At 36.1% G+C, this 125,836-nt stretch overlaps 1 protein-coding gene across 2 annotated transcripts; it reads right to left on the reverse strand.

The window, feature by feature from the left end:
* Window positions 1–5,400: 5,400 nt before the first annotated feature.
* Window positions 5,401–58,371, reverse strand: LOC145671076 (tripartite motif-containing protein 2-like). Of its 2 annotated transcripts, none has more exons than XM_081739813.1 (7): window positions 58,148–58,371; window positions 28,183–28,292; window positions 24,731–24,990; window positions 19,643–19,810; window positions 18,567–18,782; window positions 13,038–14,097; window positions 5,401–5,735 (listed from the first exon to the last, which is right to left on the reverse strand). In XM_081739813.1, the coding sequence occupies exons 1-7, from the start codon at window positions 58,165–58,167 to the stop codon at window positions 5,497–5,499; spliced, it is 2,073 nt and encodes a 690-aa protein (XP_081595939.1). In that variant the 5' UTR covers window positions 58,168–58,371; the 3' UTR covers window positions 5,401–5,496. The 2 variants fall into 2 exon arrangements, with proteins under 2 accessions (XP_081595939.1, XP_081595938.1); XM_081739812.1 differs by lacking the exon at window positions 58,148–58,371 and adding an exon at window positions 38,590–38,797.
* Between the last annotated feature and the right edge of the window lie 67,465 nt (window positions 58,372–125,836).

Consider the following 125,836-nt stretch of genomic DNA (forward strand, 5'->3'; position numbering starts at 1 on the left):
TGAGGTTACTTGGAAAATCTGGGGCTATTTGGAAAACTGACATTTTTTGTGTTATACGCAGGGACGTATGCAGGGGTGGGTCCTGGGGGTCCGGACCCCCCGAAATTTCGACTTTTGTGTAAATTTAGCCTAATTTTAGGAATTTTAATAATAAAATATCCTCATATTGAGTTTGGAACCCCACCGAAATAAATTCCTGCGTACGCTACTGTTATATGGTATAATAATGAGAGAACTATGACAGATGCGTCGTTTACTTCCAGACCAATGAAAAGTAGGCACCTAAAAGAAACAATATGATGGTCATAAGAGCGTCTTATTTATAGACTGGTCTAAAAAATTCTCACAGCAATTAATACTTTTTTCTTTAATTTTCTGTAAATTGTTCATGTGTTTCCGTAATGAAAAGTGATTTTTACCTTGTGCTAAATGTCATTGCTTTCAGAAGTTTCCTAATAAGACGAATTAGTTTTACACTTCCACTTCTTTTCTGGGACAATCAGTAGCAGTCTTTTTTTTTTTTTAATTCCTTCCGGTTTTCTACTAAAAATGATAATATTGAACAGGGGATAGGCAACGATGACATTATTGAAGTTTTGCCTGAACCTACCTACAACTGCAGAGAACAAGTTGTTTTTGCATATGACTTTGCAACAAAAAATTTCAACAAAAATTTTTTGTCCTTATCGTAAGTGTTACATTATTATTACTATTATAACAGTATCATATGATATTTTTACAAAGAGTTAACGTAAATGTACACTTATAAAAATGATACCAGGTAAGTTTGTAAAGCAATGTGAGGAAATTACGATCTGATACACATAATTTCATAAAATTATGTAGGGCATGTTTTAGTGTCTTAAAGAACTTTCAAAAACAAATTTTTTCACTGGTTCTGTAGGCCTTCAGGAAGACAAGCTTACCACTGTAGTTTGGAGTGGTAACTCCCCTCCCTTGGGGAACTTTTGCTACTATATTAGAAATGTTCCTTAGGGTCTTTAGAATCAAAAGATAGTTGGTCAACATATAAGTGCAACACCTGGGTCCTGGGGCCCTTAACCCTATAGCACCCGTGTATATTTACAGACATTAATGGGATCTCTTTAAATGACCGTAGATCAGACCGTTAGTGAAACATTGGAAAAAGTTATTCTCGATCGATTTGTAGGAGTGTAGGCTATCAGTTTACATAATGAACGGGACATTTCTGTATACAAAGGAAAACTAGTTTAGGGATATTTAAGAAAATTTCCCTTAAAAAGTCCCTTCTCGAGATTCTTTTAGTTATTACGTGGCAACACTACAAACTAGGTAAACAATAAAATGGATTTATGTGTCCTATTTTATGTTCAACTTGATTTTTTTTTTTCAGAGTTCATAATAATAGATTTTCATGGAAGTACGAGTATGACTTTGTCAATGTTCCGTTTTATTTTTCTATACAAAACAAATGACATAAATCATTCTAGTTGGTTTTCTCATTCGTTATATTATGACAGACTCCCAGTACCGAGAAGTCTCCCGGAAAGGTTTTATGGTTTGTTGGTCCACGGTATAACAGAAAATATTTCATAGCAATAATTTGACTGTTGTGCGATTACATTATGTTCTTTTCAAAATACTTGTTCTTCTACTATTGTACAATGAATACAACTTTCAAACATGTCTGCTGATATGTGAAGTTACCAAACAACTCTCGACGTTATTGCGTAGGGCATGTATTCTTATTACATGTGCACACAGATAATTGCACTTATATACAGGGTGGCCCAAAAGTACGTATACACTCCTGCACTGATCAAGTATAGCATCCTAGCTTATGGGCTTATTTGCTTCGGCTGTTCCGGGCTTAAGGTAAAGTAAAGAAAGAAAAAAAAAACATTAAGAACAAGTAGTAAAAGATGCTAGGTCTACGTGTTTGATAAAAATAAGAAATGATATGACATACAGTGAGCAGATCAGTACGGGACTGTATACCTACGTTTGGGCCACCCTGTAGTATATAATATGTAGTTTTTAATTGCCGTAATATTAAATAATTCATTTCATTCTTTATGTTCTTGTCTGTCTGTAAGTATACATTCGCCCTGAAATCCACGTGTTCTCAGTTATTCTTTAAAAGAATGACAAACAAAAAGAAGACAGACAATTGCAACAAGAACAGTGATTGCTGTTGTGAAAAGTCGAAAATTCTGTGTAATACACTACACATAAAACGAAACTGAAGTGAGGACGTCAAATTTTATCGAAAAAAGCTTTCATAAAATCTTTCAGGTCAAAGAACTGCGGCAAGAGAGAGAGACTGCAAAACTGCACCACTTAACATCAATTTGCATTCAAATTCTACAAAATACGACACAAACAAATACAGTCTATCGCTGGGACTACCAAAGTTTCATAAAATTACGACGGTTGCTAAGTCAGTCTGCAGAATCATGTATGGCGGAATATTGTACACGCTTAGTGGATAATTCACCATATTTCGAGCGTACTGCTATACGACAGTATATAGCAGACATCCTGTTTAACGAGGAGCAATGCGTATTTTGCCAAAATAGAACTAAAATGGGGATCACGAAAAAAAAGGGAAAGAATGTTTCATGGGAAACTCTAATGACATGTCACTAGAACAGCTGAACGTTCCATTAAAGGAACACCTATTCGATACGAAGATGAATCACAACTGTTACAAATTCAAGAAGTGGATTTCATTGCAGCCGAAATGAGGTACCACAACATGCACCAGATCATCGAGCTGAAATTGTTCATGGAAAAAACATACCTAAGATAAATTCATTGAAGGCGCACTCTGTGCAGGTATGTCAGTAAGCGTTTTGGTTATTGAAACTGATTTACTGTTACTGCGAGCCGTTCTTAATCACCACCGTGAGTTCCTTCGTGGCCGCCCACGGCGGGAATGCTACATTCCAAGAGCTCGGATTTACCTCATCTCTCATGCAGTTTATATTTACTCCTTCAACTGAAAGTGATACGCAAATCCTCGGAAATTATCCCATCAAAAGGGGGAGAACACAAATGAGTGTTTTAAGACTGATGACTGGAGGTCATCACCGTTTTCGACAACACAATCACACATTGCTGTTTTAATTCAAATATTTGTGAATATGAAGATGAATGGCCCGTACGGTTGGGCAGAGTTATTAATTCTGTACTGCTTGTGAGATATCTGACTGTTATACCTAGCAGCATCTGTTTTGACATCAACCGAACAAACTGAATCAGCTAAACAAATATCTTGTCTTAAAAATTTCGCGGCACTGGTTTTCCGAAGACTTAGGCCTGCATTACTTGTAGCTAAAAGGATAGACATAAACTGAAAAAGGAGATGAGATAAGTCTAAGCTCTTGGAATGTAGCAATTTTGCCGTGGGCAGCCACGAAAGATCTGACGCTTGTCGGTGGTAATTAATAAAAGCTCGCATTAACAATAAAGCTGATTCAGTAATCAAAACACTTACTGACATACCTGCGCACAATGCGTCTTCAACGAATTTATCTTTAGGTATGTTTCTTCTATGAACAATTTCAACTCGACGATCTGGTACAAGTTATGGTACCTCATTTCGGCTGCTATGAGATCCACTTCTTGAATCTACAACAGTAGTGATTCATCTTCCTATCGAATAGGTGTTCCTTTAATGGGACGTTCAGCAGTTCTAGTGACATATGTCACTAGAGTTTCCCACGAAAAATTCTTTTCCTTTTTTCGTGATCCGCATTTTAATTCTATTTTTGGCAAAATACACACTGCCTCTGGCAAAATACATAGGCAGTGTACGAATAGTGTAGCTAAAGGGAGGAGTGTGTTATGATCAATCGACGCAATTTTAAAGATCAAGCAACGCACAAATACTAAGTTAACAGTTAAACAGTTTTGCACCATAGGATGTTTGGCTCTTTCCGAAAGCTAAAAAAGGGCCTTTTCCGTTTCGCCAACGTAGAAGAGATCAAAACTAACGTGATGGCTGAACTTCGGAAGATATATATCTGCCAAGAAGATACATATTCGGAAGACATATAAAGTGGAGTCTCGTTAATTCGAACTTGGATAATTCGAAATATTGGATAATTCGAACAGGAGTCCATTCCCCTTGAAAACTCTATTAAAAACAGTAGTAAAAAATCGTGGATAAATCGAACTTTTGAACCTATGTTTTGGATAATTCGAAGTAGATACAGTTGAAAATTTTTAATGTTGGACAGATGTAAACAGAGAAATACAGTTTTAACGTGTGTACAGTTATCCAGATGCAGCCATAGGGAAGAGTAATACAAAAGATAAATAGAAAATCTATGTAATGATAAAGATGAAGGTGAGTTGGGGAAGAAGTAAAGATAGATAACGTGTGCCAATCTCATCTTGTTTCAGAATTCGTTGAAAATTTAAGATGAATTGTTGATAAAGTCAACCAAATGTCATGAATATCGTATTCCACGCAATACATGAAATTCAAGATTTATTGACCGTACAAAAACAATCAAATTTAAGCAAATGAGGTTTAAGACTTCCTAAAAGTGAGAACAGAATATTCAAATTGTTATTGGTGTTTAATTGTTTGGGCTATTCAATGTATGTTGTAATGTTGTACGTTAATATATTTTCTATTGTACACGTAGTTTGAATTATGTGGTGTCAATGTTTGCGGTATTCGATCACGCTTATAATAAGCTGCTTTAAAGGTAACGTCTACACCATATGAATATGTTTTTGATGCACAGTACTTTGGTTTGTTTGTTGTTATATATGTTAAAATGAATGTTGTTGGATAATTCGAAGTTTTTTCGTGTCCCCTTGGACTTCGAACTAAAAAAAGAGTCCACTGTATATATAAAATAGGTCTTTCATCGGTGTTCCCACCAATCGCAGGAGCGGTGGAACAAGTATGTGTGTGTGTTCCGAAAATGTCAACTTTTAAGACGAATAAGTAAACATGTACTTATATTGTAGTAATAAAGAGCTACAACAAAATTCCAGGAACTTTTTGACTACTTTCCGTATAAGATATAGGAAAAGATAACGCAGGCGTGTGCCTAATTAAAAGTTGTAAACGTGAAAGTTTGATCGTAATTAAAATTTGAGGTCTACCTAATTAAAAGTTTAGACCTGCAATAATGAAAGAAACGACCTTATTGGTTATTAGAAGTGATATCTCATTCTGTGCAATTTAAAAACCTTACATTGCACCTTCATAATGCGTCTATTGAAAGTAATATACTGCCAAAACTAACACAGAATAATAATAAATATTTAGCTTGGTTAGATTTTATTTTTATTTACGTACCATGGGATTATGTTCTGTGTAACTCAATTAATAATAAACTTCTATATATCTATTTGTTTATGGCATAAGGAACAGGGTAAAGAAAATAAACTAACTTTTGGCAAATAATAATAATATTTACGTAAGAATTAAGTACAAGAGCAATAAATTACCAATAATATATAATATCTACATACTAAGAGTGGTAACAATTACCAATACTTATACTTTTTCACACAATCGTTCCCTAAATCGACAACTATGGCAGCAAAACCAGTGATTACTGCTACTCCACTAGGGCGTTTCAACTTTGAATCGTTGGAGTCGATCGTAGAAAGCACAGTATTCTGTGACATGTTAAGAATTTGCACATAATTGCGACATTTTTCGGATCGAGAGGCAATAATATGATCATGCTTATCCATGACAATGCCACCGTACCTTCCTCGTCCTGAAAAAAATAAGAAAATGAATAAGCAAATTAATTTTGAGAAAGAAACATTACAAGCGCAATTTGAAAGTGGACTATCTAACAACAAGACTTACCATATTCATATACATACTTGCACCACAGGTTTCGATTCTTCATGCTGGTCTAGTGGCTAGCGCGTGTGGCTTTACTGCACAAGGTCCCGGCTTAGATTCCCGGAGGGACATTATTGAGCGCATTATGGTGATTCGGATTCCATCTTAAACTTAAGATCTACGTCCCAATATAGCCTCGGTGTTGAAAAGGAATGCTAAACTTCAACAAGTAAAGAAAGGTATCTACACAAAACTATCACAAATATATTCGTTTTACATAATCTTACCATGCTCTCTAACACAAGGTGGCTATAACATTCGTATCGAACAGAGTTGGTAAAATGGCAACTTTCTTAATGAACTTTCTCGAATGTTGGACAATGTTTCTTTGAATTTCCTTCAGTATAGGGATCGATTATCCTCTCAGTGCCTCTGCACTAATTATAATAATCACATATTTCTAAAGCAGATGCCTTATATCGGTTCCGGCCAAGTGGTAGTTATGTTCATTCTATAGACACGTCTCTCTCACGAACTTCTATGGTTTCAGCCAGTATAGTCACCCTTCATAACTTATTTGAATATGAGTGTGTGCACATGTTCTACCCATGTTTCGAAAAAAAAAAAAAAAAAAAAAAAAAAAAAAAAAAAAAAAAAAGAGAAAATACATAAATAAATGGTCCTCACCACTATATATAATTATCATAATCAGTATGACTTCTATCTGACTGTGAGTAGTAGGAAATTAATCCTATTTAATCCTACTCCGATAGAACTCCTTTGCACTAGTTAAACTAATTTTGATATGTCGCTATTACATTCACCACATTATCAACGGTTTGTAGAGCAAAAACTGGTACTATCCCGATGGTAACTTTTCCCAACCCAAGTTTTATAATTTTTACCGTGTAATTATAGCAGCATGAGAGCTGCTACGGTATTGTTATGATGGAAGATAACGCGTTTGAGATTAATGGTGCTGGCCGCTTAGTTACTAGTACTGTCCAACTGTTGGCAGCAAAGGCTGGCACTTACTGCATCACCTAGTTAAGTGCGGGTACCTCCCAGATGATTATTTATTCCCTTTATATCAGGGTGGATTGATTTAAATCAGTCTGATTTAAATCACGATTTTAATCAAGATTTAAATCACTTGATTTTTAAAATAAAAATCGTTGATTTAAATCAAATTCCGAAATAAGTTAATTTAAAGTGAAAATAAGTAAATTCGCGCTTCTGTTCTGTTATTTCGATTATGGAAGATAATAACCATAATACAATGAGACTCAAACGTATGTAAGCACAATATGAAACAAGTATCATGCAGAGAATGATTAGGGAAAATCCCGTTTGGAACGGGTAACGGATCAATCCTGCTTTCTTCTCTTCGTAACATAGGGTTTTTAAATCGTTAACTATTCCAACGGAAAAATCACCATGGACATTTAAGACAAAAATTTTCTTGTGTCCACGTCTATTTGTTTGTTTCCAGATAATAGGGGCGTATTTAGAGCGGCCTGATCCCCTCTCCGAAACAAACATTAAAAAGTTAAAACTTTAGGCGAAATTTATGTACTAAATATATAGCAGTTCCTCGGGATCGTAATACGGCAAATTTTAGATGCGTTAAAATATCGAATAATACTTTTGATAAAGTGGATTCTTTCAAATATCTAGGATCAGTATTAACAGGCGAAAACGATATTTACGAAGAAATTAAATGTCGACTAAAAGCAGGGAATTCGTGTTATTATTCAGTACAAAATCTCTTGTCGTCACGAATTCTGTCCAGGAATTTGAAGATTAAAATATAAATGCCTGTTGTTCTCAGGGTGTCTACCAAGCAAGCATAATCAAATTCCCTGACAAAATTATAATTTTCCCTGACTATGAAAAGTAACTTATATTTAAATTATGAAAATGAAATCTTTCAGTTTTACGTCCCACGGTTATGCCGGTTAGGCTAAAGGAGACGGTGATGATGAGAGATGAATGAAATGAAGAAAGTGGGAGGAAACGGGAGAACCCCAAGAAAACCCACGACCACCGTGTTTGTCCACCACAAAGTTCACACAGCGCGAGCTGGGATCGAACCAGGGAACGCAAGCACCGGAGGTGAACGCTCTACCAGTAAGCCACCGCACTCCCAACTTATATTTAAAGTGAACCGTAAGTTTTCATCATTGTTTATATGCTTACACAATATTCTACAAACGTACAAAACAACCAATTCATTTACCTGTAATTTATGACTAATTTAGTGGCATTCCTTCACCCCTCACAGACTAGAAAAGATTTTGCCCTGACATACAATGAAATTCCCTGACTTTCACTGACCCTGCAAATTCCCTGACTTTCCCTGACTGGTAGACACCCTGGCTCTGTATGGTTGCGAAACGTGGTCGCTTACTATGAGGGAAGAACGTAGACTGAAAGTGTTTGAGAACAAGATCCTGAGACGAATATTCAGACCCAAGAGGAACGGAAATGACGGAAACTTCATAACGAGGAACTACATAATTTAGCTATACGGTTTACCAAATATTGTTAGGATCATCAAGTCTAGGAGACTTAGATGGGCAGGTCATGTAGCCAGGATAGAAGAAAATAGGAACTCTTCCAAATTCTTAACTGGAAAACCAATCGGAAAAGGACCATTAGGAAGATCTAGGTGTAGATGGGATGACAGAATGAAGATGAATCTCGTAGAAATAGGAATACAAAGTAGAAACTGGATCCAGTTGGCTAAGGATAGAAGAAAGTGGAGTTTTCGTGAACGGCATTGAACCTTCGGGTTCCCTACGCCATAGAGTTAATTTGTTAATTTTAGGCGAAATTTATGTACTTTACATATATATTTCGTGTCGCTGGCTAGTTCCTATTTTTTAAAAATATACCCCTGCCAAATATCAGTAAATTTCGTGAAAAGAAAAGTGTCATGTTGATAGACGTTGCTGTACATTTTTTCCTTAATGCTTAAATAACATTGTTTGGGATTGAAATAGGTTAACGATTGGGGGTTAATTCAAAATTAAACCAAAATACTTTCACTTAAATGGCATAATTGTCATTTAATATTAATTCCTAATGTATTTTCTCCAGTTCGCGACTTGCATTATACGAGGAGAAAGATTTGATTTAAATCAAAAAAATCGATTTAAATCAAAAAAATCAACAAAAATGATTTTTATTAAAAAAATCATGATTTTTTTCCACCCTGCTTTATATCCCTCATGTATATAACAAAATCCTTCTGAGATGCAGTCCTCCTATTGAAGTTGATGCAGCAGGTTATACAAAGCGACAAATCACTCAATACTTGACATTGTATATTATCCACTTTTCACAGTGCCGTCTTACCAATACTCTGGACTCCTGGGTTGACTGTTGTGCTGGGACCCATACGACTAAATTTTATACTTAATATAGAGTATCCTCCTTCTTCTTCTATTATCCGATTCAACGCACAAGATGTTTTGACACACTCATTACGGCACTGTACGGTCCACACTTAATGTCTATATTCTATTGCTTCCTGCTTTCGTGGTCAACTATTCAAGTCACCGCAGCGACACTAACCCGATCTTTATTGCATGAACAAAACAGGCAGAACTTTTGCACACACCCAATACTTCTCAGATTGATCATCTGATTTGAATAGAGCTTTCTATAACTTCAAGCGAATGATTTCCTTGAAGACGAGGAAAATATTACATTCTAACTAATTAACTATATCAGTCAGATATAATGTTTCGCAATTCATCCTTAACATTCTTTCTAGCACCGAGGCTATGTAAGGTGTGGCCCTACGGATTAACACACGATTCGAAATGTAAGTCAAGAATAAAAGATAGCTCTACCGAGAAAATAAGAACGACAACCATCTAGCCACAAGGGTACTAAGGAAGAGTAATTTCATTTTGATATAAGGCTGTGCAAACAGTGGATTTTGGACGAAATAGTTATATGAAATTTAAATTTATAATTATCAAGTTGCAATTAAACTTCCATGTATTGTCTAATGAATTGCGATTAAACCCATATATAGAATATGGAACTGTGGTTGTATTTGAGGTTGCGAGTCAACCCTTCCTGGAATAAATATTAGAACAGAGGCTGTGTGTATTCTTGATACTTGCTTTAGAAGTCAGCCTAAGATCTTAAGCAGGAATACTGAACTTAAAAGATTTTTCCGTAAACTGAAAGATTTTTCCATCACGTCGCAAATGACTTCGGCCAAAGCAGATACACAACAAAAAAAGGCAATATTAATCCACAATGTCTTGCCCTGCTTCAAAGCAGGTTCTAGCCCATTCTCTTCTCATAGCTAAGCTAGGCCACTAAGGCAAGTTAGCAAGAGAATGATGGTAAGTATCTTTTCCCTGTGGAAGGTTCAACAGGGTACATGAACAATTTTAAGAAAATTAATGGCATAAAAATTACTGTTAACAAGTTTTGCACGCCTATAGCTTCATCACATAAATACGGTAACCCCATGATTAATTTGCAGTTAATAAATCTAAAAAATTACACCTATAATGCAACGGCATACATAACACAAGAGAATATATTTTTCTGGTTAGAAGATTATACATCAAAGAACCTTTATTACAACCTGTATATTTTCCACACTTTTATAGCTTATATCCGACTAAATATTGCTTCGTGACGTTTCATTTATAAAATACACTGTCGGAAAATAAAATTGCAACACCCTGTAAAACATGAGGGAGACTGATGTGCTTCCAGTAGTGGGTTCTTTGGTGATAGTGAAGTAGATGATTAACTGTGTAACACTTTCGGCCAACAGATGGCAGTGCCACAGAGGGACATTTGCGCCATCTGTGCCGAGTCTGTTGTGAATTAGCAGAGGCCGAAGATCAGCAGGTGCATGCAAGTGACTCACACAGTAAACACAAGCAACACAACATGCCACGATGCAATCGTGCTTCATACAGTCAAATGAGTGAGTTTGAACGGGGTCGTATTGTGGGCTTTAAGAGAGGCTGGTTGGTCTTTTCGCCGAATCGGCAACCACGTTGGCCGTGATGCATCTGTGGTGCAGCGGTGTTGACTGCGATGGATAGCAACCCATTCCCACACCCGCAGAGATGGTTCTGCACGTCCTCGTAGCACGGACGTGTGTCAAGATCGGCGTATTGGCAGACCGCACAGCTACCACGTTTAACATTCGAGCAAATGTAGCTCCTGAAGTTTCCACACGCACTATTGGAAACAGATTACTAGCGGCAGAACTTCGGACATACACACCAACTGCCTGTCTGCCACTGATGCCACATCATCGCCGTACACGGTTGGCCTGGTGTCAGTAAAGGAGCACCTGTAGGAGACAGTGACGTTCCGTTGTGTTCAGCGGTGAAAGCCGATTCTCTCTCTATACTAGTGGTGGTAGACTGCGAGTGCGACGTCGACCTGGAGAGCGTCTGCTCCCGCAGTGTGTGCGTGCAAGACACAGTGGTCCCACCCAGGTGATATGGTGTGGGGCGCGATCAGCTATAACTCTCGCTCACCTTTAGTGTTTGTGAATGGGACATTGACAAGCACCTCTTACATGCAACAGGTGATAGAACTGGTTTTATGCCTTTCTTGAAATAGGAGGGTCCTGTACTCTTTCAGCAAGACAATGCCCAGCCACATACTGCCTGTGTAGCAGAACGTGCTCTGCAAGGTGTGTCCCGACTTCCCTGGCCAGCACGCTCCCTAGATATGCCTCCTATCGAACATGTATGGAACATTATTGGTCGACAACTGACAACTGCTCCACGTCCACCTACAACTGTTGCTGATTTGCGCGACCAGATCGAACAGGCATGGCAGAATGTACCGCAAGACTGTATCCGTCATCTCTATTATCGAATGCATGCAAGAATCTGTGCCTGTATTGCAGTTCGTGGAGGGTATACACGGTACTAAAGTGGTGGTGGTAGTGTGATGATAGATGTGCCGTTCACAAAACAATGTACTGAAGGAGCTAATATTGTAATCATCTTATATTCGTACCATGTACAGTATATGGAATAAATGTGGTTCAGATTGGAAAACAATTTCGTGGTGTTACAATTTTATTTTCCGGCAGTGTAGTACTGTGCAAATAATACATATACGTACACATTACGACAAATATTGCAGTTTGTTACGGTTATACTTAAGCATTTTAAAAATTCGATTCAAAAATTCGAAAGCTGGTTGAAGCAAATGTCGGTAAAAACAATGTTTCCATCTACCATCTGGAAATCCTTATACTGCTATTTTTGAAGGACCACAGTATTAGGTAAACTTTTGTATATTTACTAATTCTGTAAACACATCATGAAGGGTTTTTTTTTTTCCTTCTTCAAATATCGGCCTGCAGTATTGTACACTGATGAGTATTGGGCCCACTTGAGATATTGAATTTGACATGCTTGGTCTACAAGAACTAACTCTGACGTGTTTATTTTAATCTGCATTACTGATAAACGAAAAACTACTACGATCTATGATTTTATAAATTATCATTTCATTTCAATAAATATTTGGCAATCTTCAAACTCAATTTTACATCTATTGATACGGCGAACACTTACTTATCATACTTTATCCAATTCTATAATGGATCAGACAATCCACGATTTCATGTTAATTTAATCACTGCAATTTGATAGAACTTACTACTTCGATATACATATTTATGTTATATATAAATATGTCTTATTGTATTTATGGGCTGTTTTTGAATACGCACCAAAAGTCCCAGACCCCATGAAAAAAATTTCTGTCAAAGTACATTCACAATAACTATACCACTTCAAAAGTTTCTTAAGGCTCTTCCCTAAGCCCATCCCTACTTTTTTTGAATTTTAGTGAAACACTTAAAAACAATAAAGAATATCAATGATGTAATAACTAAGCTTTATATATAAAGACCTCTCATATAATTGAATTGTTTCGTTGTTTCATTATTTTTAAAATCTTTCGTATAATGTATAAATTTCGGGTCCAATTATGTTGTTATAAGCTGGGCATGTAAATTTCTTGTCTATAGGAAGAGGTTTGTGAACGGTTATTAACTTACTTACTTAGCGTTTTGTAGATGCTATCTGGATTACTTTCTACATTTTTTAAATATTCTTTATTGCTTTTGTTATCCATGAAAATTCAAAAAATGTGGGGGGTGGGCTTAGAGAAGAGCCTTAACGAAAGCCCTCTCTGAAGCTCATTTACTTACCTTTTCCTTCTGAAAATAATTCTTTTTGAAAAATTCCTTTGGATGAAAACACTTGAATTCTTGAATCTGCAACTATTATTTCGTCATTTGGACCTATGGTAACTGATGAGATCAAATTAAACTGTCCCTTCTTGCCAATCTGAAAGAGCAGTTTCCCTTGAGAATCGAAGACAAATACACAACTAGTCCCATTATCAGCAACCAAAATATGACCAGAACTATCAACAGCAATATCGATTGGTTCTCTAAATGCACTATGTGAAAATTGATGAATTGTATCGCCTTCAAGCGTCATCTCGGTCACAGTCTTCGTACGCCAATTAACAACAAGGAGCCCACTTTTAGATACTGCGATTCCGGTACAGCTTCTTCCGGCAAGTCCTTCGTTCTCGATATGTCTTAAAAACTCTAAATCCGAATTAAGTACTTTGATTCTGGAGTTACCAGTGTCAACAACATAGATATAGTCCTCGTTGTCTACCGCAACTGCTACAGGCTGCAAGAATTCATCCTTTCCAGATCCTCTGTCTCCATAAACAACTAATGGATTATTATGATCAGAGACGTCAAAAAATAAAGGACAATCTTTTATCATTCTCTCGAAAACAGAGATCTTCAAGACATATTTTCCTGAAGCTTGAGGTCGAAACTTAATTTGATAAGTACCATCATCACAATCAATGACTTCCGTTACTAATGGCTCTCCTGATTCACTGAATACTTCAGCCACCACTGGATCGCCACCGCTGGTTCTCACATCACCATGATAATCATACGTGGTGAGAGTCGCAACAGTTTCTAGATTGACCACTGCTTGTTCTACGACAGCGCCACAAAGGCTCGGAAAGGTTGTGCTGGTTCGGACTCGGCCAAATTCTTTTAAGGCATTCTGAATAGTAGAGAAGTTTTCGTCATGATGGAAGTCACACGTTAAAAAGGCATTTTCTCGTGGTTCACTCAACATTTGAACCATGTCAAGTTTCTCACTAAGACTACTGATTTTTTGGGTTATGTTCCGTACTTCTACTTGATACTGAAGCCCTTCACATTCACTTTCAACCTGTAATGAATTTTAAAAAAGATAAGCCTTCTCAGGGTATTTGAAATAATAGAAAGCAAAATTCACACAAAATATATAAAATAAAAAGCAAGCCACACACGAATTTTCCTATCTAATAGTCTAGCAAATGATGATATATAAATTAGTAATTTGAATGCTTCTCATTCTAGCTTTGAAACTACTTATAACTTAAATAAAAATAAAATCTGACCAAAGCAGCAAATATCTGTTAATAATCTGTGTTACTGTTTCGACAATACGTCATTGCCTTTATCAGACACATGAAACTGTAACACACATTAGTAATAATAAAAGATTTGTTTTGGTCAGACTTCATTTTTATTTGAATCAGTAATGTTTACTCGCTAAAGGGTATTTCCAAACCTTCAAAAGCTGACAGAAATGAGAACTTTGGAGCTGCGGTAGTTCAGCGGTAAAGCACTTACATCTAGTGTGTGGGATCTCTGGTTTGATCTGTTTTCACCAAGGCGTCTCTGAGGTACACAAAGTGTGCGTGGGCTTCTTTGAATTCTCCCGTTTCTTCCCACTTTATTCATTCTAATATTTAATTCATTATCATCACCACAGTCCCCTTGGCCTAGGTCTACAATCGTAACTAAAAAATTTGGTTGAAAACTAATGAAGTCTATAGATTACAATTCAATATGCCTTTCTTTATATATATATATATATATATATATATATATATATATATAAACTTGGTTCATGAAAAACAATTGCTCATTACTTTCAGTATGATCCATACATATATATAGCCTTGATCATGTTCTCCGCCATTACACAAAATACCGGATTTCTAACCGCGTGTTAAACCACAATCTTAGTTTTGGAAAATTTACAGAAAAGATTTTTATTAGATTTAACAAATATATTTTCTTTCTGAACTAAGTACATTGTTAACGCACAAACAGTGACAAACTAACTGTCTGGACCGGGACTCGAACCTGAGATCTCCGGTATACCGTGCCGATGCGTTAACCACTACGCCATCCAGTACGCTTCCCAGAACAGTCACTCACTCACTCACTCTTGAGATTGCTGCTCTCCACTCGCACCACATGGGCTGTACCACAGATCATTGCTTGGACAATTCTTGTGTCCATATATTAAGCACTTATGACGGTTAAATTTTCATATAGATATTAATGAAAGAGGAAACAACCGATTTTTTAATATTTGCTCTTCCATTAATATCCATATAACATTACAGCGTGAGAGTGAGTGGCTGTTTTTGGAAGCGGACTGGGTGGTGTAGTGGTTAATGAATCGGCTCCGTATGCCGAAGGTCCCGGATTCGAGTCCCAATTTAATCAGTCACTTTTTCACTCTTTGTGCGTTCTTGAATTCACATCTACAGAGGATCTGGTGTGTTAAAAAATGGGCTGTTTCCTCTTTCATTAATATCTATAAGTACATTATTATTTATTCATGATTGTGAAATGTTCATAACAATTACTTGCATATATGTATACAGAATGAAGCATTTATAATGTCTAACCGTGGTAACGGAAAAAACAAAAAAGGAAGAGGAGCTAAATTTGGCAAGAAGCAACTATAGGAAGGGAAACATCTTAACATTATTAAACAGAAGCACTCAATGAACAGTGTTGCCAACCCAATATAAAGTTATATTTTTTTCAGGTTGTATTACATCAACTATTTCAAAGTTTGAAAGCTTCTACCAAACTTACATCGCAACAGAGATGGATGGGGCAATGTAGATCCAAAGAATCTTAACCTTGAATACCACGGTCGTGATATGAGTGTTTCAGATAAATAAGAATTAAGTAAAAAAAGGGTGGATTTTTTTTCCCTGAAAGATGTTATTTCAAAAGCATGCTTAGATACGCATCATATATACGTTACTTGTACGGTTTGCAATGCACGAACAAACTGTTTTGCCGTTTACAGCACTTCGATATCTCACACTGTTTCGAGATATGATAAACATTGATAAAGTTCTAAATACTGCTTAAAATGGCGTGTTTGTAGAAAATATTTAAAATGACTGCTGTTTTTCTTTCCTTTCATAATATTACAGCAATAGCTTTTGACAGCTGTAATTACAAGTTTTCGCAATTACAAGTTCTCGCAATTACATAATTTGAGCAGTGTAAACTTCAGCAGTGTTTATCATATATTTGAAATGATAAGATATATCGAAGTGCTGTAAACGGGGAAAATGATTTATTCCTCAATTGCAAAGTATACAATGTTTAGATATTATATTTATCTAACCAGTTTTTTGCAAATAAATCATTTAAAAATAATAAAATTTTCAACCCCTTGTAACTTGGTTGCTATTCATTCGAAATACTATCATGACCATGGTATCCAACGCTACGGTACTTTGGATGTGTATTGCCCTTTCCATCTCCGTTGTGCTGTACGTGGGACAGAAGGTTTCAAACTTTGAATAACTGTGATACTATAGAGTCCTTAGTTTGCAAAAACTGAATATAAATGTGATATTTTAAGTTTTGTTTTAACATGTAAAACTGAAATATGTAATAATCTGGCATAGTGCCATTTGAAAAGAAACAATTTTATATTGGTTGGCAACACAGTTCATTGGGTGTTCAGTGCGAAAGGGTCCCCTCCTTGTAGTTGCTTCATACGAAGTTTCGCCTTTTTCCGTCTTTTGTTTTCTCGGTTATCAAGGTTTAGACATCATAAATGCTTCACCCTGTCTATCAACTAATAAGTGCGTTCAAAAGAGTATACATCCATAATGAACATTTTGTAATCGTGAATAAATTATTAATGCATTTAGTGATATATAAAAAAACCCTTTTGATCTAATTAACAACCAAAAACTTTGTGTAATAATATTTATTTTGTTAGATAACAGTGATGCTATTTACACATATGCACAAACACCACCCTCGAGCGTAAAAGGAAGAAGTATTTACTTCTTCGCATGGCAGAATATGAACCACTAATTTTTAAATGTTAACTACAGCCACGATGAGTCAGAAATAGAACGCATACCTTTGAAGCGAAAGTTTTACAAATTCAAATCCTTGTCTCATCTGGTAAACCTCTTTGTAATAAACACAATTGGTTTAGATTTTTTGGGTTGCTCTCCTGAATTCTTCTTAACCGGTAAGTACTACGCGGAGTCTGTCAGACTCCGCTTTCCGCCATACCTTCCCGTTCTACCGCTTCTCCCGATTGTCGCTTCCTCTAATTTCTTGGTTATATTTAATGTGTGTGCGAAAATTAACATCGTGTTTTTAGTTTGTCCGCAATCTATTGTTCGGAGTCTGACAAACTCTGCGTAGTACTAATGTAGCAAAAAACATGAGTAGTACTTAAGGGTTAATTATCGTACCAAACATTTCATCACCGTACATTTACATTTTTACATTATGACTTCAATGCTGTAACCATCTTCGTCATTCTTCCATTTGCTAGTTAATATACGTATGCGCCATTAACACAATAAAACTATCATATATTTATGAATTTCCCCTTTCAAAGAAAAAAGAAAGAAAAAAAAAACTTTATGGCCAACTCACGCCTTAATATGTTTATGGTAAATATCTAATTCTACTACTACCGATAGTAATAATAGTGTCACTACACTCAAAAATTGCAACTGTGTTTATCATTATTAGTATTTTCCAAACATTTTCTAATCGCAATCACATTCAGTCGTGGATTTATATTCACCTAGAAACGCCAAAAATCATTCAGTTAATATTCTAGAATTTTACACTAAACTGAAGATGGGATCATGATATTAACTGGTACGAAAATTAATCTCTTTTACATAACAGTACAACTGAACGCTTAGCAATATTTATTCTCCATAATATTACGTATAATTCGGTTATTTTCTGAGAAGCGTTTTGTATGTTAATGTACTTTTTCCTGTTTGTGTTTAATACTTGTATGTTTGAGTGAGTAGCAAGAATAGGTTTAGCTGTCTGGCTAGTTTTTAATGGAATGATTCATTACACAATACAGTATCAGCAAAGAACAAATAAGATTATGAATTTTTCAAAGTTTTCGTTCGTATTCCGCCATGTGACCAATGAAGAGAGTAGGGAAGGAAATATTTAATTATTATAATATTATACTGTTAAATATTACCCCATAATATAGGTTATTCACTCGGTTAAATCAAATCACTAGTAACTGACAATTATTTTTTACGAACTCTATTAATGCTTTTATCCTTACTACAAAGATAAACGTGGCCTTACAGCTTAACATAGATCGTACATCTTCCATTTAAAACGCGAGGACGCTGACCTTTAATCACGAATAGCTCCAGCTGCTTTTGAATTCTGACTAAATTTACCTGATTGAAGCTATTTTGTAAATCTTTCGTTTGACTTTTCGTGGCATATCCTGAGAGTTCATATGTGCTGAAACTCTAATGCTAGGTAACTTATACAAGAAAGGTACGATCATATCTTACACATCTTATAATAGCATACCTTTGATTTTTCACTTTCAATAAGGGCCAACTGTTCCTCTAGAATTTGTCGTTTCTCTAAACGGGTTTGCTGAACTGATTCAACCATAGCTTGGCATCTTTCCTCGACTACGGTGATCAACTCCTGAAAAGTTCTATTGACGTGTTCCAAACACCTCTCTGTGGTAACATCAAGTCGATGAAGTTCTTTGGTAACAGCATCGTGAGCCTGAGATAACTAAACACATAATTTTCGTTAGATTATGAAACTACAAATCTTTCAACATGCTTTTACAATAGCAAGAAGCATATCTGACAATGCATTATTCATTATTCTAGAGCACGATAGCTTCTGTGTGATAAGAATTACGTTTCAGAATATTTTCAATACGATTTTATAATCCTATTCACTAATATAGATAGCTATTACTAAGTTATGCTACTCTGTTATCTACATAAATTACTTAACGATAAAATGAACAAAACTAATACTAACAATGCAAAGTAATGACTTAAGTAGCAACTCAAAACACCTTCGAATTTACAAAAAACTGCCTTTATGAGTTTCTCACCAGCTTTTAATACTATTTTTAACTGCCGGTATATGCTACTGCAACAGTTAATTACAAGAATATAGAAAATCGGAAAAGATAGCAATTATAAACAAGGGCATACCAAGAGGAAAACACTAAAAATTACAATGAGAGGTAGTAGTCTGCTTTGTCTGGTAAAGTATGAATCAAAATCAAATAGTTCGATCTTTATGTGGATTAAGAAAAATAAGAAAATTAAGATAAAGAAGTAGTTAATAGATTACGTTATTGTTCATTATAAGATACACACATACACAATTTCACACTGAATTTTTACATGATGCTACATGAGACCACTATAATAATAATAACCGAGATAACTCTTATAAGCATGATACAGTGAAATTCGAGTTTAGAACTACCAGACTATGTTATAGACGAACAACAGTTCCTGCTTATGTTAGAATTAATCAAATAACCTAATTATGTTACGTAAAATCTAACAAATTTGAGCATAAACTGAGAATATAAAATTCAAAACTGTAGCGGTAACACATGTACCTACCTTTGATATGCATTCATTTGCTTTATATAACAGGATTTCCGACATTCTCTTGATGGCTATTGAAAAAGGTATTATCGTATGCTCACTGTTCGTTGAAGGCGTACTATGAATTCCACCAGTACATAATGTACAAAACACAGTATCACAAGTTTCACAAAACAGAAGTTCCTGTGGGGAAAAAAATCAATTATTACAATAATCTCTTACAATGTTTACATTTACATAATTTTATAGATATCAATATATAGTTACAACTATGTTATCGCTTTTCCTATCTGAACCGTGAGCTAAATCTTTTTTATATATATTCGGCAATCTGTTTTCTTTCACTAAAGACAAAAGACTACTGAAAGTGCCAAAGTTATGGGTAGAGAAAAATGGTAATCAACGGCGATGTAGTTTGTTAAGCAATAGCAGTTTTCTAAAAGAACCTGTGCTGAAGATGGCAATAACTATTTGCAGAAACACACGCAGTTGTATAAATAAAAGAGTGTTTTTGAGTATGTAAGTAAAATAATAATAATATATTCAGTGATGAAAATTTTCCGATTCATAAAAATCATACTCCATTTATTCCTACATCGTTGTTTAGCCGTGATGTGAGGTGGAAAATTTTCTTCTATATTTTTCCGGAAAATTTTCCGTTCTAAACAAATTGTTAAAAAGTGAAAGATCGTTTAAAGAATCTGAAATTTTTCATGGCTCAGACAATTTTCAGTACTATGTACGAACAAGTGAAACAATTTTTCATGAATCGAAATATTTTCTGTCTTCTATGGAAAAATTGAAAAACTTTCTGAGTCGAAAAACTTTCATTTTGAAGCAAAAAGTGAAACAACTTTTTGTGAATCGGAAAGTTTTATTGCTCTGTAGAAACAAGTGAAAGGAATTTTCATGGATTGGAAAATTTTCATTACGATGTAAAAACAAGTGGAAAAACTTTCATAAGCCGGACAGTTTTGGATATTATGTATAGTGATGTTAGGTGGAAAATTTTCCACTATATTTAACTGCACATTGAGATATAAAATTCAATTTCTGTAGAGGAAAATTAGACAGCAACAAATTATAATTTTGCAATTAGCTTTCGGAAACCGGAAAATTTTCTAATATTTCAAGTTGGGAAGTAAAAATTTAGACAGTGATTCTCTCTCTCTCTGTCTGTGTGTGTGTGTGTGTATGCATGTGAAGTACAGGGAACGTACATCGAGTTCGTAGCGAACAAATATCCCATTCCAATATCTAAAATTTAACAAGAAATCGAAAACAAACCTTTGTGAATTTATCAATTATTTGAAAAACAGAAAATTCCACTATTTCTTCACATATAGGCCTGCCTATGTAATGAAATAACTACATAAAAGTTCCATATGAAGATTATTTTTGTAACACAAAATAAAAAGAAATGTTCTGATTTTTTTGTGTTAACACTCGTAAATCATAATTTCAATATTGGAATTTTGTATAATCAACATCTTAGAGCAGATATTTGTATTGTAAAACTATCATTATTATGTATAAAAATGTATTGGAAATAATTACGATTCCATAGAACAAGTACATATATATATATATATATATATATATATATATATATATATAAAAGAAATGTTTTTTTATTTTGTAAAATAAAATGAAATTACTTGTTGCTTTTAGAACGCAGCGCTAATAGTGCAGCTTTATACGTTTCTTTTATTATTTTATTAGAAGAACAATCACACAAATCAGCTTCCTTATTAGTTATATTTCACTTTCTCTTCTGAATGAATATATGAATAAATAAATGTTTATTTCCAGAAAATGGTCAGTATTTGTTATCATGAGTTACTTAAACTCGAATTTTGGATAGTCAAAAATTTACAGTAGGCACTTTATATTATCTCTACTTATTTATAAATGTTGCAGTATGTAAATCTAAGTAAAGTAGTAAAGCTATGAGAAAACTTTGTCTTAGGCGTATTAAACTGACCAAATATAATTTTGTGAGATCAAAGGTGGATTCTGAGAGAGGAACGCATTGAAGTTTTTGAAACATTTTTGAAGAAATGAAGAATCGTTAGATTTTCACTTCATGAAACTTTTTAAGACAATATTTATTACCAAATATTTTTACGGCTAACCAATGATGTACGAATAAGTGATGTATGTTTTTATGAATCGAAAAATATTCATCACTTTTAAAAAATTTATATTTTAAATAATAGAATGGGATATTTGTACTTTACGAACTCGATGTATGTTCTCGGCACTTTACATACACACACACACACACACACAGAGAGAGAGAGAGAGAGAGAGAGATAGTTGAATTGAGTTGATTTTGAGTTTAACGTCCCTTTTAGCAGCGAAGCTATGAGACGGGACCAACTGATTAACGTGGAATCCGAACTACATGAGCTCCCGCCGGGAATCGAAGCAGGTCTCTCATGCCAAAGGCGCATATGCTAACCGCTTAGCAACGAAGGAGCTCGCAGAGGGACAGAGAGAGAGAGAGAGAGAGAGAGAGAGAGAGAGAGAGAGAGAGAGAGAGAGAGAGAGAGAGAGAAACACTATGTAAATATTTACTTCCCAATTTGAAATATTAGAAAATTTTCCGGTTTCCGAAAGCTAATTGCAAAATTATAATTTGTTGCTGACTAACTTTCCTCCACAGAAATTCAATTTTGTAGCTCAATGTGCAGTGAAATATAGTGGAAAATTTTCTATCTAACACCACTATATATAATATCCACAATTGTCCGGCTTATGAAAAGTTTTTTCCACTTGTTTCTACATCGTAATGAAAATTTTCCGATCTATGAATATTCCTTTCACTTGTTTCTACAGAGCAATAAAACTTTCCGATTCACAAAAAGTTGTTTTACTTTTTGCTTCAAAATGATGACAATTTTCCGACTTAAACAGTTCTTCAATTTTCCCATAGAAGACAGAAAATATTTCGATTCATGAAAAATTGTATCGCTTGTTCCTACATAGTACTGAAAATTGTCATGAAAATTTTCAGATTCTTTAAACGATCTTTAACTTTTTATCATTTCTATACATGAATTCAATCAATTTTATGATTACTGAGGAATTGTTACTTGATATATATATATATATATATATATATTTATTTATTTTTATTTTTATTTTTTTTTTTTTTTTAGAACGGAAAATTTTTCGGAAAAACGTAGCGGAAAATTTTCCACCTCATCACTAAATATATTAGTAGATTAGCCAAACTACTAACATTAGTGTTACAAGAAACCCAGTAGCTCTGCTGTTATTGTAATTATCAAAGCTTATCTTAATTACAGAGTCCAGTCAGGTAAGGAGGTAAGCGGCTTCCTGTGAAAACTAGTTTTTTTTTTTTTCCAGTTCAGAATGGTCTACCTCTCATCAGCGTAACTCTCAACTTTACAGGTGTGAATTACACAACTGGGCTAGCATTCTGGTATAAATACCATACTTCGTTGTATGACAGTTGTTTTACACCTTAATACCTTAATTTCAATACTTGTGTCTTACTGTCATCACTAACTAGAAATAACTACTCGAACTTATGTCACGGGTCACATTCTTATGAAACTATTAAGGCTGACGATAGATAGTTAATTATGTCAAGCAGAAAATTTGATGCTACAAGAATTCAGTTTACAAGTGAGTCAAGAAAATTATTATTTATTTTTTTTTTTTAATCGAATCACCTTAATCCTTCAATTTCCTACGTTACCAAGGAGAAAACAAAGGATGTAAATGATTTATATCTTTTACCGTCACCATCTCTGATGATGCGATTTAGTGTGCAATCAGCATGTCTATACAAAGAACCGACTTTGGCTTCTTTTAATTTTGCGCAATAGAAAAGGTAAGTCTGCTTACAAAGTATTATTAATAATAATCTTATTGGAATTGTTATATCTTTAATAACATATTTGCTACATATTTTATAACATTTGCTGCAATTCAAAAGAAATGCAAGGAACTGGTCAACAGAAAGGGTGTCCTATACCAGACTGCATATACATATATATCTTACGATTTGTCAGAAATTTAGACTTGGCTGGAACGTTTTAGTGCATTCACCATATTGTCCGGACCTGGCATCGTCAGACTATTTGTTTCGGTCTCCGAAGAACTCCCTGAATGATGTTAAGCTAGTTTTTAAAGGAGCCTGTGACAATCAATCACTTATCACAATTTATTAACCAGAAACCACGTAAGTTCTATACCGACGAGATTATAATGTTGGAGGAAAAATGACAGAAGTCATTTATTGGTGGATATGTGGTTTCATAAAGTTATTCTTAAATCACAGTAAATGTATTCTTAACTTTGACTTCCAAAGGTTTAATACTTTTTAGACAACCTGATATACACTTTATTTTACAGGGATTAAACTTGTATAAAACTAACAATCCATTTCACTAAATTAATAGAACTAATGCCTAGTTTACCGTCGGTACATTTATATATATGTTTAGACGCCAAAAAAGGATCATATAAATAAAAGCTCTACCGATGGGGCATTAACTGAATACCCTTTCTCTAGTTTGTTTTTCTAACTTCATAAATAATTTCTCGAAAGTTTTCACTAGAATGTTACTTTTCCCAAACATTGCATATTTTTGCTCCATTATTATTATTGTTAAATTTATTGACTTTTTAATTGTTTAGAATAATTTTCTGGAAACTGTGTACACTTGTGAAAACAGGTGAACCAGACAACAACAGATCATGTAACAATAAATATAATTTGTACTACGAAAATACTAACTGTACTTTACTATTAAAGTTACTATGAAACCTATACAATCAGCTACTTGCAGTACCTTTGGATGCAAAACTTCAGTCCTGATATTCTACCACACCAATCTGAGTCAAGTAATGGAAAAGAAGTGTCTTGCCATACATAATCTTCTTTTGAAGTCTAACTAACAACACGCCATCTTGTGAAAGAGTGTAAAAATGTATAAAAGGCAGGTGTGTGTATTATCAAATATTTCTTTTGAATCTGAAACATGCAAGAAAATAGTATTTTTTTAGTTATACAGAAAAGGAAAAAAAGGAACTGTATAAAATATTTACTTCCTGCAAAATTCCTACCTGATTGATATGAATCGAACATTTAGGGATAACTTCTCTCCTCTGCCGTGACATGAGATCCAATAACTGATTGACAAGAAATGATGGTGGAAGGGCACTCACTCCGCCACGTGGTATTGAAATAAGTTCTCTGCATATGGGACATCGAAAGGAGTTCGTATCCCGTGTTTGAGAAGCAGCAATACGAGTCAAACAGTGTAAGCACACCGTATGAGAACAAGGCAATAATTTAGGCGTATGTTCGCTTCCATCATACATACCTGCAAAAAATAAGATAATCAATCATTACTTAAGGGTGTTATGCATGTCTGTGTCCTTAGCACCAATATTGTTCCAAAAAATCAACCTTGGCACACCTACTCACATATAAATTCTTAAATTTCTTCTATAAATTATTTACTTTCAATGTACACGATGCTTACGTACAGAATTCAGTTTTACAACTGGTATCTGCAGTCCCAGTTATAACATAAAATCTTATGACCACATTAATCTCGTTACCAGTTTTTGGGAAAAATCATCTTAGTGAATTATATAGAAACCTCCATCTTTCTCGCCAATCAGAGGCATACTTTCTCTACAATAATCCTGAAAATAACAACAGCATTGTCTTCTATTCAAACAAAAACTGCCTGGTTGGCACTTGAAAGCACCTAATCAGTTATGAAATTAAAATTTTCAAGCTTATACATTAGAGCTTATCGCCATTTTATTTCACATATTCGTATACCATTAATTAATTTATATTGTGGTTCCAGAACATTAAGTCTACTGTTATGAAATTTCACTAAAAGATATTAAGCGCCTTTCTACATTTTATACCACTTGTATTGCGCATTCATGGACTTAGCAAGATTCGATGTACCGCAAATGCAGTGTTCTCATGAATATATTCCATGGAATTTGACCATTTTACATGAAATTTACTCCTTTCTTTTGTGACGGAACAAATAGAAATGTGTTTATATTTTGAGCGAGTGTCTGAAAGCATTCATATTCACTTTTTGATTATTCTTCCAATAAACATAATTCCGTATTGAAAATGTTAGGGTATTTACCAAGTAGAGGGGGTATTTTAGAGTATTCTTCATTGAAGATGAAATTTGTTTGGTGTAATGCTTCAGCAGCAAGAAGTGGTATGTGTATGTACAAATTTTTTCAAGAAGTTCACGTGGGGAAACAATTAACATCCTGTGTTGTTCCCCAAGACTGTAAAAGATATTAAGCTATTTTTATGTTAGTATCTATAAAAATATTAAGTTATTTGTGTTAGTATGAGAAGTTTCGTATTGGTTCAATGACTAGAAAGTAATGGAACGTAATTGTTTCTTTTTGGGGGAACGAGGAACGGAATCCATTCTTTTTTTAGCAAAGAGGGATGTGAAAGGAACGGAATTTTCTTATGAAATGAGCTTTCCACAAATACTAAGTAAAAATAAACGTTTGTTGAACTCAACGTTAATCTTCAATGAGCTCAGCAGAATCAGATCTAGGAATGGTTTTGATAGTAAGTTTTCTTTTAGTTTAAATACAGATATGTTAAAGGAAGAAAGAAAGTGGAGAGAAAGAACGAAAAGGAACAAAAGAAATATCTTGATATATCACATGATTAAGCTATCTATTCGCTCTTCATATTTTATAGTGAGCTTTCCTATCTGGTTCCGATCTAAAGCTTTGAACTCATAGAAATAAACACGATAGTTCACATACAACACCCACTAAAACAAATGATTAGAGTAGTACAATTTTTTCAACTTCAGGCCGGTACTGCATACTGTTGCTTACCACAAGAAAGAAAAAAAACTGCTTACAAAGAGAAAAAAAAACTGCTTACAAAGATGTTAAACTCTCAAAATAAAGTGATATGTATAGAAGAAAAAACAAAGTACTGAATTTATCATTCACGTATTTAATTTCACTAACTAGAAAAGGAAAACTTGGTACTGATATTGATATTTCTGGAATATACATGTTAATTCATTTATATTGAGCCAAATTTGAATATGCCACCGGTTGTGTTCAATCTACAGGTTACCTCTTCTGACTATTGACCGGCATCCATGTTTCCATTGCAGGAGACTTAGTTGCAGCTGGACCATGAATGTTGTGTCCCACTCCTCTTTATAGGTTTTCCATAGGTCGGAGACGGTGCGGACTCGACGGTGAACAGGCGCCACATGAGGAATCCGAAAACATAACAGTTCATTGGGCTTGCATTTGGACTCTTGACAGGGCTTTTAGAGAAGAGAACTTCCAGCATTCCAGTTTCCAGTTCCATACAGCGACAGAATTCCAGCGATATTTTTGCTATATTGCTGAATGCCTCGTTTTGGTGAAGTTCAACCAGGTTCACGTCTGTAGAATGCCGAGATTTCATGCTAGTACATTTCTGTCAGGACATGAGTCTCATAGTACACACCACTAATGTTGACGTTTCACTCCACCGTTCATTCCACGTTTTGAAGACACAGTTTGCCCCTGTACGAGAAACCGGCCACAATTATGAACCCTTTTGGGAAATTGTGAGCACTGGCGAAAAACGTGTTTTGGCTCTTGACGTCAACAGGTCTGTATGTGATGGCACGAACTTTATCACAATCTGTGAGGTAAATCCATGTCTCATCAAGGGTAACAACAAACCTCCTCTGATTATCCGCGAGATGACGTTAATACAACCTCATGCAGTTTCTTTTTCGCTCATCCATATGACACTGTTTCAAGGCGAGCACATTGCTCTAGCGAACGACAGTGAGGCGTAAATCCCTGTGAATGGTGCGATTGGTCGTTGCTTGTGATGTGCGGCATTTGCTGTGTGGGGGGATTTTCGGAAGTCGCCATACGCAAAATCACACGCAATAACGGCAGGGTTCTCTTCATGAGAAGCCGGTTTCTAGCTGCTCGCGTCGGTGTGGCGGGCCCAGGACACTCTGCTGCAAATCTCCATATAATACGATTCACAGTGGCACGACCTACACGAAAATTACACACTTTACACATATCTATGATGCGCGACGCCATGAACTTAACGTCAGAAAGGGCTAGCTATAATGAATCTCTCCCAGAAGATTGCGCATGAGCGTTACATTGACTTCGGCTCAATATAAATAATCAACCTCTGTATAATGTCTCTTTTCAGTACATAAAATATATCACGCACGGACATAATTTAATGTGAGGTCATAATTACATGCAACCCACCAGAAACCTTGTGAGGATACTTAGCGCAGAGAATCAGAAATGTAATCCCACCTGAAAGGCCAGTTACTTTTAAACACTGGCCATGCTACAGTCAGTTGACTGGCACAACATAATACCATAGAAAAGAAAACAGGTTTAACTTACTACGGAAACATGATATAAAACTCTTTATTACGCAGTGGTTATATGTGGTTATTTCTAAGACAAATCCAAAACTGAACATTATAAACATCATATACTGAAAATATACTTACATAAACATGTTCCACATGTTAGAAAGCTTTCATTAAAATCTTCATAATTGATTGAGACCGTTTCTACAAGTGTGGAGTTCATGCTAACCATTCTCTCACCAACTCGTGTTCTGAAGAAGAAAAAAAAACAGAAATACTATCAGAAATAGAAATACGATAAGAAATACTTTTTGTTATTACATGTAACTACTGAATAAATGTAATAGAATATTAGATGTTAAGAAAAATAGCACGCTCATGCAAGGGCGCCCATGTTGTGGTTTCCAGGGGGGGGGGGCAAATATAAGCGAGGTTTTAAATATAGTTTCAAATTTTGTTATAACTTATGTAAAAATTCCATTGGGCTTTCGATATTCCCACGTACGATTTTCTCTTGGGGGGGAGCGTCCCCCCCTTGCCCCTCTGATGGGCGCCCTTGCGCTCATGCAAAAATAATGTATTTGAGCATGTTAATGGTTTCCTTGAAAAATACTGTAGAGGTACGACAACCAAAGTGACGATAGAACGTGATAGGAGGCGAAACTGCAACACCACATGGAAACACCAGTAGGCGCCGCTGATAGTACAAAGGTGTATGTGGGGTATTGTAGTCTGTTGGATAACAAAGAAGTTATTTAATTGAATCTATGTATGCCAAGGAGGGTCATAAGGAGAATGAAAGCAACAACATTTTTTTTGTTTATTTGCTATATGCATACACTTTCAACAAACTTTAACTGCACGACTGGGAGGCAGGATAAGCCTGTTTATGCACAATGGGTGATATCAATAAAACGGAGAAGTTACTCATTACGCCCAATTTTGAAGTAGTTACTCGCATTGGTATCAATAAAAAGAGAACTGAGCACTAGTCGTCTCGGCTGACCTCGAAGAAGGCCCGCCCTTTTGAAGTAACCACACCTCTATTCTCAAGCCGAGTAACTACTCCGCGTTTGATATCAATAAAAATCAAAGACTCCTCTGTGATGCTAGTAACTTCTCCAAATTTATGGAGCAAGCTAAATAGGTGACTCCGTGCAAAATATGGCAGAGTATATGATTGTTTTACTACGTAGAAAAAAATATAAACTGCATAGAAATGTTGGAAATGGAGATTACAAAAAGCATTATAAGTTTATGAAAGAAAATGTAGTGATTAGCACAACATTTTTTAAGGAGAATCAACCGAAATTCGGGGTGGTGGACTACGTAATGATGAAAAGATGCGGGTTTTCTTCAAGGGCGCCGATCCTGTGGGGGCCCGGGCCTCCCAAAGCTCATGTGGGCCCCCTATTGTATTTATGAATATACAATATTTGGCATAATTAAGAGTGTAATTTGTCTTAAAATCCTGATATATATACCTTCTGCATCTGAATGCCCCCCCCCCCCAAATTTACAGAGAAATCGGTGCCCTTGGTTTTCTTGCGTTACGTGAGTGATCCGGGATTCCAGGTCGGAATGTCAGGGGATTCTGGTGTGGCTCAAAGTACTGTCTATGACTACCTGAAAATGGATTGTTTCCGGAAGAGTGCGTAATATACAAACAGCAAAGGCAGAGTGGCAAGAGCAATATACATTTCCGGGTGCTATCGGAGCACTTGACTATACACAAGTGGCATTAAAGAAACCTAGTATTTTGGAGAGTAATACGTTAATAGGAAGAGCTATTTCGTGGCTAAGCGGTTAGCGTACATGCCTTTGGCATAGGAGACCCGCGTTCGATTCCCGGCAGGAGCTTATGTGGTTCGGATTCCACGTTAATCAGTGGGTTTCGTCTCATATAGGCACGCTACTGAAAAGGACGTTAAGCTAATAACCAACTCAACTCAACGTTGATAGAAAGGGTGTATACATAAGAATGTATTTTGTTTATGTCAAGGCGAAAGGGGACACGTATGGTGTAAAAAACGCAATCAGATGGACATGATTTATGACGTGGGTGGCTGGACTTTTTTAAAAAGAAAACAAAGGAGCCAAGTGTCTGATTTCGTTCTTAAAGCCAAACAATCTACAAAGACCTTGGACAACACGTGATATGCGCTTGTCGTGTTAATCTTGATATTGCTGGATTCCAATCAACATCCATCAGCTCAAATAGGTTTATTCCCATGGTTTCAGTATTACTTTCTTCTTTCCCGTTTTTTTTTTTTTTTTTTTTTTTTTGTTTGTTTTATTTTCGCTCGAATATTAAAGATTCTCTTTTGAATTTGTGTCTCAGTCGTAGATGTATTTGATATTTCGTTGTATTTCACTGTAATTACCTTCAAAGTTTCGGCTTTCCTTCGTTTACTTTCTGGTAGCTGTGACTTTGAAAGTACCACTGGAAACTCTTTTAGAATATCCACAAATGCACTTTGATTGAAGCTGTCGTTGCTACTTGCCCGTTTCATGGCTTTTAAGATACTACGCCATAGGTTAAAAACAACGAAATGACTGCGCGAATGGGAGAAATGAGTAATCATTTCTTTTATTGATACGACTCAGTGCTACGTGCAGAGGAAGCGCGAGTAAACGTCCATAAATATGGAGCAGACTAGACCTGAGTAGTGGTTTGTTTTATTGATACGAAATTGAGGGAGGAGATTACTCCAGGTGTAGTTACTCCGATTCTCGAGCAGGACTTCTCAGGAGTAGTTACTTATTTTTATTGATATCACCCAATAATAGATATTTAATGTTAACGACTCGTCCAAACAGTCGAGAAACTGCAACTGATCTGCAACATGAGTTTTGACACCAAAATGTACGATATCGATGAATGGTCCACCCTATATGTATGTCCAAGTTCTATATAGCAAAGGCATAGTAATCGAAATGGCAATAATTCCGAACAAGCTTATTTTGTCACGTAGATAAATTCAAAGTAGAACGACATAAAACATCTCGTGATATTCTGAAAAATAGTGAATCAGTGATTGGGAAGTTTCTTATAAGAAGGAACTTAATTCTACCCTTGTAAAAGGAATATGTTCTGTTCCTTACACCCTAAAAAGGCAGAATTCCCTCCAATTACTATTCTTTTAAAATTAAGTTCTTTCTATTATATTCTTTAACAAAGAATATGCTTAACGATATGTGTGCACATGTCTAACGGTGAGTTAAACTAGAACGTAGTTCATAAAAGAATATGTATAGATTCTCTGAATCCCTAAGTGCTGTACCTAGTAGTTATGTACTAATCAGCCATGAGCAGGTTCTTAACTAAATACGTATAATATATTGAGTTAAAAAAGAGAGAAGAAAAGAAAATAAAAGATTAAAAAACAAAAATTGCTGGAATATTCAGAAAAAAATCTTCTTGTTTCTAAAGAGTTTCTGCTCATAACACTGGATTTATCATTTTATAATACAGATTGGATAAAGCCAAAGATTATATTGTCGGGGTTTCCATTTATTTGGCGAGTACGAATGCAATGACTTTTCCAGGTTTTCTAGATCTACATCTTATATACTAATGAGACGAGGAAACAACCGATTCTTTTACATACCAGATCCTCTATAATATAAGAAGGTACAAAAGCCTTGTAAATATATATATAAAATATCCATTACAAAATAACCGAGTAACGAAAAAAAAAAAAAAAAAAAAGCTCTGGGAAGTAAAAATCTGTACTTAAAATTCCCCATCTTTTCCAGTTTCTTCATCTTTTCATGAAATCCCTTAATTTTTCAGGATTTTTTACAAGAAAAATTGAATTCTTATATACTAATGAAAAAGAATGAAATAACCGATTTTCCAGGGTTCGAATCTCGGTCCAGTCAGTTATTTTTTTTACTCTGTATGTTATAGAATTCGCACCTATAGAGGATCTGGTGTGTGAAAAAATCGGTTGTTTCCTCTTTTCATTAGTATACAAGAAATCTCAACCGTCATAAGGTGCTCGGTATGCGGACACAAGATTGTCCAATCACAGCACAAGTCCGTGGTACAACCCACGTGGTGCGAGATGTGAGCACCGACCTCGAGTGAGAGTAGACAGCTGTTCTGACAAGAGGACTGGATAACGTAGAGGTTAACGCATCGGCACGGTATGCCGGAGGTCCAGAGTTGGAATTCCGAACCAGTCAGTAACTTTTTTACCTCATAGTGTGTTATAAAGCTGAATTCCCTAAGTTTTCCAGATTTTCCAGGTCGCTAGGAAACTCGGATGGTTCTGTTTGGAGGAAACCTCACAAAGTAACACCTGTTATTCTGACCTTTAATACCCTGTCCCCTGGATAAGAATTATTTGCAACCTGATATTTCAATATAAGGCTGTTCCTGACTGGTCTAGACGTTTCAACTACTTTTGTTCTTGCCCGAAAACATTTCAACTTCCCGTGGAGACACTTGATGTAATTTTATCAACAGACTACTACAAGAGTTTCCAGAGAAAGATGTGTAATATATATATATAAAAGACTGGGAGTATAAGAAATATCAAGAGCTGAGTTTAAACAAAAAATTAGACACTTTTCTTTAGTTTAACATCTCACACATCGAGGGTAAGAGAAACTGCAATGATGCTAATGAACGAAATGTTGTAGTGAAGAAAGTGGAAAGAAACATGGGAAAACAGAAAACCTACACGCTTACACGCACAGTCTTTGCTCACGACCAAGTCAACTAGGCACGAGCTGGAATCAAACTAGGAACCTCACGCACCAGAGATTAACACTTTATTACGGTGCAACGGCGGTTGCCCAACAATCGAAGTAAATCATAAAATGATTAGTAAAAAAAAAAAAAAAAAATGCTAATTGTAATATTTTTTACTAACATAAGCATGAGTCACATCATATCTTTAAATATGCGGTAAAATATATGTGTAAGAAATTATTATTGGTTCACCAAATTACTATTAGAGCACTTCAACATGCTATGATGCAGGATGTGAAATCCGGGAGGAAGGAGATGAGGGAGAATTCCTTCCCAATTAATATTTCTTGAAGGAACTTCATCCTCACTAGAAACTTACTGGGAAAAGGGACTAAAATAATACTATTATCAGAAGCTATTTAATGGATGAAGTAGTGGTTAGGGATATCCCCAACCTTACATAGTTTTAATAATTATAGATGCTTAGATATGTGAACACTCCATGTTGAAACATTCCAGAAGGGAGTTTTTTTTTAAACATTTTTGTCATCCCCCCTACACACATTTCGACTATTATGATTTCGCACCCCACTCAGATTTCTTCTTCTCTGAAAGGATTTAGACTATTCTATGCTGGACTATTCTAGAGAAGTTAATGAAACGAGAATTATCGGAAACTAATATAGAAGAATTCCAGAAAAACTAATGATCACTTTTCTTTGTCTGTAACTTGATTATTAGTTTTTCTGAAACTTATGTATAAATTTGTTTCCGATGGTTTACGTCTCATCAATTTCCCTTTTAAAAAATCTGTATGTAACTATGTTACGGATTACTGAAGAAGACATCAGAGTATGCTAAAGTGATTTAATACAAATTCGTTAAACCGGATGCTAAAGTCACAAATCTTTTACTCATTTATTCAATGTGTATTCTATAGCATCCAGAAGTAAAGATCAGAAAATAGTTGAAATTCTAAGTTATCTCGTAACAATGATAGTCACAGCTGCTACATCTCAGCTCAACAGGATGCCAGTAAATTATTTTAAACGTTAGGTGATTCCATAATCTGTCATTCTATATCTGATTCTGAATCAGAACTTTAATTCTTGGAAATCTGTATTGTTTGAAATACAATGACATTACAGATATAGGCAAATAGACGGACGGACACAGGTCATTACGTCAAAAAGCTGATAATCGAGGATATTGATTCTGATTGTGAGTATTAAGTCTCTGTAACTGCTTTTGATTTCCAGAGGTAAGACGGATACATACACTTACAGTTAAGTCACAGTATTAGAAATGGTCGAATAAATCGAGGATGCTGATTTCAAATCTAAAGTCCGTTAGTAGAATGCTCTTCCAGTTATCAAAATCAGGGCATCATTACATACATACGAATGGACAGAAACCCTAACAGAGATAATAGGACACAGTATTAAAAAAAAAGCACATATACTGAAAGAGTTTATTTTAAACCTGAGGTCCATTTCTCGAAAGCGTTTTTATTTTGATACGCAGGACATCACATAGATAACGAACAAAAGGTGAATAATAGGTAATATATACATTCAGTCTTGTTACAAACAGAGTTGGCTGGTTTAAACCAGTTTTTTTTTTTTTTTTTTTTTTTTTTAAATTAAAAAACGAAAAATATTCGTAAAATCTTGATGAAAACACATTTCTGGGTTATCACGTTTCACTCCCGTACATTATTCGTATTATATTCTGACCTAAATTCCCCATTCAGTACTCAAAGAGATTATGCTACAAAAGCAACTTTTGTTCTTTTTACAAGTTTATGACTTTTTTTTGTGATTTCTTTTATAGTTTATTATTATTGTTATGCAATTGCAATCAAAGAAAAATTCTAAATATTGTTTCGTTTTAATAATGTTTACTGTTTAATAAACTACATCGGAGTGCCGCACTTTTTTTGGGGAGGGAGAGTCATACAAATCCCACGAGAAGCATTTACTGAAATCAGAAGTATCTTTGGTATTTATTTATGTATAAATGGATCAGAACCAAAGTGGACTCAAATAATTCGTATCTTTACTCACTTTTCTTACTGATATGGAAATTAAGTCGTTGTGTTTCTTTAACTTGGACTAATAAAAGTCGTAGTAAACTAACTTGGACTACATTAGTTCATCTGTACTCTGCAGTATTTTGAAATTGTCCATATGTAATTTTGTATAATGGTTTCAGTTGTGTAACTTTTTTTTTTTTTTTTTTTTGTCCTTCTTAAATGGTTCTTCGCAATTATATTAACAAATATGTAAAGGTCAGTACAACGTATTTTTATCAGGAGTCCTTCGTGAGTGAGTCGGCAGATGTATCGCATTTGTGGCCAATTAGTCCTGGTTTCGAGTTCAAATGGAGAACAATTTCTCTCGGATGTAAGCCGAGAAGCGGTTTGGATTCCGCTTTAAGCTTATGTGACCCTTTCCAGCACAACCCGGTTATTGTATAATAACATAAAGGCGAAACAAACTTATTTCTGTCCATATGTGATATAAATACATAGAGCAAATTATTTAAACCAAAAAAAGTTTTTTTTTGTTTTGTTTTTTTTTTTTTAAAATAAAAAACCATGGTTTTTGCCAACCCTGGTTACAAATAATCTCTACAATTACAAAATGAACAAATCTCGCTTAACACTAATTCAGATACGTGAACGTTGTATCAATGCAAATGAAAACTCAAAAATTTTCAGTAGCTGGTAAAGTTGTCGCGTAGTTATCGTTTTCGGTAGTGCACAGGAGAGAAAATGGCAACAAATGGAGACAGGAAGGCGCTTTGTGTGTTTGATTTTCAAGCATGCCAGTCTGTTATTATATGCAACATAATTTTAGAAGGAAGTTTGTTGAAAATGCACCCAGTGAGCACAGTATTCGCAAGTGGTATTCTGAATTTAAAGCAAATGCATGCATCTGTACGCAAAAGTCAAGAGACGCAACTGTGCTGCGTGTGGGAGAAAATAATTTCGTACAAAATCCACCAAAATCTAGTACTGCAGCCAGTAGAAAATTAAGACATCCTGCAACCAACTGTGTAGAATATTTTACGCAGACGTTTGCTATTCCATTATTACTATTTGCAATTTATGCAAGTCCTGAAACTATATGACAAAGTCAAGAGAGAGTCTTTCTGCGAGATCATACAAATCGAAATGGAAACTGGTGGTTTTACGGAATTATCGGTTTCAGTGATGAAGCCATCTGTCAGGCAAAGTTCATAATGTCAGGATCTGGGGTCTGGGAAATTCTAGATGTTATGTGGAGCATGTACGCAACTCCTCCAATATACAACTTTCTTGCTCTATCATCCATGAAAGAATATATGGGCCTTTCTTCTTCGACGACGACACAATCACAGGGCGATTGTATCTCCAAATGTTACGGATGTAGCTTCTTCCGCAACTGGAAAAGGATATCCCTAACCTCATTTGTCAACCCCATTTCCACTCAGATGTCAGATGTGGATTGAATAGGCGAATACCAAACAGAGGGATTGGGCATGATAACAGAGACGATAGTGAACATTCCATTGGCCTCCACATTCTCCAAAAGTTTGTGACTTTCTGGAGTTTTGTCAAATAACACGTATATCGGCTATATTTACCAACACCCATCCAGGACCTTCCTATTCACAGAGGTAAGCGCTCTACCACGAAGCCAACATGCCTCCACAAAGAAACAGTGTTCTCCGTGAGTATTTCCTATTCGTTGATGCGTACTAATCGACCGTATCTGTTAAAGGAACGACATCGCAAATTACGTCACCATTTCACAAGTTTCAGAGTCTTTTTTTTTTTTTTTTTCAGATTTGCGCCCCCTCATTGTTTTAACCACTCCGTGCAATTCGTCTTTCAATGTTAACTGTTCGCACGCCGTTCGAAAACGCTATGTTGGCAATAATTATCTTAATCAATATTTTTAAGTAAATTAGTGTTGCTTTTCATTTACAGTATAGAAATAATATGTAATTATCAAAATTGCTCTTCACGGCATGCAAAATCTGAAAAAATAAACTGTAAATACTGGTTCTGTGATATTAATGGATTCCCGAACGACCCTGTAGTAAGATAGATTAAGGAACGGATTACTTCCGCAGACGGCGGCAACGAAATACAAAATAATGAACAGAATCAGACGAAATGTTAGCATGAGAAAAATGAAAAGAGATCTTTAAGTTTTACGTCCCACGATTATTCTGGTTAGGCTAAAGGAGACGGTGATGATGAGAGATGAGTGAAATGGTGGAATGAAGAAAGTGGGAGGAAACGGGAGAACCCCGAGAAAACCCACGAGCACGGTGTCTGTCCACCACAAAGTCCACACGACGCGAGCTGGGATCGAACCAGGGACCGAAAACAACGGAGGTGAACGCTCTATCACTGAGCCACCGTGCCCCCCCCCCCATGTTAGCATGAGAATAAGAAAAGAGTGAAGGATGGCATTTAGAATCTCCCCGAACTCCTTTCATCGCTCCAGAACAGACTATCTTGTTTTTGTCAAAACTGTTATAAAGGTAATAGAAAACAACGAGCTTCTAACCCCCTTCGCTCGCTCAGCTATTTTTTTGTGAAATAATTAATACTGGAGATCTTATATGTGCAAAATTGGAGGGGGAACTAAAACACACCCAAAGTGAATGGTCATCAATAAAAAAAGAACAAGTAAGTAGTAATATAACGTTAAAAAGAGGCTCATGTTGGTCTTATCCACCTACGGCAGTTTACCCGGAACGAACTGACCTTTCTCTTTAGCAGTAGACCTTTCTCAGCACACTAAACAAAGCATAAAACAGCTAATTTGTTATAATGTTAGTGTGAATCGAAATAACCCGCTGATCTGAGCGAACGATTGCTCGGTGGTAGTGCGCTCACTTCTAGTGCGACGGGTCTCTGGTTCAATCCTACCATGTTCATGGTTCATGGTGGACAATATAGTATACATGAGTTTTTTTTTTCGGAACTCTCCTATTTTCTCCATTCTCATTGCATCAATTCATTTCATAATTATTCACATCTATTAATCATCCATCTCCTTTAATTATAGAACAATGTGAGACGTAAAACTCAAAAGTTTCATTTAATCTATTAAGATGATTAGTCACATGCACACTAAAAGCTTATTTATTCTGTATGCAATTATATATTATTTGCTGTTCCCAATTCGTAGAAGGGAATACTGACACTGGTGTTATTTTGTTACTACCTCATGTTAAAGAAAATTCGCGTATTATAAATTAAATAAAAAGTAATTGACAACTAAAGTGACTTTTCGTACACACAATGTTGAGTCCAAATTCCTATCTTTCATGTATTGTAATGAAAAATATTTCAGACAAGTGCATAATACCATACGGTGAATGGCTTGCTTTCATTTCTGTAACAAGTTTATTTACTCTGGAAGCTGTGCACCGTATTGCTCGCAAACGTGGCAACGTGAAACACACACACAACACAGATCTTTACTTAAACAAAACAGCTTCAATAGTTAATAAAATAAACTGGAATTCAAGTTGGCAAAATAAGCATTATATATGATTAACCTAGCTATTGCCAACAGTTCATGGAACATTATCTTTGTTTCGCTCATAAAGAAACTTTGAAACTTTTTAAATTATCAGTTTCATAAACCCTATATTCAGTAAACTGCCAGACACAGAACGCCTATACGTCAAATAATAAAACTCTTAAAGGTTTCTTTGTTCTTGCTGAAACAACAATGGAAAATAACATCTCCATTCGTGATGTAAATATAAACAGTAAAACGTGATCTAAATACTAAAGATAATGTAAACAGATAGTCTGTACGCATTTCTTTACTTACTTTATACTCAAATTAGTAACCATTATGGATATACTTCAGCTGCATCTTTCATATCACTTAACAAACAAATCTCCATCACTGATGGAGTAGCTAAAAGTGTCCCCAGAGCCCAAATTCTATTATTCTCTTCTAGGTTAATACCCCTGCCGGTGTCGACCCCCCTCAACTGAAAGCTTACGCTATCACAGACTACCGACTAAAGGGCTGGGTCAACAGCTGATATCCGGAAGGTACGTACATATACGCATATACAGAATACAGTGTCTGCCATTTTGGTTCTCAAACCTATGCGAAAGTAAATAAATATAGTAGACAATAAGCAAGTATAGCACTATAACAATATAACCACAATTTTTCCACTTATTATTTCAATTTCGAGGAAAGGATAAAGATTCATTACAATGCGTGCTTTCAAACAGAATACTTGGATTATGATTGATTGTTCAAGGCATTTTCTATACATTACATAGGCCTATATGGCATTTTCTGTACACTATCTAAAAGGCAGAATAGGAAATTGACAATTCTATAAATCATCATAAACTAATACTGAGAGTGGTTTAATGTTATTAATTTTTTCCAGCTTAGAAAATTGACATTTTGCACAAACTGTAAGGTGGTATTTAACTGGAAATAATTTCGTCAGGATATTATTTTCTTACCAACTACACTTTAGCTAGGATAAAGAAACACAGTTTTTATCTACAATCAAATTCATCACACTATTCCTATGTCACTGTTGTGAAATATTATGAAGTTATTAAAAGAATAGGAATATGGCCAATATAATGAGAATATGTTAAATAACTTATTAAGAATTAATTGGTTTCGATACGCATTACGATAAAATAATGCAATCAATATTATACTAGTGGACGGTACATGGTAATTTGTTTCTCATTCTTTTATTTACTTTATTTAATAAGGTAACTAAGAGAAAGTCTTAATATAAGTAAACATGGTATGCAACAGACATATTCCGCCTAGGCGGATTTTCATGCCCGCGTTAGAACGGAAGCATCACATGTAGCGTATTCACCGTAAATTATTTTCGTTTTCATACATCCGTGCGTGTATTGCGCCAAATTACTACTCCCTAGCTAATGCGCATGCGTAAAATAGAAAGTTTGCGACTTCCGCCATGTTAGTCAGTGAATACAATAGTGTACGCGCGCTACTTCCGTCAGAATTCAACAAATTTCTACTCTGACGCGAGTGTAGCGCGCCATCTCCGATGAGTGATTTCATTGGCTGTTTAGCACAATCGCTCGCAACTCACGGAGGTAAAGGACACATGAAAATCCGAGTCGTTTTGATGCATGATTAGCGTCTTACTAAAGGTTTGACTACTGCAGGAAACTTATGTTAGTCAAAGTCTTTAGTATTGCACTAATCATGTGTCAAAACGACTCTGCATAAGGCGGAATATGTCTGTTGCATACCATGTTTCGGTTTGGGTTGTGGTTTCGGGTGTTGAAGTACGAACGATCGGAGCAGTGTTTCTTTCAGAAACAACGTTCGGGGGGGGGGGCACACTTAGTATTCCACCGGAACTCTCTATTTATTATTATATTATGGACATATTATTTTCGTCTCCTCCGCGGGAACACTTTCAAAGCTTCGGGGAGGCAGTGCTCCCCAAAAACGTCTGGAAGAAACACTGAATCGGAAACAGAAGATATAAATTTGACTCATTCACTAATCAGCATAACTTTAGATGCAAATGCTATGTGACGCGTTAAATTAAAGAAAATTCTGTTTTAAAAAATAAAAATAAAATGCAGAACATTTTATCCGATTAGTCACCTTATTTAATTAGTAAAGTCCATTCTTCTCTCTTTGATTGGAGCGAATCTGTCTAATACATGCTGGTTGAACTCCGGTATTCCCATTATTAAGTCTTTTTCGATGGAAAGCATAACCAATGGTGATAACCTTACTTGGGACATTCAATTCCTTGAAAGTGTCAATTATTTTCGACATGGAAAAACGCTTGTCATCTTTTGCTCATGTCATGGGTATAGTTAATATTGATTTCAGAAGCTTTGTAGATTCACTAAATAATTATTCTAGATAATTGCAAACAATTCATTCCAGCAAACCCAGTCCCTGACAGTGATACACATTCCTCTCTAGCGTAGACTGAAGACAGTTCGTGGAAGAGATTAGTGTTATAAAAAAAACAAATAAATTGAACACACTTTATTCACAATTTATCAAGGAAAATTTAAAATAAATCGAGGAAATATATCTAATGCAAACAACATTACTGTCATAAGATGTTCTGTGAATTTAAACCGGGTGTTTTTTCGAACATACTCTTGAATTTGCCTTTGCTTGTTTTGTCTAAGCCTTAATTGCAAGTTTTTCCTCAGTGGAGAGCTTGGAAAATTGCTTTTTTTTTTTTTTTTTTTTTTTTTTTTTGTAAGTTATTTACAGAAGTCATGGTATAGAATTCATTGAGAATTTGTAGGTTATTTACAGAATTATAGCACACACAATGCGGATAAATCTAATAACTAAAACCAAAATAGCTGATTCAAAAAATACAGCTACAAAAGATACAAAAGCCAAAACAGTTGATATAAAAGAGATATATATATGAATTGCGAATATCACATATACACCAACACACACACACACACACACACACACGTGCGTAAAAGAAAGACTACATTCCAAATCATCCGTCTTGGTTGTAAGCAACGCACGATGAACACAATATACTTCCATATGAGAGGAAACAATGCTTAGGAATGTCATAGTTCTGGAAGGCAAACTTTGAAACCCGTCAGATGTAGGATGAGCATGTAACAGAAGCCAAATTCAAAGAACGTCAAAATAAACAGCATTGCCAGTTCTACACCAAGAAATGTTTGCTGGGAGGATCCAAATTATTTGAGGGTGTCCAATACGTCTATGTAATATCGAAACTCGTCTTATTCTGCACCCGGAAAGAAGATTAGTAATTCTTACTTACTGTCACCTATATTTTTAGAAAAAAAAAATGGTATATTATTTTATAAGAAAAGAAAGAGTACATGATGAGGCGTAAAATAAAACATTTAGATTACATCAATCATTTCTCTGTTATATAAGTATAGTTCTTTTAAGAATGCCTGAGTAACAAATGTTAGTCGAGTAACGATTTTTTAAGGGGGTATGGTTGGACCCGGTGGACGCTGCAACACTAATACTAGCCGCTACTCATGCAGAGTCGTTTATACGTATGATTAGCATCATACTAAAGGCCGGACTACTGCAGAGTCAATCCATTCGAAGTGATCAAGCATATGCCGCTTGACCATCTCCAAAAAATCTAATTTTTTCATGATTGTTTATCCTATATAAGAGTACTTCAAAACCATAATTAATTATTTTTTTCAACATCGCATGCGACTCAGCGGCTGCCGCCATTTTGTGTTTTCTCGATTTCAGGCGTTTACATTGTTTTGAATATCTTAGTATGTATTTGTCCTACCAAATTGAAAATGCTGGACTTTTCCAACTTGTGCAGAGCTAAAACTTTGATCTCTTAACATTTTTGTCTAAAACCACTTAAAAGGGATGAAGTAGCTGTAGTAGCAACATTTTTGGACATTGAAGACATGTTTCGGAAGAGGAAGCAACCGACGTAGAAGTCTGAATTTGTGTGTGCATGTAGTCCGGGGTCATACCTTTATACTAAAAAATTTGTAGACCTGTAGCAGCTGCCTGAAAAAATCGTAAAGTTGGGGAATTATGCCAATTTGGCATATTTCACTGTCCATATACCCATATTAAAGTCGAATTCACAGTTTTGGGGCTCCATAAGTTCATTGGTGACAGCTTTGGTGCCCTTTATGTTCAAAATGAAACGTATATTCTCCCCGTGCAAGGTATTCGGCTAGTCTGTAATAATAACGAACAGAAGTTTCACATATTCAATCCTTTAATATATTTCTCGCTGCTCAAATTTACTCACTTGTGCGGTATATTTGTGTATGTGTAAATAAGATGATATCTCTTTTTGAGTTATTCGAAATATATATATATATATATATATATATATATATATATATATATATATATATATGAAGAGAGAGGATTTTACCAGAAATCAGAAAACGAAAGTAAAATTAAAACCTGAGTTTTGGAAATTTCACCAACCTCGATAAAATTTTCAACAGATGAGGCTGGCTTTTATTATTTCATTTTGAAGGTGTAACTTGAGGGAAAGGGAGAGGGGAAAATGACAAATATTAGTCTGGAATAGATAGTTTTTGGGGTCGCTGAGATGAACAGTGACACTTCCGGCCGTTTAAATCATAATTCAGCCCCATTAGTACTCTAAGGGGAGATGGTGACATGTAAAGATAATTGAAAATTACCGATATTAATGTCGAATTCATAGTTTTGGGGCTACATAAGTTCATTGGTGACAGTTTTGGTGCCCTTTGTGTCCAAAATGAAACTATTCTTCCCATGCGAAGAACGGGTATTCTGCTAGTCTGTAATAATAACGAACGGAACTTTCACATACTTAACCCTTTAACATATTTCTCGCTGCTCAACTTTACTGACTTGTGCGGTATATGTGTGTATATGTAAATAAGATCCTCTCTCTTTTTGAGTTATTCGAAAAATATACAAAGAATAAAGAGGGATTTTACCAGAGTAAGATTATTAGCATCAGGCAAAGAAATAGTTTTAAATTATATTTTCTAGGTTTTCCAATATTTCCGAACAAATTATTTTTTCTAATCGATTCAAAATTTCCGGAAATTTTACATAGCACAAGGAAGACATCTCTATAAAATATATGTTTGATTTAACATATTAACTAAAATGATTCTGGACCCGTTATTTTAACACTTCCCTGTCATAAGGGGGGAACTTCATAAGATTGCTCAAGATAATTTTAATGCGTCTATACTAATTAAGCTAAATAATATTATATTTTAGTTTCTTTTGTTGCCATATCTCCATTCTATCACGGTGCTAACTTTAAAGTGTTTGGATGAGTTGTGCACAAAATTACCCTATTCTAATAAAGAAACATAAGTACTCAATTATCTTAACTATAAACTAGTAAATATAAAATAGTTTTCATTTTGAAAGCATAATATAATAAAATATTCAAAAATTCCAATTTTCCCCAAATTTTCCGTTTTTTCCAAGCACGGGAAAAGAATTAACAAACTGATATACCCAAAATTTTAGTTTTTTTCTTTTCAGGCCTTCACAACACTACTCTGGACACACAGTGCACCAAACACTCCTAACGATGGGCCTGCGCAGCCGACGACCCATCCATGTGCGAATGTTAACACCACGACATCGGCATCATGTGACAATCGCCACTGGACCTTGGCGCAGTGGCAGAGCGTTGCATTATCTGATGAATCCCGATATCTTCTTCATCATGACGATAGGAGGGTGCGAATTCGTCGTGTTCCAAGGGAACAGCTCCTTAACACCTATACTGAGGGACGGAGACAACCTAGCGGCGGCTTAATTATTATCTGGGGAACATTCACGTGAGCATGCGTGTCTAGTGGAGCTCGAGCAAGGCACCATGACGGCCGAGGTGTATCGCACACTGCTTGCAGACTACGTACACCCCTTCATGACGACTATGTTTCCCAAACGGTAGTGGCATTTTTCGACAAGATAATGCACCATGTCACAAGGCCAGGAGTGTGATGCAGTGTTTCTTCCAGACATGTTTTTTGGGGATACTGCCCCCGGAGCTCTGAGAGTTCCCCCTCTCCAGCGACCTACCAAGGATCACTGCGTCTATGCCAAGACGCGTCGTCGTTGTTATACGTGGACATACTGTCATTTAGGTAGGTAATCATAATGGTGTGGCTAATGTGTGCGTATATTTTAACTCGTATATTTTGTCTCGACTCGAATTAAGAGACGTCTCGTCTCGAATTCGAGTCGAATCGAGACAGCGTTTTCTCGAGACGAGTCAAGACAGGCTTAAATCTCGACTCGACTCGACTCGTGCTTATCCCTATGTATGTACCTAGCGGTTTCCTTACTACATGGTTAGTGATTTGAATCGGGGGTAAAAGTGGATCTCAAAAGGTAGGGAGACGGTAGGTAGGAGATGACGTTACACCGTTCCCCCTCCCTATCTTGACCTTTTGTAATGATTTAGAAACTGGTGGGACGCCGTATATATTTTTTCGAGGTGGGGGACGCCATCCCTCGTGTTCCCCTCACTTTTACCCCTGATTTGAATGGAAATGTTAAGAGAACCACAGCACTCATACACCGACCCAATATTTCCTATCAAAGCAACACTCGCCAAACTACGGATTCAACGACCATGGAGTTAAGCGGAACATGAATCAAAGAATCGTCCATTGTGTGGGCTACCTCTCTCAGGATTCGAAACATTAATAGATTTTTGTTCAAGGAATGCAGCAAATAGTAATACGCCAGTGCAAATTCAAGGGGATATGTAATGGTATTTCCGAATAAAGTCCGATAATGTGGTCCTACATAAACATAGCAGCATATGTAGCTTTGTAGAACAACATCTCTCCAATTCGCTAGCACCGGGACCGTGGTTTATAAGTAACCCTTTCATAGCCAAATGGCTAATGCATCTCCTTCCCGTGCCCGTGGTCCGTAGTTCGATTCCCGTTAGGGGTAATTCTTTCTGATACTTATCCTAATAGTGGTTCGAATCTCACTTTAATGAGTAGTTCCTCATATGACTCGGTGTTGAAAAGGAATGTTAAACTTTTATCAATCAATCATTTGTTGTAGGTATAGTTGCACTGATCGTCTGGCCAGATGGCAGCAGTTCGCCTGCGCGATACACCATGCAGTCCACCAAACACAGACCATAATCTTCAGGATGGTGATGCGGTGGTTTCACACATTTACTTGGGAGGATCTAAAGTCAAAACCGAGTTGGCCCCATGAGTGCTATTCTGGTGCAGTTAATATACAAGTATATTGTTTAAAAAGAATTACGAAGTTGGAGAGGATCCAGACCCGGGGAGCCTCTCCGTGGGTGTTCCCCTGTATGGTACGTACCAACCAATGATGAAAGCAAGGGGGCATGGTGGCTCAGTGGTAGAGCGCTTACCTCTGGTGCATGGGGTTTCTGTTTGGATTCCCACCAACTAAGTTTGTGGTGGACAACATCATGTCCGTGAGTTTTCTCAGGGTACTCCCGTTTTCTCACGCACCTCATTCTACCAACTCTTCCCCCTTCAGTCACTTGCCTTAATCATCGTCTTCTTTAACCTAACGGGCATAATCGTGGGACGTTAAGCTGAAAGATCGGAGTATTGTAAAGAACCCACTTTTTACCACTTTTTGCACGCCAGTTCTTTGTCCAGAAATGAGTCCCTCCTTTGTTATCATCGACAACGAAACGAGAAGTATCTTTTTAAATTCGATACGGGACTTGAAACATTACAATTCTAATTTCGTTTTCGAGACAAGAGGACAAATTTCACGAGTTACACGGGCAACAGTCCTTCAACGAAGTCTCAAATTTTCAAACATTGTATTAGCGTTACATGATTCATAGTACAAAAACTATTAATTGATATAGTGATTTTACTAACACAATGAAGAGCAATTATCAATGTTTAAAGATACATAAGTTGCCTGTAATAATAATAAAATAATGTGTGTGTGTGTGTCTGTAATCAGATTTGCACATAGAAAAGAGTCGCCTAGAGCCACCATTTTTTATTTTTTTATTTTTTTTTACACAGATCTTCACTGAGTAATTGCGCGGAAAGCCGTTTTTCGATTTTCGGTTCGAGACCATTGGCAGTGTTTCAAAATTTCTGGACGTAACCGATTCTTTCACATCTTTTCTTATCCAACCAACATTACATATTTGTTATGTAGGCTTGCATAATAGCAAAGGATAAATAGCTGGTACGACGGTTATTAGTGTTCAATCATAGTTTTCGTAGCTGCTGAGACAAATAGAAACATTTCTGACTCCGTTTAAGTCCAAATTTAGCACCCATCGTCATGGCGGGGCTGGACGAAAAATAAGTGACCGACATCAGTTATATGAATTGTGTCGAATCCATAGATTTCGGATTGCTAAGCTGATTGGTGTAAGTCCAGATGGCATTTAAGCCCAAACTTAGACAACAAAGGATATGTTAGCTGGCCCGGGTATTGAAAAAGCAACGCCTAAGACGTTGCTTTTCATTAATAATTTATTTCTCTTCTATTGATAAGGACAACATTCGTTCATAATGACGAAACAGCGCCGAAGACGTCACTATTTGCTATTTATTTACTTATAATTTATAATGTATATTAACATTGGCAACTAGAAGGTGTTACTCTTTGTTATTTGTTTATTTTATTCATATTGACAGGACCAACACCAAATATGATGCTCCTCCTTATTTACTTATTTCTTTATTTTTCAAATATTTTGCACAAACTTTACACGTGAAGAACGAACATTTCAGCTAGTCATACAATATATTGCAATAACAAATATATTGAAATATTCATATAACACGCCCTTCGGTCACCTCTCGTGACGCGTGACGCGAGAGGATAGACTACTGATAACTTCTAGATGAAATAAGGAAAAAGCAGTCAAGGCATATATTTTTATGTACACTCATGTCCAAAATTAATTGTCGCATGTCTATAAATATGTTGTTGTAGGAATCTAATTTGATAACGAATTCGCCCGGTAATTCTTATGATGTTAGCATGTGTATAATTGGCAAAGACATGTATGTGGCAAATTTCATGTCAAAAGAGCAGTAAATAACAACAATAAAACGAAAAAAAAAACTTTCTTGTTTATTTCGCAACATTTTGTTTTACTCTTTCTAATTTTCGTATTTATAATATTTTTTCCTATTAAATTTACCACAAATATACATTTCCGATTATACACATAGTATCAGTATTAAAAGTACCCTGCAAAATCATTATCAAATTATATTCTGTCAAAAAGACAGTTAGATATGCGACAATCGTTTTGGACATGAGCGTACATTTCCAAACGAAGCGAGATGAGAAAAAAAATCAAGATTGAGACCGAACGATATTTATACAAAGTTTACGAGACGGGACGAGAAACATTATTTTTTATCTCGAGTGCAACACTAGTGTCGGGCTTGTCCCTGATTATAAATAATTTATTATAATAATTACTACTTGGTACATGGTACTTTCTTATAGGACAGAAATCTCGATGGGCGATTCACAGTTTTCAGCCCCTCAAATTTCTGCACTATAGTCTATAAAAAGTATAAGGAATAAGTATCAGTTTACTCAATAGCATTTTATAGGTGTTAAATGAGCTATTTTTTAAAATCACATTGTTTGTCGTAATCGAATCAAATTGAAATTTCTGGTTTAATGTCCAATGGTTATGCCATTTAAGGTAAAGGAGACGGATGATCAATAAAAATTAATAATGATTAAAAAATTGGTGGAATGAGAACGTGAGCGGAAACGGGAGAATCCAGAAAAAACTCATGGACACGATATAATTCCCCATAAACTTGTTTGGCATAGGATTGAACCAGGGACCTCTATCACCTACGTGAGTTCCCTGCTACTGTGGCACAGTGCACCCTTGTTATAATCGAGTCGTTGATAATTAAAATAGGATACATTTTGTAGTTTCCTATTGCATAAAGTTTTGGTGGTTAAAAGAAACGTTGAGTTCCAAATAATATATGTAATTACAATAATTACACCTTATTCTTTTGCAGATCGCTGCTATATATAATACGGTAAAAAAGATCGAAGTGGAAGCAAAAGAAAGCAAGTGAAAAATTTATTTTGACGTGCCTGTAGGCTAAAGAAGACAGCTGATAGATACCAGTGAATTGTGATGTAGAAATTTGGTGAAACAAGGAAGTGGAAGAGCTCTGAGACAGTTTACGGTTGGATATTGCAATCGACAAAATTACATGGCCTTGGATAGAATCATAAAAGATTACTGCTTTACCATTAATCCACCTTCGACAAAATAAAAAGAAAAAAAATCACTTTTACTGTCCTACATAGATAAAAGTCAAAATAGAATGAAGATTTTTTGGGTGAAAAATATTCAAATATTCTCACGAAAATAAATAATGTTACTAGGGAATACAAAAGTATACATAATATATATATATATATATATATATATATATATATATATATATATATATATATATATATATATATATATATATATATATATATACAGGGGCGGATCCAGGATATGATCAAGAGAGGGGCTAAACCATATTTTGCCGTTTTATCCAGTGTAAAAGCAGGATTGAAGCCCATTTTATCCAGTGTACATCTGAGCGTCAAGGGGGGGGTTATAGCCCCTATAGCCTCCCTTGGACCCGCCACTATATATATATATATATATATATATATATATATATATATATATATATATGAGAAGTGACTTGGATTCTTGTTTTATTTATTTATTTTACTCTTAAACGACTCTTTCACACTACATCTTAACGCAGATCAAAACATGAACACTGGGAATCAAACCTAGCTTTGCTACGTCAAGAGTGAAAATAGGTAATCTTATAGCTACAATGGACTCCATTTTTATTCTAAATACTCCTATTCTACATTATTATTATCGTTTAACAAAAAAAAAAGTGCAAAGATAAATATACTAATTGATAGGTTTCATTGAGCTGAACAAAATGATAAGGATGAGTGTAAATCTTCCTGCGTAAGTTTTCGAAAATATCAAGAAATTTTTTTGAAAACGTAAAAAAATAATACTGTACAATAATCACATCTATTAAAATGAAACTGACACTAAAGTATACACTAAGGATGGCTAATTCCCGAATTTTTACGTAGTTTTCACAATCCAGAAAGTAAAATCGGAAAATTATGGAATTCTGAAAAAATTCGGATTTCGGAAATATTCCGAAAAATTCTCTCGGAAAAAATCGGAAATCGGGAAATTCTGGAATATTTTTGAATTTCAGAATTTTCTAAATTCTGGATTTTTTCAGAATTCAGGAATTTACCGAATTCCTGAATTTATCTTAATTCCGTAATTTTTTCGATTTTCGGGATTTTCTAAATTCCGGTATTTTTCCCAATTCCGGAATTTTTGCAAAATCCGGAATTTTTCCGAAATCCAGAAAGTGAAGTAAACGATTCCAGAAAATAAATTTTCCGGAATCTGGATTCCGGAAAATTTTTAGCCATTCCTAGTATAAACACTAATCAGTCTAAACAGATATGGCCCGAAATTATTAATTATTATACTTTAATTATTGTTTAAACATAACATTGTCCAAACACACACATCAACCGATAGATAACATCGAAGTGAACTAAATTACATGCTTTGAGCGTGAATCTCAAGAGTAGTCTTCCAGAAAATTGACGACAATGGATTTATATGGCCTTAGAAAGCATGGCGTTCATCTAGTTTAATGCAGTTGATATCTTTTAGTCTACTGAAATAGATTATTTATTTATGTATTACGAGTTGTATGTGTGTTATTGTTTAGAAAAGTAAAACAACAACAGATGTGGCCCCTGACTCAGAAACCAATTATTGGCCAAGATCGCAATCTTTTGGTGCATTTTTAGACCATTCCTAAAATTCTTGTTTATATAGCCTACTGTACATAAAGAAATAAATAATCTATTTCAGGCTGAGGAATCTGAAGCTTAAAATATACAAAACGATAATTATGCCTGTTGTTCTGTATGGTTGCGAAACATGGTCACTTACTCTGAGGGAAGAACATAGACTGAAAGTATTTGAGAACAAGATCCTGAGACGAATATTCGGACCCAAGAGAAACGGGAATGGGGAATGGCGGAAGCTTCATAACGAGGAACTATATAATTTATACGGTTTACCCAACATTGTTAGGGTCGTCAAGTCTAGGAGGCTTAAGTGGGCAGGTCATGTAGCTAGAATGGAAGAAAGTAGAAACGCTTTCAAAGTCTTGACTGGAAGACCAATCGGAAAACGACCATTAGGAAGACCTAGGCGCAGATGGGAGGACAATATTAAAATGGATCTCACAGAGATTGGAATACAAAGTAGAAACTGGATCCAGTTAGCTAAGGATAGAAGTCAGTGGAGAGCTTTTGTGAACGCGGCATTGAACCTCCGGGTTCCATAGGCCATAGAGTTAGTTAGTTAGTTAATAATCTATTTCAGCAGACTAAAAGATATTAACTACATTAGACTGGAAAAATGGCATTTCACAAAGGATATTCTTTCATTGAAAAGACTATTGAATAGGAAAACAAAATTGTCAGTTAAAAGTGTATGTACTCCCTCTGAAATAAACAGTTTTTTTTTTTTTTTTTTTTTTTTAATTTATTAACTACCTTGACATATACAAGGTGAGGCAAAAATCGCAAACCAAGAATTAAGGATGAACTTTGCGTGGCTAGCTACGATTGTTTGTACTTTTTCTTTCTTTTATTTGTTGCAAATACAGAGACTTTAACGTGAAGAAGATTCCGTGTTAATAAATAATGGATGAGTCAGCTTAGAGTACGTGGAGCAATGGGGCTTCATAGAAGCTATATATAGATCATTTACAGAATAATTTAACAGGCAAATCAATTAATCAGAGGATTAATAAATACCTTTAAAGATGGAGAAACTGTTGCTGGCGGTCATCAAAGAGTTGTTTATCCACGAGACGACAATACGTTTTTAAATTCGAGACGAGACGAGACGAGAGATTACAGTTCTGCATTGTGTAAGTAATCAAGATCGCTATATTCTTCACTCCAATCACTGAACAGGAAATTGAACGGTTTATAAATGAATTATCAACAAAAACAACATCTAGTATAGATGGATTATCAGCATGTGTATTGAAGCATACGAAATCAAATATATTAAAACCTGTGCAGTATATCTTTAACCTAAGCTTAGAAACAGGTGTATTTCCTGATGATTTTAAGACTGCTGTAATAAAACCTATATAATGAAAAAGGCTCAAAGGCTGATCCTAATAACTATAGACCTATATCAATCCACAGTAACTGTGCTAAACTGTTAGAAAAATGTATGAAGAGATGATTAGTTAATTTTCTTGAACAAAATAAATTCTTTTCTTCAAATCAATATGGATTTCAAAAAGGTAAAAAAGTACATCAGATGCGGTATACAATTTAACAGAGATTGTTTGTAAAAATGTTGATAAAGCTGAAAAAGTAATTGCAGTTTTCCTAGACCTAGTTAAAGCATTCGACACAATATAACACAAAATTCTAAAATCATGATATAAACTAGAAAGATGTGGAATAAGGGGTATATCGCTATCTTGGGTTAAGAGTCATTTGAAAAACAGAAAACAGGCCGTCCAAATAGGTAATTTTCAAAGCAATTATTTATATGTAAAACAAGGAGTCTCTCAAGGAACTGTATTAGGCCCAATATTATTTTTAATTCATATAAATGATTTGTGTAATTTAAAAATTGACGGGCATATACAATCATTTGCTGATGATACCTCACTTATATTTACTGGTAAAACATGGTAAAACATGGTAAAAGATGTATTCAAGAAAACTGAAGCAGAAATGAAGAAAGTAAAACAGTGACTTGATAATCATCAGTCAGTATTAAATGCTGAAAAAAACAGGTATATAACGTTTTCACCAGGACAGCCAGAAAACATGTCACTAAAATTGCATTATTGTTAAAATACTGAAAAATGTAACTGTAGTCCTCTTCTTAGTGAACATAAAGTAAAATACTTAGGTATATTTATTGATAAGCATCTAAAATGGTCTTCTCACATTACACATATCGCCACAATACTAAGAAAATTATTATATAAATTTGTTCAATTACGAAACATTGTAAGCATAAAAATATTATGAACTGTATATTATGCTCTTGTAAATAGTATACTTACATATGGTATATTAATTTGGGGTGCTGCTTACCCTACTCATTTAAAACCTCTGATTGTTCAGCAAAATAATATTGTAAGAATATGTTTAAAAAAGGGACTTGAAAGTAGACTAGATAGACTCTATGACCAATTCTCAGTATTACCACTTTGAAAATTATATTTGCAGAAGGTATTAATATAAGTTAAAAAGAACAGAAACAAATGGGAAGTAATAAAACATACGTATATAACCAGAAATGTGACAAACAAAAATTTAGAAATTAAAACAACGAGTAAATCTATAACTCGATACCAAACGCATTACAGAGCTCCGAAGATCTATAATGAACTCCCACTCCGAATCAAAGATGAAAGTAATTTCAAAACATATATAAGGTTCATATTACAGTGGTTAAAAAAATTATTATTATTTTTTTTTTAACTATTGTTAGCTAAAAGTAAGAATTATAAACCTCATATGTTACGATAAGAAAATAAATAAAACACGAGAATCAGGCTCACACACAAAAATTTGCTTATATGAGCCATTTTCTATCTTTTTTATTCTTTGCATAAAACATACAAAAAATTCGCAATATAGAAATAAGTGCATTGAATTAAGTTACCCGACACCGGAAGATAGACATGACTTCTTGAAGTCTGAAGTCCTGTCATCTCTGAATACCGGGTACGTTAAACTCTATTAATAAAGGGAATCTAGGAAGTCCGATTTCTTTTAGAGAAGTAATAGCCAGTGACGACGCCAGCTTTAAGTTCTTAGGGGGGCAAAGGAGGGGCAGATACATTTTCGGGGGGCGGCTATTTGCCATACCAAAAATGACATATTTATTACGTTTGACTTATTTTACATTACATTGTATATATCGTTGCTGTTTTTATATTAGACCTATATGATTATAAATTAAAGTTATTTTAAGTAAAATTTGTAACTAACAAATAAGTAACGTCTGCACATGAAATATTTTTCAATGAAACTTTTGAAGCCTAAACATAAATTGAATTACTTTCGCGTATGCTACAAGTAGCACATTCGTCTAGTAACTATATGCTACGTATCTCTCTCTCTCTCTAGAGAGAGAGAATTTACGAGGAGCTGCTGAAAATGTCATGGTCCAATCAGGGGCGGATCCAGGGGGGGGCGATCGGGGCGATTGCCCCCCCCCCCCAGAAGAAGAAACTTTCTTATTTTATATATATAAATAAAACTCATCCCAAAGTTTGGAGCCCTTAAAAGTAGCAGTATGACAGCCCACCGCCCCCCCAGAAGTCGGTCCTGGATCCGCCCCTGGGTCCAATCCAGAAGGAGAGTAGGTACTAGGTAGAAAAATGAAACCATAGTTTAGGATAACATATCTCTGTATGTACAAATACAAATGTTCATATTGATAATAAAATTCTTATTGTTTCTCAGGCCTCTGAAGTGATTGTGTGTGTCCAAACAGCGAATTTCACGAACATCCAGATCCTAACTGTTATAACAGTTTTGTTCCACAAAGCAAAGTCACCGAAGTAAATTAATAAGGAAATCAGTGAAACCCCACGGGACTCTCCTTCGTTATATACAGTGGTGAAGAAGTAAGTGCCTTAGTATAAACATGGTGATTTCTCAACAAATTATGCTTTACATCCAGGATGATTAAAAGCAATGACTCTTCCCGAAGTCATGGATGCAATTTGTGACATTATTCTTGAAAATTACAGCATTTCAGCCAGTGGTGGATATAGCCCGGGGCCGGAGGACCTAGGCCACCCCAGTTTTTGAGTGACAAAAAGAATTTAAGCTATTACTTATATAGTTTTTAAAGTGTATAGTAAACTCACGATATACTTATTATAGTCTGAGGTCTGGCTGCACCACGCTTTCTGTTTTTACCTTCTCAGCAAAACTTGTGTCAGAGATTCTGGGCATTTCTTTGGAACTCGTTGGTAGCATAATTCAGAATGGCTTGGGTATGCTCAAGTTCTCGACATAATGGGTTCCCAAAATATCTGTCAGGAGAATAAAAGAGTGACGGCATTAAGAGAAGTCTTCTTCCAATTTGACCCTAATGCTGATCAATTTCGCTCACGAATAGTAACCATGGACGAAATATGGTTGTACCACTATGATCCTGAAACGAAACAACAGTCAATTGAGTAATAGCACTCATTTCTCCATCGCCCCAAGAAGTTCAAGACACAGAAGTAGGTTGAGAAACTGTCTGCAACATTCTTCTGGAATAAGTATGGAGTCGTACTCACAGACTACCTCCGCAACGGTCAGATATTTAATCCAGAATCTCTACATTACTTACAAAACTGAAAGAAAAATTCAAAGTTCAACGCCGCGGAAAATGAAAAGAAAGGAATTCTGTTCCTTCAGGAGAATACACCTGTCCATCAAGTCCCTGCGACACACAACTGACATTACATAATCTAGGATTTCAATGTCTAGATCATCATTCTTATTCCGCAGATTTAGCTCCGTCTAACTATTACGTGTACTTATTTCCCAAACTTAAATAACACTTGAAAGGATGCCATTTTAGATTTCATAGGGTAGTGCTACGAACAGTGGTGCAAGGAAATCTTCAGATTTTTTAACTTTTCTTCAAAAACTGGAGTACTGTACAAGGTAGTATATTGACTCTCGGGGGAAGTGTAGAAGAAATAAAACTTCACCATTCCACGTGCACTCGTTCTGGGTTGGGCTACGAATTTTTCAGCAGTTCCTAGTCAATATGGTACACGCCACGTCAGTACTTTGAAACAAAATAAGTAAGGGAGCACTAGTATATACCAATTAGTAACGAAAGATCAGCACTCTGACAATACGTTTTATTGGGAATCAATTTAATTCCATAATTTTATTGTTTTTATTTGCAGGAAGGGAAAACACAACTCTTTTTATCTCCTTCAAAAAATTAAGCCCTGGTAGTTGTAAACTAAACTGTTATAAGCACATCCTCTGAATATTGAAAGCCGAGAATAATGTTTCAGAAAAAAAGAAGTTTTAAATAAAACAAAATATGAAACTGAAAACTTCAAACCTGGATAAACACAAACAAGTTACGTAACTGGTTTTACCTTTCATTTGTTTCCAATCGAAGTTGATCCAATGAGAAGAAAACAAGTCGACCAAATATATTATTGTTGGCTAGGCACAATAATTAAAAATCATAAGAAAATAACTAAAATTTACCTCAAAAGGCGCTAAATTAGAAAACAGAAATATGCGTGCATACCCAGACGCTCAAAGAAGAAAGCTTGAGGACTAATTTGCCACATAGTAAATGAATGGAAAGTAGACTACAATTTGACAATGAGACTGGTTATGATACTCATAAAATACTACATGTAGTTTGTTTAAAGATTGTATGAGTCTGGGGGGGGGGGCAATCTAGGTGGCAGTCAGGGGGGCAGAAGTAGCTACTAGGGGGCGCTCGCCCCCTTACCCCCTCTCGCGTCGTCACTGGTAATAGCACTTATAAATAGAAAATTTACTTGTTAATTTCTGTAGCAGTTATTTTTCTTATTCTTTTATTTTATTCCATTAATATTTTATATATTGTTATATTATAATTTAATATGTTTATGTATTTTTATGTATATTCTTTAATATATTGGATACACCCAATATATTAATTGTCTTCTTTCTTTAAATAAATAAATAAATAAATATTTGAACTCGAACTCGCTCAGGGACAGGCTCGGATCGCCTTGTATGTGGTTCGGTATGTCTTCGTAATTACTGGCCGGATCTGGACGAAATTTGGTGGACAAGTAGTTCAGCAATAGAGCCTGTGTCCCACACCTACCACCCTGGGAGATTTTAAGTTCGGGCTATCGACTGTGTATACTTTTCTTTTCTTTTTTCCCTTCTTATAGTTCGTCATTGGTCATGGCATTGACATATTGTCGCTATTAGTCTGTAGTAGAAGAGGGTTGAATACAAAATGGTTCTACAATCATGATATGCATTGGAATATGAAAAAAAAAAAAAAAAAGTATTTTTTGACGCTATTATGAAACTCACATATTTCCATGTATTGCTAACTTCCTCTATGGATTATCACTATGAGTTCCATTAGAAAAGATATCTAACGTGTTTTATAATAATATTATTATTTTCTCTCTCTCAATACAAGAAATTACTCTTACAATTTGCATTGATTGAACGAGACTTTCTATTTGTTAATCGTAAATTTCCTTACAAGTGGATAAGACAAAAAGATTTTCTTTTTCAAGCCTCCCAAGTAACCGGATTTGATCTTTAGATTTCTTCCCGTGGGACCACTCAAGATTAGTTGCGTAATAAACATATCGTAAAAATACTGAGAACATAAGGAAAGGATAATTTTGAAATGCAGGAACATTTCGTAGGAAGTATTTGACATATTCAGGAAGCATGCCACTACGGAAAAGTGTTTACAGGTTGAAGGTAAAACATTGAGCATGCTCTGTAAAATATAAACAACTTATATTTAGAGAAAATACATAAATGTGTCAGTAAAAATAATCCATAATTACAATAAAATTAATTAACTATAAAAACATACTGTTTGTGTTCCACATGCTATTTATGTGTGTGACTGACCCGAGCACGACTTTTGCTTTACTTATTCAATTACAGCCACTGAAATGCATTAATTCAACAGGTCGTACATAATTATACAAGTGACTTTCCATTAGCTAGAACCAACCGTCCCCTTCCCTTCTAACATCAGATCTTTATTCATATATGTAACTCATATTACGTGGAAGTTTATTCGAATTATCACGTTCAAGTCTAACAAATAACTCGAACACATTTAGTGCATCTGTATACAACAGATTGTTTATTTAAAATTAAAGATCAACTAATTGTATTTTAAGACACATATTTTTTATGTTCTTCTTTGTATTATAAAGTTATTGTAAGCATAGGGCCTATATAACTAAAATATTAAATGAAGTTCTTGACTTTTAACATAACTATTATTAAGATGGAGCTGCGGTGGCCCAGTGGTGCCCTGCCCGCTAGTCTAGTGGCTAACACGTGTGCCTTTGGTGTACAGGGTCTCGGGTTCGATTCCCGGTGGGAGAGCATTTGGAATTTCAACTGTCCTCGATGTTTCTGTGTTCGTGTCCCTGTCGTTCTAGGTTAATAGAAAAACGAGTTAAGCGAGTAAAACAATAAAAACTTAGTAATAAATAGTTAAGCAAGTTAATGGGGTACGTTCGGTGAATCTGTTAACTTAAAAAAAAGGTAGTAGAGCGTTCACCTCTGGTGCATGGGGTCTGTGGTTCGATCCCAACTCGCGCCACACGAACTTTGTATTGAACAAACATCGTGTGCCTTTGATTTTCGGGGTCGTCCCATTTCCTCCCACTTTGTTCATTCCACCATTCCCTTTCGTTTCTCATGATCAGTGTCTCCTTTTGCCTAGCCGGTATAATCGTGGGACGTAAAACTGAAAGATTTCATTTCATTTTATAATTGAGATGTTAAAACAGTGTGCATTTTTAGCACTTAAAGTGTGTTCATATTAGACAATTAAATTCGAAAAGAAATCACCATTATTTAGATAATCACAAATTGTTTTTGTTTTCGTACCGGTTAGAATAAAAACAAATAATAATAATAAACAAGAACTAGAATTTAGTATTAATGCTTATTTGCACTTTCTAGCACTAGTGATAACAATAGTACTTACAGTATTGAACAGCAATTCATTGGGTACTTGCGTCGTTATCCATTGAGAGATGTAGTGAAGTAAATAAACACAAGTGATAACAAAATGTACAGTGCACCTGACGATACAGCCAGCGAACTCTCCAACATAGAATTCAGCTTTGTGTGAAGAAAAATCAATAACCTCGTGCATGTGCGAATGCTCCCGTCGACACTTGACTTGTCTCATCGCTGTCGAGAACAGCTTTCGTTAAAATGAACACGCGAAAGCAACGCGACTTTTCTTTCTACCCTTTTCTTGCTATTCAATATCTCAATTTTTCTTCTTTCTTTCTTCCAGTTAAAGGTTTAGTGAGTATATGTAGTCTATGTCCTTGAATATGGCTGAAGTTGTAGGAAATACTTAACGTGTGCGAAATAAAACAGTCCTTGGAAAGTCAGTAACTTTTAAAGAAATAAAGTTTAAATTATCTTGAACTTGTCATGAACTCTTATCGTGTTGTCAAAGAGGCAGTGGCGTTCAAGGAAATGGAAGTAGGGAGCACATCAGTGGCGGATATAGCCTAGAAATGGGGATGATAAGATATAAAAACGGAACGAAGTGCAATTTTTAATCCTTCCTCCTACTTAGATAGTTGTTGCGCCTAAGCCTTCGGCCGGTTGTACACTATAAGTTATCGTGCTTAACTAAGATCTCTAATTGTTTACATTTAACTTTTTATTTATCTATTTTTCAGTTTGCCCACCAACGAATTTGTGATTACATAAATATTAATGCTCAAATATAATTGTGACATGAATCCAGCGACGAATCCAAAAGGGACTGCATTTCCTCAAGGGAAAATATAACTGATTTTGAGTTTTTTTTTTTTTTGGTAACAACATGAGGCGATAGGAGTATTTTTTTCTATCAATACATTAGACCAAAAACTTGCTTCTAGTCTATTGTTAATACAAGCTACCTAATATCCCAAGGTGACCAGACGTCCCGTTTTAGCCGGGACTGGTCCTTATTTTCAACCGTTGTCCCGTTTTTTATCTGATTCTCAAAGGGACGCTTACATGTCCCGTTTTTAAGCAAACATGACCCAGGTGTCCCGTAATTATTATTCAAAATGTAAATGGTCAATGTTAATTCTACACTCTTCCGTACTAACACTCATTGGGAAGGTTCACCCGTGCCTAGAACTTCTGAATATTCAAATGAGAATTGAGTGTTCTGTGGTTCAAGTGGGAATCGAGTGGTAATTCTGAGTGTTGAAGTAGTTAAAAGTATTTTTGGGTAGTACCTAAGTTAGAAACGCTGTGTTATCATTCTTACTTGTGTATTTTGTAAATTGAAAACACTGCTGAGTCCCAAAATGCAATGTGGAAATCCCTTCCCCCCGTCGCCGATTCGTATGCGTCCCGTTTTTAAAAGTAAAAGTTCTGGTCACCTTGTAATATCCCCAATTGTTACAGAGGGTAATATTTTGCCATATACGAACAAAATCTCGCCGCCCCAAATCTCGCGAGATAAAATGCATCCATAACAATTTACTCAATTAGTTTCTGGGGTTATAATAATAATAATAATAATAATAATAATAATAATAATAATAATAATAATAATAATAATAATAATAATAATAATAATAATAATAATAATAATAATAATCAATACTTATATAACATGTGGCCCAGAAACTATTACTTTATATACAAGAAGAGTAAAAAATTAACTAGTTCAGAATATATAACATACAGTATATACGAGGAACGTTCAAGTTATAACCGGAATTTCTTTTTTCTATTACACAGAAAAGATAACATGCGAATCAATTTCAAGGTACTTCCCATGTACACGCACACACTTGTCCAATCGGTGTGGGAATGCCCGTATCACAGAATCATAGGACTCTTTGGGACGATCTTTAAGCCATTTAAGCAACACGTTTTGACTTAGTCGTCAGTGTGTAATTTTTGTCCTCCCAAGTGCTTCTTGAGGGGACCAAATAGATAGATGAAAGTCGCAAGGCGAGAGATCGGGGCTATACGGGGGATGGTTTAGGATCTCCCAATCAAGTTTAGTGATAGCTGTGACCGACGTCGTGGCCGTACGAAGACGCGCGTTGCCATACAAGAAGAAGACTCTATCTTTTACTATCTGTGGCTGCTTTTTCTCAAAGCCTCTTTGACTTGGTCCGGAGGAGGTTGGCATAGTATGCTGCATTGATTGTGGTCCCACGTGCCGGGAAATCAGTGCATATTACCCCGTCTTTGTTCCAGAATACCGTCAGCATCACTGCCAGCGGACGCTTGTGCCTTAAATCTTTTCGGCGGAGGCGAGTCTGGTTGCCTCTACTCCATGGTGGAGCGCTTTAACTCCGTGGTGTAATAATGTACCCAGCTCTCATCGCAGATGATTATTTTTGCAAGGAACTCTCGCCTTCTCCCTGAAATCGCTACAGATGCTGAAACGAGACGTTTTCCGTACACTGCTTCTGGTCGAACTTTAGCACTTTTGGGACCCCTCTAGCTGTGATTTTCCGAAAGTGAAGGTGTTCGTGGATGATTGTTTCCACGTTTCCCACGCAGATGTTTATTTTTGCACGCAGATGTTTCCGATGAATGTTTGTTTCGTTAACTGCAGTAACTCGTCGTGGAATAATGGCCACGTTGAGAACGGATTCTCTTCCTAGCTTGAACACCACTCGTACAATTGCGAATGAGAGAGAGAGTTTCGTCGCCATATTGCGCACTTAATCTTCTGAAGATTTTAGCAGGCTCCATGCCTTCCTTCAGGAGGAACTTGATTATGCAACGCTACTCGACTGGGATCAACAGCTTCACACTGCCAGGCTTGTTACTGTCGTCCATTGCCGTTCTCTGAGACTCTACCTCTTCAACTGTCGGTTATCGCAGAAAACAGGATGGGATACGGACGCCAAGTTGCGCACAGCAACACCTGAATTAAAAGAAATTCCGGTTATAAATTGAACATTCCTCGTATATATTATCGTAAAATAAACCCAAATGAAGATAAATCTTATCCATCGAAGCTAGTTTCGTTCTTCATATTTTCTGAAATATTAAGGACAGTACATATTTTATAAGTTCAACCTAACTCATCAAATCATTTTATAATATGGTGGTAGACTTTGACCTGCTATACAAGAGTATGAAATATTATGTTGCTCAGGTTTACGGTTTCCGAGTTGTGGGTGGTCAAATTTTGCGTCATGTGTTTCCAAAGCCAAAACCCATACCGGTACACCTAATTCATCCGACCGTGATCAAACTCGGCATGGTGGTATACCTTGATCTGTTTGTTAACGTGTGAAATATTAAGTAGTGAAGGCTTTGAGTTCCCAAGTTATACATAAACCAATTTATGAATCACTGAAAATCATAAATACAGTTTAAATAACAATCAAAGCTCAGTCTTGGGCAGGAAAAATAAAAATCTATGCATATTTCACTTATAATATAATTATCTATGTGTTACTTTATAAAATCTATGCATATTTCACTTATAATATAATTATCTATGTGTTACTTTATAAGTTTACATATATAACGATATATAAAACACTAAACTGAAGAAGTCGTTGTGACAAGGTTTTGTACTCATAAGGCTCCTTCGTAGGTGAGAAAGTTTTGTACCAAATCACATTTTACGTCCGCTTTGAACCTACCATCTTTTTGTGCAAGAAAGGAGAGATATAAACCTTCTCACGCCTAAAGTTTAACTTACTGAAAAAAAAGTAAGAATTATTCGAGACGCTTTTTTATGATGATACGCCGTGTCATCCCTGGCACCAAATTAACATAAACCTTTTCAAACTGGCCAGCGATACAAATTTAAAAAATAAAGGCCAGCGAGCTCAAATACTGTTACAGGAAGGTTGTTAACAAGGTGTAGAGCGGAAGTAATAAGTCAGTACTTATGAAAGAGACATTCGATACAAGTTACCTCCTTTCAAAATTTCTACCTCCGCTCCTGTTTCATCATGAACATGTAGCTTGAAATACTCCGTGCAAGCAGCTGAACAAACTTTCTTCCAGAAAATTTTGTTTGGGAGCGAAGGGATTGTACTTAGACAGTGTATGCTAAAGGGCGTATCTTGCACAAGAGTGAGGAACAATCGCAATTTTGCTTTAACTTCGGCGAGGGGTGGAAGAGTTGGTCAACTCTGGGGGATCTCCAAGTTATGTGCTTGGAAAAAAGCACTGAAGCTGAATAATTTAATATTCTTACCGTTCTTCTTCTTCTTCTTCTTTTTTATCAGCTTTTGATTTTTCTTAAAAATATCAATATCCAAAGAAAAGTATACGCGATCAATGGAACTTAACCGATCTTGACCAAAATTGATATGGTGGTAAAGTTTGACGCATCCGAGCATAGCATGAAATATTATGGCGTACAAATTTTTAATTTCCTAGTTATTGTAAATCGAAGTTGAGTTTGAGCTAAGTGAAATTTTAAAAAATCATTAAAATGTGATTGAAACAATTCATCCCATCTTGTCCAAATTTGGCATGGTAGTAGAGTTGTATGAGTTTACCACGTATATGAAATATTATGTTGTGCAGATCTTTGGTCCTCAAATTATTTGTCGCTGAAGTTCGGTTTCGTACTTACTTGAGTCCAAACTTTAGGTTTGATAGCCAATAACTGAAGAATTAAATATCTGCACGTGCACACCACGTTATTTTACATGCATGTTAGGCTTGTTAAGGTTTACTAATATTTCAAATTTGGTTAAGTGAAAACTTTTAGTTCCCAAGTTATTGGCTACCAAATTTTGGGCTTGGACTTACAAACCTAGAGAAGTGAAGTATGTATTTATAATTAAGATTGTTCTAAAAATCAGTGGAAGCCGACATTTTCCGCTATAGGGAAATTTACTAGTTCATTAAGCGGTGACAAGGAACAAAATTCGTGTGCAATATTAATACTTTTCTTGAAGTTATAGAAATTAAATTTATTTTCACTCCACTTCTTAACTTCAATTTTGGAACCCGGAAAAATACAATCCATTTACCAGGCACATATGCCAGAGTTTATTTCTAGATCTAAAGCTTTTGGGGGCTCAAAATTCAATATAAGAATAAATTATATGAACATTTTAAAAATACGTGCATTATGATCAATTTGAACCACTTCCAATTTGAACAAATGCTTAACGGAAAAAATATAACCTGTTCTTGGTTAGCTGAATTGATTCCAAAAACACCACAATTCGGTATCTCTTACCGATTTTTGCTCCATACAAATCAGTATTGAAACCGGAAGTAACAGTAAATTTGAACCACTTCCTGCTTTCGTAAATGGTGTCGATAGTCATGTTGTCTTGAGACGCTGAATCGTTTATAAAGAAACCGCTTCTCGTTATCCGTTCCAGTTTTCGTTCTATGGGGATAAGCGTTGAAACCAGCAGTGGCTAATTTTAGCCACTACCAGTTTGGATAGAGCTTCAACGTAGAAGATAGAACCTATTCTTGGGACCTTGAATCGATTGCAAAATGTCGTTTCTTAATGTCTTTTATCGTTTCTGCTTTACGGAAATCAGCATTGAAACCAGAAATATTAGTAAATTTGAACCACTTCCGGTTTTGGAAGAGTGTTGAGGATATTCATGATATATTGCTTTGAGACACTGAATTGTTTGCGACAAACCGTTTCATACTACCTTTACTTTTTTTCATTTTATGGTGATAAGCGTTTGAACAGAAAATGGTTAATTTTAACCACTTTTGGTTTAATAGAGGGTTAACGGAGCAGATGAGATCCATTCTTGGGACACTGAGTCGATTGTAGAGAAACGCATGTTTATACCATTTCCATTTTCGCTCTAAGGAAGTCAGTATTCAAACCGGAAGTAATAGTAAATATGATCCATTTTCGGTTTTGGTAGAGACTTGTGGCAAGTCATGATATGTTGTATTGAAACGCTGAGTGGTTTACAAAAAAAAAAAAAAAAAAAAAAAAATCTCGCTATTTATTTATTTATTTATTTCGGAAAAACAACAGGCAAATGCCTAATTACAGTTTTCCCTTATTGTATGGTAGTACACTTTAAAATACCCATATAATAACATAATAACATGACCTCAATTCTATCAATGACCGCTATCTATTACCATTTTCGTTCTATAGCGATAAACGTTGAAAAAGGTATTGAGATCGAAAGAAATAGTAAATTTAAAACATTGTTGGTTTTGGTAGTGTTGTGGATAGACACTGTATATATTGTAGAGACGCTGAATCGTTTCCAATAAAACACTTCTCGCTATCTGTTACCGTTTTCGTAGAGCGTTAAAGGTTGAAACCGGTAATGACTAATTTGAACAAATTATGGTTTGAATAGTGGGTAACAGAGGAGTCTATTCTTTAGACGTTGCATCGATAACAAGAAACCGCTTCTTGATATCTCTTACCAATTTTGCTCTGATACCTGTCGACAAATGGACGGACAAGACCCTTCAATAAGATTTCCGACACTTATGTATAGCATTGTTTGGACATCTAATAGTAACAAGTGAGTCGCTTCATAGTCTGAGACTTCCAAAATATGCGAATTCAATACTCAAACTTCAAGTAATACATCTATAACTACTAATTGCAACATATTAATAAGATCAAAGATAGAACATGTTCCTCGGAATTCATATCAGAAAGCCATTACTCGCTATACGTACCTTACTGTTTTCGTTCTATGCCGATAAAGATTAAAATCGCAAATTATTAATTTAACCACTTCCACTTTGAATAGATGGTTAAGGGAGGAGACAGAATGTTGGACTGGAAAGCTGAATTGATTGCATAAAACTTCATTTTGATATCTCTTTCCGTTTTCAATCTATAAAAATCAGTATTGAAACCGGAAATAATAGTAAATTTCAACCATTTCCAGTTTTGGTAGAATTGTTCGGCATTGTCGTGGTACGTTGCTTTGAGACTTTTAGTTGCTTGCAGAAAACCGCTTTTCGTTATCTGGTACGATTTTTGTTCTATGGCGATAGATATTGAAAACGGAGATGATTAATTTTATCCACTTCCGGTCTGAATATAGGGTTAATGCAGAAGGTAGAATCGTGGAAAGCTGAATCAACTACAAAAAACTGCGTTTTGGTAGTGCCCGGGATAATCATGGTACAGTATATTGCCTTCAGATCTAAATAGTTTGCAAGATGACGCTTCTCGCTATCTGTTGCTGTTTTTGTTTTATGACGATAAACGTTGAAACCGGAAATGACTAATTTAAACCACTTCCGGTTTGAATAGAGAGATAACGGAGGAAATGGAGTCTATCCTTGGAACGCTGAATCGATTGCAAGAAACCACATTTCAATATCTTTTACCGTTTTTGCTCTGATACTTGTCGACAGACAGCCGAACGGATGGACAAAGCTGTTTTACAAGACTTCCAATAATACTTATGCATAGCATAGTTTGGAAGTCTAAAAATGAACTAGGTGGGTTTCTCCTGGTTATGATGAGGTTATGATGAAACTATACATTTGTTCACCAGTTGAATTAGAGACAGCAGGCCAGTTGTGGAAACCACCCTGCAAATGCTCCACCCGTGCATCTGAATGAAACGCATGTACTGCTACAGCGTGTTTCCTCTCTCTCGGTATCCATGTTAGTGCAGTGTGTGATGGACAAGACGAAGGACCTGAGTGCATTTGACCGTGGTCACATCGTAAGAGTTAGACGAATGGCTAGATTTCGGATTTTCAAAACCAACTGTTTGAATGGTATATCGTGAGAACCAGGCTTCCGGTAAAATCGCACCCGCGCGAGCAAACTGCCGCGGTGAGGAGCGTGTCGGCGACAGAGGTAGGCCCCGACTAGTCCGCATCGTAACAGTCGATAGATGGACCACTGATGGGAGTGAATCAAATCGTGGAAAAGTTCAATGCAGGATAACAAAGTCGTGTTAGCAGCCACACAATCCACAACCACCTACTCGCCATGGGGTACAGAAGCCATCGGCCCACGCGAGTACCCCTTCTAACCGCACAATACGGAAAAACGTCTAGCATGGGCAAAGAAACACCGCCACTAGACCATGGAAATGTGGAAGGTGTCTGGACAGATGAGTCACGTTTCACATTGGTACATGCGTTGCTACGGGTACGGGTGCGTTGCTAACCGCACGAGGCAATGGATCTATACAGTATCGCCTGGTTCTCACGCTACACCGTTGAAACTGTACCAACAGGAAACTGTGCAGGCCGGTGGTGCTGGTATTCCCCAACTGGGACAAGATTAGTGGACTGAAATAGGTCCCCTAACACGTGTAAATGGGTCCCTCACAGGTGAACGCCATCGTGATCTTCTGGATGATCATGTTCTGTCATTTGCTCAACTGCAACACCCGGATGGTGATCTCATCATTCAGCAAAAAAATGCACCGCCCCAACGCTCTAGGATGGCAGCAGACTGGTTTGATCAGTACTCCTCTGATATGACAACACCTCCCTAGTCATCATGGTCACCGGACCTCAATCCCATCGAACAAATCTGAACGCCACGGAACGACGCCTTCGGGCTGTGGGCCCTCTTCCGACCAACCTGCAGGCTCTGTGGGAGACTTTGCAGCAGGTATGGATTAAGATGCCACAACAACACTTCAGGCACCTCGTTGAGCCCATGCCGCGGCGGATTACTGCCGTTATCAGAGAAAAAGGTGGTGCTACACGGTATTAGGTAGGTGTCTCTAATTCAACTAGTGATCAGTGTAAGTCTCCATAAATAGTGCTATATATATTAACAGCTACGTCACGGCGGATTAAAGTTTAAAATAAACGAGTTTTTGAATCAGGTGTGTCAATTCAGGAGGGCAGGAGCAATGTTCCCGCTATGCTTGAGAAACATATGCGTTTTAATAAATGTATATACAAACAAAAAACATGAAAGGTTTATGTGGTGGACATTCTTGGTTCCCCTGACAAATCTTGAAATGATGCTACTGTTTTGAATTCACTAAGTATTAAAGAACAAACCATTACTCAAAATTTGACAAAATTTTACCTACTATACGTCAATCTATCTAATCTTAGTTCCATTCACTTATGAATTCTGGAATTTCATGGAAAGTTACAGACGAAAAGAAAATATTCTTCCAGAATCGACGCACAGGTTTTGTCGCTGATAAAATCTGCAAATCTTCTATTTCCTTGATATGATTGGAATCTGACCAAATGAATAAGATGCTGTTATCGGAAGGTACTCGTTTGCCAGACTATTTTAGCATCTATGCCAGCGTTTCCCAACCGGTGTGCCGCGAATGGGCCGCTAGTGTGCCGCGGGGAAATCGAAACAAAATTATTAATTCTATAGCAACCAAATTGCAAGAAATAGGAAAAAAATGTATGTTTTTGTATTTCACACTACTATGAATTTCTACAATGGAAAAAATACGTTTAATTATAATATGTTATTCTACATCTATTACTGTGTAGCAGACAGTATTTCGGCTCGTACACATTTCCACTGTTAGCTGCAATGTTACGCTTCAATTGAGAGTCATACTAACACCGAGAAATGGAAGCACTTGTACGGCATGCGTCAAATGAACGTTCGTAGAACGCTTATTCGCACGTGAATGACAGAACGACACTTTGTTCAACAGATGTGTTTTGACTTCCACGAATCGCAAGCTGTGTGATTGCAATAATATGTACCGGTTTAGGTTAAAACAGCAAAGTTAAAAGTACAAGACATTTGTTTGTTTGTTCGTTATTTAGTGATCTTCGTTGTTAGTGAAAGGTTGGATACAGTTTTCGAAAAAGAAAGTGAATTTTTAAAAATCTGAGTCCTTTATTTCATTGCAATTATTTTCTATTTTAAAATTAGAATAAAAATAAGCATAATGAATTAGCATGGGGGAAAACCAGTGATCTCTGTGAGTTCATCTCTGTGAGAAGGAGATCAGTAACCACAGAAAAAATACAATGGTATTTTATATTTGCAAATAATAATAATAATAATATCTATGAGTGTGCCGCGAGAATTCATGTTACACCCGTAGTGTGCCGCAAGTTAAAAAAGGTTGGGAAACGCTGATCTATGCTAACATTCACCGAGAACACGTTAACACATGAAGGCTACAAGGGTGTTTGATAAAAGTAACAGATGCATGCACACCTATAGGTCTGTGGAATGTTCAAGGAGAAACACGACTAGTCCTAGACTAGTTGACTTTATCTTGGTTTCTGATTCTGACACTTCATCCCGTTACGGATACTTTCTACGAATGTTAAGTTAATAAGTAATTGCAAATTTTCTATATTTTACAGGAACTGCAAATTTTCCTCAGACGTTCGTGCTTTGCCTGAGCCAGGCTGTCGGTTGACACTTCCTGTGGTTAAAAACTCAAACCATGTTTTAATGGTCTTGATGTCTGGTGGGTCCTGTTGGTACTTTTGTCTGAAGTTTCTTTGATAGTAATTGGTGATTTAGTCTCAGCCAACAACATCACACACTACGCTCTCTCTTGTACTGTTGTCATCTTTTTTCATGAACACCTGCAGCAAATAACAAAAATTCATATAAACTTTGTTACTGAACACCTGCAACAAATAATAACAATTAACAATCAACAACAACAAAAAGCTGTTTGATTTGCCCTTCAAGATGCTGCAAACCGTTATTCTCTGGCACTAATCGTTTCCATGCAATTAATATTTGTAATCAGGGAGGTTTCATGTGGACGCCCTGTATTATGTCAGAATGAGATGGGGAAAATGTCAATTTCTGTAGGATCAGATAGATTATTTAACCCATACGGTTCCTGTCCAAGGAATATTTTCCATTCAAAAGCATAAAGAAGAAACTTTGAATTGTGAAAACCTCAGAATACTACATAGTTCAAGTCATACGTAGATATGCTTAACTTCTTTCAAAGAAATTTACAGAACATTTCGTTGCAATTGCCAAACTCGTATAAACTTCTAAGGAAGAAACAGAAGTAATAATGGGTGTTCCAGCACAATAAGAAATTTAAACGAGTTGAGAAGTTAGTAGAAGATAAATGCATATACATCATTTTGATTCCAGATTCGAAAGTTTTTTTTTTTTTTTTTAAGTTTTGTTTACGAATAGTAGCGCTTATGGTGTGGGAGTGAATTTGTGTAATAAGGAAAATAGTAAATACGGTTTCCTCTGCTTCAGTAACTCTGACAGAAGCAGAAAAACGACATAGTCAGTTTAAGAAATAAACATTGGCCATAATTTTTGCCATACGGAAGTTTCATACGTTTGTTTTTGGAAGGCTTTCCAAGTATACGTTGATTCTCTTCCAACAAAACACATTTGTTTAAAAAATAAACTGTATTCCAACGTTAGCTTCGCCACGTCTGCAAAGATGGGCAAAGATTTTGTTAAATTATTATTATGAGTTGGTTTATATGAAACACGTCGAAGTGGCGGATTGTTTGTTCTTTTTCCCCAGCACCGAAACTATCGGTAATTGGGAGATATATTACTGCTTTAATAACAGAATCTTCCTCTCATCAACTGATAATTCAAGAAACGACCAAAGATCCTGTTTTAGCTTTAATTATGAATTGGACTTTACATGGCTGGCCAACGCGCTTACCGGGCCGGACTACCTTGAATTAAAGGGGCTACGTGCCTATAGGAAAAGAAAATAGAATTGTATGTTGAACACAAATGCCTTTTCTAGGGTCATAAATTAATGGTGCCTCCCACTTCGCGAAAAATAATTTTACATCTGCTTCATGAACAACATTTAGGAATCCAACACATTATGGCTGAAACTCGGACTTAATATTCATGGCCGTCTCTAAAAGCGAACATTCAACAATTAATACAAACTTGCGTGTCCTGTCAGTCCATGCACAACAAACGAGCATCGAATACATGTAAAGTATGGAAATTACCACAGCAACCTTGGTATAGGGTACATTTTAGGGATGGTCAGAACCGGTTCCTGTTGGAACCGGTTTTCGGGTCTGAACGGATCCGGTTCTAGAAGATCCGGTTCCGGAACCGGTTTTTCGGATCTAGGACTGGAACCGGTTTTTGGATCCAGATCTGGAACCGGTTCTTCGGATCCAACTCTAGAACAGGTTCTTCGGATCCAGATCTGGAACCGGTTCTCAAGATCCGGTTCTGGAACCGGGTATTCGGATCCAGGTCTGGAACCGAAACTTTGTGACGATCCCTACGCTAACCCGAGCTGCTGGAAGGCTGTGAACAGTGTGTTAGATGAAATGGTGGAAGCGACAGGCAGGCGCCCAGGCGGCGGCCGCTTGTCTCATTTGGCTAAAACGCTAAATAAACTGGGTAACTGGCAAACTCAATGGTTAAACAGGCAAACTGGCCAACTCATTTGGCTAAACACCCACTGGTGGACCAAAATAAAAAAAAAACACTGATGGCCCAAAATTTTTTCTGGGGGCACAAGAGAGTCTGGGCGGGGAGGGCACAAGCGCATGGTCCTCTTTGCAGTGTTTTGAAGATGAAATTTGTGCCTCCTTTACGGGTCTTTGGGGGCTTTCGGATTCAGGTCTGGAACCGGTTCCTAAGATCCGCTCCTGGAACCGGGTTTTCGGATCCAAGTCTGGAACCGGTTCCTAAGATCCGGTTCTGGAACCGGGTTTTCGGATCCAGGTCTGGAACCGGTTCCTAAGATCCGGTTCTGGAACCGGGTTTTCGGACCCAGGTCCGGAACCGGTTCCAAAACCGGTTCTGAAAACCGGATCTCCGAGAACCGGTTCCTCGCGGGACCGGTTCCGCCGGAACCGGAACTTTGTGGCCATCCCTAGTACATTTACATTTCTTTCTTTAAATTGCGTTATATAAGTGCTTACTACTAACTGATGTTCGCACGCAGTGAATAGAAGTGTAGCCTATGAATAACATCATTGTTGTCAACACCATAGACAAGATAAATATCTGTTCCAATCTTATCCAGTGGCGGCCAATGTTAGTGTTGCAGCGTTGCGCAACGACCAAAGTATTTTTAAAAAAATATTGTTAGCAGTAGTAGTAAAGAACAGGAAAAATACTTTCTAATGCTCTCATATACTTTAAGCAGGCCAGTATTTATATAGTGTACGCCTCTGTGTTCTAAATAATTCCCCCCCCCCGCACAAACTTATTTCTCAAACAAGGAAACAAGCCGTGATTTAGCCAACACGTAGCTCTTGTTGAGTAGCAGTTTAGGTATTATAAGTTACAACATAATTCTAAATGGCCTAATTCTCTGAATGATGACTATGATGTAGTGTTCTGCCTGAAGGTAGGTGTTTGACCAGAATTGAGTTGAGTTGATTTTGAGTTTAACGTCCCGTTCAGCAGCGAGGCTATATGAGACATGTTTGACCAGAAGGTTCCTGGGCAAGGTGAACCCATGGTAGTTTGCCATCGCCTTCCATGGGACGATGATGACGTACCAAAGATGGGCGAACAATGGAGGGGTTGTTGTCACCAATACAAACCCACAGGAAGTGGAAGGGGAGCGAAATCCGAGTCCACAGAGAGAGAGGGAGAGAGAGTAGCCTACTAGAGATCTAATGGAGCGTGATTTCGAAGCTGGTACTGGATGACACACATTGGTGGACGTCACTGTGGTGTGGGACACCAATAACTATTGGTGATAACTGATAAGAAAAATAAGTGTTTATATTATTCACCATCAGTAATTGTTTAATAGCATCTATATTAATAATACAATAAGCTGTCTGACTGTAGCGCTTTTCAACTCGAGAACCATAATAGATAGAAACATGAAATTTTAATATGTCTTAAAGCTCTCAGAGAAATTATCCAAATGACCTGTTCCAGGTCCCTAGGTCACACCTGAGCTGTGATATAGGTGTGCAAATTCCCCATAAGAAAAACATGTGGTAATTTTTAAAATAAACGAAAACAACCAATATTAGAGTTAAATACACAGTTTTTGAGGTCGCTGAGATGAATAGTGACAGTTTTAATCCAATTCAACTTCAAAGTCATACTCCACTCCCCAGGAAGGGGTGAAATTAAAAGTAATCGAAAACGACAGATATTAGTGTTGCATTCATAGTTTTCGAGGCCGCTGAGTTTAACATACCAGTTTTCATGATGTTCAAGTTCATCCTCATCCCTTGGGATGGGGTGGGAGGGGAGGACGTTTTTAAAATAATCAGCTAAGCTTGCTAATTAGTAAATGCTGTAATTAGAGGGAATGAAATAGATTAACATATTTTCTCCCGCTTGCGCAGGACTCTGCGGGTTGCTAGTTTTAAATATTACTTTGGTGTGGATCTTTAAAAATAAATCAAAATTCTGCTGCCCCCTAAATTCTGCCTCCCTGTGCTCGAGCACAGAATAGCACTTACCTAAACACGGGCCTGAAGTAACATTTTTACTTTTATAACTGTAAAATCCATTAATCCGTTTTAAAAAGCGAAAAACAATTCGACACAGAGTCTCTAATTTATGTTGCGTTGCAGCGAGTATACAACGACCAGATTTCTTCAGCGCGGCAGTTGGAGCGAATGTTAAGTCTCCTTTCCCCTATCTCAGAAGTTAAAGACTCTAGTCGTTGCAGTGCTTCTGCAACAACGCGGCACGGTTTCCAGTGAACGAGAAGGTTTCTCGCCCTAAATAAAATTTCTGAATCTTATTTCCCTACCAATTACAAATGGAATTTATTTTTATGTATTCATATTTTTAAATTACGAGACTATACTGAAGCAAATCAATATAATGACAATTAAAAAAAGTGATTGCAGAATTACAAAATAATATAGAGAATATGTAATAGAGTAGAAAGCAAATAAAAGTAAACATGCATTTACTAGTTAATTCTTAGCTTATATAGATAATGAAGGCTTCTTGTACAGCAATTTGTGAACCAGATATTAATAAGTATATATATAGAATCCCTTCCCTTTTGTGGATAGTATTTTAGCATATACATTTTTTTAATATAAAACAAATGTATTTTATACTCTTGATAACTTTCCACATAAAACATTATGATGGGAAACGCCACATTGAATTTGCGACTAGTCAGCAATGCTCAGGGATGTAGCCACTAGGGAGGGGTCCACCGGATCCGAACCTCCCAAAAATTTCCAAACTCGACTAACATTTGTAAACTTTCTTAACGAACATACTTTTTTAACAGAGAAATGATTCATGTAGGCTAAATATTTTATTTTACGTCTCATCATGTACTCTTTGTTTTCTTATAAAAATAATCGTTCTATCATATTTTTTTTTTCGAAAAACATAGATGACAGTAATTAACTACTTATAGGCTATTCTTTTCGGGTGCAGAATAAGACAGGTTCGATATTACATAGGTGTATTGGACCCCCTCAAATACTTTGGACCCCTCTCAGCAAACATTTCTGGGTGTAGAACTGGCAATGCTGTTTAGCTTCTGTTACATGCTGATCCTACATCTGATGGCTTTCAAAGTATGCTTTCAGAACGTATCACTAATAAACCTTGTTTCGCCTCGTGTGGAAGTATATTGTATTCATCGTGCATTCCTTACAACCAAGACGGATGATTTGGAATGTAGTTTTTCTTTTATGTACTTGTGTGTGTTGGTATATGACATTCGCGATTCATACACCTCTTTTGTATCAGCTGTCTTTTCTGAATCTGTTGTTTTGAGTTTCAGTTATTAGATTTACTTCAGTTGTTTGTGTCTAATTCTGTAAATAACCTATAAATTCTGAATGAATTCTATACCATGATTTCTGTAAATACCTTACAAAGAAAAAAAAAGAAACAAAGAAAGAAAAAGAAAGAAAGAAAAAAAGAAAAAAACAAGCAATTTGCCCAGCTCTCCACTAAGGGAAAACTTGCAATTAAGGCTTTGACAAAACAAGCAAAGGGCAATTCAGAAGAGTATATAAAAAGAAAAAAAAAATAAATAAACGGTTTAAATTCACAGGACATCTTACGGCAACAATGTTGTTTGCCTTAGATATATTTCTACAATTTGTTTTAAATTTTCCTAGATAAACTGTGAATAAAGTATGTTCAATTTACATGTTTTTTTAACACTAATTTCTGCCACGAACTGTCTTCAGTTTACGCTGTAGAAGATTTTGGATCAGACTGGGTTTGCTAGAATGAATTGTTCGCAATAATCTAGAAAAAAAAAAAAGTAAATTTACAAAGCTTCTGAAATTAATATTAACTGTTCCTATGACGTCAGCAAAAGGAGACAGGTGTTTTTCCACATCGAAAAGAATTGACACATTTAAGGAATGGAATGTTTCAAGAATAGTTATCACCATTGGTTATACTTTTTATCGAAAAAGATCTGATAATGGGAATACCAGAGTTCAACCAGCATGTATTAGACAAATTTACTTCAATTAAAGAGAGGAGAATGGACTTACTAATTAAATAAGGTGTTTAATCCAATAAAATGTTCTGCATTATTTTTTTATTTTCTAAAATCAGAATTTCATTCAATTTTACATGTCACATAGCATTTGCATCCAAAATTATGCTGATTAGTCAATGAGTGCAGTTTATTTATATTCTTCTGTCTCCGATTGTTCATACTGCAACACCCGAAACCACAATCTACCGGGTGTCACTGATCTTATCAAAAATGGCCTTGTGTCATCATCACCAACAGTGGAGTTCCATTTCCCAGCAAAGAATTTCAATTAGCTATTCTATCAAGCAAGAGGAATTAAGTTAATGCACTTATCGCCTGAGTGTAAAAGTTCGCTCCTACGTCATATATTGGCGAATTGGAAGTACTGACTTAAAAATGTAAGCTTGTTTAATAAAAATTTGAGTAAAGCCGACTCATGGCTAGATGGCTACTGATTGTTACTAAGACAATGTGATTTTGCTGAGTCTCACCCAGTGTTCTTTTTTGAAGTATATTTGAATTAGCCGAGCTCCTCCCCCTCGTCTCGGAGCTAAGATAAATTAGACTACATTCCGATTACGTGCAGAATACGTTATTTTGCAGAGTCCGAATGCAGCTATCTCACATTTTAATTTTGACCACCTCCCTATATCCAGACTTTTTTTTTTTTTTTTTTGAAGTAAGCTACATATCGCCTTTAGGAAAACTCATTTATGGACCACTTTGTAGGAGACCTTGGAGACCAGAAATGTGTATGAATTTTGTCTCGAAAACTGACTCAACAATGTTTTCAGTTCCTTTCTGGTTTAGAGAAGCGATTTAACTAAGCCTTCACTTTGATAAGACTTATTTATGGGTGACGTTGATGTGTATGTGAAGTTGAAAGAGTTGATAAACTCATTCACATAAATTTTGCATTTCAAACGTAATATCTGGTCTTCTGTTGGTGCCTTAGCTTAATCTCAATTGTACGTTTCTTTAACACGCAAGACGGTAGCTTGCAAATCAATAATATACGTACTTCTATTAGAACGTAGATTTATTCTAGGTTTCACTAGTTAGTTGAAAACATGATTATATATTCAAGTACAGGAAAGAAAAATATTTTCGCGATATTATAGCCTACAACACTGTTTCTAGGCTAAATTTAGTTTCAAATCATGTTCTTTTCATACTTCTAAGTCAAAAACTTATATGTTTTCATTTGGATTTGCATATAACTAAGGTAATTCTTTAAGGCCTTATCCCTCCATTTATTTGTTTATTTGGAGTTTATCTCTCCTTTTCAATATCGAGGAGATATGAAACATGGTCCTACAGTGAAATGCAAACATCTTATATACTAGCACGGGAAATCGAACTCAAATTTCTTTCGCCAAAGACGAGAATGATAACTATTCAACCAACAGAGGGGTTTTACTACGACCAGTGGCCAAGGGCGCCCATGTTGTGGTTTCCAGAGGAGGGCAAGTATAAGAGACATTTCAAATATAGTTGCAAATTTTGCTGTAACTATTCTAAAAATTCTATTGGGTTTTCGATCTTCCGAAGTATAATTTCCTCTAGAGGGGCAAGCGCCCCCTCTTGCCTCCCTGATGGGGCATAGTGGCATACACAGATATCATTAAGAGGAGGATGTTCAGGCTTTCAAGTTTATCCTTTCAGGAATCTTCTGTACATATCTTAATATGCTATTTTTTATTTTTTATTTATTTTTTCATAATACGAAGGCTGTTGGGAAAGTTTCTGCACTCATTTTGTAAAAAAGTGAAATTCTGGAAGTGGCTTTATTATTTCTCAAAGTACCGTATTTACCACTTTTGTACACATCCAAATCGCTCACCACAGATCTTATTTTTCACGCATTATATATATGATAAATCAGTCAAGTACGGACAAGGAGCCATTAATTCAATAATTTTTACTGGACGAAAAATCACAGTTTGGTGTAACGAAGTCATATATGGATTCACAATTGTCTTACATTATACAATCAGGAACAATATTGGACTATCAGGGTCTACCTCCAACCTATATTTAATATTGTTTCTGACTGCACATATAGGTTTACTATGTAATATACTTCCAATTCTATACTAAAGCGCCCCTACGGTATCTACGGTTGTTCTCTGAGACATGTTGCATTGTAGTGAAAGTCAAGTATAAAATATAAAATTCGAGTTTTTGGTATACTAACAAAAAATAGGTTCCCTTTCGTTTGCTCCCCTACCTCCAAATCTCTCTGCCTATTTGCCCCATAAGAAATTAAAGCTGGCGTAATCACTGTCAGGTAATCAAATTTGTATGTGTGTGTGTGTTTAAAGGAGACGGAGTGAGAATGTTTTGTCTAATTATGAATTACTGCACCTTCAGACCTCTGTGTTTTATTGGAGCTTATTTCCCTACCTATAGCAATAATCCAGTTCGCACACTGTCTACCCGAGATGGAAAATTTTTTCTCCAGGGGGACACATTTTTGTCACGAGTAAATCCTTGGCATCCCCCCGTCAGTTCCTCACTGTCTACACATGTCTTACATTATGCGTAGATGAACTTCATACGTGTATGAATATAAATAAACTATTGTGCTACATAGGCAGTGAAAGTCTTTTCTTACCATTTATTTACCTTATGTTAATACCTATCAAGTTCCTACTTTTATTGTTCTCTTATATACATTTATGGTGTGTCAAACATTAATGAAATAAATCTATTTTTATTATTATTGTTATTGTTATTGCATGTATTAAATTGTTAGCTGGCAACACTAAAAATGTCTATGATCGATCACTGTGTGGTGCCACATGCAAGGCAATGAAGGAAGTAAGCCCACGCATCTTCCGCACTCTCTTGATATTTTAAAGGTCACTCATGATTATTTATTTAAGCCGGATATGTCATTACTTCGTCATGTGCAAAAACATCACGTAAGCTTACAGTCATAAGTGAAAGAAACGCAAACTTACGCAGTTCATATCATTAGTATTTGGAAACAGGTCCGTATCCACAGAAGGGACATGGGGATGCCCCCTTAATTTGCAGATGAACTATAATAAGTTTGTATCGGGCCTCTCTTACATTTTTGGGCTGACTGCGGGTCTGTTTGGAAACCAATTTTGTTGCCCAGTGAGAAGAGATGGCCTTGTTAAATCGCCTTCTCTCATTATAAGTCTTCATAAGAATCATTTTGGTCCCCTAAAGTTCAAGAAATGGTTAAATAGGCTTCTTGCAGCGATTTACTCCGCTTCGCAAGAATCGTCAACATCTCTTCATTTAATTTCCTCCTTCATTCTACCAATTACTTCATTAAAATTCAGTTTCTTTAATCATCAATCTTATGCATATCCTTAGAATGTGAAAGTAAATATTTCATTTTTAAAATTTGAATGTGCATCTTACTTTCAGTGGCGGCTCTAATAGAAAGAAAACCACACATCTATTTATTGCTAGAAGCGTAATGAAGACTATTTGCTTGCACTTCATTCGATACAACTTGTCCTTTTTGACAGTTACTTTCCTCTGTTTTATTTTTTCCCTTCCTGCACGTGGCCATAACAATCAGGCAAGGAGAACTGTATCTATATCAATAGAACGTTCAGCCAATTATAGTGGTTCATTTCTCTCGTTCTACATGATAAACATTCTACCCTTTCCGCACGTTGCCAATTTGAATAGGCTATGAACAAATGCATATTGTTTTAGTCGAATCAACTTCAGTAGTGGATCTGTTGGTTATTGAGAGAATTCTTTTAGTTCACTTTTGTGTCATTTAATTGTATAAAACTATTTACTTGCAGTGAATTATTTCGTGTTTCAACACCTGACGCAAAAGCATTGAGCAACACGGCAATGAGCACCACGTGCACGCAGCGAGCTTTCAGAAAGGACAAGAGTAGTATCAAATGCAGTGTAACGTCCTCATTTTCTACCCTTAGCTTGTACCAACATATTTCTTAAAGATGTGACTTACCTCAGGAGTGACAGCTGGTATATTCATTAAATTTCATGCTACGCAGGGGCCAGTGGCGTCGCCTTGTGCAGTTCGCAAGAGCACGTGAATCACCAAATATCCCGCGCTGTTTGTTGCTCTTTAAGATATTTAATAATATTTAGAATATTATTATATTGCCGTTTCGAGGCCGCGGTGGCTCAGTGGTAGAGCGTTCACCTCTGGTGCTTGGGGTCCCGGGTTCGATCCCAGCCCCCGCCAAGTGAACTTTGTGGTGGACAAACACCGTGTGCATGGGTTTTCTCGGGGTTCTCCCGTTTATTCCCACTTTCTTCATTCCACCATTTCATTCATTACTCATCATCATCGTCTCCTTTAGCCTAACCGGCATAACCGTGGGACGTAAAACTCAAAGAATTCATTTCATATGATTATATTGCCGTTTCGTTTCTACTCTTTGCTTGCTTTACTCCTTGCGTATATGCATTCCATCATCACACCACGTTCACAACAGAGCAGCAAGCGTGATAGACTGCTTGTAGTACAGAGGCAAAACGCGGACAGCTGAGGGGAGGCAGGCCCGTATCCAAGGGGGTCTAGGGGGCCGGTCCCCCCTAAATTTTTCACGGTAGACTTGCAAATAAACTCTAATATGGTGATGAACTATAATATGGTTGGATCGGGGCCCCCTAATTTCAGCCGGGCCCCCCTACATTTTTGGGCTGGCTACCGGCCTGAGGGGAGGACCTAAGGTCTCCTGACGTTCAAATCAAGATTTGAACGAGCAGCGGTGACAGCCAGTGATGAAAATTTTCAGATTCATAAAAACATACTCCACTTATTCCTACATCGTTGTTTAGCCGTGATGTGAGGTGGAAAATTTTCTTCTATATTTTTCCGGAAAAATTTCCGTGAACAAATATCAGTGATCAAGTAGCAATTCCTCAGTATTCATAAAATTGATTGAATTCATGTATAGAAACGTTAAAAAGTCAAAGATCGTTTAAAAAATTTGAATGGCTCATACGGGAGGGTCCCACAAGTTGTCGCTAAAATCTGATTGCCACATAGCACATTTGATAGAGCATCATGAGAAATGAACATTAGCAAAATTTAAGGTGCTGTGGACCAGAAGGGTAGGGGCTAGGGGGTTTCAAAATTTGAATATCCAAAAAATTATATCATGGAATTATGTACTTTAAAGTAAATATCTTGAAAACCATTAAAGTGATCAAAACGAAAGTTACACAATATAATGAGAACAAAATGCCCTCTCGAAAACTACAAACAGCGTTGCCATAGGTAAAGTAGTGTTGCCAACTCAACATAAAAATATTTTGTTTGAAATAGCACCATATACAAGTGTGCCTAGATTTAAAATTCACTATTATCACTAAACACAACAGTGAAGTGTAGTGGTACAGTGTTGCACACGATTGAAATTGTACAATAGAATGGAATCTTTGAGTTTCATGTCCGACGGTTATGCCGGTTAGGCTAAAGGAGACGGTGATGATGAGTAATGAATGAAATGGTGGAATGAAGAAAGTGGGAGGAAACGGAAGAACCCCGGGAAAACCCACGCACACGGTGTTTGTCCACCAAAGTTCACTTGGCGGGGGCTGGGATCGAACCTGGGACCCCAAGCACCAGAGGTGAACGCTCTACCACTGAGCCACCGCGGCCCCTAATTGTACAATAGAGAAGTTTGATATGTGGCAACAAAGGGTAATAAAGGAATGCACTAGAAACAAGTGAGGATTTCTTCTGTAACCCCGATGAATAAGCAGACAACTCGCGAAAACAAAATGATACACGTGAGGAAAGAAACACGTGTTTTCTAATTCTGTAAACTGGTTCTCGATTATTTTATCAATATTTGGAAGAGTAGTTTCTTGGTTTCTGTCTTTCGTGTTAAGTGACATATTCTTTTACTTCCTCTCCTACATACCATATGATTATGTTTGTACACTGTAATATTACCATATTCACATTGGTAATATAATTGAAGCGCCTAGTATCAAAAGCCGCTAAATCCATTTTTGCCGAAATTGAGTTATATAACGCTTGTTATATGTTTGATCTAAAGGAATTCCATGGAAACATAATTGTGTTTAAAAGCTTAATATTTCATATAAAACACCTAGTTCAAATATGTGACTTTGTAGGCGTGTATATGGAGCTTCACTTTACGTTTTGCGAGATTACTCGAAACTAAGCGAAATGTTTGTGGTGGATTTTCATACTAGGCGCCTCAATTATTTTATTCTACCTCATTTGGTTTTTAGTCTGCCAGAATAGCCGTGTGGTCTAGAAGGCTAGACAACCGACATATTAGGCATCGCCGGTTTCAATCCGGCCTTGGACATGTTTTGGTTGTACTTTTCACCTTACATTTCATTCTAATCTTTCTTTCATAGTGATTCGGATCCCACTTTATACTCCTATATAGATTCGGAGCTGACACAGGACGTAAAAATGATATCATTCAATTTCGTTTTCAAATGGGGATAGGTATTTTGTGTCACTGCTGACATTTTGCTACGTTATAATATCTGTGTTATGCATTTGAACTAAATTAATAGTATGAGACCCAGATTCCTTTATTACCATCTGTTGCCACATATCAGACTTCTCCATTGTACATTTTCAGCACGTAGCTCCAACAGTGAGCAACACTGTAGCACTACACTTCACTGTTATGTTTAGTGTTAATAGTGCATTTTAAATCTGTGCATTTCAAATGAAATATTTTCATAGGGTAGTGGCTTGAGCAGTCGTTTCGTGAGTCAGGGGTCCGCGGTTCGAGTCCCTCTGACGAAATTCATATAAGTTTTATAATTTACAAAGTTGATATTTCTGATGTATTATAACATGAAAAATAGTCAATTTCTCTCGTTCTTACAAGTTAGAGTTGAAACTTCCTTCACAGGGTGAAAACTGACATGACGTCACAGTCTACACTCTCGATTCCTACTGTCTGAAACCTTCGCGTGTTTCGCAAACAATTCATGAATACAAAACGGTCATCCTTAAGGTCTAGTATGAATCATAAATTTGTCTGAAACGACATTGTGGAATTGTTTCTACGTTCTTCCACTTTTACTACTACTACTACTAATAATATTTCCGTTCGTCATTTTGAACACGTTCCATATATTCGTTCAACCAAAATTGGTAAATATGAACTATTTCTTTGTATATATATGAACGGTTTCTTTTGGAATGGAGGGTATATATATATAATATATATATATATATATATATATATATATATATATATATATATATATATATATATATATATATATATATATATATATATTGTTAAAGTATCAATATAACGCAAACATAATCCAATGTCTTTTACCCAAAGAAAGGGCGTTACTATGTATCGTGATGAAGACAAATCCTACTTAGTTTCTGATAAGGCATCCGAAGGTTCGATTTTCAAATTGTCCAGTAGCTGACACCTTTTCTCCCTTCTTTTCTTTCCAAAGTATCTCTTATAATGCAACTCATCCTTATAGAGGGTCCAACAAATTTCTTTTGATTTTTCAAAACTGCAGTTAGCTTATTTGCATTGGAATAGGACGTAATATATAGGTCTCAAATATTCAGTAATAATAATAATAATAATAATAATAATAATAATAATAATAATAATAATAATAATAATAATAATAATAATAATAATAATAATAATAATAATAATAATGGTATTAAAAGGTTTAAAATAGGCCTAAAATTTGGAAAACTTAGTTAAACGTAGGGATTTCGGAGAAGGGTTTCCGTACCTTCAAGATACACCTCTGCAACTAACTACATTTTAAACAAAAGCTTTCCACTAACGTTTCATGTAGAAAGTGTTCTACTGTATGTTTTAAGAAAAATAACTGTAATAGAAATAATTGAATATCACTCAACAGTAAGGCATATAATATAATAATTTTTGGGATATGGAGAGGTAAGTATAAAAGCTTTGCTAAAAAAAATATCTACACAGAGCATAATTCAATGAGCTGTAAAATACAAAGTAACAAAAAGCTTATAAGATTCCGTCTACAGAGCAATTGTTACTTAAACAATGGACATGCACTATTTCGAGAATATTAATAAGACGAGAAATGTTTACGATACTTTTCGTCTCGTCTCGATTCTCATCTCCAAAGCGACATGATAATTTGAGTTACCCTTATCCCATCTCGAATGAAAAATGTTAATTCTCATGTTATTTTGTTTGTTTTAGAAACAAGATGAGAAATTTCTCTTCTCGTGGGCAACATTAAACAAAACCGAAATATTCTTGCCAAATGTCACATTTGTGCTTGTAGCGGTATGACCGGAGCGATAATTGGCTCCTAGCTTTTAATCTTCTACGAGATAATAATAAGTATTATTATTACTATTATTATTCCTGAAGATTTGATAGTTCAAGTATTGAAACATCAGCGCATTCAAATATCTGAATATAATAAAACGTGTGTCATCGTCGATCAATAGCCATCAAAAATCCTAAAGTAAAAAAGATGCCCGACGCGGATTCGAACCACTAACCTCCAGATTATTGACCACTCAACCACGATCACTACGCCGTAAATGATTCGCCTTTAGTCTTGTTACATTAGATTTCTTTGCCTCCGCTTGAATGTTGTATGTTATATTTCTTCGTTTCAGAACGTCTTTCGTATTTCTTTTATGAAGATATAAATGAATAATCTTCGGCAAAGTTTATATTAATAACTTGAGTTGTTCTTAAACCTTTGGTTCACAAGTTTGTTTCTTCTCCACACCAAACTACAGATATGACATTTAATTCCCATATTTTTCTCTTGCTTTCAAAGCAGTTACCATTAGCTGGTAAATTAATTTTTCCGTCAGCATTCTTGAATTTTGTAAGAAACACGCCAAGAAAGGAGTTAAATGAAGGATGGAAGAGTTGATATCAAAGTTGAGTACTGTAAGCTAAGGAAAAGCATGGAGTAACGTCTCGTGTTTGAAAATAATGTCAGCTACTTTTAATTTTCCTAACTGGTATTAGATTTGGTTCAAGCTTGAAGATCTGGAATGCACTAACTCAGTGTATCTAAATGAAAAACGCAACAAGAATGGACGAGATTCGAAGGTAGGACCACCAGCAGAAGAATCCCGTTTACTAACCCCTCGTATAACACGTTTTATAAGTTATAAATTTGCATGCAAGTGATACCATTATACATTTGTGCAATCAGTGTTTTGCTTTCTTTCTCTTCAAAAACGTAACATGCATACGACGATTCGTTTCGTTTTCCATTAGAGCTTTGAAAGACATGATTTGTGTTTGAGTATAGGATCTTTCGTCTTCTTTAAAAAACTTCTAACAAATACAACTCAATTCACACAGCAGTAAAAAGAAACTCGTACTGTCTTAGAAATATTCCTAAAAGGGTGAAACTGTATCATGCACCCGGCGTAATTAACGGAAGTGTGGTGAGGGAGGCCTACAGCGAAAAGGGACCCACTGAAATTTCGTAATTCCACTTTGGAGGTTTTTATATAATTTCACACTTTTTCCTCAATGTCAAAAATACAAATACTTTAGCCTTAGATGAAAAAGAAGTTGTGAAGGAGCTATAGACTGTGAAGTCTACTGAAAAAAATTATCACATCCTTGCAGCAGCAACTTTAAGTTTTCAAACAGTAATGAAGAACAAGATTGATTGAAAATTTACCTTAGAATGAAATAGCTCAAGATCTCATCTTATATAACTCTCATTGATAGTAATGTTCCGTATTTGTTTAGACGCCTATTCTTTTATAACTTTATCTATGGTGCATGGGGTCCTTGGTTCGATCCCCGCTCGCGCCGAATGAACTTTATCATGAACAAACACTCCGTGCATGAGTTTCTCGGGTTTTTCCCGTTTCCTCCCACTTCTTCATTCCACGATTTCTTTCATTTTTCAGTATCAACGTCACCATTAGCGTAATCGGTATAATCGTGGGACATAAAACTAAAATATTTCATTTCATTTTTCTTTTATAACTGTATCTCACTTTTCCTGTGACGAGAACAACATCTAAGCGAGCATCCAGTGAATTAAATCACTAAAACCTATATTCATAGCACAATTGTGCAGATGAAGTTGAGCCCTTTGGCAATTTTTAGCATGGAAAGCAAAAGAAGGCACTACATTGATATCAAAAAAGTAGTTAACGAATTCATCTCCGAAAAAGATCACCTGTACAGTTGGTAATTTATAATTATACTTACGTTGGTTGAAATTTCTCCATAGTTATGGGTGCGAGACACTGAAACCACCCCTACCAAGAGGTGAAGATGACATGTAAAAGACGTCAAATACGAACGATATTAGTGTCGAATTCATGTGCAAAGATGAATAGTGACACTGTGGATGCCGCGTAAGTCCAAATTAAGCCTTGGTTGGCATGGAATTGACAATGGGAGAGTGACAGGCAAAAAGAATCGAAAATATCCTATATTTGTGTCGAATGTATAGTTTTCGAGACCTTTGAAATAAAAGGTGATATTTCAGATGTGGATATGTCCAAGGTTGACCCTATTGGCATGAGGTCATAGGGGGAACCAGTGAAGACATCAGAATAATTTCCTTTTAGTACGTTTCAACACACTGCGGGTGAAAAGTGATACTGAATGCACAAATACTGATATCACACTCGGAATTATCGGAGATATAACTTCTGGGGAAGCATTACTAACTGCTCACTTTCTAAAATTTTCACTGCTTTGCAGGGCGTAGACAAGGCTTTTTGATGGCATGTTTTACTAAAATGTCTATCATCATCTCTAAAATTAGATATAATTTACAGAAAAGTAGTGATTTCGTGGGGCACGAGCTCTGGATTGCCAAGGCCTGCATTCTGTGTATGTCCCTGCTGCTTTGAATTGTCATAAGCTACTCTTCAAATGTAAGACGTAAAATGTAATTAAGAAACGTATAACATAGAATACAATATATATAGAAAATATGTTATAAATAAGAAATACAGTAGAAAATAATTATAAAACATAACGTTGAAGGACATGCTTTTTTAATCATACTTGAATGTAAAATATACTTTTAAAACACTTTTCCATTTATGCTAGGCTACAAACAAGTGAGGAGTGCCATCTAGTGGCCACTATCCATCTCTTCGAACCAGCAAATTATGAATTTGACACCAATATTTTTCGTATTCTATTAATTTTTTACTTGTAACCCCTTTCCCTCCCTGGAATGGTTTCAGTGTCTTAGCCTCCACCGTAAATTGTTGTGATGGTAATTTATACGTATAGTAAATTCGTTAGAAATTCCTCCAAGAGTCAATGTTGCACTGTACGTTTTTTTCTGAGTCATACTTTCTAAATATATATACATGCATTACAGTAAGAACTGAATTTTGTAGTAACGCCTGACTGTCGTCGATGTGCAAATATTCATGATGATATGCCGTAGGGAAATGAGTTACATTAAGGTTGTAAGATTTAATATCAAGTTTGAAACATCGCAAGTTAAAGAAACACATGTAATAACAAATATCATATTTGAAAATAATTTTGAATTAAAGTAGCTGTGACTACAATAGTTCAAAATTGAACTTGTGGAATTCACAGTGTGAGCGTAGCTCAAAGAAAATAATCAATAAGAATGGTCTTGATTCGAAGCTCGGACCATACACGTAGGAGTAACTTACATTGACCATTCACCTAACAGACAAAGACACACAGAGTTTGGCACTACTTTATCAGATGGTTCTATCAAATGTAACCTAATTAACACAATAGTAACAAATTTTGCTGCCCTAAAAAGTGTTCTGAACAAGGAGAAGTTCATTATGCACATTGTAACTAAGTTACAAGAGGTTTATATCCTATCAGAACGGAGTATCCCTCAAGTCAACTTTTGAAATATCCCATTAAGTTAGCTTTCAACGTAGCTAAAGGAAACGTATGTGAATAAGTACAGAATTCTCCGTAGCAGAATAGATAAAGTCGGGGTTCAATAACTACAAGGTTCGCGGTTCGAAACCCGTCTCGGAAGCTGCAGATTTTTTAAATTCGTAAGTTCTCAAGATCTTTCTCTCCATTCGTAATCATCTGATGCTCTAAAAAGTGTTTTCCACCTTAATTCGACAACTGCCTAATGTGATCCTCGTAGTTCGAAACCTTCCCCTCTTCTGTTTCACAAAATCACAATTTTTGTCATAATACGAATGATGTCCGATCATTTTTCCCCAGTTCTAAATCTGTGAATATAAATCATTCCTCTCTGTCTTCATATTTCAATCTCTCTCTGTCTCTCTCAATGTCGCCCAGGAACTCATATGGCTTGAGATCAAACCTTCGACTCTTGAAACCAAATGTAAGCTCTCTAGCAATGTGCTATTGTAACTCTATAGGTTTGTTGCTAAAAGCAGCGTCATTTTAGATTTTATTCGGGGGGGGGTCTCCGCCGACAAAAAATTCACTTTTTTATTAGTGTATTATTATACATTTGATCAAACAACATGTATTTATGAAGCTCAAGGGAGGGGAAATTACACCCTCCTGTCCTGCCCAAATGACGCTCTTGGAACATTTGCTTGCAATTGCTGAAAAGGAATGACATGAATCATTGAATAACACTCATTTCTCTCAGTAGATATTCTCGAGCTCTGTGCGTGCATTACAGACTTTAGGAAGCAGAAAAGTTACTGCCGTTATTGGCAATTTCCATAGATTTCTTACGGAACATCTTACTAGCTTGCAGTCTTTAAAGAAGAGAAAGAATGAAACTAAAGGTATTAATGAAGCTATGGGTAGATTGTGTGACCTGTTTATTTTAAATAGGCTCTTAAAAGATATTTCAGAACAAACGAATGAAAGACTGTTTTAGAGCTATAACATTGTAAACTTGATTCCTTTTTTTTTTTCGTCTGAATGGAAAGAGTGTACTACCTCACACTGCTTTAGACAAGGAGAGGTGGAGAAGGAGAGGAGTTGAAGTTGGATCGTACTAGAAGCAACTAATCGATTGAGACATGTATTTCTGGATGCATAAGAAAACGGGGCAACAGTTTGTTATTAATTTGGACTTAGAATTTTTGTAACAATTTCTATGCTGCGAACTGTACCTTAATGAAAATAATGAAGACAGAAACTACTATTAAGAGAGATAAAACTTTTTCAGAATTCTTGGAAGGTATGAGGAGCGATTTTAAACGTACCAACATTGATTTTGAACAATACTTAAGAAATAAAATTAACGAGTTCTCATTGTTAACCATGCTGCTCGATAATAAGTTCCTGGAACTTCGGCATGAGATAATTGGAGAAAGGAAAGAACATAACAAGATCGTTGGGGGAGAAAAAGAAGTAGGGGACATTATAAATGTGGAATTTCAAGAAATTGGAAAGGCTGAGGAAGACAATTCCAACGAAGAACAAATAATGGATATGATAGAATGTGAAGAACTGTCATGTAACTAAAATAGAAGAAGAAAATTATTATGATGAGGAAATTATTACTGATGAAAACAACAACTCTATAAAGATTGAAGAAGAACCATTTCAAGGAGCTCCAATCGTAGATAAATATTCAAACATAAAGAAAACTAGAAAGGAACCTTGGGAGACGTGCTGGAAGAAGAAGAAGAAAAGGAAACCCAAAGAATATTTGTGGAACCTGCAGAAAAGGACAAAAAGTAGAAGGAAATTTAAATTGGACAAGAGATGGAAATACCGAAGAAGAAAGAACAAGAAAGTGGAAAAAGAAAGATGTAAAAGGAGCAGAAATAGAAAGAAAGAAATAAACAGAAAGATAGTGAAAGGATAAGCGACAGAAAAAGATGGAGAAGGAAAAGAATGAAATCAAGAAATGAAAGACAAAACAAATCAAGAAATGAAAGACAAAACAAATCAAGAAATGAAAGACAAAACAAATCAAGAAGATAAAGCAACATTGTTGAAAGGAACAGAATGTGGAAAAGAAAAAGAAAGAAACGAAAAGTATTGGCATGTTGAGTACCAAAGGCAAGAAATAGAAGTTCCCAAACAGGAAAAAGGAGAAGGAAGAAGTCAAGAAGGAGTTAGAAACATGAAAGATTTAAAAGGAAAGAACTAGAAATCAAAAGAGGACACAGAAAAAGAAGAAACCGGATAGGTACTAGTAGATCCTGGCATTTGGGAAGGTTACAAGAATTTGTATTTGACGCAGGTTGAATCTTTCAAATTCAACCCGAAGCCTTCCAAAGATGTTACTTTTGACATGTGTGTCAATTATTATATAATGGTGTTGTAATATGTGTTGATGTTATTTAGTGTTTTGTTCATTCTGAAACTGTCAACAATGTTAATAATGTTTGCTTTAAGTTAAGTGATTGTTGTTAATTGTGATTACATTATGTTACAAGGAAACCGATTACTGTTAGGAAATCCTTGAATTAGTTGGTCCATATATAGTTGGCAAATTCTATAGAAATGATACTTGAAGAAAAGCATGGACATTGAATCTTGTAAAAAAAATATCTGGGGACATTTTTTATCAGACCAAGGATGGCTGTAATGCGCCGCTATTATCTAGCTGTCCCAAAGCGCATTACATAAAATTCATTTGGTGATGGGATTTCTGGTCCGCATCTTGTAATATTAAGATTAAAGTTTAAGGAATAACTTTTTCGAATCGAATTTAAAAGTTAGTTAGCAGTCCAATTTTGTAAATAGTTTACAAAGTATGAGTTTGTGTTTTGTAACTACCAATTCAGTTTAAAAACATGAAGCTGTAATAATTAAAGACCTCGGATCGCACTTCAAAAGCTAATCCATCTGTAAAATTATGTATGTATTTATATTTAATGCCTAGAAATATCAAATCAGTTCGAGCTGTTGCAAATATATCATTATTTGTTCACAGATGATGTGCAGCTTTATAGAAAACAGAATGAACGATAATTAATAATTTTGATTATGTTTATAAATATAGTGAGAATATTAATTCTAATTTTGAATACAGACGCTATAAACTTGAAAAGTAGATGACAATGAGTTTAATGATATGATGAACTATAAGAATTATATATGTTTACAAGGAAGATGATACTATGATAATATATAATGACTATGTTATAAGTCTAATATGTAATTTGGAAAAAAGACTGTTGAAAAGTTAAGAATTGACTCCTATTAAAATATAATCTAATATTCGTATGTTCTTCAATGCTGCGTAGCCTAGTTGACATTTAAACGATGTTTCCTGCACAGCTTGAGTTTTAATGGGCACTTTTACGAATGGCTAATGGAAAGAGATCTTATGTTCTTCATTGTGGTATTTCTCGATTTGCGTACAGAACCTCCAAATTTTACATAATGGAACATGTACTTGTGTGTATGACAAGGTGAACTTCAACCTTATCATTGTAGTCATGACCCAATTAAATAAATATATAATTGAAACTATATACGTTGAAGCACAAGGTACACTCTCACGACTAACAAGTAAACCTTACGTTTGGGTGAATCGAGTTGCTAACTGAGACACATATGAGAAAGTAGTACTAAATTTGGTCAGTATTTCAGTGAAGTTATAGGTGCGAAGCTCCAGGGGTTTAGGAGATATAGCTACCAGAACATACATGGAAGTTCAGAATAGTCTTCATACAGTTGGAGGTAAAAGCTCTGTAAGACCTCTTGTAACGACAAAAGGTGAATAAAAAATATATGGGTACATATTAGGACTAGGGGGAAGTCATATAGTAAGGGTATACCTGACGGCGGCCATCTTGAAAGCCGCCATTTTGAATTAAGGTTAAGTTTTTAAAATAGGAATAGGGTCATGTGATACATGATTTAAGGCGCAAATTTAATCAGAAGAACAATGGTGACGTTAATTTTGATTTACGCGCAATTGGTAAAAAGTTACAGGGAAATTAAATATTGTTGCAGCATATGTATTAGTCCTTTACCCCACCTTGTAAATTTTGTGTTAATGATAATAATTAAATAAAAAGCAGGTGGATAAATATTAGATCTATGGTAAGATTTTCCTTGATGGCGGCCATCTTCAAATCCGCCATTTTGAATCAGACAAAAGTTTTAAACAAAACGCATAACATTGACACCTTATTAATAGCAATTATTACCATAACTCCAACGGTATAACCATTTTTGCTTTATCATTAACCAGCACAAAATTAAATGGATCGCTCCTTACGACTACTGCTTTGACGGAAATGTTAACGACAAATGTGTCAAGTATAACTCGATTGCCTTTGTCAGGTGTGCTCACTGTGAGCAGAGCATTTGTGCAAGTCATGCACTCTTTTCTGAACTACATATTGATTGTACTAATTGAGGATTTTTCTGGAAGAAAGACCCAAGTTCAATTATGACTCAATTCCACTTTGGTCATTTTTCCTTAAATTAGCAACTTGTTTACGCGATAACAAATGCTGGTTAATGATAAAGCAAAAATTCTTATACCGTTGGATTTATGGTAAAATTTGCTATTAATAAGGTGTCAATGTTATGCGTTTTGTTTAAAACTTTTGTCTGATTCAAAATATCGGATTTGAAGATGGCCGCCAGCAAAGCAACTCTTACCATAGACCTAATATTTATCCACCTGCTTTTTATTTATTATCATTAACACAAAATTTACAAGGTGGGGTAAAGGACTAATACATATGCTGCAACAATACTTAATTTCCCTGTAACTTTTTACCAATTGCGCGTAAATCAAAATTAACGTCACCATTGTTCTTCTGATTAAATTTGCGCCTTAAATCATGTATCACATGACCCTATTCCTATTTTAAAAACTTAACCTTAATTCAAAATGGCGGCTTTCAAGATGGCTGCCGTCAGGTATACCCTTACTATATGACTTCCCCCTAGTCCTAATATGTACCCATATATTTTTTATTCACCTTTTGTCTTTCCAAGAGGTCTTATAGAGCTTTTACCTCCAACTGTATGAAGACTATTCTGTACTTCCATGTGATGTTCTGGTAGCTATATCTCCTAAACCCCTGGAGCTTCGCACCTATAACTTCACTGAAATACTGACCACAATTAGTACTACTTTCTCATATGTGTCTCAGTCAGCAACTCGATTCACCCAAACGTAAGGTTTACTTGTAAGATTAAGCAGAGGGTATACTGCGTGTACCACCGTGTACCCTCGACTACAGCCCTGGTTTGGGGATGGTATGGCTATTTTTGCAGAATCTAAAAAGAAAAGCAATAAGATGTTGAAAACTAGAGAAGAGCTTGTGATAATACTGGACGAAAATAAGTTAGAAAGACAAAATCCATGGTGATTGATACGAAGTGATTGGTGTGAAATATAGAAATAGGAGCATAGAAAATACAAGTGAGAGTAGTTTCCGATATCTGAGTAGTGTTATTAGTTATATGACATGCAAATATGAAATAAAAGCAAGGATTGGCGAAAGACTTTAGAATGAAGAAAATATTATTTTATGGGTCACCGAATACTGAGCTGAAAAAGACTCATAAAATGCTTAAAGTACTGTATTTTACTGTGTTGTATAGGGCAGAAACATGGACATTACGCAAAAATGATTAGAAACAATTGAAAGATGGATGTGGATGTGAAAGATTTTGAAATATGGATGTGGAGAAGAATGGAGAGAATTAGCTGGGTCGAGACGAAAACGAATGTGAGGGTGTCAGAAATGGTAGGAGGAAAATATTATTAAGAAGAGGAAGATAACAGGTTGAGATATTAAGAAGGAACTGAATCATGAGGGACGTGCTAGAGGTTATGACGGCAAGAAAGACAGGGAGGGGACGAATTAGGCTATATTGAAACAGAATTAGGCTATAGGTGATATCAGAACAGGAAAATCGTATGTGAATATGAAGAGCTTAACAGATCATGAAGCACGGCAGCTTCTCAGCTGCAGCAAGTGACCCGGTAATAATGACGGAATACTTCTGATGATAATTATGCACAGAAGAAACACAAAGATCCACTTTACTGACATTTCTAATACGAATCACAATGAAGATTCTACAGGTTGTCAAAATGTCTCGCTCTTAAGGCTGTAGAGAACTATCTGCTATTCTTTTTTTTCTAACAATAACTTCTTTTTGTGATTTTCGCTTTCATTCTGCTTCACACACGAATCGCGTTGCTTCCAGGCTAGTCTAAGGCCGTGTCCAAAAGTGCATAGTGCACACTTCAAGGATGCACACTTGAAGTCTACAAATGGAGTCGTCAAATTAGCTTTTGATCCAAACTTGTTTACAGCGCCTCACCGTGGTGTAATATGGAACATAGATAACAAAAGAAGGGAGAATTTCGCGTACTAGAACAAATTAACATGCTTTTTTTTTTTTTTTTTTTTTTAGATGAATGACTTTCCAGTTATATTAAAGATAAATATATCGTACAGATTGTCAATATGTGGTAATCATAAAATGACTTAAGAGTTTCTTTCATGTATGCCAACAGCTTCAGCCTTGCCGTATCTGCAAATACTTATCAGCATAGAAACCACTAAACTATTGGCGATCTTCTATTTTATTAGGTATGCTTGCGCGAGGGAATATTTATTAATCCCCGGACGAAAAGTTGCACTAGTGGTAAGGGCGCTGATGACACTGTTGCGAAGTATCTTAGGAATTTTATTGCACGTGAAAGTAGGCAATTTGCAAGAGTGTACCGAGGGGAACGCTATTTACAATAATGTGGCTCAAAACTACTTTGGGAGAGAGTTCATATTGAGTACTATGCCTTTATGTACGGTAGATACACAACAATGACACTATAGTTGTCGCCTGTCTACTGTATTGCTTCAGTTACAAGAATATTGATTAGACTGTTTCTACCATATTTTGCTAATGTTGAAGTTCCTTATATGTTACTCTATCTTTGTGAATCCATAGATTTTATCCGTAAATCTTCAAAATAGTGCTTCCATATTCTTAATCTACACCAAAAGTTAACACTTACAAGGATGACAAGGAAAGAAGTGGTGGACATGAACGACATGAGGATCAAAATTTACAGGAAAAAGCTATGTCACTATGAAATACCAATTTATAAGGATAGTGTGTACTCAAGGTGGATAACCCTAATTAAAGTAATATGTTAAAAAATATGATTACTATCTTGTAAGCCCGCTTAGATTGAGTAATGTACATTGTATACACTTCAACATTAGCGTGCACTACAATATGCTTTCGGCGACTTAAATCTTTCTTGAAATATACCCGCTATCCCTCCTACATTCTTCCCACTACGAAAATGGTTACTCACTAACGAAACAAATCCCTTCGTCCAAATATAACCATAAAAAGCTACTAATAAGAATTTTATGAAAATTAAGAGACGGTTTTATATAAAAAATACAGTATGCAATGCAGTGGCTCTCATTGTTCATCTATACGGAAGGAATTATTTGTTCATAATCAACTCATAATGGATACCGTAATGGGATTATATAAATTAAAAGGAAGGCAAGGCTTTACTTTGACAATTTCATTCAATGAATCGTTCAATGAGCCGATTCGTAGCCAAGACTGAAAAGAACGTGCCCTGTGAGCCTCTAACTTCCCTTCACTCGCTAACGATCGCTCGGCAATACTATGTGAATTAAATATTAAACTTTGTTACAGAAAGGAACCGACCTAGTTACTAAAAAAATATTATCTGTCAGCAAAGTAAATGTACATCTATTTTTTACGACCCGCTCGGGAGAGTAATACTCCCGGAAGTACGTTTTTTCGCGCGCTACTCTAGCCAGCTCTTTTACGCGCTAGCCTAGTCAGTTGTTTTAAGTTGGTCACAAAATATATATCATTCAGTACAAGGGGAACAAAACTAGCCTTATATCATGGAGTACAAGGGCAACAAAACGAGCCCTGCGGGGCTTCTAACCCGTTCCTACTACTACTACTACTTATCTGCACAAAAGTAAGTAAATCACATTTTTGAGTATTATTTTCGTATTATTTTAATTTAAAAAGTGTTATAAAAATGTAAAAAAAAATGTTAATAAAACTTTCCTAGGGCCGGGTTTGAACGCACGCCAAAAGAGATTCTCATTGCTAGCACATAGCACTAGCCCACTCGGCCACGAGGACCGACAACAACAATTGTCTGAATTCTGCTATTTGAATGTAACGTGGCTAGACATAGATAACGCCAACCAATCAGAACTGTGTTTTCCGTTCCTACTTCCGGGAGCATTACTCTCCTGAGCTAGTTCTCTATTTTTCGAGTCTGGCATTCCTGCGCTCCATTCGCTGAGAGTATGAGAATTAAATCAAACAAATGTTTACTGAGGGGCAAAAAGAAAAGTTTAATCTGAATAAGACATTGCAGAGGTGCACAAGCTGTGAATACGAATAGTGCATTGTGTAAATAAAGGACGACATCGAAAGAGAAAGCCAGAAACAGCTGTTAAACGGAGAAAAAAGAGTAAAAATTGTCGAAGTGGGAACATAAAACACAAATACAACAAATACACCGAAAACTAAACGTTCACCACGCCATGATCTTGATGTAGTGGTTAAGGTGCTGGCTTACAAATGCAAAGGACACGAGCTCGAATCCCCGGCAAGGACGTTTTAAAAAATTTTTGTTAATAATACATACAGCTCATGAGATATGGTAAAAGAGGTCGTATTTAGTCTTTCGTAGCAATTATTATTGGTAATGTATAGTACTGATAATACTTTTTGTTTTTGCGTATTGCTTTTATTCTTTTCTTCATTTCGAAAGAGAAGAATATCCGAACAAATGCCACCAAAATTCCTCTTATTTTGAATGTAAACGCCCTTTGCAATTAGTAAAGAATAAAAATTGAACGTTCCGACGTAGCTGCAAAAAGTAAAAAGAAAAACACGGAAGTGGAGGGGTTCGAATCCATACTCATGGTTATTAAAAATACAATTTCTACATGCTTTACACCTCTCGACCACATTTCTACGTTAGCAAGTAAAAGGCTTGTGTTTAGGTTAGGCTGGTCAATACATTTTGCAAAGAGGCCCGGTTTAGCTCTGACGCAGCACAGGTGCGGGAAGCGAGAAGAAAGCAAAACATTTTTTCTCTCTCCCGCTGTGTGTCTATTTATCTATCTATCTGTATATATATATATAACGCTATTTGTGAATCCCATAACCACCCTAATTTTCAGAGGATTGAGACGAAACTTGACACAAACATTAATTGTTGAAATATCTTGATGAGTTCGTTAACCAGAATAATCAGATGAAAATGTTCAAAATGGCGGCCCTTCAAACTCTTAAAAAGTTCCAAGGGAATCAAATTTCGCCCATAAATAGGTATTCAGAAAGTTTGAGTAACTTTTCCTCTGTTACTGAACCATTTGTGTGCAGGGACTTATCCTCTTTTATTGAAATATTGGACCCAATTAATCGCCTAAAGAAGGTTCACGCCCTTTCGTTAGGGTCAGACTTTTTTTTTGCAGGAGGGGGGGTTATTTTCGTATCGGAACAAGATGATTGTTAGTGATGATATGAAATTACACATGGAAAGTGAAGTAACTTGTGAAACGTGTTATTTGAAAGAATAATATAATAAATGTGCTTTCCCCTAACACAGAGAACTGTAAATCGTGTTTTTAGTTCGGAAGTGTGAATGGCGAGGAGTGTTATTTGATTTGCTTTTTAGTAACACATTACAATGCAAATAAAGGTAGACAACATTAGTGGTAAGTAAAACAACAACAACAACAACAATAATAATAATAATAATAATAATAATAATAATAATAATAATAATAATAGGTTTTGTTTGTGGCAAGAAAATGTCTTCCTCAATTCTTCTTCAAACGTAATGATTGTAACGCCATATCTCCCTTACAAACAAAATATTATCAATTTATATCGAGAGAACAGGAAATTGTAGAGTTATGGGAGCAACGTTGGACAGTATGCACTCATAGTACTCAGAAAAATATGCGATTTCAATGCAAAATGAACGAAGAGTCATTGTCATGGGGAGGCATGGGACCCTGGGCAGAACCCTCTTTGGTCAAAATGTCGATAACTTATATCGAGAGAACAGGAGGTAATAGTGGGATGGGACCAACGTTGGACACCGTGGACTCATAGGGCGCATCGATAAAATTTGGAGGGTGGAAATATCATTACAGGAACATTACCGGTTCGTTCCAAACATGTTCCTGTAATGGTATTTTAACCAAAGTGCATGCCGAAGTTAATTTATTCGATGATCTGGAGACAATTTAGTGCCCATTAATAAACTAAATAACATACAATGGAGTAAAATTACAGAAATGATATCGTATTATACAGTAATTTCGCCGTGCAAGTTCAATAGTATAATAATAATAATAATAATAATAATAATAATAATAATAATAATAATAATAAAAATAATGTTTATTTCTGTGCCATGAACAGCCTAACGGCAAAAATACAGCACTTTATCAGACAATATAAACACATATTACATACAATGTAAGCTATATACTGAAACAATAAAACATAATGATAAAATAAAGTAAAATAATATCGGATTAATAATTCCTTGTCAAATTAACACCATTTTTTTAGTATCAAAATAGTCGTCATAAATAGTAAAAATAATATTTGTCAAGCTCTAAAATTCATGCTTTTATACTGATAAAAATAAATTAAACTAAATTAAAAGAATTGGTCAGTCTTCTTAAAATTACAGATTTCGGATTCAACGGAACTAATGTTGATATATTTCTTGTATTATACATTGGTACCCTTATACCTATATTATGCAAGCAATATTCACTATGATAGCTATTGTCTAGTAATTTCTTAATAAAATTTCTTTCAATAACTTTTCTCCTGTCGCTCAATGCCTGCAATCCCCAAAATTGACACCAGTATTCATAACTACGTGAGTAGTAATCTCTATTCATTTTATAGCAGAGTAACCTAATAAAACATTTTTGTACTGATTCAATTTTGTTTGCCAACGTTATACCTATACTATTCCAAATAACTACACCGAACTCTAATTTTGATCTTGCAAGCATCTTGTATAAATATACATATGAGCTGGCATTTCTAAACTCAGGCCATTGTTTGAAAATAAACCCTATTATTCTTCTAGTCCCTTGGATTGTATCATTTATATGATAGGTAAATTTCATGTTTCTGTCAAACACTATACCCAAATCTTTAATCTGTTCGGCTTTATGCAATGTTACTCCATTAATTACATATTTGCTTACGTAGTATTGGGTTTTGTTAGTATATGATATGTATTTAGTTTTGTCACAATTTATTTTCAATAAGTTACTTTTACACCATGTACTAACAGTATCTAGATCTTCCTGTAGTAAGTAGTTATCATACTCACTATTTACTATTCTAAATAATTTTAAATCATCGGCATACAACAAAATATTTGAGTATTTAATTTTCTCAGGCAAATCATTAATAAATATTGAAAAAAGAAGAGGTCCCAGAGGAGATCCCTGAGGTATGCCATTCTTTATATAACCGTAACTAGAGGTTATTTGACCAATTTTTACTTTAAACGTCCAATTTTTACTTTAAAATAATAACAATAATAATAATAATAATAATAATAATTTTTCATCGGTCCTGCGCGGAAAGTGAGAATTAAATCAATCACATGTGTAGTCAAGGTAAGGAGAAAAGCCTAAACTGAATAAGACTGAAGCGGGTCACAAGCTGGGAATAAGAATAGTGCATGGTGTAAACAAAGGACGACACTGAAAGAGAAGTCCAGAAACAGCAGGTAAACGGAGAAAAAAGAGTAGAAATTGTTTAAATGGAAACATAAAATAGAAATACGAATAGGGATGAGCACGAGTCGAGCCAAAATTCGACTCGACTCGAGTTCAATTCGAATTGAGTCAAAGGTAATTTTCCTAAGTTGAGTTCCGAGCCAAGTCGCTGTTTTCCAGGTCGAGTTTCGAGTTGAGTCGAGTTTAATAATGGTTCGCTCGCTCGTTCAGCTCGTTTTAACTCGTTTTGAAATAATGGCCTGATTAGACTGGAAAGCGATAGCCATGAGAAATGTAAGCAGTAGTATGGAATACTTTTAGTGTTGCTCACGACAGGGGTGCATCTCGTCTCGTAATTTTAGTGCATCTCGTGGGGGAATTTTAGTGTATCTCGTCTCGTCTAGATAAGGAGAGGACATGAGTTTTTTTATTATTACGAGACAGCCTCAAATGTCGTAATCACCAATATAAGTATATACTGTAGTTCTTAAAATCAAGGCTGAGACCTGCATGGTCGAATTCTTGAGCCCAAGCAGAAGACTAATCCGGGTAGTGATATCAACCGGCTCGGCTCGTATCAACTGAGCGAACAGCTCGAGTCGGCTCGGTTGGGATGAGCCGTCGGCTCGGCCCAATTGAGCCGATGATCTGAGCCGGCTCAGTTGGAACGAGCCATCGACTCGGCTCAATTAAGCCAATGGCTCGAGCTTTCTCGGTTGGGATGGGTCACCTACTCGGCTCATGTGAACCGGTTCGAGACAGCTAAGTTGAAACTAGTCCATCGGTACGGTTCGACTCAGCTCAACTAAGCCGATGGCTCAAATCGGCTCGGTTGGTTGAGCTGTTGGCTCGGCTCACTTTTCGGTTCGGTTCGTAAGCCGAGCCGCTCGAGCCGTTGCGAAGCCTAAACCCGGTCCCAGCTGTTTTGAACATGTTTGGGTGAAGCCTATAACTTTTAACAATTTTTGGCTCGAGCCCGAATACTTGCCCCTTCGGAACTCAAACCCAGAACGTGACCGATGTCCTTGCCTCCTGAAGGCTTCTCGACGACCGAGATCGACAGTCAATTAGCTTTAACTATTCAGATACAAACCGCATATCTTTTAAAGTTTACACACGGTGTTGATATAATAATAATAATAATAATAATAATAATAATAATAATAATAATAATAATAATAATAATAATAATAATAATAATAATAATAATAATAATGGCATTAAAAGTTTTAAACTTGCCCTAAAATTAGGCAAAACTTTCTTAAAAGTCGAGATTTCGGGGAAAGGGCTCCGTACCTTCAAGACACACCTCTGCAACTACCCACATTTTAAACTAGAGCGTTCCATTGAAGTTTCATGTAGAAAGTACTCTACTGTATGTTTTAAGGAAAATAACTGTTATAAAATAACTGAATATCACGCAACAGTAAGGCATATAATAAACTAATTTATAGGATATGTGGAGGTAAAAATAAAAACTTTGCTACAAAATACCTATACAGAGTATAATTCAATATAATGTAACGAAATAGCCTATGAGATTCAGTCTACAGAGCAATTGTTACTTAAAGAATGGACATACACTATTTCGAGAATCGAGACAAGACGGAAAACGTTTACGATACTTTTCGTCTCGTCTCGATTTTCATCTCCAAAGCGAGACGAAAATTTTGAGTTAGCCTTGTCCCGTCTCGAATGTAAAATGTTAATTCGCATGTTATTTTGTTTGTTTTAGAAACGAGATGAGAAATTCCTCTTCTCGTGGGCAACATTAAACCAAACCGAAACATTCTTTCCAAATGTCACGCTTCTGGTTGTAATGGTATGACCTGAGCGATAATTAGCTCCTAGCTTTTAATCTTCAACGAGATAATAATAATTATTATTAGTTTATTATTATTATTATTCCTGAAGATTTGATAGTTCAAGTATTGAAACATCCGAGTATTCAAATATCTGAATATAATAAAATGCATGTCATCGCCGATCAATCGACATCAAAAATCCTAAAGTAAAAAAAAATGCGACGTGGATTCGCACAAGCACCTTGACCACTGAACCGCGATCGCTACGCGGTAAACGATTGGTCTTTAGTCTGGTTACGTTAGGTTTCTTTGTCTCCGCTTGCAAACTTGTATGTTATATTTCTTCGATTCAAAATGTCTTTCGTGTTTCTTTTATGATGTCGGCAAAGTTCACATTAATAACTTGAGTTGTTCTTAAACCGTTGGTTCACAAGTTTGTTTTCTCCCCACACGAAACTACAAACATGACAGATTGAATTCTCATACTCTCCATTTCTTTCAAAGCAGTCGCCATTACCTGGTCAATGACTTATTTCCGCCACGATTCATATTAACCAAAATAAATTCAGTTTTCGGAAGCGGAACTTTCACCTTCCGGATTTCGGAAAATTATGGAATTCAGTTATACTCTGGAATTCAGAAGAATTCCGGAACTCGGAAAGAATCCGGAATTTAGAAAATTCCGGAATTGAGAAAACTCCGGATTTCGAAAAAATCCGGATTTTTCCCAATTCCGGAATGTTAACGAAATCAGAAATTTCTAAATTCCGCATTTTCCGAATTCCGGAATTATTCCAAAATCAAAATTTTCCGAATTCCGGAATTTGTACGGTTTTACTTTCGGGAGTCCGGAAACTAAAATTTCCGGAATTGGCCATCCCTAGTTTACACACAACCTTTCAGAACACTAAGCTAGTAGCTGTCTACAAACAAACAAGTAATGCAAAGCATTTTGTATCCTGCAATACGTCATGTATTAAAATCCGACAGTTTCAGTATCTAACAAGATATTTCATTATCTAGCTATTGGAAGCTGAGGTATGAAGAATTGTATTGTGTCTTATCTTTTTGTGTCTTATACAACCCTGCAAACCACTGAATATCTAAACGGCTTTCGTTAAATCCAAGTTGTAGTACTCACAGTTACATCCATTTGTGTCTATATGGTCGTGTTAGTAAAGTTTACTATATGATAGCGTTAGTAAGTCTTTCTCTGCTCTCCCGTTCTGATACGATCTACTACAGGATATAGAACCAATTATCAATTCAACCAATTTGTTGTATTACTACACATCTGCTTCCGCCACTGTCAACTCTGTTCGATCTCGTTGACGCGACATATTTGGTTTTTTATACCCCTTTCTTCGTTTACTGAACTAAACAGTAATTATTCTGAAATATACTACAGCGCATGCCTCGTAGATAAATATTTTTGATGCCAATAGTTTTCGTTTTGTCCAAGGAATGTTCTTTCTCTTATTCCCAGCATGACCCTTTTATTACATTATATGAAGAGCATGTAGGTCTAAATACCTCATGTATTGCATAGAATGTAGGTTTAAATCTTCCAGCAAAGGAACATGTGATTATAGTATACAACCCACAGAAGTGATAGCTGGCAATACAGTGGTCGTAATCCCTAACGACACAGGGGGCGAGCGGTGCTCTCCCCGCTGGTCTAGTGGCTAGCACGTGCGCCTTTGGTGTATGGGGTCCCGGGTTCAATTCCTGGAGGGAGAGCATTAATGATTTTTAACTATCCTCGATGTTTTTGTGTTCGTATTCCTGTCGTTATAAGTTATTAGAAAAAGAAAGTTAAACGACTGAAGCAAGTAAAATTAGCAATAAGTAAGTTACTGAAACACATTCGGTGAGTCAGTAAAAAAGGACAAAGCACTAGCCTTTCGACCCGTTCATGCGAGTTCGAATCTATCTCGGATTGATTTTTTATCCATTTGATAAAAAGTATTGTTTCTTTTCGCTACAGGTAGTCACTCTTTTCGTATTTTTCGCCGTCCTTCACAGTTAAAGTAACTGACTATTCTTATTCTTTCTACAAATGATGGATCTTCTCTTTGGTTTCATGTGAAATATGCGCAGGTAATGAAAATACGCTGTTGATAATAATAATAATAATAATAATAATAATATATGAAATATTAGTAGCTAACTCGTGTGTGTATTTCGACAATATAATTTTATATTGTTATGTGGAAATAAGTAAGGCTGGCTGGTGTCCCCCCTTAATTTTTTTATGCGCCTTATGGGTCCACGGTGTTCAACGTTGGTCCCATCCCACTATTACCTCCTGTTCTCTCGATATAAGTTATCGAGCTTTTGCCTAGAGAGGGCTCTGCCGTGGCCCCATGATTCCCCATGACAATGACTCTTCGTTCATTTTGCATTGAAATCGCATATTTTTCTGAGTACTATGAGTGCATACTGTCCAACGTTGCTCCCATAACTCTACAATTTCCTGTTCTCTCGATATAAATTGATAATATTTTGTTTGTAAGGGAGATATGGCGTTACAATCATTACGTTTGAAGAAGAATTGAGGAAGACATTTTCTTGCCACAAACAAAACCTATTATTATTATTATTATTATTATTATTGTTGTTGTTGTTGTTTTACTTACCACTAATGTTGTCTACCTTTATTTGCATTGTAATGTGTTACTAAAAAGCAAATCAAATAACACTCCTCGCCATTCACACTTCCGAACTAAAAACACGATTTACAGTTCTCTGTGTTAGGGGAAAGCACATTTATTATATTATTCTTTCAAATAACACGTTTCACAAGTTACTTCACTTTCCATGTGTAATTTCATATCATCACTAACAATCATCTTGTTCCGATACGAAAATAACCCCCCCTCCTGCAAAAAAAAGTCTGACCGTAACGAAAGGGCGTGAACCTTCTTTAGGCGATTAATTGGGTCCAATATTTCAATAAAAGAGGATAAGTCCCTGCACACAAATGGTTCAGTAACAGAGGAAAAGTTACTCAAACTTTCTGAATACCTATTTATGTGTTTAATTTAAAAGGTTTTAGTTCACTTAGTGTTTACCTTTTAGTATAGTGGTTAGTATCTTTCTCATAGTAACAGTAAAATTGCTAAGTTCAGTAGTATGTGTGAAAAAATAGAATTTTAAAATATGAATTTATTACAAAGAATAAAATGTTACTTTACAATATGCAGACATATTAAATCAAATGTTAATATTTAAATGAGCTCAAGTTTGTCTGCAGTGATCTACAATAATGAGATTAACAAATAAAGCAAAATTTTAGAATCTGTTATTTATGAGGCCTTTAGCAGGAGACTGCCATAGAAGAAATTACTTCTTCTTAGAGACTGAAATTATTCGAAAGGATAAAACTTACATGTGTAGTTCGGAGGTCTCTCTCTCAACTCAATATTGACCATCTTCGTCGGGGCTTCTAGTCCAAATGCGAGACGCAAAGTATGATGTAAGATCTGAGTCGATGTCTGATTCCTGATTCATAAAAGTTCTAATTTTCCGAAGCTTATATACTGATTGGAGAGAGTGAACTACGTGACAAACAACTTATTTGTTTCATGACGTATTTTGTTATTTGTCTCATGACGTATTTTGTTATTCTTCTCTAGTACTACACTATTTAAAAGTTCGTGTTCGTACATTCATATAAAAAAGTTTTTTAATATTTCAATAAAATAATCATAACATAGCCTCTTCTGCTAAAATTGTTCTTTCATTTGAATGTTTTAGCATCAAATTAAAAAAAGAATAATATTTTTAATATTTCAAAAAATTTCGAAGTGATGGATGTATACTGTATATAGTGAGTACACTGGGAAGAGAGAAAACGAAAATGAAAACACATTCACTTTCTGAAAAGCACTTCACTAGTGTTTATAAACATAGAAGCATAAAGGTTAACGGTGACTTGAAAACCGAGTTCATTGTCTTGGAGAAAGTTGACCTTGACAGTGAAGAAACAGCAAAGTGGATCGGCTGAGAAGGAACGTCTTCCTTTGATGATAAACTGTGATGATCGGTGACATGAGAAATGGAGCATCTGGTAAGAGACGAAACCATTGGACAGGAGCGTGCTGATTCTCATGGTCGCGACTCCATAGAATCACGCTAACTGCGTATCAGGCAGGAGCGACGTAACAGGGAGCATCCTTGTTGAGAGGCCAGCTCTTCGTGGGATGACTGCACTGAACATCATGTCGGATGACGGAAACCCTGGCTGCGAACTGGTGTCTTAAGATGTCATTACTGCCGCTGGTCATCTGCAAGGGTGCTAGCTACCAAACCATGATGCTGGAGAGAGATGATGAACACAAGATGTAACACAAACGATAGTCGAAGACGATAGTTTGTGGCGTCTTGTTGTGAATGTAATGAGTGAAACACATGGGGGTGGGGTGGGAAATTGAACTGGGGTCCATCAGGTGGGACTGGATCACTGGAGATGACTGGTTCGTGTCCATGCTGAGTCCACTTCGATAAGGCGTCTGCTGGAGAACCACTGGAAACACCTGCTGGAAACTGGAACGTTGACTGCCTGGGATGCTGCTGATGACAATTGAAGTATCAGGAATGCTGTGTAGATTGCTGTCTGCGGTCAATCATCGTGACTGGTCGTCCTTATTACGTAGACATCTGTGATCTCTGGAAGCGAGATCATCTCGGAGGCTGGATACAGCTGAGCGATGGCATGGAGCCGTGTAGAATGAGGAGAGATGAGAGAGAGATTAATGACTGATATTTTAAATACATGAGTGAGAGGGATTAGGATATAGGGTGTGACAACGCGAATTTAATGGGATAAGGGGAAAGAGGATTTATTACATACATACGTTATTCAACAGATCTGAAAGAAAACTGGCTCTGAAATAAACCACGCACACTTGGAGAAATTTCATTGAAGTATATGCATAACGGGAAATGCCGTTATAGAAATAGAAATATAGAAATAACAGAATTGAAGTGACGTGAGTGGGAAATTATATATAAGAAGGAGGAATAACCTGACTTGTTATTGGCATGTTAATTTCTGCAATATGATGAATATGGAAGAATTGAAGGACTTTCTGTAATATTATTGAAAATAAATAAATTGAGATATGTAATACCTTTAAAAATTCCTTTTAGAAAGTAATGTTAACCTAATTTCGATTCTTTGAACCAATTTTTTTTTAAGACCTAAAATACCCATAAACTTGTCAATCAAACTCTGTTGTTTGAGTCATAGGAAAGATTGAGGAATAGAGTAGGTACTAGATCTATATTGGGGTGGGTGGTACTAATTATAGGGGAGAGGGTTGTAAGAGTAGGGGGAGGATGTTATTACACCTATATTCTAAACTATTTACAGCCATATTTTATGTATGAACTAAATATATTACTAAATATACAAATACTAAATATAAATATATATATATTGAAGTAAGTATGTCTGTGCATTAAAATATTGCAATTAGAAAGAAAGCATATGAAACAATAACGTAACAGAATAACTAACTTTTTTTTCTCATCTCAACCTAAAGGAAAAGTATAACATTTCAATGTTACATGTAAATATACATATATATAGCAATTATAAGAGATAAGAAGTACTCATAGAAATGAGATATATGTATCTATATGTACATTATAGTTATATACTACTTGGGTACACTATTAGCCATGTATTTTCTATATTTGGCTTGAAAAATAGGATCTGGAGATGTATCAGGGATGTAAAGCTTTAAACGATCTATGGCTATGGGTTGCAATGTACCATTAATGTCTATAATATACTCATTTTTGTGATAGGACTTAGCTTTCACTGTATGTGGTCCTGTATAGAGTGCAGACATTGATGGTGACTCACCCTTCTTTGTGTGCATTTTCTTAACCATAACCTGACTTCCTAAAGGATAATCCCTGGGCTTATTTTGAGCTTTGGATTTTAATTGCTGAAAGATCCTATGTTTATGGAAATGAACCAAAGACCTGAGTTCATCAATTTGTAATAGTCTATTGTCTTGGTCCTCTTTATTTGTAGGTATCTGTAAGATATTATCTATGGGAAATCTGTATTGTTGGCCATAAAGTAATGTGAAAGGAGCTGTACCTGATTGAGTCAGTGGCGTATTGTTACAAACACTTACAGCTTGTTGGACATACTGAGACCATGTGGAATGGTCTAGTTTAGATAGAAACCTAATGGCAGATTGAATTTTGGAGATTGCTGCCTCTACAGAGCCAATGGAGCGATGTGATGCGGGAAGCGCATATCTTGCCTGAATATTTAGTGATTTAAAAAATTCCTGTACTTTAATGACGGTGTGGTTCGGAGCTTTATCCATGTGTATGCATTTTGGCGAACCATACTGCAAAATGATATTCTCATATATAAATTGGAGAAATGTATCAGTAGTCATATCTTTGACAGGTTTAGCCACTACATAGGAGGTTACTGCTTCTGTAGCCACATAAATATAATTGTAACCATTTGACGTGGGTAATTTGCCTATAGCATCCACAAACCAGGTGTCAAAGAGTACTGACGGCTGATGTGTTTGTATGTGAATATCATTAGGGCGATAATTTCGCTTAAATTTATTGCATTCTATGCAACCATTTAATTTTGAACGGAGCCAATTTTGTAAGTTAGGTATATAATATCTATCTTTGATTAGAAATTTTAACTTATGAAAACCAGGATGGGTGTCTGAATGAAATTCTTGAAAGACTGTATCTTTTAATGAATCTGGAATGCATAGTCGTAATTTAGTTTCTGCTGGTGTATAAATGATTCTGTATAATTTATGATCTTGTATTTGATATTGCTTGGACCAAAGTGCATACTTAGGATGAGTGGTCTCCTTATTTTGTAACACCCTGTATATTTTAGAAAATTTCGGATCTGAACGTTGTAATTCAGCTATATCAGTATTACTATCTAAAACCAAGAAAGCATAGGGATGTTCTTCTGGTTCTATTTCTTCATATTCTTCCGGGGATAAGTCTAAAGGATGGCGTGAAAGATAATCACAAAGGGCATTCTGCTTGGATTTAATGTGGCGAATAGTGAAATCAAAAATTTGTATGTAACTTAACCACCTGACCATTTGTGCTGTGAGATTTGTAGTTTTCTTGACAGCTACTAATGCCAAATTGTCTGTCAAAATAGTAAAGTGTCCACCTATGAGATATCTGTAAAACTTACGAAGAGCGAAAAACACTGCAAAAAGTTCAGCATAATAAATAGGGTATGCTTTTACTTTAGGTGGGAGAGTAGCGCTAGCAAATTGTACAATAGACCAATGTTTCTCATTTGGAAGTTTCTGCAGAAGCGCCGCAGCACAGCCAATGGAACTGGAATCTGTGACGAGCATATGTTCAGCGGACGGGTTGTAAATTTGTAACATGGGGGCTGAAGTGACCATTTGTTTTAATTTCTCAAAGGCTTCAATTAATTCTGGGGTCCACTTCAACAGCTTTTCTTTTGTTGCAGCAATTTTGTGTAATGGGGCGGCAACTATTGACAGTTTGTTATAAAACATTCTGTTATACTGCAATGCAGCTAAGAATGCTTTTAACTGCTTGGGAGTTTTCGGACGTTCTAATGAAGTTAATGCCTTGACTTTGTCAGGGTCTTGTGAAATAGTGCCCTGATCTATTATGTATCCAAGAAATTTAAATTTCTGTACTCCAAATTGAGTTTTGTTTAAACTAAACAAAAGACCAAATTTTTCTGCAGTTTGCAATGCTTTTTCTAAGACTCTAAGCATTCCGTCAAACGTATTTCCGAAGAAAATTAAATCGTCCACATACGAAAGAAATTCTTTGGGGGAGAAATCTCTAAACATATCTTTAACTATCCTATGTAAAATTAAAGTTGATGTCCGAAAACCTTGGGGTAAAGTGCTCATTTTAAAGAGACTGTGAGGTAACCCTAATTGATGCACGCTGAAACTGGTTAATTCTTGATCTGCCTCGTCTAATTTGACCTGATAAAAACTTTGCTCCATGTCAGTTTTTATACAGTAACGAGCCTGTGCTAATTGGTCTAATATGTCCTGAACACCAGGGGATAATTCGCTGACCGGTTTTGAACGGGATGAAAGTTCTCTGAGATCTAAGACGAGACGTACTTGGTTCGAATCTCGTTTAGGAACTGCGATGAGGTTGTTTCTATAGAAACTGTCTGATTTTGATATGATTCCATTGTCAATCATTTCTTGTATGTTTTCTTTGACTTTAGCACGAAGACGAAAAGGAATGGTATATGTAGGAACTGTCCACGGTTCTCTGTCTACTACATTAAGTGTAGCAGAGTAGCAGTCTATAACTTGGAAATCCTTATTATGCCAAGAAAAACATGTTGGATGTCTTTTTAAAACTGAAAGTATCTTCTCTTGTTGATCTGGCGTTAAATCAGGATTAATATTAAACTTACTGTAGTCTATGTATGGTTTGATTTTTTCAAGACGTTTGGCCACCCTATCACGTGTTTGTTTTTTCGTTGGTTCGTAAAGTTTACGTATGAGATATACATGAGCCTTCTGTGTGTCCTTTGGTAATAAAGCGCCCTGAGCTATATGTGTTCCTTTCTGCAAATATTTCTTAGTATTTCCCGGATTTACTATCGGTAAATACATATTATTGGAATTTACTGCTGTTTGCATGAATACACAACCTTGCATATTTCTAATGATTGGATTTTGAACAATAAATTCAGTATTCGAGACTGGAGTATCAAGAGTAAGAGGAACATACCTTATTGAATTTGGAGGAATGGCTGTACCTTGTCTAACACAGAAATTGAATTTGCAGTTTCTACTCACTTTAGCTGACAATGATGTTTCTTTGTCACTTTCCTTAGGAAATCTATGGGTGTCCCCATAATGGGTAAGAGTAACAGTGTTGGCTTTATATGAAATATTAGCCTCATGATTTGTCAAAAATCTGTTAGAAAGTAAAATAGGAATATTGGCAATCGTGGAAATACGGAATAAAACTTGAAAAGTTTTACCCGCTATAACTATCGGAATGTATGCTGCTTTTGTTAAATGTAATGGAGTAGAACTGATGCCGTATACTTTAGTAGTTAGTTGAAATATCTTACAATTACGCGGCACTAAGGAGTAATGTATCAGAGATGTCATAGCGCCTGTGTCCAGTAAGAAGTTATACTGTTGATTCGATATGGTACCAGTTACATACGGAAGTTGATTCCTAAATACTAAAGGGACTGTTACTTTAGTATGTGATTGCTGAGGCTGAACGGCATGTGTTTCATGCTTGTTTTGTTTCACATATATAGTAGTAGCTTTAGGTATATCACTTGCAAGGGAATTAGTTTGTGAGTATAATAAACTGGTATGTGACTCTTGACTTGCTGTTGCCTTGGACGGCAAGTGAAATGATGACCTATCATGAAAAGTATCGATACTTTCTCTAGGAACGTGCAAGCTTGTGTGTGCAGTAGGTATAAAGGATGGTGCTTCCGGATTTAAATTTGAGGGGGAATATACAGAATTTGTTCTAGTGGGCAGAGAATATATTGGGATTAATTCATTAAATTGCGGGGTGGGAGTCCGAAAAAACATACTATGCCCATCCCCTATTGATTCCCGTTTTTTGATAATGGTCCATATTCTAACGCAGGATATTTATTCTGTGGAGTAAAAGATGGAAAGTAGGAACCATATGGCTGTCCAAAAGGTTGCATGTAATATGGAAAAGGGGGAACAGTATAATACTGTTGATAAAACCTCTTAGAATTTTGTTTTCCATTGGAAAACTTATGTTTCTTCTTATTTTTGTTTTGTGAGTTATTTTGCCTACCTTGACCATTGTTTTGATTTTTGTTCTTGTAAGGAGAGACACTACGGGATTTCCTGTAATACTGTTTGTGGTTTCCTTGTTGTTGAGAAACTGAAGCAATAACCTGACTGTCCTCTGCACGCGTTGCTAAATTTACCTGCAATGCTTCAAGCTGTTTTGATATTTTTTCTAACTGTTCATCCGTGGAAGACAAAGCGGAAGGAGAGGAGGTAGCAGAGTCTTGGAATGCAACGTGTTTGTGTTCCTGTTCCGTCCTGTATCTTAATAAAGCATCTGAATGTTCTATAATCTGTGCTTTGTTTATTAACTGTGAAAAATTTTCAAACTGATGTTGAGCAAACAAAGGAACAAATCTAGGCTGCAGAGATATAATTGTTTGCAATAAAAACGATTTAAAAGGCATGGGAGGTGTAATGCGTTGTGAGAGGTCATATTTCTCATACAAAAACGGAATGAGTTTTTCATCTTTTTCTTGTTGCCGTTTCTGAAACAAAAGTGTGGCCTCAAGAGGAAGAAGAAGGGGAAAACTGTTCCAAAAACTTGGATTTCAAGGCTGACCACGATAAATTTAGAAATTGCTCATTTCTGTTAAGCCAAAGTGCTGGGAATTGGGTCAACGAAAGTTTGAAGACTTGTTTTTGGGTATCTTCATTTAACTTATGCAATAAAGAAAATCGTTCAAATTTCTGAATGAATGTTTCCGCATCTTGACCTTCGGAATTTGCAAAGGTATCTATGAACATGGGAAACGCTATAGTAGGAGGAGTTGATGAAGTATTGTTATTTTGTTGTCTACGAGCCATTGTTTACAAAGTACTTTAAAACCAAAAGAAATATAAGCCAGAAATCCTTAAGACATGCAGAAATCGTATATATGTTGTATTTCAATGCTCATGAAGAAGTAGTTTCGTAACCTAGGCCTCTTTTATTTAGCATAGCAAAAACTAATGTGCTGCTTGAATATCTTAGTCTGTATTTCTTGCGGGGATAGCCATGTTTAATTTAAAAGGTTTTAGTTCACTGAGTGTTTACCTTTTAGTATAGTGGTTAGTATCTTTCTCATAGTAACAGTAAAATTGCTAAGTTCAGTAGTATGTGTGAAAAAATAGAATTTTCAAAATATGAATTTATTACAAAGAATAAAATGTTACTTTACAATATGCAGACATATTAAATCAAATGTTAATATTTAAATGAGCTCAAGTTTGTCTGCAGTGATCTACAATAATGAGATTAACAAATAAAGCAAAATTTTAGAATCTGTTATTTATGAGGCCTTTAGCAGGAGACTGCCATAGAAGAAATTACTTCTTCTTAGAGACTGAAATTATTCGAAAGGATAAAACTTACATGTGTAGTTCGGAGGTCTCTCTCTCAACTCAATATTGACCATCTTCGTCGGGGCTTCTAGTCCAAATGCGAGACGCAAAGTATGATGTAAGATCTGAGTCGATGTCTGATTCCTGATTCATAAAAGTTCTAATTTTCCGAAGCTTATATACTGGTTGGAGAGAGTGAACTACGTGACAAACAACTTATTTGTTTCATGACGTATTTTGTTATTTGTCTCATGACGTATTTTGTTATTCTTCTCTAGTACTACACTATTTAAAAGTTCGTGTTCGTACATTCATATAAAAAAGTTTTTTAATATTTCAATAAAATAATCATAACATATGGGCGAAATTTGATTCCCTTGGAACTTTTTAAGAGTTTGAAGGTCCGCCATTTTGAACATTTTCATCTGATTATTCTGGTTAACGAACTCATCAAGATATTTCAACAATTAATGTTTGTGTCAAGTTTCGTCTCAATCCTCTGAAAATTAGGGTGGTTATGGGATTCACAAATAGCGTTATATATATATAGATAGATAGATAAATAGACACACAGCGGGAGAGAGAAAAAATGTTTTGCTTTCTTCTCGCTTCCCGCACCTGTGCTGCGTCAGAGCTAAACCGGGCCTCTTTGCAAAATGTATTGACCAGCCTAACCTAAACACAAGCCTTTTACTTGCTAACGTAGAAAAGTGGTCGAGAGGTGTAAAGCATGTAGAAATTGTATTTTTAATAACCATGAGTATGGATTCGAACCCCTCCACTTCCATGTTTTTCTTTTTACTTTTTGCAGCTACGTCGGTACGTTCAATTTTTATTCTTTACTAATTGCAAAGGGCGTTTACATTCAAAATAAGAGGAATTTTGGTGGCATTTGTTCGGATATTCTTCTCTTTCGAAATGAAGAAAAGAATAAAAGCAATACGCAAAGACAAAAAGTATTATCAGTACTATACATTACCAATAATAATTGCTACGAAAGACTAAATACGACCTCTTTTACCATATCTCATGAGCTGTATGTATTATTAACAAAAATTTTTAAAAACGTCCTTGCCGGGGATTCGAGCTCGTGTCCTTTGCATTTGTAAGCCAGCACCTTAACAACTACACCAAGACCATAGCGTGGTGAACGTTTAGTTGTCGGTGTATTTGTTGTATTTGTGTTTTATGTTCCCACTTCGACAATTTTTACTCTTTTTTCTCCGTTTAACAACTGTTTCTGGCTTTCTCTTTCGGTGTCGTCCTTTATTTACACTATGCACTATTCGTATTCACAGCTTGTGCCCCTCCGCAATGTTTTATTCAAATTAGACTTTTCTTTTTGCCCCTCAGTAAACATTTGATTGATTTAATTCTCATACTCTCCACGGATGGAGCGCAGGAATGCCAGACTCGAAAAATAGGTGTACATTTACTTTCCTGACAGATAATACCACCAACCTACTTAAAAAGAGAAAAGAAATGGCCAAAGTAGAGACTAACCAAGATGAATTTTTGAAATCTTTGATGAAAGTGGAGAAAGAAATTTTGGATCTGTATTTCACTTTTGGGCAGCTGTCAAATGCAAAATGTATGGTAATTGGTATATTACAATCTCTTAAGTGCTAGGAAATATGGTAGCTTTGAAAGGAAATTGTTTAGAATCAAACTAGAAAATTAGGCCTATCTACCTACGAATTAACATTTGCAGCCAGCTATAGCTGTAGCTATAGAGAAATGAATAATCTAGGTATTCATTATTGTATGCTAGAGCTTAACATTTTAATTCATACGCCATTAAAATTTGTCATTTACGTGCAAATAGCTCCATTACCGATAGCGTAGTTATTTCAGTTAAGCTACATAAACCATGTAATATTTAACCCTTTCCAGATTTCGGCTTTTTGGGCTATTTTTTAGACTTTCAGTCAAGCAGCTACTGCATCGTCACTATTTATCCTAGGATCATGGTTCATACCCCATTCCCTTCAGAATAGAGCTGGCTTTCAAATGGTACCACTTGCATGCTCATATCATATACCAAGAGCGGGAAAAATGATGCCAAAGGGAAAATTTCGGAGGATAATTTTTTCTCGCACTTGGGTCCACCCTGGAGCGGCCCTGTGTGAACGTAGCCATCTAAAAAAAAATCTGATAAATAGTACTTGGTATATTGAATGTGTGTGCCAAATTTCAAGTTTCTATCTTGAATAGTAAAGGGCGGGAGAAATTTTATGAAGAATTCCCACAATGCCCCAAATTACCACAAAACACTATGATCTCAGTGAAAATATTTCCTGAGACATCCCGAATTACCCTAGGATCATGTTTCGCCCATCATTCTCTTCAGAATAGAACTGCCTTTCAGGCGGTAGTAGGGATGCGCACGAGTCGAGACATGTCTCGAATCTCGACTCAACTCGACTCGAATTCGAGTCGAGACACACTTTGTAAAATTCGAGACGAGTCGAGACAAACGTGTTTCTCGACTCGAATTTTCGAGTCGAGACACGAGTCGAGTCGAGACAGCTCATAAAAATCTCGACTCGACTCGAATGTCTCGAAAATTTTTCTAAAACTTTTAATATTATTATGAAGAAATTATTCACTCAGGAACAGCCTTGAAACCAATTCCAGCATTTATTACTTTAGAAAGGTACAGAACGTAAAAATTTAATAGTTAATCTTCCGAGATCAAGATTTAATTTTCAGCTCAATTCAGTTAATTAAAACTAGTAATTAATGTCGTGATATTTGATTGTACTTCAAATATAATAATAATAATAATAATAATAATAATAATAATAATAATAATTGATTATCTAGTTTGTATAAAACTGTTATCCGTAGCCTATATCTAGTCTGTATAAGAACATTGCAATAAAGTGAACATCATAAATTCTCTGAATGAGCAATTGGCAGTCTATAGTAATTTAGCATAGTTATAACTATTGTGTTTTTATTTCCATGAACGCCATAGGGCTACATAACTTCTGGACAGGGCCGGATTTAGGGGGGTGCAAAGGTGCACGCTACCCCCCCTTTGTTGTAAATATGCCTATCTAAAATGAGAAGCTAGCAGTGAAAATACCGCGACACTGGTGTGTCGCGAATGGGCCACTGGTGTACCGCGAGGATATCAAAACAAAATTATTAATTCTATAGCAATCAAATTGCAAAACGTAGGGGAAAATGTATATTTGTATTGCACATTACTGTGAACCTCTACTATGAATCTACAATTTTAAGTTTCATGCCGTGTTACTTTTCTGTACATTTCTAATGTTGAAAAAAGTATTTGTTATTGTTATGACCATTATTGCTTCTTTATCGTTACAGACTATTTCGTAACTTGAAAATTTAAAATATCATTCAATCCTTTCGATAAATTATTTACATTTGTGTTTTAAAAGTAAAATAGATTTATTTGTTCGTTCGTTATTTAATGATCTTCATTCTTAGTAAAAGGTTGGATACAGTTTTCGAAAGAGTAAGCGTATTTTTAATAACCTGAGTCCAACATTTCATTGCAGTTATTTTCTCCTTTTAAATTAGAATGAAAAATAAGCATAGTGATTTACCACGAGGAAAACCCAGTGATCGAGCTTTCTTCTCTGTGCGAAGGAGATCAGTAATCAAAGGAAAAAATACCAGTGTGTTTTATATTTACAAATAATAATATCTATAAGTGTGCCGCGAGAATCCATGTTACACCCGTAGTGTGCTGCAAGTTGAAAAAGGTTGGGAAACACTGGTTTAGAGGAAAGAATAATTTGTACACTCCCTCCTCCCTGCTCTCTCTCTGCCTAGTATATTTTCTTTATTTTATTGTCTCTGAAACACCATTCCAGACAAATGCTTTTCGGTAGAAAAGTTAGAAACAAACCATCCCGCTCTTGGACAAAGTGGGCAACATGCGGTAGTCAGGTCAATGAACCTGCTTTGGAAATTTTCGTGCAATTTAGGTTACTGAGAGGGTGTAGTTTCTTCAACTAAGCCGCCTTCTACTATGGCTCGTGCCATAAATAAGTCATCGTCTGATCGTATGGAAAACACCGCTAGTTGTCCTTGCCTAACATCTGTTTCATATTTATATTAGCCAGTGACAGCGATAAAGGGCGCGCATACCCTGGGGTGCGGGGGAGCATACTTGAGGGGGCCTCTACAAGGTACACTCAGCAAGGCACCTTTTACTTGTCATTTATAATTTTAATGCATTTTGAAAGCGTTTGTACACAGCCTATAATTAATTCTAACAGTTTCACAGAATTAAACCAGTCGAGAATGCTCCATGAGCATTGCCAGAACGAACTTAAAAAGAATGGAGATACGGAGCGGGAAGGAAAACTGTCATTGTTCCTACCTCGCAAAAATTAGTAAAATATTATCTCTCTATGACTTACAGTTCTCGAGATATGGCTGCTTAAATATCTAGAAATTTGAACTTTTTGGCCAGTATTTGGGGAACGGTGGCCAGTTGGCCAGTAGACAGTTAATCAGTGGACACTGGTTATTATTTGGTATTAAAATGTTCACCACCCTCTTAGGTATTGATCAACACCAATATGATCTCTCTACAACTTATGGTCCCTGAGCTATGGCTCCTTAAATAGCTAGAAATTGGCCATTTTTGGCCAATATCACGGGAACGGTAAGTCATAGAGAGATGATATTGGTGTTAGTCAATACCTAAGAGGATGGTATGCATTTTAGTACCGATATTAATTGGTGACCACTAAACAACTGGCCATTGGCCAAACTAGTGGCCAATTGGCCAGTGTTAATCGGTTACTATTTGGTACCAAAATGTTCACCATCCTCTTAGGTAATGAACAACATCAATGTGATCTCTCTGTGACTTATGGTTCCCGAGATATGGCTCCTTAAATCTCTGGAAGTCGGCTATTTTTTGGCCAATATCTTGGGAACGGTAAGAGTGACGCGAAAAATTTAATCACTTTTTCTGATACTTATTGAAGCTCTATCAAATACACGGTTCAAAATTGAAAAATCGCAAATAACAGACAGACGGACAGACAGACAGACAGACACACAGACATAAAGAATTCAACATCGAACTTTTTAAGTTCGTTGATAATGAAGTAATAATTAAAATCAAATAATGAGGAATGACTGTGAACATGAATGTCAGGTTCCTCTTTGCGATTTTCCAAAGATTTTATTTTCCAGTGTAACATTTGCATATTATTATGTTAGTCTATAATGCCATATTTTCGATATCGTGTATCTTAGATTAGAATTACAGTGCATTACAATAAATTATCGTATTTACCAGAAATATCTTCCAAGAAAATAATTCGAGTTGTTATTTGAAGAAGACAGTTGCTTACTGACAAGGGAGTGGCTCCACTGAGATGCGAACGAGACAATTGTGTTCGCATTGGATATGTTATAACTAGACGAATCCCGAAGTTATACGTGTCACCGGGCGGGATATCGTGAGTTACAACATATTCAACGAACTTAAAAAGTTCGTTACTGAGTTCTCTATGTCTGTGTGTCTATCTGTCCGTCTGTCTGTTATTTGCAATTTTTTTAATTTTGTACACTGCATTAGATAGAGCATCAAAAACTATCATACAAAATGATTAAATTTTTCGCGTCAATCTAACCGTTCGCAAGATAGTGGCCAAAAAATGACCGATTTACAGAAATTTAAGTAGCCATATATCGGGAACCGTAAGTCATAGAGAGATCATATTGGTGTTGATCAATATCTAAAAGGATGGTAAACATTTTGGTACCAAATAGGAACCGGTAGTCACTGTCCAACTGGCCAAGTGGTTTGGCCAATGGCCAGTTGGCCAGTGGCCACCAATTAATATCAGGACAAAAATGTTTAACATTCTATTAGGGATTGATTACCACCAATATCATATCTCTATGGCTTACCGTTCCCGTGATATTGGCCAAAAACATGGCCAATTTCTAGATATTTAAAAAGCCATAGCTAGGAAATTACCTGCTAGAATAGTTTGAACCGAGTCATTTGTTCGGAAACGATTGGGTAAATGGAAAACTCGGTGAACATGTATCCCATCATTTTCAAGGCCACACTTTTTTGGGGTAAAAAGTTTGCTCCAGGGTTCCCCGTAGGGCCCCAGACGGGATCCAACTAAAAAGTTTCAAATGGCAAGGGGGGTTTAAGTAGCACATCGTTTGAAATATGTTGTAAAATGAAGGAAAATGGAGCAAGTCTCGACTCTCTAAGACAACCCTGTGCAAAATGGCGGCGGGTAAAAATGAAAACAAAAACTTAATTGAAAAGTCCACGTCCACCCGTATAAATCGAAAATGGTGAGACAAATGTAAAAACAAGAAAGGACGTGTGGCATTACGAGATCGAGCTAAAGAGAATTTCACAGTAAATATCAAGCTCAAGCTCGAATTAGTGAGAAACTTGACTAGTGTGATCCTCATTGAGATTAGCGAACGCGAGCTCCATTGAGGATAGAGAGCATGAGCCCGAGTGAGTCACGGTTGCAAAATTACCAATTTTACTTCTTTCTTTCTTTCTTTTCTTTTCTTTTCTTTTTTTCCTACTGCAATGCGTAAGGTTTATGAACAGCAGAAGTGCTTGCTAGAAAGACCTTAATTAGCATTGCTTGAATTATCCATAGACTAGGAACTGCTTAGATATCTAATGCAACTTACGTTCGCATTTTAACAATTCAGGTTGTAATTAAAACCTTGAATACTGAGCAGATGAGCACGCAGAATGTTTTGTTGGGGTGTATTTCTAATACGCAATTAATTCTTCATAAACAAATACAACTCTATAGTATCTGAAGCGGCTTGAGTTGGATTGAATGAAAACGTGAACATGTATTCGGACTGTGCAATGTATTGTTAATTATCATGAACTGGAACAATTAGAAAAAAAATGGAAGCGCGACTGATGAGCACCAAACATCAAAATTTCACAAGGCATGGTCAAAGCTCACACCTCAAAGACCAGAAAAAAAGATTGCCCCATCAACTAACCGTTGTCTTGTCCAAGTCAGTTGCTTCTTTTCATTGTGAAATTTCCTGCAAGTTAATCAGAATGTTGAAAATTTCCTACATTTTAAATTTATTTAGTATGTACTGATCAGTCAGAACATTATGACTACCAATCTACTATCGATATAATTTCCGTCCAGGCGATATCTGTGTCACCTGCCGACGAATGCCTGCTAGTCAGTCACGCGTACGGTGCATGTAGTATCAGTGAGAGTGCTGGCCGTGTGTAGAATGGGGAAGGCGTGCGATCTGAGTTTGACCGAGAGCAGGTTGTAATGGCCCGCAGACTCGGCAAGAGAATTTCGGAAACTGCGGGACTTGTCGGATGTTCGAGGAGTGCTGTGGTGAGTGTCTTCAACAAGTCGCGAAACCAAGGGAAAACGACGTCCAAACGTCGAGGGGTTGGGCGCTCCCACCTCATTACAGATGTCGGACGTCATAGGCTGGGCAGACTGGTAAAACAAGACAGGCAGCGAACTGTGGCAGAACTAACATCATACTTTATTACTGGGCAAAGTACAAGTGCGTTTGAACACACAGTGCACCGAACACCCATAACGATGGGCCTCCGAAGCCCATGTCCCATCTGTGTGAGAATGTTAACACCACGACATCGGCAACTACGACTGAAATGAACACACGACCATCGTCATTAAACCTTGGCACAGTGGCAGAGCGTTGCATTGTCTGATGAATCACGATACCTTCTTCATCATGACGATGGGAGGGTACGAATCCGTCGTGTTTCAAGAGAACAGTTCTTTGACACCTGTACTGCGGGACGGAGACAAGCTGGCGGTGGCTTAATTATGCTCCGGAAAACATTCACGTGAGCATCCATGTGTCTAGTGAAGCTCGAGCAAGGCACCATGACGGCCAAGGCGTATCACACACTGCTTACAGACAACGACCATGTTTCCCAACGGGAGTGGCATTCTTCGAAAAGATAATGCACCATATCACAAGGCCAGGATTGTGATGGAGTGGTTCGAGGAACACAGGGGCAAGTTCCAAGTGATGTGCTGGCCGCCCAACTCGCCTGATCTGAACCTAATCGAACACAAATGGGATGTGATTGAACATGACTTCAGAACGCATCGCCCCTCTCCCCGGAATTTACGGGAATTAGATGACCTGTGTGCAAGGGCGCCGATCCTGGGGGACCGAGGGGGCTCGGGCATCCTCAAAGCTCATGTGAGCCCCCGCACTGTATTTATGAATATACAGTATTTGGCATAATTTGAATACAATTTGAATTAAAATCCTCATATATATGCCTTCTGCATCTGAATGCCCCCCCCACATTTACAGAAATATCGGCGCCCTTGCCTATGTGTACCAATCAACTCTCTCCAGTGACCTTTCAAGGATCATTGCGTCCATGCCAAGACGCGTCGCCATTGTTATCCGTGCTAAAGTTGGACATACTGACAATAAGGTAGGTAGTCATAATATTCTGGCTGATGTGTGCGTATATTTTAACTCGTATATTTTGTCTCGACTCGAATTTCGAGACGTCTCGACTCGAATTCGAGTCGAGTCGAGACAGAGACTGTCGAGTCGAGACAGAAACATATTTTCGAGTCGAGACAACATTTTCTCGAGACGAGTCGAGACAGGCTTAAATCTCGACTCGACTCGACTCGAACGCATCCCTAGGCGGTACCATTCACATGTCTCCATCATGTATCTAAGGCGGGAAATTCCCGAAAAAAGGAATTTTTTGGTCTAAATATCCCTTTTTCAACTTTCAGCCCCTCTGGACCCCCCTGTTTTAACGCATAAATCCGGAAAAAATCTGTTAAATACTACTCGGTGGACTGAATGTTTGTGCACAATTTCAATCTTCTAGGTGCAAAAATAAGCCCGCCATAAAATATATATACCGACATTGCCCCATATTCCCCTATACAGAAGTATATTTTGATAAAAATTCCCTGATAAATCCCTAATTACCCTAGGGTCATGTTTCGCACATCATTCTCTTCAGAATAAAACTGGCTTTCAGACGGTATGACTCACGTATCTCCATCTTGTATATAAGGCGGGAAAATCCCGAAGAAAGGGATTTTTTGGGTCTAAATGTCCCGTTTTTCAAATTTAGCCCCTCTGGACCACCCTGTTTTAACGCAGAGATATAAAAAAAATCTGATAAATACTACTAGGTAGGCTGAATGTTTATGCACAATTTCAATTTTCTAGGTACAAAAGTAAGCCCGCCAAAAATATATATATACCGACAATGTACCATATTCCCGTATACAGAGGGATTTTTTTAAAAAATCCCTGAGACATCCCTAATTACCTTAGGGTCATGTTTCGCACATCATTCTCTTCAGAATAAAATTGCCTTTCAGACGGTATGACTCACGTGTCTCCATCATGTATATAAGGCGGGAAAATCCCGAAGAAAGGGATTTTGGGTATAAAAATATCCCTTTTTTCAACCCTTTGACCCTCTGGTTCCTCCCTTGTTTTAACTCACAAATCTGAAAAAAAAATCTGGTAAATACTACTCGGTGGACTGAATGTTTGTGCAAAATTTCAATCTTCTACGTGCAAAAATAAGCCAGCCAAAAAATATTGAACAAAGGCTTAATAAATGAAAAAATATATTTTAGACTTATGACGTCATCACCTCCTATGTCTGGACGCAGGAAGGTGTGAAACCATACGTAATGTTTTCTACAATGCCTCTGGACTTGAAAAAAAAAACGGACGAAAAAGCTCAAATAGGAGAGTTATAACGCAATGTACCATGAAAAACGCGTATGGTACAAATTGTGCCACAAAATCCCCAAAGGGTTAAACACAACGTAAATACATTTGTTATTTGCGTAACATTTTTTATATTCTACTTGTAAAATCACTAATTTGTGTATTTATCAAGTAAATTATTAGATCAGCCCACAAATATATTCACCTCAACAAAAGTATTAAAAATATGTCTTTTAAAATTTTACTAAGTCACTTTGACATTATTGTTGTTCCTACTACGAAGAACTTTCATCTCACTACGCAAATGTGCTAACGTAGTGTACATCCTCGCACACTACGTACTATGCACTCGCAAACTTGTGAACTTGGACCTTTTGACGCACACTAGGTGACGTCAGTTCCGGAAATAAGCATACTTAGAATGCACACTTGTATGTTTTGGACACGGCATAATATTACAAAATTTACACAACTACTTTTTTACGTGCATCAAAAACGTAATAACCATGATCTTTAAATTCTTGTGCTCCGTCGAGACATGTAATATTCGGCATTATACTGGCTGCTTTGCCGTTCAGAAATACACGAGCCAAATCTGGGACCACACTCGTTGCAGCCAAGAAAACAAACTGAGGAAAAGTTTGCGGCAGATATCCGACAGTCCCATATTTCATTGTGGTAGACAAATCACGAACTAGTAACGTTTATTCATGGTCAAGTATGCATAAGGGAGAAATAATGGTAATGAATAAGTCGTAAAATCGTTCAAAATTTGCAAATTTCGCTAATTTTACAGAATTTCGCGTTTAATCGCGAGCGTTATACGGCATAACATAGTGAAAACATACGGTATATATTTTAACAACGGCGCAAATCTGACTTCAACATTGGGGGGGGGGCGGATAAGACCGTTCCCATAATTTTTTTCAGCTATGTTCAAAATATTTATGAAGTTCAAAAACAATGTTATGGAAGACCAGTGGAGCAGAGTTGTCTTCAATATTGGAAGGCGGCAGATTTGAGACATTCTGGGGGACATTAATTTCATCTCATTTTCCTTTGTGGCAATCGGGCACAAATCCCCAAAAAACACATTTCGAACAGGATTATTGGGGGGACAGTCCCCCGTTCCAAGATTGGAGGGGACATGTCCCCCTCATCCCCCCGGGATTTGCGCCAGTGTAGTTTAGGTACACAACATTTTCATACAAAACTAATACATTTCGCGTTTTCGCGTGTCACCAAAAAAACGTCTCATGAATAATCCTGATAATTTTGTAATAGAACCTATATCAATAACATACATCATTCCTCAAAGTAACAAATACGGTAAACATAAACAAAAATCAATAGACATATCGTCGATCCAATGATAAAAACGAGAATGTGCTACATTTGACTTATAAGCATTTTAATATTCAACTTACCCCGAAAAATCAGCATATAGACTTAGGTACATTTTTAAGGAATTGACGATAACTTCTAATATACTCATATTTCACAAATGGGACTTTGGTATTGGAATCTGTGCGCCCCAAATAACATGAACTACACTTAGGTGAAAATAGCAAAATTTGCACATTTGCGGTTTTGGCATTTTACCGACGATATTACATCAGGGCCAAATAGGCTTAAACTTCAGACACTACAAAATACATTTCATTTGCTCTCCCCGCCGGTCTAGTGGCTAGCACGCGTGCCTTTGGTTCGATTCCCACTGGAAGAAAATTTGGGATTTTAACTGTACTCAACGTTTTTGTGTTGGTGTCCCTGTCGTTCAAGGTTACTTGAAATAACTGTAAAACATGTATACCGAGTAGAAAATAGAGACAAGTTACTGAGATAGTTCGGTGAATCAGTTAACGTAAAGAAAAGGAAAAGTAATCTACAGCGCTTGCGTGTAGATCACTCTTAAAGGTTAGTTCGAGTCCCATCATAGTAGCATTTTTCTTTTACCTGTTCTCGAAGTTTCTCTTTGTGTTTCTATCGGATTCGATTAAATAGAACTTTGAATAGAGACCACGTGGAATTCATTTATAGACTAAGCCAGAAATTCTTATAAAGATACGACTATGATTTTGTTATTCTTCTTATTATTACTTAAAGTACGAATTTTAAAATGAGGCGATGCAGCATTTACGTAAACTAAATGATAATTTATTTGATAATATTCACTAGTCTACTATACATTTTTCGGGATTTTGCTTTGGTAAATGAAGTGTATACAACATTCAATAGTAAAAATATTACAATAAAAATATATTGTTAAAATATTGATTAAGTAATAGGAGTTAAACATGTCTTTCCAGTAAAAATTATACATAGAGAGAGGATTTAGTTTAAAGTGCAATCCACACGAATATTCGATAACTTACACAATAATATTTACTTCATTAGTTCTATAACTCTTTAAGCTTTTACGTATTATAATTTTCTTTATGTTATGATTTTGACATTTCAAAAAACGTGGAACGAGAAATAAATGTAATATTCTGTTTGTTAAAAAGGCCTTTCAAACAGTGATGATTTCAGGAGATGACCTGAGGGACAATTTGAGACCCTGTCGACCTGAAAGTTTCCCCCTTCGAGGCCATATCTTCGATCATGCTCAAAGTGAATTACGGGGCCGCGGTGGCTCAGTGGTAGAGCGTTCACCTCTGGTGCATGGGGTCCCGGGTTCAAACCCTGCTCCCGCCAAGTGAACTTTGTGGTGGACAAACACCGTGTGCGTGGGTTTTCTCGGGGTTCTCCCGTTTCCTCCCACTTTCTTCATTCCACCATTTCATTCATTTCTCATAATCACCGCCTCCTTTAGCCTAACCGGCATAGCCGTGGGACGTAAAACTCAAAGAGTTCATTTCAAAGTGAATTAACAGTGTTTTAGCACTTTTCCGTCCTTCATGTATTGACAATCCCCTGGGAATAATATTCTGAAATCACGAATGCTTATAAATAGTTTTTCATTACAAATCAAAGGATAATAATGAAATATTGAACATATTTAATATTTTGTTTTCAGCTTTGGATTTTAGATTTGCAATTCATATACTGTTCCATTCTAATTGAATTTGAAAAAAAAAAAAAAATAGTAGTTACCAGACTTATTCAAAGAAATGATCCCAGTCCTCTGATGAAAATACTAACACACTTTGAAAAGAAAAGAATACTTCCTACTGGTTTGAACATATTAACTTCTCATTGACAGATGATTGACCCAAACCGCTCGACCATTTCGTATGCCTTCACAGACTCTTTTGACTTTCGTGTAAAGTGGTGTTCTGCTCCATACTCGTTTTTGTTTATGTCGCTACGACTATGAGTTTGTGGTGAATATTTGGACGTTACAGGTCTTGCTATGTATAATAGTCCTTTTCGTGTAAATTACATTCGATATTACGTCCTAATAACTTATATACAATAGGTTGAATCTGTGAAATGATTGTGGTTGAAGTGATCGTAAATGTTTTCAAAGTTAGGAGTCTGGATATGCAAACTCGCTTGACGTGGAGATTTACTTATGTGTAGAGACCGGCCGCCTTATGCAGAGTCGTTTTGATTTATGATTAGAGTCATACTAAAGGCCTGATTACTACAGGAATCTTATGTTAGTCGAACTCTTTAGTATGACACTAATTACGCGTCAAAATGACTGCATACGGCCCCGGATGTTTAGGCACGAAAAACCTAGAAAATAGGCACTAAAAATTTAAAAAATAGGCAGTAAAATAGGCACTAAAACGTAGCTCCAAATAATGATGATAAATATTCAATACCATTAAAAAATAGATTCAAGTCATAAATAATGCTCAAAGAATATAGAAACATACTTCTTTGTCAATATCTTCTTTTATTGTATATATAAAAACGAAGATTGTTATGTTTCCTTATATACTGGGTGAACCTGGAAGATGTGCACATACTTCGGGAGGTTATTCGTGACATCAAAAGAATACAAAAAAGTCCTCTTGCATGTTGTGGAATTCCGCGTCGTATACGAGTGACAGGGGGGCCAACTTGGAATCGAAAATCGAGTCCTGACAATTGGAGCGAGACATAAAAGTATGCACATACTTTGGGAGGTGATTCATGACATTCAAGAGGACTTTTTGTCTTCTTTTCATGTCACGAATTACCTCCCAACGTATGTGCACATCTATCTGTTCCGTTCCAATTGTCAGGATTCAATTTTCGATTCCAAGTTGGCACCCCTGTCACTCATACACGACGCGGAATTCCACATGCAACAGGACTTTTTGTCTTCTTTTCATGTCACGAATCACCTCTCAATGTAGGTGCACATCTATCTGTTACATTCCAATTGTCAAGATTCGATTTTCGATTCCAAATTGGCATCACTATCACTCGCACACGACACTGAATTCTACAAACTACAAGAGAACTTTTGATATCATTAATCACCTCGGAAGTATGTGCACATCTTTGAAGTTCACCCTGTGTATATATTGTAACGTACCACATGCTTGTGTTTACAAACACCTAATATACGTAAATGTATGTATTATTTATGTTATATAAATTATATATTTTCCCAATGAAGGCTTATTTTGAAGAAAATGCATAGAATAGGCAACATTAGGCACTAAAGCAATTATTTAGGCAGTAAAGGTCGAAATAGGCAAAATAAAATTGGCTTAAATCGAAACTATAACCCCCTATATAAACTTTAAAGCGTTACTTTTGATCATATCTTTAATATTAAAGAATAGGCATTTTGCCTAACATCCGGTCTCTACTTATGATATTTGGTACCTCGGTAAGTTTTAGGTGTCCCATCTCGTTCCCTTTCGTGGGTAAAAAAAGGCCAAAAATTCTAATTTCGGAAGTTCTTGGCCCAAGTTATCGAGTTTGATGAGGTCTTATTACCTTATGTGGTTACATGGATGTGTACAGGGGTCCATTCCCTCTCATAAGACATAGATACATTGGTGCACCCCTTTGAATATTTGGGAG

Source organism: Thermobia domestica, chromosome 15 (assembly GCF_964235325.1).
Source record: "Thermobia domestica chromosome 15, izTheDome1.hap1.1, whole genome shotgun sequence".
NCBI lineage: Eukaryota > Metazoa > Arthropoda > Insecta > Zygentoma > Lepismatidae > Thermobia > Thermobia domestica.

Coding starts and splice junctions, on each gene's coding strand:
- LOC145671076 (XM_081739812.1), bottom strand. CDS start 38,612: ATGGTTACTAATTTGAGTATAAA. Junction 19,811..24,730: donor GTTCGATTCATATCAATCAG/GTAGGAATTTTG, acceptor TTTTCCCCACAG/GAACTTCTGTTTTGTGAAAC. Junction 18,783..19,642: donor CAAATGAATGCATATCAAAG/GTAGGTACATGT, acceptor TTATGTGTTTAG/TTATCTCAGGCTCACGATGC.